Genomic DNA, 140,642 nt, shown 5'->3' with positions numbered 1-140,642 from the left:
GAAGGATAAACCTACAAAGTCTTTTTCTGTTTTTTTAGGAAACTTCAGTTTCATTACAATCGAATGAATGTATATAGGCAAAACTTAAAACATTAATTTTTATTTATATAATTTTTTTTTGCGTGTTGTTTGATTTCAGTTTTTTTTAGTCTATACCTCCTCTCTACCTTTTAAAATAACCTTTCTCAATAAATGGACTATCTAAGAAGGCACCTAGAACATTTTCATATAGGACTGGTAGATGCTGAGAAGAGCGCTTTTAAGCAAACAAATTCCCCGCCCCAATATATTGATATAGATGATATATTAGGATAGGATCCTTAAATATTTTATTGCTCGATATAAAGCATTAAAACGGAAGTCTGAGCTCAAATCTTTTCGAAATATTATTATATAAATATAGATATAATAATATTTTATTTCTTTATTATTATATATCCGCAGGTGTTTTGATCGTGCCTTAGTAGTATGTAGTCATATTTTTATGTCGTAGGACACCTGATGGTAAGTAGTCACCACCGCACTATAAGAAATAATAACCATTCCTCATATGGCCATTGTGCCACCGACTTTGGGAACTAAGATGTTATGTCTCTTGAGTCTATAGTTACACTGGCTTACTTGCCCTTGAAGCCGGAAAATACTAAGTATTGCTGTTTGCGGAAAGTATATGATGAGCGGATGGTATCTACCCAGACGGAATTGCTCAAAGACCTACCACTAAGTAAAATATATATGTAGTTCTATTATCGTTTCTAAGGCCTCCTTTTCCTTTGAGGAGAAGTGATTTGGAGCTAATTCCACCACTCTGTTCCGATGCGGGTTGATGGATACACATTTAGTTTAAATAAAACACGTGTAGGTTTCTTTACGAGATGAATTATAAACACAAATTAAGAATACGAAGTTGTAGTAGTACTTGCCTGGGTAGAACCCACAATATTGGATTAAGATTCACGCATTCTAACAACTGGGTCATCTCGACTCGTTAATAATGTGTCCATTTGCAATTATCATTATTAGGCTTTTCATTCATTTTGAGAATTTCTTAGATAATCAAGTTTTATATGTACTAATGTAAGTTTTCCTGCTATTCCTTTGTTTTAGAGCTTATAAGGCTATTTTATAATCTTCGGTTGAAATCGCAGCTCGGGCCATTTAATAATAATATTATTTGATTATATTTCATTTAAATTCTTATTTAATCCCACCCACGCTACAATCGAATTTATTATATATACTATATATATATATATAGCTATATTCATATTTTAAGCAAAAAAACTTATTGATTTTTATTCAATTATTATCTAAAGAAAATCTCTATTAATTTTTTTTTTGAAATCAACAAAAATTCAATTATCAATTATGTATCAACAACAAATAAAACTACGCCTATATTCATCAATCCCTATATTTAACGTTTATTTATTATATAACACTATTCGTAATTTATCGATTTAAGAGTAACGAATAATTAAACTCGATTTTATAAGTTTTTATGTAACATACATGCGAAACGGTTTTTGAGTTACGACTCTTAAAATTCTCAGTAACAGCTTGGAATCTGGAAGTTGGAAGTGTCTACACTCCCGTGCCCATAAAAACCGTTACTTCTGCGCCTGAATTCGTTTCGAATTTACCGTCTCATCGGATTATGAGAGCAAGGGGGATAAATAGTGCACTTGTGCTTGTGCACATACTTGTGACCTATAATATGCCTTGAGAATGGGTGCTGTAGCTGAAATCGGTCAGCAGAACACTATCATAAACAAGCATTTTATTCGATACAAGATTATATAGATGTTAAAAAAACGTGGAGTTAATGCTTGTTGACTTCCAGGTAGGAGACATAACATACATATGTAATTGTATTTAACTAACATGACTTTATTTTTTGATGTTGAAAAAGACAATAGTTAGTCTTTAGTTTCTCAATAGTTAGAGTCTCTTGCCGGTTCTTCTCGGTGGAATCTACATTCCGAATTATTTATCACTTAACCAAATCAAAGCCTTCTTGAATAAAGTATATTTTGATTTTTTTGAATATATCCAGCAATTAGATCATCACTCCTGATAAGTGGTCACTTTCGATTACTATTATTAAAATATTAATACTTCTTAGGAAGTTAATGCACCGAAAAACGAATACAAACTCACTAGCTCACTTAACACTTGATTACAGATAAAGAATAAATGATTCGTGGTGGATTGGAATGACCGGTAACTAACCAGATTAGCTTTTACAAATAATATCACCAGTGACTTTCATTCTCATGTGTAATTCTGAATGTTATGTAGAGTAGTTGTGTATGCTAGAAATAAATGAAAACTTGTCCTTGCTCAAGGTATACGCTTCTATATAGGAATATCCTATATATTTCAGCTTGGCTTAATCAATCTTAATATCATATATATAATATAATAAATAAACTGTATGACTCGGTAAAAGAATATTTCGTAAAACAAATTAAATTAAGAGTTTGATCCGATGATGTTTTCGCGGGATAAATAATAATAATTTAATTGTATTTAAATTACATGTCAGCGTCAAAAAACAGTGACAACATTCACTGTTCTTCCGAGTTCTTCTCGATAGAATCTACTCTCCGAATTCAGTGGAAATTTTAAATTTAATTTATTCTTGTAAAATAACGAATCTGAAATTGCTTGAAAGAATACTTTATGTATGACTATGATGGCATATAAGCGATATTTTACCGGTGGTAGGATTTCGTGTGGCGTTGTCTGAAAGTTGTGATTTGCACGCTATAAATACAATATTAACACAAGGAAAAAACATAAACTTGTTACTCCTGTTACCCGACTACAAAGGAATAGTAATTCGTTTGTGGAGCAATACACACACAGTATACGCTTTTAAAACAGGATCCCAGAAAAAACGTTCTGAAAAACTTTTCTATTCTAAGCCTCACAAAAAAACCGTTCAAGGATATTTGTGTGTAAAAAGTTACTATAAAATTAATTATTAAATAATAGCACACCTTGGAAATAAAACGATCGCCTGGAGGCCAATTAAAAGATAAATAATTTATCATTGTTATCATGAATTTCTGACACAAAAATAACCGCTGAGTTTATTTTGCCGGTTCTTCTCAGTTCTGAGGTGTTTCTTTCCGAACTGGGTGTACAATTTTGACGATCAATAAGAAGTTTATTGGATATTGGCTTTCATTTATCAGTAATATAGTATAGTAATATAGTAACGTCCTGTAAATTTCGCCCCGACGGGCTAAGGCCGTCCTCTTCTGTTAAGGAGAAGTTTTTGGAGGAAATTTCTTTTACGTTTCTCTTATTTGAGAATACACAAGTGACAAATTTTCATTAGACACTAGATTTCTCACATTAAACTACAAAAAACATTAATATATATATATATATATATATATATATATATATATATAATAAAAAGCGTGGAGTTATTCCATCATTATCATTCCACTGCTGGAAGTAGGCCTTCCCCAAGGCGCGCTACTGAGTGGAGTTATTAGCCGTTCCCTTTCAGGATCTTTTATATAAGTTTAAATGTATTTATCTAATATAACTTGATATCTCAAATGTTGGCAAAGAGTAACTACTGAGTTTCTTGCCGGCTCTGCCGGTTCTTCGGTCGTTTCATCCAAAGTGCTTGTAAAAGCCTACTCGAATGAAGTATTTTTAATTTGATTTGGTTTGATTTCCTCACGTTATTTCACTTTACCACCGAATAGAAAACTAAATGAAGACTTTCATATTTTTGACAACAAACATAACGAATTCCTATACAAATATTCAGTCCCCATTTAAAATCCCCTTAGGAGATGAATTTTGAAAATTAATTTCTTATTGCTCACCTATGCAAAAGTTCATCTTGCTAGATATTCCGGTTTAGGCTTGGTGTCATTTTATGTGTCAGCAATCAGTCAGGGTGTGCAAGAGAATGTTTAATAATATACTTTGATAAATAATTATTGTTAATTTGATTAGATATACATAAATAATAAATTAAAAGATGTTTTCAGCTAAGCTTTTGTATTTAATACATGAAAATCAATAAATGAGCTCAATATTAAAAACACATTAGCCTTAACTTATAAAAATACCACAAAATATATGAAATAAAAAAGTATTAATATAAAAATAAAAAAAATTAAAAGTACATGGACTTTATTTATAACGTTTCGACCTACTTCGTATAAAATATATTAATTAAAAATTATATTTTACGGTGAGCATTTGTATATAATACTACAACCAGTGTCAATAGCAGAATGTCTTTCTAAGCACTATCCACTCAGCGCTAATGAGGTCGTTCTACCATTAAGCTATTTAGTAATTAGGTGCTAGCGAGGCTTCGAATGAACCGCATTGAATCCAATAGCACGCTTATAGCTCGTTCTTTTTTTCACTTAAAACTGCAAAAAACTTTCGATAATCAATCCTCACTTTTCAAGCGTAAGTATCATACTCGACCGACGCTGTTCGAGTTAATTTTTTGAACGTATGATGAATTTAAGGATTTAATTTGTTTCATATTTATTTTATGTTTATTACATACTGCAAATGATTGCTGTTAAAAGCATTCAGAATAAATTAACGTTGAACGCAGTTGTAATAAAAGCATGTATGATTATAATAATAATTAAATAACAACTCGTCGGCAACATTTTTCGATATAGAAAATTTATGTATACTATTTTCCAACCATAACAAAAAAAAAACAACAATTGACAGTAAATTGACGAGACATCATTGGTTAAGAGGTTGATTAATCTATGATATTCACTATGGATTTGCGAAAAAATGTCGTTTTGTTAAGTGTAATAGTGTTGTATTATAAATAAAGATATATTAATCATAAACTGTTAGTAGTGTAAAATATAGCTGAGTTATTAGCAAATCGTATTATATACATAAATCTAAGGTTTATCTTTTTTCCTACTTCCACTGGAATATGCTATATCGTATATTTTGAGGATGACAGAGAATGTACATTTTTTTTTTAAATCCGATGTCTTTGTAATTTTTCCCTCCAATGAAGTTTATGTTAGAAATGACTACAACAATAACCCAAGGAGTCTGGATAGAATCTTTGACTACTTTCACGGCATTAATCGGCCCATGAACCATTGTGCTGTCCAGGACTTATTTTAATATTATACCATAAGACACAAACTCAGCGCTCTTATAAAAATTTGAAAATCAAAAATTGACAAAAGACTAACAAACATTGCAGATAAAAACATATATGTAGATCAAACTGTTGATATTACGAGTTATGCAGGAACTAAAAATAGTAATAAACTTAAATTACGGAATGAATTGTAAACATTATTATTATAGACTGGAATCATCATAAATACTATTATAAAATACTTAATATATCTGATCTATATACTAATATTATAAATGTGAAAGTAACTCTGTTTGTCTGTCTGTCGCTCTTTCACTGCCAAATCAATGAACCGAATTTAACGAAATTTGGAAGTAAACTTGAACTCTAAGGAAAGATATAGGCTACTTTTTTGCCTAACACATGACAATTAACCCCTAAAACGCGATTAAAGCCGCGGGCGACAACTAGAACTGAATAATACAAAGTACTTCTCATTAAATGCAGAATTTAACTTTAAATGATATTTTGTGTATATTTAGCACCTAAGTTATTGATTGGAAAGTAATTGGTGATCATAAATAATAATATATGAAGCTCTTAATTATATTTAATGACCAAATATTTAAATACTTTTAATATAACAAGTAGGTACAAATAGTTACCAATCGAAATGTTCATTCGTAATGCTCTAGTTTGTTCAGAGCTTGTTAGTGAACTGCAAACTTCGCGGAACAGTTATCTCGACATTTGAAATATCTTTCTTAACCCCTTTAGTGTTCCTGACTGTACAGATAGATAATACAATTATTTTAATTGCTAAAATTAGTAGTACTTTCAAATCAAAATGGCATTTCGTATGAAATGACAAAATTGTTTTCAATATTGTAATTATGCCATTCTTTGAAGCAACGAACACAGATATGCACAATTTATATACTCTTTGAAATTAATAGTCTCTATCACATCGAAAAACTTTATATATAATTTTGAATGGATTTATACCAAATTTTTAGCATTTATATTGTTTGAAATCAGATCAGAGATATTGTGAAAAACAAAATCGAATCTGGACAGACCACGATCGTGAAATGACAGAACGATTACGATTGTAATAATAATAATATGATAATGATACGCACATCAAAACAGCGTATCACTATAAGTTGATTATCAACATTTCATCACTGAGAAATCGCTTCGTAGAAAAAAACAGAATAGCGTTGCTGGTTATAAATACTAGTAAATCATTTTAGATACAATAGCCGCTGTATTTTACTCGTTTTATTTTAATTAGCCTTCATTTTCTTATGTTTGATTGTATAGTCATTGTATTATATCATTGGTTTTCATTATAGATTGGTAATCATTACTATTATATAAAAATATTATATATATTATATATTAAATATTATATCATTGGTTTCGTTGACATAAACTTACCTTTTGACTGGGCTCTGATTCTCTATTAAATATTTCTTAATGACTGACGTCAAACATAAACCTGCTTCATAATACATCAACTGACGCTTTCTTAAAATTATATGTGAATAAATATGACTAAATTGCATTAGCGGCCTGTAAATTTCCCACTGCTGGGCTAAAGGCCTCCTCTCGCTTGAGGAGAAGGTTTGGAGCATATTCCACCACGCTGCTCCAATGCGGGTTGGTGGAATACACATGTGGCAGAATTTCGTTGAAATTAGACACATGCAGGTTTCCTCACGATGTTTTCCTTCACCACCGAGCACGAGATGAATTATAAACACAAATTAAGCACATGAAAATTCAGTGGTGCCTGCCTGGGTTTGAACCCGAAATCATCGGTTAAGATGCACGCGTTCTAACCACTGGGCCATCTCGGTTTATATGACTAAAAAAACTATATTATAAAGAGTTTTCAGTAAAATATCGTTATTATTTTTATTTCAAATAGCAAAAAGAAAATGGAAGTAAATACTGTACAAAGATTTGCGCATTGGCGTTTTCGATACTACAAAATGTACTCAGAACAAGCACTGGCTACTAGGACGACATCAAAATTCCATCAAGAGTAAAACGGGGACGGAGTTGATCTAAATTCGATGTGCGTGTGGCGTTCGAGTCCATCGTTTGCGTTTGAGAAAAATAAAGCAACTGAATTCATTTATGAAACGAAAATCGTATTTCAATAGTAAAATCTTTTTTATACAGAATATTGGAAAGATTATAAGTAAGGTTTTCTTAATTCAGCAATTCAAACTTTAAGTGGAATACTTTATAATATACAGGCACATAAAACAGTGTAGACGAAATTGAGTTTACCCCACCGCACGGCTAATACACTTGGATTATATATATCACTTGGATACGTTAGGCAGATTTTAATCCAACACGATATTTTCTGTTATAGCCAAGCACCAGATGAATTACCAAAAAAAAAAAAAGTACATGAAATCAGTGGTTTTGAACCCTCAATCTTTGGTTATCTTGGTTCATCTCTATGAAGTATAAACCGAAGTCGCTTTCCACCGTCTGTAGGCTTACATTTTTAGAATACCTAACAGATTTTAATGAATAAATAGAGTCATTCAAAAGAATGGTTTTTATGTATAATAGGTGTATATTATAGAAAAGTTGAGCATATTAATTTTAATAATTGAAAAAAATTGAAATATTCTTGTTTTCAATTGTTGTAACCGTACGAATAGGTAGTAGATAATATAATAGAAATACTTAAAATTTTAATTAATATTAAATCATTGTCAATAACAGATTCTTGATGAATGTAAAAGATAATACGTAAATATTATGATAATCTTAATATCAACGGAAATAAATTAAAATAATTGTAGTGTAATAATGTAATTTCTTGCTATTTCTTCTCACTTGAAGCTGCTTTCCGAAACGGTTGTACACATGAAATATTGACGATTCAAAAATACTTTATTGTAAAGTTTAGCTGTAAGTCGTTAACGATACGAAAGCCAAGTGTGTTCGTGTTTATCGCACACGTTATGTATAACGAATGCATGTTATATTATGTTTATTAAAATTGCCTGACCTTGATGTTATGTTGATAATCAAATTGGCTTTTAGTTCTTATATCACGCAGAACCAATGAAATATAGTTTTTTTTTTGCGTGTTCCAAATGATAAAGGCGCGCTTGAACATTGATTCTGATCTTCAATTCTGTGTTCTTGTCCAGCGCGATCCGTTTTTGAGTATGTGGACGTATTGAAATTCCACAATTTTGTGTTTGTGTTAAATAAACGAAAGAATCTGCAACTTCTTCAGGTTAGCTTATGTGTTCTTATAAAACGATATAAGTTAATTTAATTTAACTCCTAAATAAAAACAGTTTTTATATTACGACCCACAGCAAGTAATAACCTCGTTGGATTATAATTGCAGACGGCGAGATTCTAGTTTTTTAATCTATAAATCTTTATAATGTAATAATTTCATTTTGTACATTATTTTCAAATTTTATATAATTTATAAGATTTTAAATTAACATGGTTATTTTTATTACTAACAGTATTTAAAACGGGATATTTACCATGTTTTTTATTTTTATTTGTTGGAGCTCGATATTACGACATTATCTACGAATGTCTTGTTCACGAGACATTTTATATAATTTTTTTAATTAACTTATATTTAATTTAACCATTTCATATAAATTTCATAATTGAAGTATTACCCTGTAAATGTCCCTGTAAGGTCTTTTTTCTTCCCTTTGAGGAGAAGCTGGAGCTAATTCCACCGCGCCGCATGTTGGTAGATGCACATTTGACATAATTTAATTAAAATAAGAGACATCGCGATTTGTTCATGATTTTGCCTACAAATTAGGCAAAGGTGGTTTGAACCAGCAATCGATATACGATATTTCGAATAAAAAGATTAAGTTATAAATTAAAATGAAATAATAGTGTTCACTACTTTTGAATATAAAAAATGTACCCAGTAATTTCATCTAGTTGCCTCGAATATTGAAGTCAAGTGGCACAGATATAAATTCCTGCGAAGTTGAACACATAGTCTGCTAGCAAACTTTTATCAAATAAGACCTCCGATCAAAACGCAAAACGAGCAAATGATCTCTATAATACTGAAAGTTTCAAGGCATTTGAATTGTTTCATAATAACAATCTCAAATACCGTATAACATATTCAACAAGCTATTCCCATACTAAATTATGTTAATTAGATACAATAAGGTAAATCATTGAATATTTAGAAACGAATATTGTTTTGATTCCGAATTTGAATTTATTAAACGAATTAAATAATAAATACTTCGTAAGTAAATTCATTAAGCCGTTACCGTAACAGTAATACTTAGCCATAAATATAAATTACAAATGCACGTGTAATGTAAATCAAATACGCTCATTCGGGGGAGCTTCGTGGTTCATTAACGCGCTAAGCCTATATTAATTCCGTGCAAGTAACACGCTAACATAGCTTCTTATAATGCGTAAGGAATAAACTACATCCCCTTTAAGGTAGAGTTCGTAACTGTTCGCTTTACATTGATAATTTAGTAAAGCGTTCGTTTCGTATTTCTTCGTTTCCTTCAATGTATAAAAACTCTGCAACAATCAACGTAATTTTCTTATTTCGTTCCCCTGTACCCAAACGTAACATTTAATGAGAAACTAACTACTCGGAGCCAAGATTATAGACGTGGTAGCAAATGAGTTTATGGCGTGATAATAATTCCCCCTTATAGCATTATTAAGCATCAGGGCACCATGACGCCATTATTTGTTATTGAAAATTTACTTAATTACTTTAAATGTCATGGAAACTTTTTATTGTATATTTTTTCAATAGCAGTATTAATGGTTTGCTGTTACCATCGTGAAAACTTGTCTGGGTAGATAACAGATGTTTATCAAGTATTATAATGCCAAACAGCAATTATTTGTATTGCTCCGTTTGAAGGGTGAATGAACTAGTATAATTATAAACAGAAGGGACGTCTAGTTGTCATCGTCGGTAGCTCTTTGAAGATATATTGAGAGTTTAATATTTCTTATATTGCTGACGTTTATGGACGATGGTCAAAATATTATACGATATGCCAGTAATATGTATTATATTTAAAAGAAAAACATTATTTCATTTACTTTACTTGGTGGTAGGGTTTCTGGCTAAGTAGTACACTTGTCATATATCCTACCACCAAGCAAAGATAGTTAGTATTGTTGTGTTCCGGTTTGAAGGGTGAATGAGCAAGTCTAACTACAGGCACAAGGAAAATAACATATCAGTTCCCAAGGTTGGTAACGCATTGGTTATGTAAGAAATGGTTAAAATGTAATACGGCGCCCTACTAGTGACTACCTATAATATATAAAAAAAATAGTGTACCGCAGCTTAATATTTTTTTATTTTTTTATTTATAGTAATAAAATATAATCTTCGATTCATTAATTTAAGGGTATATAGGTATATAAGGGTATATGCTTATAACAAGTAACCACTTATAAACCTTAAAAAATATATACTTGTACTTTTATTTAATACAATTAATAAATTACAGTAATTTATTCATTTGTTTTACTGTACATTACTTGCACTTTATTATAATATAAATCTCATTTCTAAGAGATGGTTGTGACACCTACTATGCATTCATAAGTGAGCTGGCGAAAAATATATGAACAAGTCGTCACAATAGAATTTAATATAAATATCTTTACTAACAGCCTTAGTCGCATTTGTGTAAAATCATTAGTAACTATCAAAACAATGATTGATTGATCATATACATAATTTTATTGTGATATAGTGACATAGCGGCGTCACATAGTAGATAGTATAAACACCTTTTCCAATTAAATAACTACGTGACAAATTCATGGTAATCGCTCAAACAATAACAGACAAAAACGTTGATTTTTAACATTAGCTACAGTACTGATTGACTGGTTTTGTAAACGAACAGATTACACTACAAAAGACTGGAAGGCAAAAGATGTATTTTGTCTCCTAGTCTTGTCTTACAGTTACTTACAATTTAAATCAGTTGTTCTATTCGTAATGTATACGTACAATAAGGATTTGCAAAATTACGCGGAAAATCAGCCGAAGCTTTAAAGTACAATCTTTAACTCAATCTGTTCGGTTCATCCGAAGTGACGATTTTCTGTGTTCCTGGTATGCTAAACACCAAATGAAACACGTGTTGTTAGATACCTTTATTTCAGACGAATAGATTACTTCATTTTTGCCTTGTTTCTAAATAGCAATAACATTACCAAAGAGGCTATATATAATTGTTAAGATGTGTGCGGTATTTAGATTTAGACAAATGTCTCGTGTGAAACGCCCAAACGGTATTTAAAGCCGCTACGCCTCATGCTAGTTTGATACAAAATATAATACGCAAATCCAATATGAAGTAGTAAAAAACATTATTTTATTTAAAAATGGTGCGTTATAACGAAACGATAATTTTCTTTTTTAACGGAATAAAACAATTCGTAAAGATTTTATATTGGTTTTATTCAATTTTATAGCATGTCGTTCGTACACGTTACCGTGTTCATGGTCGTGGCTGGCGTGATGAAATTTCTGTTTCCGACTTTACGGTTGAATTAACTCACGTTACACTCAGCATGCAAATAGTTTTAATATTGGATTTTATTGTATTACCTATAAAATTTATAATTTTTAATTTTGTTGCATTAATTTGTGTTATATGTGTAATTTTCTTGTACATTGTGTCTTTTCACTTGGTGATAGAGCTTTGCCCGTCTGGGTAGGTACGATCCAGTCATTAGATATTCTACCGGCAAACAGCATAACTCTGTATTGTTGTGTTGCGGTTTGAAGGGTGAGTGAGCCAGTAACTACAGGCACAAGGGACATAGCATCTTACTTACCATGGTTGGTGGCGCATTGGCGATGTAAGGAATGGTTAATATTTTTTACAGTGGCCAGTTACCATAAGGTGGCCCATATGCTCGCCCAACAACCTATACCATAAAAAGAAAAACAAGTCCTATTAGCTTGCCTCGTATGTACACACATAAAAATAAAGTTTGATTGCCTCGTTGGTCTAGTGGCTAGCTTGTCAAGCTTTCGAAGTGTTGGATTCAAACTCTCATGAAGTAATTCTTAATAACCTCAAAAAGTTTCGGGTTGGTAGTGATACAACTCTCATGCCTTAGAAATAGAAGCAGTTAGTCGGAATTCTCCTGTCATGTCGGATTGTTATACCATCGGATTACTTGAGTGTGATGTTCTTGTGTGTGCACACACTTATGTACAATTCCTTCTACGCAATATTCTCCGAAGGAAAAAGCCGCCATAAGCGAAATCGGTCAGAAAGACATCGTCATTATTTACTATTTTACATTTCATACCTTGTTAACTATTATCTAACAGTCAGGCAAAACAATGAATATAAGGATTTATACTGGTTAACAAAAAGATACATGAGCGTCTCGGAACACCCGACAGAAGTGGTAACTTAAGCTAATCTATATTGTACTATTTAATATGGTTAGAGTGGAGGACAGGAGGAGCCTGCCTAAGCGTAAGATAAAAGGAATCCAGACAGACTGACGTCATAACGCGTTACGTAACGAAGCGGTTTAACCTCCTATAAGTGATAACTTTTATCACTAAAAATATATACAACTATTTAATGTTTACAACCAATGCTGCAGTCTATTTAACAAAATAAAAACGGTGTTTTTTTTTATTTCCTGAAATATTTATTTAAAAATCAACTTACCATTCATAATCCGAGGGCTTTAATTAAGATTGTCAAATTGACTTAACATTATGAATTAAAAAAAGATTGGGATTTGTTACTTTTTCGGGAAATTGTTTAAAGGAAAGGAAATTAATCTTTCTCTTAATTAGCAAAGTTGGTTGGACGTTACGACGGGAAATTCAAGGCCGATAAATCAAGGTGCTACCCCAGTTTGAGAGTCTAGTTGAAATCTCAGAACAGTGTATAGTAGGGAATGGCATTCAACATGTGTTTTTATAGACATATTCAACTATTATTATATACACGTTAAGTTACATCTATTTATGAAATAATCTAAATAAAATGATATGATTATTATAGAATTTAACTTAAATGTATTACTTTCAAACGAAAAATATAACTGTGAATATTTAATAAAAATCAGATAAATAGAATAATCAATATTTTTAAAGAAATTACTGGTACAAGGGAAACAACATGTTAGTTACTGTTTAATATTGCCAATGTTTATGGGCAGTGATGACTTTTTTTTATGGCATTGGTTGGCGGATGAACATATTGGCCACATGATAGTAAGTCACCACCGCCCATAGACAAAGGCTCTGTAAGAAATATTAACCATTCCTTACATAACCTATGCGCCATCAACCTTGGGAACTAAGATATTATGTCCCTTATGCCTGTGATTACACTGGCTCACTTACCCTTGTAAGCGGAACACAACAATACAGAGTACTGTTATTTGGTGGTAGGATATCTGATGAGTGGGTGGTACCTACCCAGACGGGCTTGCACAAAGCCTTACCAAGTAAACATTTGATGGCCCATTAGCCCGCCCGCCAACTTATTTTATAAAAACCTTATAAGTCTAAAACCTTGCATACCGTTTCTGACGTAGTTTTAAGTCTGTGGTTTCAAACAATCTTTGTTTAGGAGCGTCCATATTTTAAAGCCCCTTCATCGATATTTCAGTTGTCAAACGAAATGTTAAGGAATCGATTCGTCTTTATACACTTCAGTGGTATTGACGATTGAAAGCGCTTTAATGAAGCTGTGATAACAATTTTAAAAATATATTTCAATAAGTACGTATTAAACGAAATTATTTTCACTGGCTTTGAATAAACAAATGTGAATTATTTTTAACGAAGTATTGTACTTTAAGGAAAAAGCAAAAATAATACTACTATCTGTAAAAGAGATGTTATTACTTAAATTAGGGTAAATAGGGATGAAAATTTATACGGCACTCAATCATTTTTGATCCTATAATAGTCAGAATATATGAGAATACGACTAAATTAAAATTTTTTTTTTTTTATGAAAATTCATTCAAATGACGTAAATCTAAATTCATCCTCACTGGAATCAGTATTATGTATTATATGTTAAAAACTCAAAGAGGTTCAATAGTAGACTTAGAATAGAAGTTTGTTTCGAATTTTGTTTGTAGTAAGAAATATGGAAGTTCCAGTGATTTGGTTTACGCGAAACTAACCCACTACATGAGTAATGTGGAAGGGCGGAGTTTTCTAAAATCTCTAATATTTGAGACAATTCTCATAGTGAGACGTTGCTGATAGAAATTTAATCAGGGACTCGGCTAATGTTTAAGTAAGCATGTGTTCCGGCGTTTAAAGAAGTTCAAATCTTTCCTAGATAGAGTTAAGTTTTGTAGGAAAGATTTTCAGTATTTTTAATTGAACGTTCTAGTAAATAAAGTACTCTTATTTTCAATTTGTAGTTTTACAACAATCTAGCTTTAAACCCATTGAGATTAATAAAATACAAGATTACAGTACTAGAAAACTACGCTTCATTGCAACATACTTCTGAAATATCTTCCATACTTCTTAATTTAACGACTTTATAAATTTTTCTAATATAAACTTTGGACATTCTCCTCAAGGATTGCGGTTTAACGACTTAGTTTATTGCTCGATTCCCAATTAGGCAATTTGAACTTGTGGTTGATGCTAAACTTAAATTACTCTTAGAAAACAGTTTTTGTATAATAAAACGTCTTAAGACTCGATTGACTTAATTAAAATACATCTATGAAAGACCATTAAAAACGATTTAAGTGAAGTTATGATTTGACACATTATGATGATTCGAAATATAAATATTTCAGTTCAAAAATGGAATACAATATTTTTTTAATTAAAATCAAAGATATTCACGTACAGTTACATATGAATATTCTGAAATGAAACATACCAGTTTAATAATAAAAAAATGTTTGAAGCTCGTTGTTTCAAACGCCATTTTTGATAGCAGAAATTATTAAAAAAACAATAGAGAGCATTTTAATATTTCTAATCCATATTTGATGAATATTATATGCTTTTTTTGAATGAAAGATGGAAACAAAAACACGACGCAGTATTACAATCTCTCAACCAAATTCTCAAATAGAAGCTTAACGTGTCTCTACCCCAAAATTATCAATTAAACTGCTAATGCGAACACAAATGTTCTCCGAAAACCGTAAAACTCATTTCACGTCCCCTTGCGAAATATTATGAAAAGGAAAAAGGGAAGGTTCCGATACTCTTGGGGCCTTTTGGGCCCTTGACAGCAGTAACCAGTAATCCGTTAAACCCCGAGGGTCACTTTCCAATTATATAATAGTTTATTCGAGCGTCGCTCGCCATTTGGAATGTCACAAGAACTGACAGCATGTCATACACGTTCGGTGGCTTTGTCGTCACTATTTTATTTTTTAGGATTTATCTTTATCGGAAATATTTCTTATCGTTAACTTTATTTTTTACAAATACACGCTCACTTGCGTGTGTGCTATATTTCGTATGAAATCACACATAAATTAATCGCTAATTATCGATACTTTGTAAATATTTCGTAAGCTTTAATTTGTATGAATTAATAATCATTTAAGCTCAATTTCATATCCGGTGATGTGAATATATTTATGTATGTTTTAAAATAGAATAAAAATGTAATATTGTTATGTTATTTTATATATATAATTATATATTTGTATTCATTATTGCAAAGCAAAATTAACTTTTTCAAAAGCTGAGCTAAGTACTACTCGTATACTTAGTACTTCTAACACCCGCACATGCGGGTGTTAGAAGGCATGGTAAATAGAAGTAAAAAACAAAATATTATGTAATTTCATTACATATTGAGTTTAAAAAGTATGACTGATAATGTGCTTAACGCCACATATATGATCCGCTTATCATTTATAATATAATGTTAACATTACCGACATAACATTTGAACGGCAGAACAATCCGAGAGGAATACTTAATAATTATTAATATCTCGATTACATTTCCCCTTAGGCTTTGGTGGAGACAGATAATAGAAATTGTGATTTGTTCAGTAATCCATAAGCAGAGGGGAACAATAGCTTAAAATTGTCTATGTTTAGAAATTAGGGTTTAAATATAACTTGGTCGCATCATTTTTAACAGAAAAATATATTTTTTTTTAATTTGTTAAGCTCTTTTACTTTTGAGGAGAAAGCTTGAAGCTTATTTCATAACATTGCTGCGATGAGGGTTTGTGTATATTTAATATTATGTGGTAGATTTTCATCCGATACTAAGCCAGGGATTAATTATAAACACAAATCATAATCCAATAGTACAAACCACTTTTAAGTTTGTAATGCGTTAAATTAATAACGACAATAATTGTAATGTTACAGTATATTAAATATGTAATGACTACCTGATGAAATATTTTTTAAATATTTTGTTTCATAGTGATATATGGCAAAAGCGATACAATAGGTTTGTCATCATAAATTAAGTAAGTTTTAGTTAATATTAATTTCTTTATTATTTAATTAATTATTCTATCATCATTGTATAGTATACGTATATAGACATATATGTATATGTATATTTCCAATAACTATTTATTATATCGATAAAAACCTTTTTGGTAAAAAAACTTTTTATGTAGGGGTAGAAAGTACCCACGATAACGTAAGTACCGACATTTCACTTGCGCCCTTGCATTATTTATGCGTTCTGATGCGTTTTACGCGTTCTATACTTATTTATGGGGAGGGGCGACATTAGAAACCAATTTAAATTGCCTAAAATTGTCACTCTCATTACTTATTTCAGGAAGGGAGGTAAGTGATGAATGGATCACATTAATAAATTAGCAGTAGCATATTCAGAAGGGCGTTCGAGTGAGGGCTTGGACTTGCAATATTAGTATAGTAAGTATTATAGTTAGTACCTTCACCCATAAGTAATGGCAGAGTTACGACTATTATTGTGTGAGTTTTAATTGCATGTGCTGTCTTTATTCGCTCACTTTCATAATACGATACCAAACCCAATACGAACAGAACGAGTTTAGACGAAGGATCAAAGATTTTACAGGCTTTCCAGACTCTAATTCTGAGAATTTCTGAGCAGAAAAACTCTTTAAACCTCGAGATCTGAGGTATTGTATAGCAATAACCAGTAACCAGCAGTATACCAATAAGGCAGTCTATGTAATTTGCAAATTACGCTAATACGAAAAAGATGAGAAATATTAACATTACGTTTTATGTATTCGAAACATACACGATATTTCCGAATAATTTGCATCACATGAATACCTTGAACCAAGAATTCTGGGCTCGTATTTAAATAAAGACATAATATCGCCATTAACTTCCATTTATAAATCAATGTAGCTAATCCAGAAGCACGCAATACGGAGCTGATGCTATAAATTTTGTTGTAACTGCTTCGGTAAACGCATGGTTCGGCTCACAGTCGAGAGCGGTGAATTGGGAACAAATTCATACATTTTTAATTAATATACCATAGCGGGAAATATCGTAATGAACTTGAATATATTTTGTGAGGGGAGACGACGGGTTTGATCGGTTATGACAATTCCAGGGGATACTGAATGTACCTAACAATTATGATTACATAGTATAAAACAAAATATCTTACCGCTGTCTGTCCCTGTATATATGAGGAAGGTTAATATATATAATACATGCAAAATATAGTAGAGAAACACTGATTATTATTTTAAAGGTTAAAATAAAGGTCGTAAATAAACACATTTTTGCGCTTACATTGCAAACGCTGGCTGAACCCTACGAGTTATATCAAAATAATGTACTACAGTATTGTATACCTTAAAAAGGTCTTCAAAAAAGGTCCGCAATGGTATATGTCTTACATTTAGGGATAACGCACAGTAACCATTTGTTCTCTTTCGCTTTTTGCGCGAAATAATGGCTTAGTTTAGATTTTAGGCAATACAGCATTAATCCTTATCCAATGAAGTACATTAAATACATTGTGCATTTAATATAGATAATATAGTCTTTAAAGCATGTAATTTAAATATTTTCGAAGATATTACAGACTAATAAGGCAGGGACATAGCGGTTTGTACTGTCTAATAAAAAAAAAACTGTGAACGTTGTAAAACATTCTGTAGTATATTTATAGACCATCCAGCATCCAGTATTGTCTCAACCAAAAGATGAAAAAAAGGGGAGAAGATGATACCCAAAAAGAACTTACAGTTAAAAAAACATCATGACTGGAAATACGACAAGCAAACATGAATTCGGCATACAACTACTAAATAATAATAGTCAGGTAACTAAACGGCCAGATTATACCTTATATAAGTACGTCATATATTTTTTGAAGTCCTTATTATTTCATAGTATCTTATTAATTTCATCTTTAGGTACATCATAAATACTTAGTCTTATATCCTACTATACTTAATATAATAAATTATTATAAAATGTGTGTTGTTGGTATGTTTTTTTATATCTAGATTTGTGATCCTGTGGAGGCAACTCACTGCAGAGCATCGGTATGAAATGTCCAAATTTTACATTGACTATAACTATCATAAAATTTATAAAATTCACGAGTGAGATACGAAGTGAATTCTTGCAGAATCGCACAGCTGAGATTAGCGCGGTGAAACAAAAACAATTTCTTCTGCGTTATACAGGGGAGACCATAAATTTGTTCACATTGAAACAATCTATAAGAACAAGCTACTATTTTTTGAATAAAAAAATATTTAAATTGCAATTCTCTTGACTTCAGCTTTTTTAAACGAACATATATATTTTTAAATATTCTTCGTCACAAAGACAAAGATTTTGCTGTTATCTCTTCTATTATTGTTTTCGTCCGAACAGTGTACCCTATGCTTTTGAAATATCCATTAAAAGATAGTCAATAAAAAAGAAAACTTTATAATCATTCCTCTGTCTATAATTTTAAGAAGCATTTGCTTTACTTCCCTACACTCTATAAGTATTTAATAATTAAGAGGCCTGTATTTGATTGCAATATGAGTCTAATTTCAATTGGCATAAGAACTAATATAATCTGGGTTCCTTATAGCGCATTCATTAAAATTTCTTCAAACGTGCGTGCGATAAACTAGTCAAATACCTTTCCCGCCGAAAACTTCGACTTATCTCCCTCACGTAGTAGGTCGTTATGTTGAAATTATGGCCGTGGTTAAACACATGCTACATTTAGTCGAAAGTTCATGTTACGCTCGAATAATTTGTTTTTAACGGAAAAGGGGTCCGTGGAAATCAAAAACCATCTTACGAATATAATAGACGCTAGTATATAATGAAGTTCGTGCGTTTTTTAAATTGGTCTCAAATTTAGAAAAAAAAAAAACAATTAATTAAAACAAAATTTTTTTTCTAGTTCTGCGCTAGACATGAATACAATCACATTTGATGACCTAATTCTAAGTATAGTAACAGCCCATAATAGCTCACTGAAGATCAAAGGGACCTTCTTCGGCTAAGAAGGAAAGGCTATTTGCAAGCCCATCTGGGTAAGTACCACCCATTCATCAGATATTTTAAACAAAAAAGCAAGTCTTCGTATTGTTGTGTTATAATTGGGAAGGTTGAGCCAGCCAATGTAACTATAGACACAAAAGACATAACATTGTAGATCTCAATTGCCGATTTAAGAAATTGTTAATTTTCCTAACAGCACCAATGTATGGGCGGTAAGTGGTACAGCGTGATAAATTTCGTGCAACATATACAGGATTTTTGAAATTTTATTGAGTTGTATTTCCCCAGATTGAACCCACGATCTACGTTAAAGATAAGTGACATGTCTGTTACTCGTAAGATTTTATACATAACATTATAACGTATTTTATGATAGAAGTCAATGTAATATATTATAAGAAGAATTAGTGTGAATTTCTGAACGTCATGCGTCAAGCTGTCAGATGGCTTTTAAATTCATTAACTTTTTGACGGGAGTATCATTGTTAAACTGTTTTTCTAATAATATTAGCAAACCAGAAATTGATTAAAGTATTTTGCTATTAATTTTTATTATTTTATATTCTTATAATAAATTTATTTTTTTAATAATATAATATTAAAATAATCGGTAAAGAACGATGTTTAATGACAGCATTGAAGCTTATTTACTAATGATTAAAACTGGAATGACTTGTTACGTCATTGTTACTGTTTCCTTTGGTCAAAACCATATGAATGTAATATATAATATATATCCATGCATGTAACTGAGCAGAGATGGCTTAGTAGATAAAGCACGTGGTTTTGCAGCTCACGTACGAGATGAATTATAAACACAAATTACGAGCTTAATTTGTGTTTATAATTCACCTCGTACTCGTCGGTGAAGGAAAACGTCGTGAGGAAACCTGCTCGTGACGGATGAAAATGCCTTATGTATCCACCATCCAAATTGAGACAATTTTTCTTAATAGGATTTGGATATTGTGGACGAATGCGTCAATTGGCATTCAATCCACTCAAGGGCAAAAAATGAAACAATCCTCCTGTCGCCATTGGGGGCAAAAAGGTGTTAGACGTAATTATATATATTTTTTTTAATTTTATATAATTATTAAGAGTAATAAAATTATTGAATTCCAATAATATATTATTTTTCCACTGTGACCACACTTCGTAGTCGTATATTGCATTTCGTAATTCTTGTAATTAACAAAATAATAGCGACCACATCGGAATATTCATTTAACAGCAACATCAAAGAGAAATATTGCGCACTCGATCGAATGATACGTTTAATTATGGCGATTTATAGCGAGCAATAATGGAAGTGCAGCCATTGTTATGAATTTTTGTGCAAATACAAAAAGTAACGATCTTAAAAATAAACGATATTTTTTGAGCCATAATTACTTTCATGGCAATGGTATTCAAATTATTAAATTTTATTTAACACAATAACTTTTTAATAAAATTTCCTCAAGCAATTTTTTTTTTTTCAAAATTTTAATGTATTTATATTATTAATATTTTATTTAAATTATTCCATAATAAATATTTTATAAAAAAAATCTTAGCTCATCTATGTCTCATCATTTCTATAAATGTTTATATGTAAAGTTTACAATTTTCTTTAAAAATCTTTGTAGGTAATTCCATTTCAGTTTAAACTATAAATTGTGTATATTACTACTTAATATGGAATATTTTATCTTTTAATATAAATCCAAGTAACTTTTGATATTCAAAACTGTATTAAAAATTACTACCTCAAAACTGGAGACGGCTTTATTAAAAATATAATTTTTTAAATAATTAAAATATATTATTTATGTTTACTTGTTTATAATATTCATATAATTATATCTTATATTCGATTATATGTGTATTCCGTACAAGTATGTTAAAATATTTGTTGTACGCTTTTGATTGAACTATCTACCTAGATTATATTTCAAGCATCGCCTCTTGTGCTACACAAAGAAAATTTGTTAAAAATTACAAATATATGTATACTACCGTAAATAATATAAAATACGACCCTTATAAATTATATTACGACTTGTAGATAAAAAAAATTGATTAATTTTATATAAAGAGTAAATAATTTAAATAAAATGTAATTAAGTTAGTTTTGCAGTTCACGTACAAAATGAATTATAATATAAGTAAAATAAGCCTACTTATAAAATTTTATGATATTACCTTATTGACAAGAAATAATTTAATACGATAATACGAAATAAATTAGAATAATGAATGTAAGAATCATTCTCTTTTATATAACGAGTATGAAACCATAGAAATATATTGATTAAAATTTATACATTGATTACTATTTGAATGGAAAGTAATAAGCGATAAAAGCACTTTGTAGATTAAATTTGTGCGTAGTTTCTATTGAAATTACTGTATTGAAGATAATACGTTTGCTATAAATTCAAATATCGCATGTTATGTGGGCTAGCATTAGCAGCCCGTAAATGTCCCACTGCTGGGATAAAGGCCTCCTCTCCTTTCGCTTTCGCTGCTCCAATGCGGGTTGGCGGAATACACATGTGGCAGAATTTCGTTGAAATTAGACACATGCAGGTTTCCTCACGATGTTTTCCTTCACCGCCGAGCACGAGATGAATTACAAACACAAGTTAAGCAAATGAAATTTCAGTGGTGCCTGCCTGGGTTTGAACCCGAAATCATCGGTTAAGATGTACGCGTTCTAACCACTAGGCCATCTCGACTCTTATGTTATGTGGGCTAATATTACAACAATATGACTGTCATTTATAGGTTTTTTTTTTTTATTATTTACTTAAATATATTTTCTCGAATATGCATAAAACTTATTCCAGACGCCTCGGGTTTCCAATGAGGTTTTAGTACATAAAATCATCATCATATAAGTAACAGCGCTTCGCAGTTTCCACTTTTAAATTTGCACTATGGCGTGAATTTCAAGTTAAGTGCGTATGTTAGGTTATTGATTATTATTTTTTTAATGCACGAACTGATATAAAAAAATTAACCTTATCATTTTCAAATTTCGAAATGGGGTTATTAATAAAATATGTGTTGTAATAATCTATTAAAAATATTAAGTAAATTCTAAAACCTATTTTGTATTTAGTCTAGTTTAATAAAAGCGTATAAACCATAGATTTCAATCCTCAATTCCAATTCGAACTAAAACGAAAAAAAAGTGTATATCCTCAGTAGGTACAGGTGCACTTTTCAAATGGAATGTGGGAACAAAATTGATTGTGTAGGGTCGTTTTCCATTTAGATATGGAAATTCTGAACGTGTATATGACACCACATTTTCTGTGTTAGATACTAAATATATTCGATGGCTATTTTCGCTTGGGCACTTGGTCAAGATTTATCCCTTACGAAACAAACTACCTTTAAAATATATAATCTTGTACTCGTAAACTGTTTTACATTTGTTTTTTTGTTTTTGCTCGGCGGTGAAGGAAAAGATTGTGAGGAAATTAACGTCTGTGGGGTTAAATTTCCCACATTTTCTTTATATGCGTTAAAATCTCCATACCGCACTGGAGCAGTGTGGTGGAATAAGCTCCAAATCTTCTCCTCAAAACAAAAGGTCTTGGCACAGCTGGGAGACCTTTAAGCACTGTAACTACCGCCATTGAATTAAAACACATACTTTGTTAACAAAGATTTATATGTTTATAATATTAATTGTATAATTTTTGTACACGGAAAACATTCAACGTCTCATTAAAATTACTTAGATTTCTATATATACATAATTCATCTACAATGGTAAACCAAACTAAATTGACGAGCGAATGTTTTTTTTTTTTTTTCTTTTTTACCACAAATATTCATGCAAAAGCAATTTTAAACATATTGACGTTCGTAAATACATACGTTCAGTAAATTATGCCGCTGATAGTAAAAATTCTGTTAATGTTTTTGTTCATTACGTATAGTTTGTTTTGTTATGAAACGTCGAAAAATTAAATTCCTGTACGAGTGGTTTTGACGGCTAATTATATTTAAATAACATAACGGCGTTATATATTTTTCTTTTTTTTTGAAACCTTCATTGTATCTCCACATACGTAGTGTACGTGCTATTGTAGTATCTTATTTAATCTGTGAAATATTATTTTAATCTGTCTACTGTTTTGTTATTGCCAGGTAATAAAGAGATCGTAATCCCTTTATCTATACGGTGATTATTTGAGCTTTGCTCGACCTTTTTTTGAATTGTAATTGAATCTGTGAAGACGAAAAGCAAGAAATTTATGTTTAATAACCATTCGTGAGATATAATTAAATAAGGCTTTAAGTGAAAATTGTAATGAAAGCCTAAATCTTCTCATTGGTACAGTGACTGGATTCACTTCAATCACAAGTTAGACTAGTAAAAGTTATTAGGTTTTTAAGAATTAATATTTTTTTAATTCAGTTAAAATTCAATATGAGCGTGGAGTTTAGGAGTTGGCAATGTTACAGTCCAGTGCCTTGAGCTCGTAAAGCCCTGCGTTTGATCTCAATGCCGTCCCATTGAACTTAACGGGGAGAATGAGTGCATTTATACTTACGCACACACTTTTGCAACGTAATGTCTACTGTAACCAACTATCTATATTATTCTTTAGCTAAAATTTATCAAGTCTAATTCATGGCATTATTTTGCGTGAGCTATTTTCTTATATCATTACACGTCTGGTTCCATTTTTAAAATTTACTTTTTAAAAATGGAAATTTTATGTAGTTAATTGTGCTAATCACAACAAGAATGAACTAGACTGATTTAAATCATTCACGCTAGGACCATAATGAGGGCAGCAGTAACCATTAACGTCAATCAATATAGCAAACTGTGTGTCAAATCAAATTATAATTTGCTTAAAAGGGCTCTCACAATCATTTTTAAATTAACATTTTACAAACTTATTAATTAAAGCTCTACGAAGGGTAGCTCTACCTATTTACGTAGAGCAATTCTGTGGGGGGTACACCTTTAATAATTTATTCATAACACCGTAATTATTACAGGAAGTTGTAAAAGTTAAAATTAGTGATTAGCATTGTATTCGTTTTTGTTATTATTTTTTTGTACTGGTGATAAAACTTTATTGAGGGTAGTCTAAGTGGATAATCGCCATTTATCACTATGTAATGCTATGTTTCTAAAGTAAAATTACATCGTAATCTATCCGTAAAATGGCAGCGAATTCACGATGTACAGAATTGTTAATGTTCTTTAAACAACGATGTTGTATTTTCTATTTTCCTCTCCTCTTATAGATAAAAAAATAATAATTCTGCTTTCCCTATATCTCAAAAAAATATTGTTAACAACGAACAGCAACTAGCACCCTTAAATTAAAACAACAGTCTTTGATGACTTACAAAAAAAAATTAGTAATAAATCCGTGTGTGTTTGTGTTTGTGTATGTGTATACGTGTGTACATGTACATGGTGGATGGTGATGGTGTGTTTCGGTCTCTGTGTGTGTTTGTGCGTGTAAAGAGTCCACATGTTATTTCTGAACAAAATTATTTCGAGTTTATAATTCCATGGAGCTCCGTTGTCATTTGATGACACATATGGCAACATATTATTTGATATAGCATTTCTTAAATTTGCACCCGAAATATTCGGTTATTTTTTAAATTCGGCATATTGGTTTTACATGAAATAATTACTAAAATATTATTTACGCCGAGCAAAGCGAGTGAACAACAGCTCGTATAATTAAAATCTTTAGCACAGATAATAAAGAAAAATTGCAACTTCATTTTATATTTACATTAGATGGTTATGAAATATTATTAAAAGCAATAATTAATACTAAATATCAAAGCAGCTTTACTCGAACAATGGGATAGAAATTCTTCATCCGTAATATTTCCAACCCTCGTTGTGCTCAAGTCTGTTTCCATCAGAGCTTTAATTAGTTCATCTGATAATTTAGTTTGCGCAGCGCTCGTTACGTCAACGAAGTGGACACACTAATGCAGCCTGAGCCTATAATCTAATTATTTGGCGAGACAAATACAAATCAGCTACAACTCTATGAACTTCACGGTATCCAGATGGAAACTCTTACTGTCATTATTTGTCATGACCACTAAAACCTCTTTGGTTCTCTCATGACTAAAGTAGACTAAAAATATTATTTTGTGATGAAAACTATAGAAAAATACAAACAGTCTTGTAAATATTATAGACACGAAAGCTTCTGTTATGTCATATAGACTAACTTAAATTATTCTTAATTTTGCAAATAATAATAAACTACACTATCCGTCCTATCATAATTAATATTTAATTGACTTAATATAAAGTATAAACATTGTTGACATCAAATTGAAAATAATTTGATTGCGGAGTAAATTACGTTTTATTTATTTTAGACATTTAATTTAAACATATATTAAACTTAAATTTAAATACAAATAATTTTCCGTCTGTAAGAAAATGAGATCATACTTCAATGACACTTTATCATCACTGACAATTTTGTTTTAATATTTGGTTAAATATAGTTTTACATGAATTAAAACTGATTTATCATATGATACCTGCTCTTTCGGTATTTCGGTTTGGCAGATACCTAGCCTACGTACTAATTTCCATTCTAATCCATTCCGCAGCTTTATCGTGATTGAGTAATTAACATATTTTGTTACCAAAACACGGAAGGCATTCATAATATTTATAAAATATATCATCAATGAAATGTAAATTAAACGAGGGTATCTCTTAAGGCTTATAAAATTAACTGTATCTCCGAATCGCAATGTGTAAGTAGCCTTATTTATAAAAAAAAACTTATGATTCATTTTTTTTTAAATATTGTCGTACATATTAATTAAAGTTATTTATTTCTATTTAATAAATAAAAATATTGAATATTAAATAATGTGACTTTAACCCGTTCTGTAAATTAAACTAAAAAAAAAACTTTTTTTATTTTCATTCGTCAAAAACCAGAATATCATATCTAATATGTAAACCATTATGATATACATATATATATGAGGTGACTTTTTTTGTAATGTCCAACTAAAAACTACTTAACCTAATAATTAACACACTAGTAGATACAGCGTGTTTCGGAGGCGGTGCTAGTATATTATTATATAACTCTTTAAATTTTTACCGTTGACATGACTAGTGTACTTTTTTGTTCTTTCAAATATATTAAATACGGGGAGATAAATAAAATAACACGGAAAAAAATGTATTTTTAGAAATGACTTTAATATCCATTTTACCTGGAAATTACTTACAGACTTTAAAAATTCTTATTCTATAATTTATTTACAATCATTTACGAGTTACATTTACACACATTTCAAGAAACTATATGATACACGAGGAAATGATTCAACCGTTTCAAGTTATACAGTTTTCGTCGTCTTAACTACATTTTTACAACCTATATCACATTTCATTTTATTACTAGTCATTAAAGAATGTTTATAATCAATCCGAATGTTATAAATATTATTATGATGAGTTCGCATTTATAAAATAATAGTACCGTATCAAAGTATCCGTGTATTCAAAATGTAAAACGCTAACCTTCCACTAATAGTATTACGTTTATAATGATTTAACTTGTCTTAAAAATGTATTGTCAAGCATTTTATGTACATTCAGATATGTTATTTGATGAGAAGAATACTAATTTATAAAGGTATGTCGTAGTAAAAAAAGCATAAATCAAAAATTGAAACAATTTTAATAGTCAATTTATATAATTATTTACAAAGTAATCTAGATGAGGAACGGCTTCCGATCACTTAATAATTAAAAATTTCAAATTAATACATTAATAGGAATAATAATAAAAAACGTATAAAGCACGTGATGTACTGTGAGTTAAAATGGATCAACTGTAAGGTAGGCACTTACGCCAATTCAGTCTTCATTATAATTTTACAAGACAAAAAAAAACGAGTTTAGAAATTAGTGTCAGACTGCTAAACATTTGTCTCCAAAAGATCTGGGGGTCAACAGAAGCCATCTTTGAGGTCGGGGTAACTTAAATCTGGCATCGGTCTTCTGGAGCCGTTGCCTCTATTATTTTCAGTTCTAATGTTACGCCCGGCTCGACCTAAACTAGCATATCTCGTGTCCGCAAGTTTGTCTCTTTGTGCAACTTCATCATAATATCTCGCATCGTTTAAACCGGCACTATATTTTTGACTTAAACTGTATTTATCTATTGTAGCATATTTTTGTACGGTTGCATACTGTCTCGCTGCTTCTGGTACACCGTTAGTTTTGGCTCGATCATAAGGTCTTTCTTCTGGTGGTAATGCACCATCAAGTCTTGCTTTAAATTCTTTGTCTTTCCTTCGTCTTCTCTTACAAGCACAGAGGGCAATAGCTATAGCGCATATCAGAAGACCGACCCCAGCAGCCGCTGCTACATAGGGTGGTGGTAATGATAATTTGAAGGAACAATTTGAATCATCTTCATCATAACCTGAAGGACAATGAGCACTACCATCGCACCATAACGTTAAGGGAATACAAGCGTTTAATTCCGGGCAGCTGAAAAGAAAAAAAAACATTGAGCCATCGTTGATATATTTCGAATAAAAATTATTACAGTTTTCTATTTTGGAATATATTTTTATGTTAGGCAATATTATCTGCAAAAGTTCATTCATATCTTTTATCATTTAAATAATCGTTCTCATTTATACATTTATTACACTCAATTATTAAAATTAATAATGTGTTCATTATGCCTGAAACATTGACTGACTAAACAAATAACAAAAAATACAATCGTTTATTTTTGGTTGCCCTCAGTCCTATCACCAATATAATTAAATGATACTTACTTGTAACGACAATCAAGAGTAGCAGAGACAAGTAAAATATTTGTCTCTGGATCGTGTTCAATCGAAGGCTTCTTCATAATTTCTATCCACTTGATTGAATAGTCAGCTTGTTCGTGTTGCAAGAAATCTATAACGTAACTTCGGGCGTGCGGTTTTAGTGACGATTCTATTGTCGTTTGAGCAGATTTCCATCCTGGAGAATATAGTTCCAAAGAACTGGAAATGTCGGGACAAATTTCTCTGTATAAATTAGTGTCTCGTGCTTCATATATATATAGGCGGTTAGGGGTAGGGCAAAATGGAGAGTTCGAAGTTATTTCATATCCAGGAACTTTTACATATAGATATCTTCCTTGCATTGGAATGACTTCATCACCCCCAGGTTCTATCAACCATGGCCTGTGAACGCAAGCGACTTCAGCTCTCACACTCTCTGATATAACATTTCGGTCCCCAACAATTTCTGGTGCAATAGAAACTTCCCTTTTATCATATAATCTGATTTCCCCACTGCTACCTCTTAAGCGCCTCTCACCCCAACCAGTCGAACAAATAGATTCATCACCAGGTCCCGTTGGAATAAATTTGTATTCTCCCTCAAATGCAAAATCGTCATAATCTTCTGTTATATTCATCATAGTAACGGTAAAATTTACTTCAACAACAGGAGCTGTTAACGTATGAACATTTAAAGGTTCTGATCGATTTGTACATAAACAGTCCCTTTCAATTGGAATGCCTTCCCAAGGATATTCGGTAATGATAATTTGAGCTAGACCCTCGCCGCCAATAATCCTTCTCGTCGGTCTATCGCACTTCCATCGACTAGTTCGAGAATCTTTATGAGTGCTACAAATCTTATTTCCGAAATAAGTATTAGTAAAAGTTAGTTGTATTCTTTCACCGTGTTTTGCTTCAAATCTGTAAAAAACGGTATTATTAATAATATTATGTAAAAAATAATATTTTTTTATCATAAAAATATTATTATGTAACTGTATTATTCACCTTAAAATACAAGTAAGATTCTGAGCTCCACCTCTTCCATAATAGAATATGGCACGTGGGGCTTGAAATCTTCCTGAATATGTGAGCGCTGACTTGAAAACCCTATCGCATGCTGATTGAGAGTCCGCTAAAGGTTGTCCTTGCTCGCTCACATCTACAAACTCGTACCGTAGTAGAAACGAGACAGGATACAACGCCGAACCCTGACGCAATTCCTGCGGGAAAATATTACTTACTTAGCTTTTGTTAAATTAGCTGACATCTGTGCAAAGTTTAATAAAGGGTTCCTATCAAACAAATTAACTGTTTACTTTGAATTTGTACTTAAATCAACAATTTGCTCGAACGAAAACGCGTATTGTTTAATTTTGTTTATTTGCAAGAGTTAAAGTCAGCGAAACATGCAAACCATTTTCAGAGGAAATTATGAAAACAGTAGGTATATAGATTCAAAGAGAAAATGTGAAAGAACCAATTTTTAAGGTGGCCAGAGTTCAATAACGATATGAAGTAAGGCTCTAGTTGGAAACTTCAAATATTTAGTTAAGAAACTTGCTTCGGTCCTTCTACGTTGAATTTAATATTGAATAATAAAGCAGTTCTCAACTTATGACTTTAACAACTTGCTTAAGACCAGGTTTCCTATATTTAATAGGACGCGATACGATGCTGACTCTCTAAGAATACCAATGCTAACGAGGTTGTTTCTTATTATGTTAGATAAATTCATTACATTATTACGTTTTTAAGGAATATCTTGAATAAAGCGCTTGTCCCAAATTTAACTGATACTTAACATAAGATATAACAAAGATTAATTAGAACAAAGATATTATATTTTAGTATAACATTAGGGTTATCTTTACACTAGTATGAAATAGAAAAATAAGTATTTACATAATTGTTATATTCAGTTCGTCGAAAGAAAATGTAATTATTGTTTTAACATAAGTAATGAAACTACCAAAAGTGATTTTAAGAATTATCGTAAAACAAAATACTGTTAATAGTATAAAATATTCGTTAATTTAAAAAAAAGGTTTTGCTATTTGTAGATTGATTATCTATGATATTATCTTTGGTATTGATTAGCAATTTTTAAAGTGAAAATTATTATAATAATTGTCCATACAATAATCTTCTCTTGTTAAGTTTCTCTAATGTATTTTTATTTAACAAGATACCTTTATTACACGCTATAAAGTCATCTTCTTAAATAAAAATATTATCAATATACTATAATCATTCGTATCATTAGGAAGACAATTAAATTCATGTTCGAAATAAAAGCGATCCCAATTATAATGTCTGGAATTGATTTCATTTATAATTGCAATTAAACCACGAAAGTTAGTAATGCGATACGACACGTTTACGATAATCGGCGGACCGTTTTAACGTCTACCGAATTCATTTCACAGAATCTTAAAAACGCTTTCTTGAATGTCTGTAAATTGCAAAAAAATTCAGTACGTGTTTCATTTAGCTGTCCAAGTAGTAATAACGCGACAGCTATAAGGCATTCCATCACAGAGAGAGCTTAGAGCGGAGAGTTCACGTGCTCGTTGCATTATTCACTGTGGCGAATGCAAGTCTGCGCGTGACTTATCTTTCCTTTACCGTTGAATGTCACTCACTGGAAAAATCCCGCTCATACAATGACAACTTGAAAAATGCGTCCTATATATTATAATAGTTTATGGGTGAAAACTTCAGAAGTTCGTAATCAATAAAACAATTAATCTCAAAAATCCTAGTGAACTTTTTACAGCATTGTTTGTCGTTGAGATTAAACTACGTTATTGGTTGTTTTTAATCCAATAAACGTTTCGAAACAATAAAAAAACAATTAAAAGCGATCTATATAACGATAGCTGGTTGCATTTTAGAAAATTGTATAAGAAATTTATTATAGAAAATGCTATACGATTGCGTAATATAACAGTTTAACGGTATTGAATACTCTATAATATTCTGCTCACGTAATCGACAAAGCCGGGAATATGTCAGCGTCGAGAACGATTTGTGGCTTGTCTCGTGCGTGGATCTGGGAAGACTTGTATTATGGATCAGCAAAATTTTGATATTTAACTAAGAGAATATCGCACGTTATGTTCAAACGAGGTTCACAATATAATTTTGTAATGATTTATTTAATGGTAAAACGAGCTTATTTCATTATCGCACGTATGAAGATCATTTTGTTGATTCATATAATAACTAAGAAATAGTTTATCAAGTAAGATGCATAATTGTTAATAAAAACCTTTTAAGAACACTTCATGAAACTAATTTTATTAATAAACTTTTTCTTCTACAGTTTCGATGTCGATTCTGTCGTTTTATAAAATCCTAGATGTATTTATTTCTACATTTTTAAAAGTATTATAACAAAACATGTTAAAAACTTATATTCTATATAGTATATACTATGCTCATTCAATCCACTTTTAGTACATGCGCGAACATTTATCACTACTCCAGCGTGATCATAAAACACAGCACACGCTCCCATACAAACGGCAACGCTGCAACTTCTTTGAAACTAATGACATCCACAAGTCGTGTTTGTGCGTTATTTTTTCATGAAAGTGCAAGCTACATCAAGCCGCTCTATGCATAGCTGAGCGAACCAAAATGGAAGCACAATGTTTGCGATGTAATGAAAAGATCCCGAAAGACCTTCAAAGAAGGATTTTTATAGAACCCCGTTTGTGGAACAAGTACAAGCTTATTTTGGATTCGCTTTGTTTTTTTAACTACCAACGTGAAAGGCAAAGAAAATCTCAAGACGCTTCCAAAATGTACGATAATCTATACAACATTTTAAGACCAAAATCTATGGTTATTTTTTTTTTAGCTTTTCATTTCATTTCAGTTATATTTTGTGGATACTCAGACTACTGAACCGTGTTACGTAAATTATAGATTTCGAATTAATTGTAGATGAGTGAACAAAATCCTTTATTAGAGTAACATCAGCATCGCATTCATCACTCCTGATAGTTAAATCTAAATTTCCCACGTCACTTAAATACACGGCTGTGATACATTGAAGGCACATTAATTGTGGCGAGCACAGTTTGCAGTTCGACGTGTACGTGATTGATACAAAGTGCTCTACAGCATCTTGTTTAGTTTATAACTCGTGAGTTTATTTTAAGTATTGGATTATTTATTTAGTAATCAATTAATATATGATATGGAATATTTACTAACACATTTGATTTATTGCTAGGAGAACACTCATGTTTTTTTTTTAAAATGTGGTCTATTTATATTTACCTGCAATATTGTAAGGGCTGGTCCAGTGGTTATGTAGCTCTCGGTTGGCGCGCAAGGTCTCGTAGCTCGTGTGGCGTTAGACAGCAAGGCGTGATCACATAGTCGCGGAGATTCTTCCCGGCAAAAGGAACCCAGAAGCGACTTTTTGTCACTCATATCCAACTTTGGACAAAAACAAATGTTGATCAAGGAAATATTTTACCGTACATACTACGAGGAACTAAATTGGGATGAGTTTCCAACAACACTGAGAAAGATTTTTACGTCCACGATAAAAACGATAAAGCACATTCTTGCTGTAACAGTCCGCCATATTTAAACACGGTTGCAATAATGTTTTCTTTAGCGTGGAATAAAGCGTGACCTACTTCCGAAGTACACAATCTACGGGCAGGAAGTGATTTGCTCCAGCCAGGTGCACTATTTACTCAGACTATCTGCTGGCGAGGAAACTTTTCTGATTAAAGTGCCAACAAAAAATAACTTGAGCGTAGCATCCATTCTTAATGCAAACCGTGGAATGTCGAATGAATAGAACGAAACACCGCAGTGCAGTCGGGAGAGAAGTCGCTAGTCGGTAAGAGTGCTCAGACACATTAAAGAAAATTAATGTTTGGCTCCCGACGTCAAGTAGCTAGCAGTAGTTGGCAAAGTGAAATGGCACGAATAAAGGCGGTGAGAACGCCACCCAATTTTATATCGCTCTTCGTATTTGTATCATCGCATTAGTCTTCCGCACTAGCAAAGTTTCGGTACGCGATAAGTTATTCCACATTTCATTACTCTGAACTAGTTTCGGTTTTGCTGTGGAAATTGTTTGGTTATATTTTAAAGTTTCCGCAGTTCGCCATCCTAATTACTAGAACGAGTCGGTAAATTAATTTATAAATTGATAATGACGGATCATTCGAAATATTATGTTTGGGTCAATATTTGTCCAAAAAATAAGATCTTTCGTTACCCAAATAAGCAAAGCTGGCATTTTTCCTAAAAATCTCACTTTATTTATTACTGTTACAAATTTAAAAATTACCATTTAAAATTAACTGTCAGTAAGATTCTATTCTTATCAAATTATTCACAGTCTCTTGTTCCTCTAAAATGTCTTATTCATGATTGCGCACGTAGACTGGTTTGAAATAAAGGAAATCTCAATATGCGGACCACAAATACAATAACGCATTACATAATTTTGTTTCCCGACTATGTTAATCACTAATAATATTATAAATAATAAATTAAATTCTAATAGGAAATACATTTAAAAAAATTCGTTAAAGGCAATTTGTCACTTTTTTTAAATTTCATTTTGTATAAAATACCTTTCTGTCCAGGTCAGCATCCGGTGCCGCCCCGTCCCATATCGTGAGTTGCGAGGAACAGTCCTTTTGTTGATCGAACCCCGCAGGCTCAGTGCCCGCTGCGTGATATTTCACAAACGACACCCATACTATTTCGTTTGGACGACCCTGTAAATATGTTTCCTTAAGATATTGTTCGCTAAAATATAAGTAATTAATATTATCTGTTTAATATGATTTTTTACAACATTCCTTAAAAAAACATCTAATTTATACAATCGTACCGTACCAAAAGTATACTCTTATGGATAATTAAAAAAACATATTCATTTTCATCAATCATTATAGCTCAATTTTCAGCTGAAATATTCATCTCATTAATTTTCCCTATTCCATATAATATACCATATTCTAATATTATACTTTTGAAACTCTAAAGTTGCATGTTTGAGTTACTCACGGGTATAGGAATTTTGAATGTGAAGCTATTTATATAAGCTAACGGATTAACTAATAAATAAATAAATATACAGGCAAAGTTTGCAATTTCATGGTAAGAAGAGCCTTTAAATGGTGAAATGTAAAATTTTAACCCTTTAAATACAAAGTCCTACAAAGAAGAAATACTTGATTATTATGCCTTTATTACTTCGATGTATACGTAAATATTTCGCTTATATAATTGTTTTTTTCCGAGCAAATCTACCAAAACACAACCTAATCAAACCTGAATTTAGTAAAACTTCTCGTTTAAATTCATTCTTATTTCTTGTGTAAAAACATTCTTTATATCAAGTGGGTTTATTAAAGCATTTTCGAATCATCATGTTGAAGTATTGAATTAAATGTACAGCCGATTCGGAATGTAGATTCTACCAAAAAGAACCGACAAGAAACTACGTCTTAGCTACAATTAATGATTTCTTATCTAAATAAGACGAAAATTATTTACTATTTAAGTTGAATACAATCAAAAAGCCTAAGACTATTTGTTAAGTTACTTTTTATTTGCCTACAGACCGATAAGGGCTCGTCGCGTGACCCTCGGTTTTTACTTTCATCAAACAAAGTCATGTTAATAAACAAATATTAACAAGTAAGTTTTGTTGGTTACACGAATACAAAGTTCACTTTGGACCTTTTTTGTTCTTCCAGGCAATTAATTCCAGTCAAACATTGACATATTTACCGAATCTACGACATTATCAAACTTACATAAAATTATGTAAAACCAAGAGCTGTCTATTGTATCTTCTTCGTGCTTATCTAAGGCTTTCGTGGTTCTTGCAACCCTTTAGTTTATTATTCTATTACAAATTTGACAGGTAACTAAAATTTGCAACATTTTAGGCGGCAAGTACTTAAAGTATTGATCGAGAAATGTCCATTTTTAAAGTTACCTTTTCATCATAATTATATGTAATATAATTGAAAACCTAAGATATGCAATATTTTATATGATACTTGTTTCAGATATATAGATTATATAATGACATCATAACATGATTTGATTTTAAAATATTTATAAATACTAAGAAATATATTCATTTAAACATCAGTACGAAAAGTATTGAATAAAATAAACTCTTATACATTTTTTACAATCAAAACAAACTCAAACGATCCACTTACTTGAAAATAATAAACACAAGAGGTATTCGGAGGTAAGGAGTGTCGCGGATTCCTCAACACGCCACTCGTCTTGTCGGAGGAGCGTAAAACGAATCGACAGCGACCGTCCGGAGTCACGTACGAGTGCGAGTCTTTGTCCACGTACAACACCTGCCAAGAATTATATTGGTAAGACAAACACTTCGTGAGTTTGATTTGTTAAAGGAACAAATTTTCTTTTTAGTTTTTGCACGAGAAAATCTTTGATCGAAACGAAATTTTTACCCTGTGATATTTTCTACTCGGAAATTAATAATTTAATATTCTTAATACTAGATTTTGTTCCAAATACAAACGAAATATGAAAACGAGAATTTACGTCTCGAGAGTAAACATTATATTTTAATACATACAAATGCTTATTTTCAAGGAATTACTTAAACTCGCCGCCAAATAAGCGTCAAGCTGTGTTAGGAATAGGGACGAAAATAGCTCAAGAGTTTGGGATCGGATCTGCAACTTTCACTCCGATAGAACCCGCCATTAAGGCTACTAATATAATTGCTTATTATATTTTGAATAAGCTTTAAGACTACAATATTTAAATGTAGAACAGTAGTTTATATTCACATAAATTTTACCTGAACTTCAAGCTCGAAACCGGGCAAATAGCTCAAAGGAACTGGATGAAACGGGTTGTCATAAGGTGAAGTATGAAATTCCAGTAACATATTTGGTCCTCTGCTAACTATATCCGGTACAGCGTCCCCACCGCAAAGACGTACAAGGACAGGGGAATCCCGGGTCGGACCATCCCATACTGTGAGATAATCTTGAACCACGTTACATTGATCCCATATCCTACAAAAGTATAAGTTTAAAAAAACATTTACAAATATTAATTTACTAACGTATATTTTTATAATAATTAAATATATTTTCTACAGTAAGATGATATTATGTTCCCAAAATCAAAATTCAATTTGACATAGCATAATTGTACTTTATTATCGTATTTTAATACACACCAATAAAACTGTAGAATGACATAATATTTCTGGTAAAAAAACTATGATTGAACAATACAGAAACACAATTACCGAACCGGGTCAACCTTATTTTCAGAAAACCATTCAATGCAAATCTATGTACATTGGATATGGAATATTTTATCGTTTGATGACATGGTCACATAGACAATTACCCGGTTTTTACCTTTGTAATATAAACTTTATTGCTAAAGTATGAAGAACTACAAATACTTTTAACTTTTATATCCTATTCTGAATACTTACTTGAGAACTCGCTGGCTTCTATCGTATTTAACGATCTGATCTTTGATATGTATTTTGTGACTGTTCGTTTGCCGTACCGTCAGCAGAACGTGTTTATCTGCGGGTATCTGAAAAAAACATTTTTATATAATATTTTTGCAGTATAAATAAATGCTTTATTTTTATCGTGATAAAGTCAATTGTACGAGCTTTGTGAGCAGAGAGCGATGTCATTCATAAGTAATGTTCATTGTATGTATATAGGAGTGTTGCGGAGTCTGGTGTGAATTTTAAATTAAATATTAATACAAACAGCCGCATGAACCACACGGACCTACGCGATGTGTGAAATGCTCGTTTTAATGTAAATTCGTGACACCCTTAACCCAGATGTGTAAGGGTTACGTAAATTTATACATCTGTTTTAGGCTTTAAATTTTTTACACGTTTTTTGAATTTACCTGAAAGATAACAATTTGAAAAATATTTCGTGAGAACTTATCTCACGAAATGATATTAAACAAGAATAATTTAAAAAAAATAAAAAGAAGTATTTACGTTTTGTTTTTGTGTATTGAATGCATTTAAATTCTCCCATCTAATCGTTACATCACTCAATAAAATTTATTAGGACGGAAAGATACTGAATGCGACAGTATGTAGGTCGCAATGGCCTAGAAGCTACTGGTAGCCGCATGGCCGCATTTCATTCTAACGGGGCACAAACGCACCGCAAGCAAACCTGCCTCCTCCTTGCAACTCCTTCTAAGTAACTTGGTATATCTTTCATTTTATATAATGAATACAAAATATAGCATGATTTATGACATAATAATATATAAAAGGAAGCAAAACATTTGTTCCTTTATCCTGCTCAAAACACCTCAGTTACCATAACGGTCTTCTTTATCGCTAAAAGCGTAGAACCTTACCGTAGTACATAAGGTAATAAAGAAGGTATGGTAGGTTTGAAGAAATACTTTTCGTACTGTTTTGTTGTCGGTACCTTTTTTATTGTTTTGATTTTATCGCTATTTTTAATATGCAGCAACACATTTTTATGAATTAACTGATGTCTTCTTCTACGACTACTTTTTCATTCGACATCAAATGCTGCTGATTGCTGCTCGTCTTCCTAAATAAATTTATCTGTCTAAAGAAATATTAAGTATTGTTTACTTTAAAATAATTACCTTTGTGTGCTCGATGCGATAAGTACATGTCGCATTACGTGGATATACACCAGGAAAGTTAGGCGACTGAATGCGACAAGCGCGTAGATCGCAGTCGCTGAGTATGCGGTCGCAGTAGGTGCCTTGAACGCGTTCACCCCTCCACGCCCCTAGTGTCACGTTACCGTACCGCAAGCGCGCCTCACTCCGTCTTAGAAACTTGTACGCCAACTTGAAGTCGAAATTGTACCCCACACCCTAAAACCGAAGGCATCGCTGTTAATTGCTAGAACGTCTGTCATTTATACTTGTGTTTGTGTGAATCTTAATTACAATTGTACTGCATGTGCTATTTTAATTTACAATTTTGTAAATGGTGTGAGTATTAATGTATGCTCGAGAATGTGCTAACGATGGTGTTTTATTACACAATATTATAACTGTCAACAACAATTATCAAAAGAGAACGTGCAGTTTAATGTATCATGCTTCGCATGTGTAGAAGCTGTTTCATATGATTTAGGGAAAAATGAAGTATTACCTAATTCGGAAACATTTCTCACTATCATTTTAATGAAATGTATAGACACACTCTCTTCTAGCAATCAAGAATGCGTTTAATAAAGTGGGTTATATTTTGAAATATTATTTAGTTAGTTCTTTATTTCAAAATATGTTACAACTATATGTCAAGAGGTACGTAAAGAGGTCAAGTGTCATATAAATTTGCAAGGTCGGACAATTGACCCGATCGCCTCGGGTCTAATTATCGTACTCAATAATATTTTTAATAAGTTATAACACTTTATTTATCTCATAAATATAAATAAAATTACCGTTTTGGTATCAGTTAAATATAACATCAGGCTTAAGAAGAATTGAATCCGGCTGTTAGTGATAAATTAAACATTTTTTTTATTATAGCGGTAGGCGGAGGGTAAGTGGTCACCACCGCCCATAGAAAATGGCCTTGTAAGAAATATTAACCATTCCTTACATCACCAATGCGCCACCAACCTTGGGAACTAAGATGTTACGTTCCTTGTGCCTGTAGTTACACTGGCTCACCCTTCAAACCGGAACACAACAATACTGAATACTGCTTTTTGGCGGTAGAATATCTGATGAGTGGGTGGTACCTACCTAGACGGGCTTGCACAAAGCCCTACCACCAAATATAATTGCGAAGGTAATATTAATATTTTAAACTTTTACTGAAAGGTGTGCCAAATTTGAGTTCATATCTAGATCAAACATTAAGTAGTACTGGTATACTTAGAACTAAGATGAAATATTTAACGTACGAACTAATTGGCAAAGTTTGATGAAAGCCTCTAAAAAATTGTAAAATATTATTCAATATTTAAGAACAGTGACCTCGTTATTAAACCCAAAACGTCAGGTATTCTGATTGAAAGTTACACGGAAAATCCAATTGAACGAAAATATTTTAAGTGGATTCGTTGACGCGAATAAAATTGCCATTATTAAATTATTGAATTAGGCTGTAATAATATTCATTATCGTAATTGGACGTATCCAGCGGTCCGGAGGGTGTTCGTAATCATCGCTTAATTAATTGATCGAAAGTTCAACCCTTGGTTCAGATAATATGGCTGCTAAGCCGAGATAAAGGAAGGCCACCGAACCGTTAAAAGCGGGCGATGTGAAATATTAGTCAAGTCACAACTGAAAACATGTAGTTACGTTACGTCAGTGAAACATAAAGGGATGCTTAGTAAGATACTCCTAATGAAGATAAATACTGTTGTTCATTTATATGGATTAACTTCGCGTTGTGCCGAAACTGTTAATTAGCGGGAACGCCGTCTCAAAGGTTGTCGCGTTGTCGATTCTGATGGCAATTATTCATTCATATTGTACTTGTAATGTAATATTTAGAATTATAGCGTACATCTCGTAATTAATTAGGCCGAGTGCGTTCGACTTATGATAATACATTTCTAGTTCATTTTAATGTAATATCAATTATCAAATATTTAATTAAAATCGAATTCCTTGTATTTTTATGACAACATGCGTTTAAAAATTCACAAAGCGTTATAAAAATATAAGTATACAATTACAAAATACATAGAATTATACACGAAAATGAACGTTAAGAAAAAACATAGTTAAATTAAAAAAAAAATACTAAAAAATAGTCTATTTAAGACTATAATATCGTCGTCGTTTGAAATTGTTGTAATATAATGTTATTTCAATTCTATATATAATTTTTTACTCGTTTTTTTTTGTATTCTACAAATGGTTTAGGTCAAATGGTTTTTAAATATATGATCATTATTTAACGCCCAGCGAAGCAGGCATATTTAAATTCACTATTAATCTAAAACTATATATAAATACTTCGTTATCGTATAATTTTACATTATAGAGAACAATATTAACAAAAGATCCTTCCTTAGCAGCTTACCCTCCATAAAGTTCGGGAACATAACCACAGTTTTATCGATCCCCGCTTAATTATACCTACGTACAACTTTATAATTACTAATGTTGACGTACCCGAATAAATAATGGCCACTACAAAATTACCTATACATTTTTATACTATTGTTTCGATGTCAAACATTGATTATCAAATATACTTTTTATTGACGCATGAAAAAGCTTTTGACGTAAAAATACTGTAATTTAAAAAATATATATATATCAGAATAATTTTCTATCATTAAGTACAAAGGTATAATGAAAAATGGAATTCGATAGACTTTGTAACAATTTAACAATGAAATGTAAGGATGGTAAGATATCCAGGGAGCTAATGTTAGGTATTATATGTAGTTGTAATGTGTTGTTATAAAACTATAACAAAGTCACATCAATGTCAAAAAATATCCAATTGCAACACCAATGACTTTTTAGTTGACTGCACACCTTGGGAATGAAATTATCGCCTCCAGGCTGTTTCAAATAACTAAAATATAACTATTATTGTAACTGCAAAATGGAAAAAAAAAATATCCCGCTGAGTTTCTTTCGCCGGTTCTTCTCAGGTCCGAGATGTTAAATTTCGAACCGTGGGTAGATTTTTGACTATCATTAAGCAAGTGTAAAAACTTCTATATTGAATAAAGATTTTTGACTTTGACTTGACTTTGATTGAATGTATATGCTTCTTGCATTAGCTTAATGATCGTCAAGAAATGTTGATAAACAACTTCCTTTTATATAAGTTCAAACTGTAATTAGTTTTATATTATTAAGATAAAATAAAAAAAAAAACGTTCGACCAAATATATTTTTTCTATTTATAGGTGCTTACGGTAAAAGCTCTCTCGTCTTCGTAGTCAGAGATATTATGGCCATTTAATAATAATTATATTAATAAACATATTACGTTATTATTGTTGTAAACAATACGTTAATTATTGTAAGCAATTTTTTATAAGGATAATATGAAATTTTCACAATGTATAAATAGTTTTACATAGTCGTGGTATTTATATAAGTTCTTTTAAAATGTACTTTCGTAGATCTTTGTGTTCAGTTTTTATTTATTTGTAATTATTTTTTCATTTTATAGTTGATTAATATTATAATTATATATCCGTCAAGTACTCTATTTTTATTATTAAATTCATTAACATTTTACAGGAACATCATTGTACATATTTAAAAAATACAAAAACACAATATTTCTTTTGAGAAATACGTTTTTATAAAATGACTTAAAAAACGGTACAATAGTATTTGTTATTGAAATTTTAGCTATAATTATAAAGTATAAAATATTGATATCAGTTGTGTTTTTAAACATTCGTAACTCTGATAGGAATATATTAATCTTGGATATAAAAGCATTGTGAGCCTGATGCCACTGTTGAGCTTAAAGAAATTATGTAATAAATTGTCAAGTGACAGAAAATAAAATACAAAAATATATATTACAATAAATATATATATAAAATGTGTACCTGTTGACTAAGTCTGTCCAATCTTAGTGTCATGTTAATAGAGTCTGATTCGCTGAAGTACACCGTGTAACCCCACGCTGAGCCGCACCACTGACCAGTGGGTGGCGAGGGACTCCTCTCCACAATCGTCATGTGTCCGTCTGGACACCCATCGGAGGTGAACGACACGAACTTACCCACTGTGAACGTGTCGAATGTTAGCTGAAACAAGATTACGTGGTTAGTTACGTAGGGGTGTCTGAATCTCGCTTTGGCATGTCTGTTCTGTAGACGTGGTTGATAGGAATACATTTGAATTAATATATACATATATATATTGCTAGAATATACATATAGTTAAAATTATAATGACATTTTGTATATTCTTACCTGTATAATATCCCCATAGTTACCACCATTAGCAGTGAAGTTTAGGTGACAAACGAATGGTAAGTGGTCTTCTCTCGGCCTGCGCACTTCCAACTCATATGTTCGACCGACATCTCCCATGTAAGTTTTGTTGCACGCTATACAAAAAAAAAAAAACATAATTCTTTTAAAATAAAATAAAATTATTTCGCGCCTAAAACTAGCCCTTTTGTTATATATATTTTTTTGGCATTGAAATAAAATAAGGCTCTACTACCAAAGCAAATTTGCATGCAATCGTTCCATTTTAGAGTATTGTTAATAGTACAAATATTTTAAATGCTCTGTCTGTCTGTATATCTGTTACGTTTCCACTGTTAAACCGCTAAAATTAGTCACAGGTTCCTTTTTAATCCTTTGTGTTGTTGATTCAAGTACTTTTAGATAATTTAAAGCGTGGTTCACTTTTAATAACAGTGAAACACATTTAAAACTTAAAAGACGATCACAATTTTATAGAAAATCGCTTTGCAGTAAAATCTTAAGACTTATGACTACTAGACCATTAATAATAGTCGAATTAAACATATTACGTAACTCTATATTTTAGCTTCGAGTTGGTGTAATATGTTTCAGTTGTGGGTATTTATCGATTTTACGAAAGTTAAGTTATGCTCCTTTTATTGCAAAATATGTGAATCGTGTAAGATAAGTCTAATTTTAAATATATCACTATTCAATATACTCGTAAATTAAAGTCGCTTCCCGCTGTATGTCTGTCACTGTGTATGCAAAAATCTTTAAAACTACGCAACGGATTTTGATGCGGTTCTTTTAATAGATAGAGTGATTCGAGAGGATGGTTCATATGTATTATACATGCATAATATAGTACCGAAATATTGATAATTTTAGAGGTTTATTATGTGATCTAAATAAACATCAGGTGAGCCTCCTGCTCGTTTGCCAACTTTTGACATAAAAAAAAAAAAAATTTTTTTGACGATTACATTGCAAACCTTGACTAAACCTTACGAGATTAGATCAATATAATGTACTACAGTGTTGCCAACCTTAAAAAAGTCTACAAAAATATGTCCGAAATATATCTATCTCTTAGGGATAACCCACAATAACCATTTTTTATTCTTTACTTTTTATAAGGAATAATGGCTTATTTAAGAAGAGATTTTAAGCAATACATCATTAATCCCTATTCAATGAAGGACTTTAAATACAATGTGCATTTAATATAGAGAATACCTAGAGCCTTTACAGCATGTAATTTAAATAAATATTTTTGATGATGTTACAGATTTAGAATGCAGAGACATGGCGGTACGTATTGTCTAATGGCAAAAAGCTGTGTATTGTATATAAAGACATTCTGTACGTATAGTAGTATATTTAGTATCAGCATTGCACCCATGCGAAGCCGCGGCGGGTCGCTAGTATTTACTAAAATATGATTAGGACTCATAATTTTTCTATAATTATTCATTTGTAATTTTGTTTATAACCCATTATATGTAAAATAATAAAAGTTCAGGCATGTAAATGTCCCGTTACTGGGCTCAACCTGGCGTCCACGCCTTGTAAAGATTTGGAGCTTACTCCATCACGTTGCAAGGTGGATAAATATGGCTGTATGGATTTTCAACTATAACATGCAGGTTTCCTTCACTAGATGAACGAGATGAATAATAAATAAAAACTCAGGGATGCTTGAGCAAGTTTTAACGCACCGTCCATTGAGATTCACAACTTCTAATCACTTGGACATCTCGGTCAAAGATAAATCTCGATTGCGTTATAATATTAATTAGATCGTCAAAACGGCGTAACTATGTGTAACAATTCTTCTCGTTAAAATATACCTACCTTCTTGGTAGGATTTTGTGCAAGCCCGTCTGGTTAGATATGTCACCATATATTTTACCGAAAAACAGGAATACTTTGAATTGCTGTGTTCAATTTTGAAGGGTGTGTGAGCCAATGCAATTACACGTGCAAGGGATATAGTAACTTAATTCTCCAGTTTACTGGCGCATTGGATATGTAAGGATTAAAGATTTCTTACGGTGCCTTAGTCTATTGGCGGTGGTTACGAACAACCATCATGTGGCCTATATGCCCAACAGACTACCGCCTTACATTAAAAAAAAAAAATAAAAACAAATGAGAAAAATATTATAATGTCTTTTGTTTTCTATAAGCGTGCGATAAACGGTTCAACAGAAATTGACATTTCCAGTATTCTTTGTTATTATACCTATTAAGTTGTAGTCGAAAAAAAAATGAATCGAATATTTTCCAAGAACAATACCATTTCCGGTACCTGTACTATTGTAAATCCTTTCAGCACAAAAATAGGGAAATGAGAAGGAAAAATAATTTGAATAAAGCGAACCGCACAATGGGGAGTCGGCCATATTTTTACAATCTTTTAAAAAGCCTTTTGTCTGTCCTGACAGCGCATTAAGTACACAGCATAAGACAAGTGTTCACTTCGCCACGGAACATTATTGTTCGCTTTTATTCTTTTTTTTTAAACCTTAATTTTTATTACGGTCTTGTCATTTACGTATTTTTGTTACGTGCGTTGCGAAAAACTACGACCTGCTGACATTAATATATATACAACGTAAGCAAGTACAGTTGTCTTGAAAATGCTATTGTAAAAAAAAAATCCTCGCAATCTTTTTTTAAATAATAATGATTTAGGTAATTTGAATGGAAATATGTAATTATACATTATTTTAACAGTGACTTTAAATAGTAGGGGGGCGGGGTGCAATTTTGCTCAAGTTTATTTAATAAAATAAAACTACTGTTACACTTCACACTAACACTAAACACACTTTTCCATGTATGTGGCAATATAAAATATCAAAAATAACTAAACTTTTCGAATTTTAATAAGTAAAATTTCCACGATTATGCTGAGATGTTTTTTAAGTCGCCCATCTGATGGCAAGTAACTATGACTGTCTATATCGTGTACAACTATGTCTTCGATTGGATTCGAAGATTGAGTGAACCACTGTAATTACATAAACAAGGGAGATAACATCTCAGATTCCATAATTAGAATGCCGTAGTCTATGGGCTAAAACAACATACCATTAGGTAGGAGTAAAATATATATGTATTATTATGCAAATAGTCATACTATTATATATTTGATTGGCGTGCCTAGGGAATAAAACCGACGCGTATACCGTGAAAGCAAACGGCATGACGTTCTTTTATAACCTCATGTCTCCTCTTCGCCGCTGCTCCCTCTTCCCTAGTGTTTTTGTGTGTCACGTTTACAATATACTGCTACTTTGTTTGTGTATATATTCTTAATACAATTAAAAAAATGTCTAACTGACATACAACGCAGAGCTTTAACCGATGGGTTTAACAGTACGAAATTTTGCACAGGAATTATTTATTTGGAACGTTGGTGAGTACGAGAATAGGATTTTTCAAAATTCAAATCCCATAGGGTTAAAAAATGATCAATTATATTTAATATCGTTAAATTGTTAAAGCTTTTTGAAGGAAGGCTTCCGTTCGTATTTAAAAGTCTAATTCACAAATTCATTATTTATTATAAATCCTATATAATATCATAAAATTTAATTTAAATGTATTAAAAGGCTTGGAATTATCATCTTTGTTATTTTCTTTAGATAATCCAAATAAAGGAAAAATTAAGACTAAAATGAGACATCTATTATGAATCGTAAGTATCATTAATCGTTCAAGTCAACGGTAACTTTAATAAATTATTACGAAGAAATGTGAATTGTTACAAACGTGCATATAACTATGTACACAAGCATGTCTAAGTATGCCATTACTCTAGTAAAATGGTCCATTTGTTTCGCGTCGGCATCCAACGGGTTAAAAAAAATTCATCCCTCCGTCCGGAACGAGACATGACCGTATTTTTTGTTGTTCAAATTAATTTTTCTACACATTTGTTTAAGTCAAATTATAAATGAATGTTAAGATACAAATAAAACTTGTTCTGCAAACATTTTAATTTGAAATTGCTCTTTTTATAAATTATATAAAAAATAACAGCTCGTTAATGACCCATTTCTTGGTTAAGGTGTCCTCTCCTCTCCTCTGTACGCCCTGCACCCGCACACGCTGCTTTGATCGTTATAGACACATTACAGATTTTCACGCGAAACATATTTACAGATTTTCTCACGATGTTTTCCTTTACCGCCGAGCAAGTGACACATGATGATACATTTTAAATACAAATTAAACATATAAAAACTCTGTGGTTCGCGCTTAAACCTGACCAATTCCGATCTTCGTATATTAAATCTATGAAAGATTTTTTTCTTAATTTAAAAATAAAAATGCGTCCGATATTCTCATCTGTGACATAATCAATGCATGCGTAAACAAAGTAACGTAAGTCCATCCTTGATGCCTTTTAACTTGCTAGTGAATACGAAACGAAAACAACGCCTATTGCTAGTCGATATGAAACTGGAATACGAATAACAAAACAAAACCAACGCTCGTGTATTTTGCATTGAATATTACTTTCGGTGCGTATTCAACGCTCGTTTTCAAAGGATCAAAGGATCGTATATCATATACAACGATATGCATGTAGTAATTATTGCGTATATATATTTTTTTTAATTTTGTGTTGTCACAAATAAATGTATTTTTGGATATATGAAAATGAAGCCAAAATAAATGACAGTCGTTTATATGGTCTGTATTTCGGTGAAATGGAGACATATAGAATGATTTAAATTCTGATAAATATTTAATTTTCCCATTGTTGACTGTATTTAATATTAAAGTAATAGAACATTTCGACATTTTGAATTGTTATCTATGTATAATCTTCTCCCTAATGGAAAATGAGGTTTAAGGGCGCCTACACAATTTGGCGATGCGATGCGATACGACGCCACGTCACAGGAACTTGCGAAAGGAATTGCTGCGATACGATTTCGGCAAGCGTTGGTTCAGGTGACTATATCGGTAGCGGTAGCCAAACGTATTGGACGTATTTTTAGGAATAGTGACATGGATCACATTGGATCACATGGAAAATTTTGGGTTCATCCACTCATTACAATTATAAATGCTGATCGGAACTATTTTACTCAAAAATATTGCTTGATACTTTGAGAATAGAAGAAGATTTTTTATTGATTATTTTAGAATGAGCATATCTTCATTTAATTAGCTTTTGTGCCGGCGGCATATATCCCCAACGCTGTCTCAGAACGGACTAACGTGGTGTCAACAAGTGTGACGTAATATCGCAGGAATGCGCGATGCGACTCAGATCGGATATTAGTCAGTAGTATTAGACAGTAGTCGGCACTTAGCGACTAATTTATTTATATATATATGAATGTTAATTTGTTTTCTTATTTTTTGACAAAGTTTAATCGATCACCAATAAAGTTGGTACATATATATTTATATATTCGTATGGACACTTTGTTACAACTAGCCATTAGATACGTAGTCTATACGTTCGCCTTCGATTTGACCAAGAACAATATTTTTGTGCAAATAATTTTACAAACGGATTTTAATTTAATTGAATTAGCTATATATAAAATAATGCGTTCACGCATCGGTCGAGTTGAAGCGTTGAATAATTGTAATTAACGATTTGCATGTAAGCCTTTTTTGACTTAGTCCCAGTAACATCAACGTACTATACGTTGATGTTACTGATGTTACATACGTTGATGTTGAAGTTAATTGCTTACAAAGCAAATTAAAGGGCTGTATAAATTTCTACCTAGACATAAATAAATCCCTAAAATATGTACTTGTATAAAGATGTTAATTTTTTGTCTTCGTTAAAATTTATTTAGTAACTTACTAAATAAATCGTTAAAACAAATATTTAACAAGCTTATCTGCTTTTATTATTTTCATTATTATTATTTTTTTATTATTATATTTATATTTATATATTTATATTTTATTTTATATTATTATTATATTCATATTTTTATCTTGCCTAATTTTGTCATTATAATTATTATGTGGTATGGTATGTGTGGTATGTTATGGTACCTTTTTATATGCAATATACATTAACGGTTTCATAAACTGCATCAAAGTTCAGGATTACTTTCGAATTAATATTTTTGATTAGTGATACCTTACATGGGTTTAATAGGCGAAAATTTTACTGTAATGCAAGATAATTTCCGACCCTAAGCCGCTGCACAAGTTTGACAATATTGCGAAGAGATTGGATTACGTACCAGTAATTAGCCAGAACAGTGCATGGATCCCATTGAGCGTGTTTGGGACGGTTTAAAAAAATATTTAAAAATGAGAAATCACCCTGTTTTTAGTGTACCCACAACAGTGGCAACACTAAGAACAGCTATTTCACAAGAATGAATCAAAATTACACAACATCGCTTAATAACCCTAATAAGATATATGCGGCACCGAATAAGATATATTCTAATATGTAAGAAATGCACGTGGTGCCTCCACGTGCCTTATTAAAAAAATACTGTGCTTCAACTTTTTTTTTTCATTGTAAAATCCAATTTTCCATAAAACGAACCAAAAAACTTTGTACATTTATCGTGTTTGTTTAAAAAAAGTTGAATGGTCCTCTCCAGCACACAGACGTGCACTTAAAGATATGGTACTGCGCTGTTATGAAGTTAACGAATCAAACTATAGGTTTCAATTTAAATTTGTATAAAAAGTTTTAAAACTCGGTAGAAATGTTTATATCAAAAGCGTCTTGAACATTGATACAGTTTATGAGTCCGTCAGAGTATTTACATTCATATTATATTACTTACACAGTATTAGAACTTTGTTTTGTGTTTTATTGGTCCGGTTTGACAGATGAGTGAGGCAGTGTAACTACAGGCACAAGGCACATAACATCTTAGTTAAAAAGGTTGATGACGCATTAATGAAGTAGGGAATGGTAAATATTTACAGTGCCAATCAGTAAAAACTCTGGAAATCGGAAGTGTGTACACTACCGTGCCTCGGAAAGTACGTAAAGCTGATGATCTTGCGTCTGAACTCTTTTCGGTCGTATCCCATCGGATTATGAGAGTGAGGAAATAGAGAGTGTTCCAGCATCTGGGCACACACTAGTGCTATAATATGTCCTGTATAATTAACTGGTTTCCCTTAATATTGCCCGCCGTGGCCGAAACCTCTAACGAGGAATATTTAACATGTATATTCGAAATACCCGACTTAACATTTCAATCGGGACACTATAATATTCTGAATGTTTAATGTTTTCGCTTATTAATTTACGTTTATTTAAAATATAACAGTTTCGTAACAAAATACCTTGTGTTACCATAGTTTTATCCTTAAAGAACATAATTGAGACATCGTAAACGATCCATTATTCGAATAAGTTTTCTCAAAAGCATTCAATTTTGTCTTAACAAATTCACTCTTGAGACGAGAATAACAAGTCGAAAAATATAACAAAGGTTCGTGTTTGAATTAATGTAGTAAAAGCATTTGGTAATTTAGATATTAGGTATTTGAAATATTAATTCACAAGCTTATTTATACAAGCCATATAATTGTTTCTCTTGCCTGCCTACGTCTGACCTCAAATTATATCAAATATTTAGTTGACAATTTGTTCATTTCATAACTTCGTGGTAGACCATTATTTTTATAAGTTTTTTTATACATAATAGGCAAACGAGATTATTGAACCCTGCTGGTAAGTAAGAATTCCACATACCGTAACACACTGCCCACCTTGGGAACTGAGATATTATAATGTATTTTGTACCTGTTTTTTATATTATGTTAGTGTAGAAGCACGGGCAAATGGGCCACCTGATGATAAGTGAGTGTTGAGTATATCCTGTATCAACAATGCACCACCAATCTCGGGATCTACAATGTTATTCCCTGTGCCAGTTAAACTGGCTAACTTATGCTTCAAAAATATAAATATAATAACGACTGAAACCCTGCAAGAACTTATTATTTGGAACACATTGAACGCACCCTTAAACGTCAAATATGGCCGCCGTTAAACTGTCATGTCATTGAATTTCATGGATTTAATATCGAAATATCTCGATTATACGAATTTTGGAGATATATGTTGTCGACTAAAAAATATTTTTTTTTTACGATCTATCTTTTTGGATAGGTTTCGATTGGGTCTGTCGTAGGCCTACACTAAATTACTAATATAGCTTGGTATATGGTTATATAATATCTGATAAGTAGTCGGAATTACCACCATCAAGTAAATATACTGACTCAGTCTACATTATCTCAACCTTGATAATAAAAGTATAAATCGTTAGTAGATCGAACTTGAATCGATAGAACTTACCCAACTTAAGATCAATAATTATTGACAACACACACACACACACACACACACACACACACACACACACACACACACACACACAAACACACACACACACACACACACACACACACACACACACACACACAAACACACACACACACACACACAACTTATATATCCTATAATATTTTAACAAAATAATTATTCTTGTATTTTTAAGTTTAACATCGAACGACAACATCGTCGATCTTGAAAATGCCTAAATAATTATTAGTAGCGAATATTAATTTATTAAAATATAAAATGTAAAGTAAGAAATCGTACGTAGAATTTTTTATTTTACTTTTAATGTATAAGTTTTTAGATCTAAATAACTGTCTAGTGAAATTGGCAACAGAATTCCCACCACCACGATATTACGTCAATAGCCGTGGGTATCTCTATTTAACATAATATCAAATGTCAAACCACATTTGCTACAATTTCAGATCTGTTCAACTACGTAATATTTAATAATTATTTACTTTATATGACATTTAGCTTCTTTTTACGTAATATATACGCTTCGTAAGAAAAACACGTATTGATTGACTTTGTGATTACGATTCGATTAAAGAATTGTATAAAATAATTTCAGAACGCATTTAGGTTCTCAATCTCAATATAATTTCTAATTGATTCGAAATAAACACCGAAATTGTAATAAAATCTCAAGCAATTAGCATAATGGGATTTTCATCAATGCTAAATCTATTTTAGTTCTAACGGCAACATTCGAAATTCGTAATTACAAGCAAATGAATCAAATCACCAACTATTTAAAAAACAGTCAGGTTGCACGTATTACCAAACAAAGGCGAACGGCGTTAATTATGTGTAAACTGTAGTTGTGCTTACACACGTGGAGTGGGGTAGGTTGACGTGCTAGCGATTAAGGTATCATCAGTACTTTCAAAACATATATAGATCTGTTCACTTACAAAAGTGATTATCAGCATACATTGACAATTAAAATTTTATTCTTACATCTCACGCACACTAATACAGAGTAGCGTGTGACAAGCGTCACTCGTAGTAAAAAATGTCGATAATTTATCGTGGAAGTTTGCCATCATTATTGGAATGATATATAAATATAATTATAATTATTTAGTAGTTTTTTTTTTACTATACAAATAATTAGATACAATTTTATTATTAATTCCAAAACGGCGTAGTAGTCTTCAACGATTGAAAAACTGACACTTATACAAAGATTTTGGGTAACTGAGTTTTTATCTGTTGTTATATAATATATATATATATATATATATATATATATATATATATATATATCACGTTGAAATATGTCACGTTTATCCTTTTAACTGCAATGGAGCAACGCGATGTAATGATACACATAAACGTAGTCCTAGCAGGTGGACATTGATGGGAACTTGTTAGTTGCTGCCCGCATACGTTCCGCAAAACAAAGAAACATTCATCACACACACATCTATGTTAATTATAATTGTGTACCGATGAAAATTTTTCAATTAAATTTTTTTTCTTCTTAGATACTGTAACATTTTGTTATTAACGAAAGGAAATTCAAATCACAGAAAAATAAAAATTTGATGTGCTTGAAATCAATCTCAAATTCATTTCTCATACATTTCATATATGAAATTAATATTGACAAGTATATTATGTAAAATACACACGGAATTCTACTTGGTGGTAGGGCTTTGTGCTAGTCTGGGTAGTCACCACCCACTCGTCAGATATTCTATCTAAACAGCAGTGCATAGAATTTTTGTGTTCCGGTTTGAAGGGTGAGTGAGCCAGTGTAACTTAACTATATAACATCTTAGTTCCCAAGGTTGGTGGCGCATTGGCGGTGTGAGGAATGGTTAATATTTCTTATAGCGCCATTGTCTATGGGCGGTGGTGACCACTTAACATCAGGTCGCCTATTTGCTCATCCGCCTACCTAAATCATAAAAATAAAAAAAATCAGTATAAAAAGTTAAGTAATTGGAACACTTCTAGTTATAGAAACGTTAATATACAACTGTACAAAAAACTATTAAAAATAGAATATTTATTACGTAAATCGGTTAAAATTATGACAACGCGCGACATTAATAATAAATTTTATGATTAAATAATCATTTTATTTAATTATTTTTTGTAATGTCAATGTCAAAACTCAAACTAATGTAACTAAAAGTGAAAAAGTTTATGTCATTGAATTTTACCTTTTTGAATGAAATAAAAATATTATTTATGCTTATGTAAACTTCTTCAAGCCTTACAAAGACAACGGCACTTATGTCGAGAGTTATTATGAGTTAGAGACAAAAGCTTAACTAAAGTAGACAGTATTTTCTTTTTTCTTCGAGTAACTTTTTTTTTTAAATAACAAATTACATCTCGTGACAGAATAAATACAGAGCTATATTTAGTTTTTATTTAGGCTTTCATTACCGTTAAAATGGTTCTAGAACATTCTATAGGAAGTTTTCATCGTATACGATATCGTTACGACTTTTAACACGCAAATTATTGCCTCATTGACGTTATTTGGATATTGCCTATTAAATATTACGTAGTTAGGCATGTAAAAATTCACGTCAAAACAGCAGTTTTATACTTCAGTAGTGCTTTCTGTTGTACGAGTCATTACTCGTGTGCCAGTAGGCTTGTGAGTTAAACGCAATTCTTGACTCAGTGAAAAATTTTTGCTTTTTAATTCGGCTCAGGTTAGGAACATGTGTTTTTGGGCCAAAGATTGTCGATTAGCCCGAGTTACTGATTTTTCGATCTTTTAAGGTATATAGGTGGACAGTAAATAAATCACCTGATGTAAAGTCACCACTGGTTTTAGACATTAACGCGGTAAAAAAAGGTAAATATCGCCAGTGCGCCACAAACCTTGGGCTGAGATGTTATGTTCCTTGTGCCTGTAGTTACACTGACTCACCATTCAAACTGGAACACAATATCAGTAAGTACTGGTGCTTAGTGGTAGAAAATATTATGAGTTGGCTGCATTTATCCAGACGGACTAACACCATGTAAAAGTGCACCTCATTTGTGTTTAAAAATCATCTCATGACCAGCGGTGAAACCAGTGTATCCAACAACGCGCATTGGTGCTGCCTGGTAGTTAAGCTTATATATATATCTCTTGTAAATCAACGGATACCAAAAAATAAAAAATACTAGCTTTAATTTAACTAATAGGATTAAAGTAACATACATATTGACATTTCAAAGTAATTGAAAGTCAGAGAAAACATCTTCATTCACCGAAGAACTATTACTCTTGATTTATTTAAATTTTTTACCAAATATTATAACGATAAAAATACTTCACCAAATTATATTACTAAACTAATAACCCTTCCGGAAGTGATAAGCAATAATAATAATACTTTATTCCAGTAGACTCACAAACGTCATTTTGAATCGTCATGTTCCAATCTTGAATTATACATATGTAAAGTTACTACCGGTTCGGATTCGTTCAGATAAATTCTACCAAGAAGAACCGGCGAGAGACTCAGTAGTTAATCTTTTCCACCATTTTAATTACATGGTATGTCTGTAAAGTAGACATGTATTACATTTTTATATAATATTGACTCCACGCTTTTTTATCTTTAATATAATTTTGTATTGAGTAAATAATATGCCTTATTTATCAATGTTTTGTTTCACATGAGCTTAAAATTTATTTATGGGCCAAGTTCAGAAGTCCTAACCCAAAGGATACCTGGAAATAATCGCCAAAGCAAAAAAGCCACATATTGTGCTGGACATCTTTGTATGGTGTACAATAAAAAGGTAAATTAATAACTCCAAACAAAAGTTGATACGTTTGCTTTGTTATAACACTTAACGTGTTATAAAGCAGCCACTATACACACGGGCTCACGTTTAGAAACGATAAAGAACGTTAAAGGATGCCGTGTCAGATTACATTGGTTCGGAAACGACACGGTAAACTTAACACCTTATTAAACGGTACGCGGGTTTTTTGTTAATTGTAGCCACATTTCTGGCTAATGACTACGTACGTGGGAACGATAAAAGCGAAAGCTCGTTTTCACCTACCACTGTAATTAAAAGAGGTTTATTGTTCACCTGAGTTTTTGAGTGTTTAGAATGGACGATAGATTACGTTCTGAATCGTTTAATCGGTTTGCTTCATGGATTTTTCATGTTCAGGGTATAGTATTTTTTGTTTTCTATTACGTATTTTGTTGTATTATTTTCTTATTCAAACGATTTCCAATATGTGAATATTAAGTGTGAATTCTATTGAGAATAATTGGTACGAAACTTAATAGACATTCTTATCTATTTGCAGGAAAGTGTGTGTTAAGGATATTATAAAATAACGATATTTTAGCAAACAATACTTCTTGGGAATGAAAAGGTTGCCCCTACGCCTTTTCTAATAAAAATGTGGTTAGATTTATGGTACACAACAGTTTTTTTATAATAAGCACATGGTCTTTTCCCGTTGTATTCCTTTCCATACAGGTAGGTTTTTTTGATAAGCTAGCTATATAAATAAATAAAATTGAATATATTTTAAAACTGCCCTTTTCTTAATCCATCATGTTTCCAAGTTACCGAAACTTGTAAAATAATTGAACTCTTGATTTTATATAGTTTTACAAAAATATGTATACCTAACAAATATACATTAAAGCAATTTTTTTGTTTTTACCATTTAGGTAGCGGACAGGCAAATGGGCCACATGATGGTAATTGGTGACCACCGGCCATAGACAATGGCAATGTATAAAATATATAACCATTACTTACATCGCCAACCTTGAGAACTAAGATGTTATCACCCTTTATAAATATCAGTTGATTTTAATAAAGAAATTATTTATACATATTTATTTATACAGCTTCGAACATTTTCATAGCTTAGATTACTCGATATGAAACTCTTTTAATAATTCTCAAAGGAAATAAACTTTGAACTTATCAATATGGACAGTGAAATGCAAAAGAAAAGTTTATATTACTTGGACGCGGGATCTTAGTCTTCGACAGTTATTAGATGATAAAATAATGTTCTAAACTTGTGGAACGTGACAAAGAAATGGTGACATACATTTTTATAAGGTTTAAGTTTTCTTTGTTTACTTTATTAGAATATATATATTTCTTTATGTGTTTAATACATTTCTTAATCCATTTTTAATCTGTGACAATCTCTACTATCTATATTAATAATATAAATGTGAAGTCTGTCTGTTACGCTTTCTCCAACAAATAATAATATTACAAAAATATTTTTGTATCAGTCTGTAAATTTGTTTATGTTTGGACCGTATTCCACCACGCTGCTTCAATGCGAGTAAGATATGTTTGATTTTAAAATAATCGAAAAGATTTTTTGCATCTTAAAGATATATCGCGTCAAATTGAATCCTTAGACTCATTCTTTTAACGGGCTAGGTTTTTTAGAATGAGCAATTTCCTTCCAACTAAATCAATAGTCCCTAAAAAATATAAACAATCAGTAATATAGATTTATCATTAATGAAAAAGATTTAATAATTTAGAATGTAATTATTAAGGTTCAATCGAGTATATCACAAAGCGATTGCCGTACAGGGTACCAATTCAAAAAGAAAAACAATAACAATTTTTATATATATGTACATAGAATTTGAAGTAATAGCAAAAGTCAAAAGATAATGAAGTTAGGCCATCTCGTCTGCCATCTTTCCAAATGACGTTTTCCCCTCAAGAGAATCGTGGAAACCGAGAATAATCTAGTTCTTTCAATCTCCTTTGTAAGGACATCTGCGCGGTCTTTTGTGTAAGACAATTATCATTCCGGACGTTTCTGGCATAAAAACGCATTTAAAGGCTGCAAAGAAGCGACGCTAGCTATGGCCTGCTCTTAATTAGGTGTTTTAGAGCTGTTAGGTTAGTTATACGATGTGATTGGGGAAATAGACTAGTTGGGTTCACTTTTCTTTTTATTTTTCTTTAAATGTATTAATTTTCTTTGTTTTATATTCGTTTTGACTTAACAAGTTATACGTTACCTTTATTTGTTAGTTACGAACACTAGTGGGTTCCCCGCGTTCGCGGGACACTTCGCGTTTATTAAAAATATTTTTTAGGAATTTCGAAACCTATGACAGGTTTTGTTTTGATTTCATTTAATTGTAAACCTCAAGTCACTCCTCTACATTTGGCACCAAAATGATGAAACCTCTTTTGAATGAAATTTTTAATAACAAACATTATACATAAGTTCAGTTTGAATTGGAGTTTGTCGAAAACAATTTATTTTAATAATTTTGTTTACGTTTTTCATTTATTTCTTATACATTAATAGCGCCACTCTCTAACTTACCAGTAACTTTTTCAACAGAAATTCTTTGTTAATTCGTAACAATTTTTATATGCAGCTGACCATAACCGATTTTTTATATTCAGCTATCGCCTCATAATCGCTGTGACAAAAATCGACTTGCGCTATTAAAATATAAAATGATGGAATGATCTCTCGTCAAATGTCTGTCTAAATGATAAACTCATACTGTCATAGCTTATTATAATACTGACACGCTACACACAAACACATTCAAATAATAATAACACTATTAAATTGAATTTTAGTACCAATTACATTTTTAGCTTAGCTAGGTAACTGTATCACAGAATTAGGTATGATATATATTTACACTAACTATAAACTCAAACGAATGGTAAATGTGTTATCGCATAGATTTAACCCAAGCATTACTTTTTAGATAGTCCAGAGATTAGGAAGCGTGAATTTTAAGCGAAGATTGATTTTTGATTCAAACCCGGGCTGCATCTTAAATTTTGCATGTGCTTAATATTTTGTGCTCATAATTCATCGAGTGCTCAAACTTAGTGAGCTCACCTTTGTCAGATGAAATGAGATAAAATTATATATCGAGCTAGCCGTGTACATAATGCAATATCCCACCATTCATATTATACCACTAAATTTTCTTAAGTTTCTCTTTTTATTACAATTTTCATATTTCAAATTTATAAATGACGAACTTCCCTACATATTTCCTACTATAATTAAAACTCTAACCTGAACCTCTTAAGCGGTGAATTTTTAATTAGAATTCTTAATTTATTAAATAGAAGTGTAATCACTGGTTTATTATTTCCACAAATGACAAACTTTCATTAAACCCTTAAAATTCATAGTCTATATGAATTTTTAATTTTTTTCTTTGCGTTCACCTACATTCTTTAAGGACATCCTGAGAAATATTTCATCTCGTTGAAACTACCGGTTCAGGCTGCGCTTTGTATGTCAGTCAGTTATTTTATTTTTTATTAAGTTAATTGAAATTGTATATAAATTTTTAACATATATTTTAAAATTGTTGCCAATGTTAAAAGTAAGGAAAATATTATTTAAGTTATACCTTGCTATAGGAAGTATGGTTCGACTAAGCGGAGTCTGAAACGTTTTATTATAAGTTTATTTTTAATACTTTCCAATTCAAGAACTAGGGTAAAAGTCAGAAAATAATAATATGGATACAATCCAAGATCGTATATGTTTAGTATAACATCGATTATTCCACAAAGATTTCATTGAATGCCAAAAAATAATTTTAAGTTCTTTATACCGATCCGCGAAACTTTAATCCAATGTATTTTGGCAAAGTTTTCGTAAACATTTATGAATATTACATTCAAGTCGTGGCGGAGCAGCCAAGTATATTCAACTGTCATAACTACTAACGTAAACTCCTGATGTTTATTTTTGATCTAGTTTCATTAAAATATGTATGTACTTATATCGAAACGAAATAGAGCACAGTATCGTATTTACGAATTTCATTAGGAGGTAACTGAAATTAATTTACGTATCTAAAATATGTATAAAAACGCTAGCGACGTGTCTGATTTTGTACAGTCAAAATCAAAATTAAATATGCTTTATTCAAGTAGACTTTTACAAGCACTTTTGAATCGTCACTTGATTCGTCGGTTGAGCTTGTACAGAGCCCATCTTCTGGATGAATTACGTCGGTTTGTTACAAAATTATTTAACAGACTGTAAATTTCCCACTGCTGGGCTAAGGCCTCATCTCCCTTTGAGGAGAAGATTTGGAGCATATTGCACCACGCTGCTATAATGCGGGTTGGTTAAATACAGACAGATGCAGGTTTCCTCACGATGTTTTCCTTCACCGTCAGCACGAGATGAATTACAAAAACAAAACAAGCACATGAAAATTCAGTGGTGCTTGCCTGGGTTTAAACCCGAAATCATCGGTTAAGATGCACGCGTGCTAACCACTGTGTCATCTCGGCTTCGATTATAGAATTGTATGCTCATAAAGTTACTAATATGTCTTGTCATTAAATAAAATACCTAACATTAATTGAAAATCAAAAAATAAATGGTTTAATCACTTTAGCGAAATTAAACAATTTCCAACCAATTATACTAACAGTATAATACAATCAAATCCCAGAGAATTAGGTCTCTTAGTCTCACGGGAATTAAAAGCCTTCTCTTCTAATGAGGAGGTTTTTGGACCTAAGCCCACAGTCGTGCTGTGAAAAGCGACACATTCACAATAATAATTATCCGTATGTTATAGTTTGCCAGATATTTATATTACATTTACATACAAATACTTATATCAATTTCGTGTTACATTTTTACTTAAAAATATATTGTATTTTGAATAAATACGTACTAAACTATTCCTTTATATTATATGAAAATTAATAATTATTCTCTTTAATTCTTGAATAATTTTTAATATTATTCTAAAAAACATTTGACTCATTTTGAAAATATTTTCTATGATGGGTATATTTATGCGGAAAAATATAAAAAAAAATGGTTTAAAACAAGGAAAAGGGTCTCTTAATTTTCTTTTTCTCGACTGTATGGATTTACAAAAGGGCCAAATTTAAAATTAAGAAACAGGGATAGCTTTCTTTCTTAATTTAAATAATTGTTAAGGATCGTTTGTTTCAATAAGTCATTATACAATTAGTGAGTTTATAAATTACATCACGTCTAGGGAAATAAATCGTCGTTCCTTTTTTTATACTGTTAATTATAAACAGTTGTATGCTCTTATGACCCGAAGTACTGGTAATGTTTTACTTTGGCTATCAATAAATATGTGCTTCAATAGAGCTTCAATATTTATAGAAGGTATAACTTTTTGTTAAATGGGCCACCTGATGGAAATGGTCACCACCGCCCATAGACAATGGCACTGTAAGAAATATAAATCGTTCCTTACATCGCCGTCAACCTTGGGATGTTATGTCTCTTGTGCCTGTAGTTACACTGGCTCACTCCCACTTCAAGCCGGAACACAACAATACTAAGTGCTGTTGTTTTAATTTAGAATATCTAATGAGTGGGTGGTACCAACTCAGACGGGCTACCACAAAGTGCTTCCACCAAGAAAACATTTGGAAGAGTCAGACGAGTAAATTAAAACGCTGATGAGTGGCTGGTGGAGCCCTATCACCAAGTACTTTGATACTAAATTAAAAAAGGCAAACTTTTACCGAAGTATGGTAATTGGTAAATTTATTTTACAGCTTAACGTAAACAGTGTGTTTAGTGTGGCCACATTTAAGTCTTAATAAGCTTGTATAAGGAATCGGTACAAGCGTCATAATATTGTAAATCCTCTTTGCAGACGCATGCCGATGCATTGGTAGTATAGAGTGACTTATTATTGAAAATATCTAAGGGCGAAGATAAAAAGAAAAAAAAAGTATTGATTGATTAACTTACGTGAACATGCTTTCGGCTCGTCGCTCTTGTCACCACAGTCGTCCTCTCCATTACAGAACTTATCCAGCGATATACACTGGCCCGTATCACAGAGCAGTTCACTCAACCTACATGGACTAGCGGCATTTCTCGTTATTTTCGCTTTATTAACCGCCACAACCATACTTATGTCTGAATCTACAATATCTTCATTGAAATCCTCACTTAAATCCTGAGGACTACAGAGTTTTAACGATAATAACACAATCATGAACAATATAGTTCTGTTATTTGATATTTCGTAGAAACTTTTTATTAAATTCATTTTTAATCTTTAACAACACATTTGCCGCAACATCATCTAAGACGTTTCAATTTTCACTTGATACCTGAAACAAAGATATTAATTATATTAAATCACATAATTTATTTTGATACTTTATAATTTAAATAAGTACCAAGAATAATATAATAAGTATAGACCATAGATTTATTGTTTATTTGTTGTATTCGAAGTTTAGTGTGTATCCGATACAGTAAAGCCTCTTTTTACAAATGAGTATGTAAGTATTTAATTATTCTAGTAGGTACGCGTATTTTTTTAAAATAATAATATATAATAAAAAAATATATTCAGTTTTTAAAAGCAAGCTATAATTTAAAAAGTTCTCGTTCAATTTGAGAGTTGTAATTTTATTTGTAATATTTTGTTTGGCTACATTGAATTTTCCGGTCAAAAGTTGAACGCTTCAATAAATCCGAAGTTAGAAAGAAAATAAGGAAAGGGAGATATAGAACCGAATTTCGAATTCACGAGATTGTATTCAAAATAAGAGTTTTAAGTATATTTCGTGTCAGAAACGTTTCAATAAATCTTATTTGTCTAATATGTAGGGTAACTGGCAAATGGGCTACGTGGTGGTAATTTACCATCGCCTTTGACATCGGCAATATAAAAAATATTAACCCATACAAAGTCAATGCTGAGTATTGCTGTTTTTGCTGAATATGTGGTACCTACTGAGAGGAGTTATCACAAAGCCCTACCAAGTGAGAGAGCGTAATCATTATTTAATTTAACGTGGTTTGTATTTAACTAAACAGTGACAGTTAGATGATCGGACATGACAAATTATAAGGGACGTCAGTGACCCGGCTCCCGAAAACAATTAACCATAGTTAATCCCCATTAATCGCAGGACCAACTGATGCGTAGTAAAGCTTGCTCGTTTAAAATTAACTTTTCCATTAAGCCTGTTGCGCTACCAATGGACTGTATCGTGGCTCGGCTTATGGAGGCTTTACATATTTAATAAAGTACGGCACTAATGTTTATGACATGCTTCGTAAGTACACAGATCTGATTTGAGATTTTCTAAAAAGTAATTCTTAGAAATTTCTTTAATGGTCTTTATTCGTTTCATTTGCTTTTTATTTTTCATTAATTATAGGTCCTAGATGTGTAGGATCTGGACTTATATGTCCTTTATATTGCCTAGTAGTAGGCAAAGGTCTATCCTTATCTTGAGAAATTTCGAAGAGTATACCACCAAGCTGCTTCAGCATAGCTAAGATACCTACATTAAATTATCGCGTTTTTTGATTTCATATTTCTGATTTAATAAAATCGATCATCGTTAATCAAATTAAATATTCAATCTTGAGCAAAATGTGGACAATAGCGTTAACATTTTCTAGAATAGACGATAATTAAACCGGTTCATTGGTTTGAATAAAATTTGAGACGTAACTGATTACACCCTTGAACTAATATAACGGCAAAAGCCTAAATAGAATGTAGGACTTTCGTTACAGAATACATATTTAAAAAGAAAATTGTTGAACTAAGTAAAAAAAAAAAGTATAATTATCTTTTCTTTTTCAATACCAACAAGCTCATCATTAAGAATGCTGAAGTGATATCTACGTAACGATCTACAATTGTTACGATCCTACTTGTAATTGGTCCGTTTAAATATAAAGTTCATTTGCTGTGTCCATATTATATTATAACTTGAACGTTCTCAGTGTCGTTGTTAAGAAATCTGATCAATTTTTATCATAAATGTTATAGAAAAGTAATCCATAAAATGTTATAACAACTTAATACAGAGATATTGGTAACACATGGAAAAAAAATATTCGTGAATTTGTAGTTTTCTTTTGACATAAAAGGAAGATCAATGCAATTGCTGTTGTAAAAAGATCTACAAAAAAGTCCACGACGATATGTCTATCTCTTAAGAATAGCTCACGATAACCATGTTTTATCCTTTACTTTTAACGATGAATAATGGCTTATTTACGAAGCGATTTTAAGTAACACAGCGTTAATCCTTATCCCATTAAGTACCTTAAATATATTTTGTATTTAAGATAGATCGACATGGCCCTTTACACTTACAGCATGTAATTTAAACAAACATTTTCGAAGATATTAAAGATTTAAAATGCAAGAACATAGCGGTTTGCATTGTCTAATAACAAAAAAGCTGTGAACGTTGTATATAAAGACATTCTGTAGTATATTAAGTATCAACATTGCACCCGTGCGAAGCCGGGGCGGATCGCTACTAATACAATAAAACGTTATTTCTGTGTGGTATGAAATATTACGCAGTCGCGATAAATAATATTAGCTCACTTTCTCACGACATAAATCAACCAAATGTATGTGTATATTAAATTTCTTTATCGAGACACAATCAACTGGTTACAGGTGTGCAATATTATTTATGGTCTCCACATGTCGGCAAGGGCTGAACGGATTGCCCCACTTACTGAGGGTCGATTGTGTCCATGATGGCTGCCTAGCTGCTTTGACCGTCTGATGTTTGTACAAACATTACATGGTTATATTTGTTTTTGTAACACGAAGGCTATTATCGAGTTTTACCCCAAGGGCATTTAAGTGTTTGGTAACTAGTTAGCAGTTCTTAATCGTTAAGAATTATAGTCGATGATTTTAACATTATTACTAGGAAAAACTGATAAAGGTTATTGCTTAAGATTTTTAATAAGTTTAATAAAAATTACATGATAAACACCTCTTTAGTACGAAAATAGCACTTATAAATTCCATTATAAGTAATTACTGAGAAAAAAAATGCAATTCAATAAAATAACATAAAATAAATGTTTCTTCTGCAATCCTCCAAATTCATTTTTATTATTCATAATGGCAAGAATCCCATGAATGTCAATGAAATCGGCGTCAATTAAACTTACATATTCTTCGTTATACTAATAAATCCACGAATTTTATAATTTATATGTTTATCGACAAGATAAGATAATATAGTACAATAGAAAAGTCTGTCAATTTTTTTCTTATGTCTCTATGATATAGGTACGGGGGCGGGCAAATAGCTCACCTGATGATAAGTGATCACAAACCAACTTTGGCAATGGTGCTGAAAGAAATTAACCATTCCTTATATCACACTAATGTGTCCCCAACCATGGGAGCTAAGATGTTATGACCCTTGTGCCTATAGTTACACTGGCTCACTCATCCTTCAAACGGGTTCAAATGAGTGGGTGGTACCTACCCAGACGGTCTTGAACAATGCCCTACCACCAAGTATTTGTACCTAATTATAAGTGCTTACAAGAGCATTTTGTACAATAAAAAAATATTATCCATACTTACACCCTTGTAAATACAAGTACCTAGGGGTATATTATAAAGATAATTTATGAAGCTGTCATTCTATTCATTAACTTTCTTGCAAATAATTAAGAGCTCTGTTCCCTACGACGTAAAATTTCACATTTTCACATTTGGATTGTATGTAATTAGATAATTAAGGAAAAAATCAACCCTAACTGTAAATAAAAAATATTATTAATATTTAGAGCCAAATTGGCACCGTGGCTTGAACGCTAATCGTTTCCAGTGGTTTGGAATGTGTATTCTAGTGAGACAAAACTCAACAGTCACTATTCTAAAAAAATAAGTTTTTTATCTACAATGGATTATTCAATCCATGCAATACAGAGTATTAAACAAACAGAGAAATTAAATATTATAAGCTTGTATCCTTAGGCTTAAACTCTGTAAAATGTTTTCCATATAACTGTAGATGAAATTAACGAACTTGACAAAGTTCACAGAGCAGACGTTTTAGAGTGATGGTGTTTGCATATAATATTAATAAAGAGCACAATGTGTACAATTTTGGTGCAGCATTTCGGAAGTCACCGCAACTGTGACACAGCATGCAAATTACCGTAAAAGCGAATTTGTGTTTCCAAATGCAAAGTGCTTACAAAGGGTTTAAATTTGCAATTCCATCATAATAGCGACGCGGATAATACGTTGAAATGTTAAACCGTTGCAATAGTTTGGCGTTCGTTGCATTCGGAATCGTTAGTTCGATTGGTTTCGCACACCGTTTAAGTCGATTAGAAGACTTGTCAAATTTTAGCTACACTAGTCTTATTATGCAGTTGAGAAATTAATGCATTGTGTATCAATCCATTTCGTTGATAATATTGATTGATGATCTACTATTTCTGTTTACACGAATTCGACGATCAAATAAACACGATCGAATTTGCTGATAAACACTGTTTAGCGGGTGAGTAGCTACACAATGATTTATCTCTTTTTCTCATCTGGAGTTTAGCATTTGTAAAAAAAGGATAACATAAATACTAAAAGTGCTATATATATTTGGAATTTAATAAAGTAGCATTAGGACCTAATGTACCGTATGACGTAAATGTATTTTTACTACCCCTAGAAAAAATAAAACAGATTTTTTTTATATCTAGATAGATTTATTTCGTATAAAAATAATTATGTTTATATTATTGTTATTTGTAATAAATGATATAAAATCTTAGTCATCGTAATGTTGCAATAATGATTATTATTATTATTTTAATATCCTACTCCAGGGCAAAGGCCACTTTTCCCCATAGGGGGATAATATTGAAGGTTATTCCAATGCGGGTGACTATATGTGTAACATAATGTCATCCAATACATGCAAGTTTTCGAAGGATTTTTCCTTTTACTGTGGAGTACGAGATGCATTATAAACATAACCACATTTAAAACTAAGTGGTGCTAGCCCTAACTAACTTTAACCCGCAATGTTTGTATTCCCGTCACTGAACAGTTGCGTATTTTTTGTTACGTAATTTTTTTATATTTATAATTGAGCACTAAATACTTGTAGTAATTATATTATACAATTTAGTAAGAACTTGTTAATATCATGTGTCATTGTATGAGCTATTAATTTTTTTGTATTTTAAAATATCAACCTATGAATTGAGTTTATTTTAGGTAAGCCACAAATAAAACCTATGTTCCATTGATTACTATGGCATAAATTATTTTATATCATTAGTAATATATTGCAAACATTTTAATAATTTTACTCAATTGCTAAAATAATCTTAAAGTTTCTAATTTTACCCTGTTTCCACGTCCCACAACTGATCAAAATTCTCTAACTAATATCATGGGGGTTCGTATAGAGCCCAGCAAGTGGTACCTACGAGGTGCGTCATGAGTCAAAACATAATACTATTACTCAAAGCATAAGCGCGCAATGCTTACAGACCGATGAAATGAAATAGGGTTAAAATTTTAAGAACTAAGAACTAACAAACTACTAACTTATCCGTATTTTAGCATAATATGTGTTCTCCAAATATTATCTGCTCTAAATCATCTCGTAAAACATATTTGTAAAGAAAATAACACGAATTAACGACTTGCCATCTCAAATACTTAAATAAATCAAGGATTTATGCTAATGGTAATTAACGAAAAACTTTTACGAAAAAACAAAGGATTACCATACCATTAACGAGGGATTTCATTCTGGAAATGCATATAAAAAGCCATACAATATATCTGTTGATTTATCTCCTGTCAAATAGGACGCTGGTTCTTTAAACAGATAATTTGTCGGACAGTGATAAATTAATGATAAAATAAGCGTTGATAATGATCCGAGGGAGGAACTGTCCGCAAGGGAACCTCTGACAATGAAACGCAATGTTATAAATGAATGTGATCTCAGAAAAAAAAAATAAAGGAGACGTTCGAATTCTATTTTTCTGGTCGCGATGAAGACAAATTGGCTTTCTATTAAAAATTCGACCCCATTAGCGTAAAATATCATTGGTTTTCTTGCTCGTGTAAGATTTTGCATTATTGATGAAATTCATTTCCATGATGGCTTCAGTTGACATTAACAAGATACCTACGGCTTTTATTTCTTATTCGTGTTTTATGTACTTTCATTTACAAATAATTTTCTATTCTTCATTATGAAACTCGTTTTATTTCGTTTTAATTCAACTTTTTGTTTACGTATTTTATCATTATAACCTATTTCTATTGATTCTTGCGTTAAAAATAAGGCGTATTTTCATTTAAAATAAAAATGAATAGAAAATATGGGGCATTGTGGAACATTACGCCTAGCTTTTGCTGTTACAGAACAAAGGAAACGAACAACATACTAGTTTAAAATTATGAAAAACAATACACTTCTAGGCGCAGCGGCCGTCGTAATATCCTTTGTAGCATTCCATGTGCAGTGGAATCGTAGGCGTTGTTCCATATTATAATAATACTCCACAATATAAAATAAAAATCTTACATAATGCTTGTAAAAGCCACTACTATATGTACAGCGGAATAACGTACTTCGCATCTCTGGTCCAGTTTTAAATTAAAACGTTAATTATACGCAACGAAAAAATAATAACGATGTTATTAAATGTTAATTATATTTCATTTTCGTCTATATTAAAAATAAATATAAACGTGAATGACGTTTTTATTGCTTGAAAAAACAGGTTGAAATTATGTGACAGAAACGTTAATTTTTTTTTAATAATAATTATTACTGACCTGTGTAACGTCTTTGCTTGCGACCGACTGTCGAGATCTAAGTCCTAAGTGATAGTTCCTGTCGCTTTAGATGTTCCTATCTGGGCGACATAATTAATTATATCTTCTTACAGTCTTACTGCAGTGAAACCGACCCTGTTTATTAATGTGGAGCATTATTCAAAAGCAGCCGCAGATGAAACTTGGTGCCCGAACATAAAACACTCTTGAATTATATTCATTCCGCTCGTTAAAAGATAGTTGAGTGGAAAACTTGACTTCCATGATAGTTGCGTTTCTCTTAAGGCTCGCCTTGAATTTCATAATGGATAACGAAAGTGTCAAACTTTACTCGACATTTTGTGACGACGTAAATAAACGTGATTACACGAAAAATAATTAAACAAAATCTAGGTGAACAGCTTGTATTATATTATATCATTTATAATTCGTTATTTGTAATGGACAGCAATCTATGCCGTTACAAATAATTCTCACCAAACGTACTTGAACTTACTTGTCTTTCTTACGCCCAAAATTTTAATGTTTATTTTATTTACGATAGTTTAAAATGTAACATACAAACTTTTATTATTTTAACTAACATAAATATAATAGGCTGATTTATCGCTCTTTCGTTTCCACTTCAATATGTACACTATTTGATCCCTTGGGAAAACTCCGAAAAGTCGAGAGTAATATTTTAACAAGCGAATGAAGTCAGCCCCAAAACTTTCTTAGCTGATTCGCTCCCAATAGTATTGGCATGCAAATTTCCTAAATACTCCAGAGTCCGTTCAGGCAAGAGTGGATAATAGGGGGTAAACTTTTCCATAACTTTAATCTGTTAAATAGGCTAATCCCAATAATTAACTTCTTGGGTAAAAATTTACTAATCTTATTCCTTGTTTCGTGGTGTCTTACTTGATATTAATCAAACAGTGTTTTTTTTTATCCTATACAATATAACATAAAAAAAAAACATTAAAAAATAATTAACATTACCAAGTCATGATAGATTTACATAACCCTCATTGCAGTATACTTACGTGTAACAAACATTTAAAATTAAATGTAAATAAATATCATGATTTAACTTTTATAATATTTCTTTTACAAAGTTGCGTACTTTAAACATCAAGGACCTCTTCATGGCATGTGTATAATAGCCTCACTAAATAGGTATAATTACTTTCAACGTGCCATTCTTCAACGGCCTAATTATACGCAGCAATTAAGCTCCTTTGATTCAGAATCCAGGCCAAATCATATCTAACTTTAAAATTAATTCTCTTCAAGCTTAATGTACCTTGAATACAAATAAAAATTATTCCGAATTCCACAGAAGTATTTCTGGACCGAGCAAAATTTATTGAATAAATTCTATATATATTTTAAGTTGCTCTTTACTTGTTTCTGGACTTAGTATGTTTATTAATAAAATCCGCCTGGATAATGTTTAGTTTGAAATAATATGTCATAATCTATTAGAAAAAAGCTACTGATTTTAATAGAATAAAAAAATTAAACAGTTTTTATACAATGAAGCATCGGAAGTCAGTACTTTACTTAATTACTTTCAGTACTGTAATTAATAAATACGAAAAATAAGGGATGTTTCATCAACCTGTTTTCATAGACTCAGGCACACACACATACACACAGACTCATACATAAACATTCAAAAAAGTTACTGATAATACAATGTTCTAAAATTAACATGTTTCTATAAGACAAAAAATTTGAGCGATTACAATTACTTCCAAATGCGTTTCTAAATGGTATAATTTTCGATTTTCTTATAAAAAAGTTAATATTACAATTTTATTTGCAATGTATTATATAATCTACCAAATTTTGTTCCAGAAACCTTATTACGTAATCGTGTGCTCAGCCATATGATCCAAATTATATGAGCGAGGAAGAAAAATAGATTGTCATTATTCTCCGCAAACTTTCGTCGCTCACAGAGAGTCATGTCCTTTATATTACCAATTTTTCTTACCTGTCAAAATATGTATACCTACGTAATTTTCATATTGTAATACGTATCAACTTGTGATAAATTGAAAAAGGTTTTATTGTTTTTGTTACAATATCATCGTAAAAGTTTTATACTAGTTTTCAATTGCCATTTACGATAAAATTATTATAAACTTTGCAACTAAGTAATATTGTTTTTAAATAAGTATATTATAAACGCTTGATCGATGACAATATTTTTACGACCAATATTTTATATTCGATTACAATTTGAAATTCGAACAAAAACAGGATTCGCTTTGAGAGATTCCATTTTTATATATTTTTAACATTTTTTTTCTAGTACACTTGACGATACCTGACAGAAACAAAAAAACAAATCTGGACCTAATCCTTTAAAAAAAGGATTTTTCGTAACTGCCATTTTTTTCCTGTACTATTCTCAAAATCTGTAAATGTCGATTTAATTTTTTTTTAAATTTATAACATTATTGGAGACCGTTTTCCAATAGCTTCAACTAAGAGCTAGAATAACTACACAATAAATTAATTAATCGCAAATATAAAATCAAATACGCTTAGTGATGAAATTTACCATTAGCAAAAAGTTGGTACAGTTAGAAAAACATGACGGAATGTTACAATCACATTTTCATTAAAAACAGATTTGTTACAATACTTTTCAATCCGAACTTATAAAATAAACAATACTGAAGGGAATAAACTAAACGGGGGAATAAACTTAGCAACCGCAATTTTCTCAACAAATAGAACATGTTGGACATGCCTCACTTGTTCTGAGCAGTATTGTATTATGTTGGCGGCCATCATTGTGTTTTCGAGCATTCGCTTCCTTACGAAACGGCAGTTAGGAATATTTATTGGGTAAACTTGTGGCGTGACTCCGCTTTTTTGCCAATTTTAGCCATTTTTGTATTGTCGTCTTATGTTTTCCACAGATACATTGAACATTACGAAAGCTTCAATAGTCGTTTCAATTGACTTCCTTCGCGAATATTTATATTCGGCCTCATTGTTTTCGTAACAACGATAAATTTTCATGTTAAGTACTGTGTCAAAATAAATGTAACAATATTTTATTTTTAGAAGCACGTATTCAATGGGAGCTATTTATAAGTTACGTCTAACTTTCTTTTCGGAGTGGTATCTTTAGAACCATATATTAACACTTAATTTTTACATAATATAAGAAACTATGGACGCTGTTATAATACATAATAATAGCAATAAAACGTCCAAGCTCAAGGGTGGTACGGAACGCTATGTGTTGAGTCTGACACGCACATAGCCAATTTAGTTTAACTAACACAATATATTTTGTAACAATACATTTGTTTGTGAAAATAAAATAAAAAATCATACATACAAAGACTTAATTCATTTTTAATTTAATTACGGCTAAATAAATACGAATAAATTTTAAAATAAAGACACCATACACACATAAATAGTATTTATATACAAAAAAACATGAATAATCCTACAGTACCCTTATGCTAGAATTAGTTAATTCTTACAGATACGTCGATACATAAAATTTTCACTAATGAATACCCCAATTGATACTTTAAATACCGAATAATCTGAATGAATGGACATTCAGGTCTTATTAAAGTGAACAACCCATCTTGTAACGGACGGGACTTATGCAAATGAGCGAAGGGTTAAGTGCTCCGGATTAAAGGACGAGAGTGCCGGTCTGTTTTTACAATGCCACATGGTGCTAACGCTAAACAATACAAGCAAATGAAAGAACAATACTTTAAACAAGGCGACACATCACTCTTATTGCATCAAAAATAAAGGTCATTATAAAAAATTTCAAAGCAGTACGTCCTGTCTGGCTGAGGCGTGAATTATGCAAGATTTTTTCCCGTCTGTCTGTCATTACAATGGACCTTGTGTGTGAGAATTGCAGACTCTAAAAGAAATGCTTTTGTTCACAAAGACTTTCACTTGTCTGCAGTCTACACACGTTTTCATATTTGGAAGTATATAGTCTGAAGTAATGAAGTTTTATCGTCGGTTATTTAAATAGGAGGATAGTGTTGTATTGAAATGAAAAGCTTCAATCATTCAAATCAAAATGGTTCAGAGTGTTTTTCTGTGATTCACCGTCTTATAGAAATTTCTGTATGCAATTTGAATAATTTCAGCATTACATTGCAGATGTGTATATTTACTCGTATTTTAAAGCAGAAATCATCAACGACGCTATTCTCTCCTAATATACAGTTTTATTGTTATTATTTTTATTTTATCTAGAGAATATAAACGCGTTATTTTCAGCTATTAATCTAAATATTACAAAGAAGATTAAACAGACATTTTAGGATATTATTATATACCCTTTACAAAAATAAAGATGTATAAAATAACAGAGTATAGATGTCCTATCGTTGGACTAAGTCCTCCCGCTGCTCTAATGTAAACACTTAATACACATGTGGCAGATTTTCGTCCAAGGTATGCAGGTTGCATTACGAAGTTTTTCTTTAGACTGCGAGATTAGTTGTCTGGGTTGCAACTCGCAGTCTTCGGTTTAAATTCATGTGTTTTATAGACTCTGTCATCACGACTATATAAAAAAAGATAATTTAACATTTTGCACACAATTTCCAAATAAACTAAATCATTATAAACTATGTAAATGTGGGTTTTCGACAATACGATAATTTAAAAAGGTAATCGTAGATCTAAATATAGCTTATTCGTGTAGACTATCATGTTAAGACACTTAATAGAATAAATAATAAATTATGAATGTACGTACTGTCATCGGTTAAAAAGGCCTAAAATATATAAATACAATTGTTTCATATCATCATATACTTTGTTGACATGGATATAAAAGGAAAAAAATCCATTAAAGATAAATAAAGATAAGAGCCGAGAGAATATTTTCTTTTTTATTTATCTACACCGTACCGTTGAGATATTTCTAGCGAGGCCGTCTGATAAGTACGTATATATCGCCTCTAATCTCCTCTCGTGTCTTTGTTTTAGAAAACCTCCCTAGAGCCCGGCGAACGTGTCTCACAGGATTAAGAGTACATTATCTATGTCAATACTACGGAAGGATCATTTTGAGAAAACATATTCTTATATCACATAAACTCTTAAAATAAAGAGCCGTTTGGGAACTATTAGGACGGATTCCCACACCGCAGAAAAATTTAGGTAAGGTAGAAATGTTATTTACGTACGCCTACGGATCTTTTATTTACCTTTGTCTTCTCGGCAGTAAATTCTGAGGATGGTTTGATATATACAAGTCTTTTATTACGTAATTCAAAATGATATTATTATAATACAAATATTATTATATAATATTTAACCAATTAGAAATAGATATACTTTGTTACTTAACATAAAAAAAATGACAACACAATTGTGTTAACAATTTTAGTTTATTTTTAAATATCTGTGATGCGGAAAATATGTATATTTTTAAACGGTTAGTTTAACTGGTTCTCAGAGATACAGCGCCCGCATGGCGTTCCGCTGAGACAAATGACAATCATCCCACTAACTATCGACCTCACGACGCGACTCCGTAACATATTGGGATAAATTGTAGTCAGAAAACGGCTCATTTATCACAATTCATCAATAGAGATTTCGTTTTTATTTTGCCATGTAAAAGTGGAGATTGACAGTGTCAGGTTCCGTCATATGACTGACCATTAGCAATCATTTACTGAGGTTAACTACGGAAATTCAATCACTCTATTGCTATGAATTAAAACCAATTTTTATGCAATATAAAATGTTTGTTGTTAGAAAGCTATCACGCATGTAAGTGAAGTAAAACTATCAATTGAACCGACTAATAGCTCCTTGGATAGAAGATATACCAGTTAAACGAAGATCATGAATTAAAATCCAGACAACCATAAATTTAGATATGTTCTGTTATCTTTAATGTTATCTTATCTTTAATCCTAGATATATATCATGTGTACACTAAGCCCGCAACGAATAGCCTAGTGGAAAAAGCTCTAAATTTTTAAAAGAGAAAAAGATACCTCCGTGAAGCTAATCACTGCATGCTTAACAAATACTAAACAAAATATATTAATATTAACGTCAAAAGTCGACGCCAAAACTAAATACCTCCTAATTTTAGGTACTTAGCAGTGTTACACAAAGTCGACAATAACTTGTAAGTCACCGCACACGAACATAAATAATAACAAAGGTATAACTATTTAAACAGAATTCGGTATACAGACGGCTACTTACGCCAACGTAATCCTGTTTAAGCCGGTACAAAGTAAGAGCTCTAATAAGGACACTATTTCACGTAGATAATTGGTTGGCTGGCGAGCGTTGTCCAGATTACGGACGCGAAAACGCCGCGTGAACACTCCTTCTAATACTACGTTCTTATTGGGAAGTGTTTATAGTTGCTTGTTTCATCTAAAAAAATCTAAACTACTCGAACATATTTTGTCATTTCGTGATATTGAACTGAAATGGTAATCCTGTAGAATATTAATGGTTATTGTGTTATACTGTAAGATTAAGTAGAGCAATTACACGCACTATGGACATAACAAGCATTTGCGTTCTCAATTCATGGCGTATCATATACAGGTGTGTAGGAAACTTACGTTAGTTACATAGAGATACATACTGTTGTAACGATTGCATCGTGTTGGAATAAAAAATCCTTCACCAAAATGTTGAACGAGGCATAATATATAGGCATAATGAGTGGAATAATACTCTATTAGTTTAGGCTCAATATATTATTTAAATTATGACAAATCCCTCTAAATGAATACTATAAAAATATTAATAACGCGCCAAGCGATCCCTCCATTTTTACCCGGCCGAATTACCCATTCCATACATCTTACTACTAGCTCGACGCCTTTTCCTTATGTGTTCGTTCCAAAACCTTTTCATATCATCGCTTTTTTAATAATGCGTTATTTATTCTAATAACTATTTAAACTATTATGAATTGATAACGTAGTTTATTTTAAGAATGACTTACATTTAAAGTATATAATGATTTTTTGTTTTTGAACAACATCACATACATTACTCTGATCCCAATGTAAGTAGCTAAAGCACTTGTGCTATGGAAAATCAGAAGTAACGACGGTACCACACACACCCAGACCCAAGACAACATAGAAAACTAATGAACTTTTTCTACATCGACTCGGCCGGGAATCGAACCCGGGACCTCGGAGTGGCGTACCCATGAAAACCGGTATACACACTACTCGACCACGGAGGTCGTCATGTGCTATCACAGTTTTATATTGAAGGAAAACTCGCTACAAATTTCCAGCGATTGTATAAAGCGAATTTGAGGGATTTCTCCGCAACATCCTTCACGCTTATAGATTATACCTCAAAAGTTTCAAGTAAATCGAATTACTTAACCGTATTGAGGTCTATCTTTTGTTCTTTTTATTTCAAGTGCGTAGGCGAACTGTTAAATCGGCCACCTAAGGTAAATTAGTCAACATAACTACACGACTAGATATTGGCACTGTATGAAATATTAACCATTCCTTATAACGTCAATGTGCCACCAACCTTGGGAAGTAAGATACGGTTTACTGACCTTTCAAACCATAACACAGTAATACTAAGTATTTCTGTTTGGTCGTAGAATATATGATGAATGGATGGTACCTATCCCGACAGGCTTATACAAAGCCCTTCCAGTACCAAATAGGTCGAATCTGTACATTTTTTAATAGTAACAAACATAATCACATCAGAATTATTAGAATCAAACTTTAATTGAGTCGAGATGGCCCAGTGGTTAGAACGCGTGCATCTTAACCGATGATTTCGGGTTCAAACCCAGGCAGGCACCACTGAAATTTCATGTGCTTAATTTGTGTTTATAATTCATCTCGTGCTCGGCGGTGAAGGAAAACATCGTGCGGAAACCTGCATGTGTCTAATTTCAACGAAATTTTGCCACATGTGTATTCCGCCAACCCGCATTGGAGCCGCGTGGTGGAATATGCTCCAAACCTTCTCCTCATAGGAGAGGAAGCCTTTATCCCAGCAGTGGGACATTTACGGGTTACTAATGATAATGACTAATGAACTTTAATTAAGTTTATGAAAATAAGATATATTTCAAACAATGCAAATGCTTGATGATATCATCTATATCAAAATATTATATCGTATAATGGAAATGGTTTAACTTATTCAATACGAATGTGACTTCAAATCTATTGAACACTGTGCGGAATATGCGCTCAATGAGAATAATAGTCTAAAAGATAATTCAGCTGCGATCCTATTTCAACAGATGTTAATACAGAAAATTACGAACTAAACTATGTGTTTATAGGCTGTACCCCTAAAATGAAGATTAAAAATTTGTGCACTATTTGTACTATGAATTTGCATTCTATTTAAAATTCTAATAAAGTTATATCTCGTATCCCCCAATTCATATCGTTTGATTACTGTTCTGATTACAAAGGGGCCGGTCTATTCATGCTCCGAGGGGCTGAACTTGCGAACGGTCAGTTAATCGATAATATCTCCCTCTGATGGCTCTCTTTCCACAGTTTTTGTACATTTATGATCAAAGCCGAACGAGTAGATCAATGTGAATTTATTACGTGTATAATTTATTATTAAATTTATTATACGATTACGAGTTTACTTTTTGAATGGTCTTTATTCAATAATATATGTATTTTTTTTTGTTTTTCTTTACTCGTTTAGAACAGTTTACTTGGACGATGCATATAACTATACTTATTAATTGAATTATTATAAGTAGAGCTACTTTCCATAAATAATTTCGAAATTGACAACAACTATCTAACTATGCAAATCTATAACAATATATATATACATTAAAAGGAATATATATAAACATTAAAATGATATACATATCAAAATGGCGCACTGCGTTCATGGTCGACATATAAAAAATGTGTAGTATAATGTTTTAACAGAGAGCTATGATTAATTAAATATTATATTTTATCTAATATTTGAATCGATTTTAGATGTACCATTCCATATTCAATTGATATTCAATCTAAATCCCAATTACGAAGTAAAACTGTCACACCGTTACTTAAACGCGGATATTGCCTCACCGGTCACTCAAGATCCTTTTTTATTATGTGATAGTAACAGTCTCAATATTTCACTATTTTTTTTTTTTTTTAATCTTAATTGAAAACAAATGCACCATACGATACAGACCTTCATAGCTAAGATTTTAATTCCAATGTAAGTAGCTAAAGCACTTGTGTTATGGAAAATCAAACGTAACGACGGTACCACAAACATTCAAACCCAAGACAACATAGAAAACTAATGAACTTTTTCTAGATCGACTCCCCGGGACCTCGAAGTGGCGTACCCGTGAAAACCGGTACACACTACTCGACCACGGAGTTCGTCACGATAAAATAATAATAAAAAATATAACTTTACACAAAATAAATCAAAGGTTGATAAACCTTGCTTGTTTAAACTTGCTTATTTAGTCGTAAATATTCATTGTTAAAATGACTTATATAAATAAAAGTACAATTGCGGTTTATGACTGTGATACAAAAATAGTTAACATTTATGACACATGTCATGCTCAAACCATAAAGTCATGCTGACTGTAATGGCGTATATGTATGCAAATCTCAGAGGAGGAGGACGTTTCATACGCTTTAATTGCGTAACTGATGGGCATTCGGCGACGGCCGTTGGGGGAAATAAAATTATACCTGTATTAATAACCGACATTTTCTGCTGATTCCCTTTATTGATTAGTTGAAAATATTATTTTGTTTCGAAATTTTTAAAAGGTTGAGCCTTTTTTAATGGATATTTGAGGTTGTGACTGTCCCTTGTGAACATTTTTGCTTCGAGCTATAAAATGATTTATATTATTAAGTTTTGGAATATAATTCATTTTAATAATGCATTAAAATAATAATTAAGTCCACAAATATGGTTAACATGAACTGTGTGACAAATAATTTCCAAATAATTCAAGTCGGGAAAAAATAATTTCCATTTTAAAGCCTAATTAATATTATAAATACGAAAGTATGTTTGTTTGTTGGTTACGATTAACTTCACAACCGATTGTCACGTATGTATAACAATTATTTATTACACTTTTAAAAACCGTTACAATGGTAAAGCATTTTTAAATATATATTTAAAATAAGATGAACCATTAAATGATCAACATGTTCTGCTTATAAATAAAATACTGCTCGACTTTATTTCTGTGAACTTGGACAGTTTTTATTCTCCCCTGAGAAATCCCTTCGTTCTTTCAGTTTTTCGGGACGGGAGGTATATATGGATCCAGAGTAATTTAATATTACGATGTAACAAGAGTTAAACTCGCATTCGATACTATTAACAGTATATTCATTTTTTTTATATTTCTTTATTATATTACCAAAGATATAGGACATCGCTTTAGTATAACTCACACTAGATATTAGTAATGTATGTTTGTACGGTTTATTAGGTAATGAAACAAATACATGAAATTCTAAAAATATAAAAGTTCCTATCTCGCCCTTAGAAATCCTTTACCTTTTATGCATTTGTTGCAATATATATAAATATAATATGATATATAATTATAAATTTAAATTCTGTAGAATATTCATAAGTCGTTCATTAAGGTAATACTCTTGGTGCTCAGCTTACGCGACGCTTACGTTTAGAAGAATTTGACTACTAATAAATTTTAATCTATAATTTTATACTAATATTGCGAAGAGGCAAAGTTTGTTTGTTTGTGTGTAGGGCTAATCTCTGGAACTCTTGATCCAATTCTATAAACGTTGTCACTCGTAGATATAGCTACATTATTCTTGAATGGGTAGTTTTATTTATATCATATTTTTTTCTTTAGTAAGCAAATACTTTCATACGAAGGCGGGGCGGATCGCGAGTCATTAAAAAAAGGTCAGACTAAAAAAATATATCTAATCTTTACACGATTGTAAAAATATCTGAACTTACTTTTGTCAAGTATATCAAGATGTATTTTGATTTTGATTTAGTTGACTTTATTATTGTTAAACTTTCGTTAGAAATATTATTTTTAAAATAACATTATTAGTAAGAAAACTGGTCAAATGTTATCGTACTTGTTATGTATGCGACCACCCTATGGAGGTACATTAGGACATCGCGTTCGCCGAAACCACCGACGACGGCCTGGTACCAGCAACCCTTGCGCAACATCACGCCGCCCAACAACGGACCACACCGATTTTTCTTTATAATTTCTGTGTCTCTTAGAATTAAGAAAAGTATTAATATAAATAATATAATAATTGGTTCTAAGGGGATTCTGTGTTACAACCTCAACACATGAAGTAGTCTAATTAAATTAGTATTAATATTTGTAAAATAAGTTTGTGAATTAAAATAAATTCACTTTTAAAGTACTTTCGGTTTTTTTTTTAAGTCCTTCGGCTGCGAACGACGTAATTTACTCAATCAAATCGCCAATAAAACATAACCTGACCATTTTTTATATGAAGTCAAACAAAATATTACAGTCCCCAAATTGTTTTACGATTCCACGTATAGCCAACCATCGTCTATATTTGAACAAATATCTAAAACATTTCCGGTCCATGTAAAAATGTATAAGGTTTACCTTTCGAGAAATGTCCGAAATGTATTTTTTCTTCAAATATATCAATTATATGACACAAAATTACAAATATACTGATAGTACAATTTACCCATTGCGTTTAAATACTACATATATAGAATACACATTTATTTTATACGAAGGTACTTCAATGTGAATTTAAACTATAATAAAATACATACTTACTAAGAATATTGAAAAATAAATTCTTAATGACTTTTATAAAGGATAAAATTTTGTACGGAAAATTCATTTTAATCACAAATATAGCGGTTACGAAATGATGAAAAATAATTATTCAGTATTTTTTAGTCTTCTCTTGAAGTGCTTAAAAATGTAGTTAGATTTTTATATCAAAGTTATAAGTTTGTATGTGATATTTTTTTGGTCGAATCATGAAAAGCTAATATAATATGATTATTTTGCAGCAACAAAATCGCTTGCAAAAAGTTCATTTTATATATACTTTTGAGTAAAAAATAAGCATTTTCCGTTTTCAAGAAATTACTAGATACTATTTTATGCAACATACCGTAATTCTAGGACAAAGCACGTACAGTCGTCGGTCCTGCATCTGATCTTGTTTTAGTCACGTGGATCATCTGTCCAGCAGACCATGAGTGAGAAATATAAAGATCATCGAATTTGCGCAAATATTAATGATATTGCCGTGGTCCAAATGTAGTTAGGAAAATGTTATAATTATGACTTAAATTGGACTCGTATACAAAAATATTACAAATTTCAAATCAAATTAAATGGTGAATAAATCAAAGGAGTGGCCTGCCATAGTCCACAGTTAAAATTTTGCTTAATCGTTTAATGTAGGTTATCTCAAAAGATTTAATTATACCCAGTAGCGAATATGTAGACAGCGCGATACAGGAAAGTGACATTTTTAATCAGCGCCATCTACTGAGTTGTATCATACACACAATAAAAATTATATTGTTGTTAACATTTTAGAATTGTTTCTTTAGATGTTTATTGTCATTTCAAGAATATGGTATTATTTTCATAGATATAATATTGGTAAATCATATTTTCTGTTACCAGCACATTTTTAAGAGTCGCAAAGTAAAAGTATCTTTTAAATCCGATCCAATTTCCTAGCTGAGTTTTCATGTTATTGTCGGTGATGTTTTAAGAAAAAATATCTCATGCAATCTTAACGAGATATAAACATATTAATGACAAAGTCAGTATATTTACAACACTATAAAAATCTGTTTAAATAATTATTAAAGGACATTTATCGTGTGTATAAAATATTTTATATTAAAAATGTATTCGATTCCAATTGTAAGTAATCTGTGGGAGTATTATACTTCAATATTCTGCAATTCCTAGAAACCTTTGACCTGTTATATCAAAAATTTGTGGATTAATATGATGTTCAACAATTGCAATCACATCGAAATTCAACGACATAAAGTATCGCGTAATCGAAACTTCGATGAATCACTAACTATATATATATGTATGTATATATATTTATCAATAAGTTGTAAGAGGGTTTTGTGCAAGCATGTCTTAGTAGGTACCATCCACTTAAAACATATTCTACCGCTACAGCAATACTTAGTTTGTTGTTTAGTATATTATTGTGTTTCGTTTGAAAGGTGAGTAAGCCAATGTATCTAAAGGCATAAGATACATTATATCTTAGCTCCTAAGGTTGGCGATAGCGATGTAAGAAATGGTTAAAATATCTTACGGTTCTTTGAAAGCAGTGGTTACCACTTACCAACAGGTGGCCCATTCGTCTATAACCGACCAATGAATTACGAGAGCAGCAATTCCATATTAAAACACAATTATGACTGTTTGTGTGAACGAACCACCAGTTTCAGTTTAATCAGTTGAGGCTATAAAACGTGGTGTTATTTTGGATAATATAATAAACAAATTAATATAAAATGTATTCTGCAAAACGACACGAAATAAGATTGTTGCCATTACATAAAATAAAAAATTAATAATATATATAAACGAAATAATTTAATGAAATCACGGATTCTATCGAAACCAATCGTATTGGAAACTATCCAAAGAAACGTTTATATATAAAATAACAGAATATAAATCAAACACGTTATATATTAAAATTTCCAAATTTTAACTTTTTTTTTTAAACTCTCTCACGTCGTAATATCCGTAGCAGTTATATAAAAAAATGCTTTGCAAACATGGCGTTTCAGTTACAGCAAATTTGTTCAAAGTTGAAACGCGCATCCATTCAAAATGACTGAAAAAAAACAAGTGCACATATTGTCGTGGTATTTTTTTTTGTCGACGATACATTTTCAAATTCATTTAATATTTAAGTCATGTAATATCTATACATGACGTAAAAAATATAATTAAAGAAAAAAAATGCTTTCAACATGAAGGTCAACAGCATATTTTTAGCTTATTATGAATAAATTATACATTTAACTATACCGCTCGGATTGCCTAAAATCATGAGTGTGAATGATATTAATTTCGAAGTACCCAAAAACAAAAGGTTTCATCAGATTTTCTTGTTAATGTACCCCAAATATAAAGGCTACTGTCTCTACAAATAAGTAGATTTTTCTTCCATAATAATCCACTTCTTCCATAGTTCTCAGTCGCCACACGCTCTAACTAGCCTCGTAGTAATAACTTTTTTATGGGTTTGTTAACCATGATTATGATTAATGAATTACCACGTTTAAAAGCACAAATTTAAAATTCATACGTGTTGTTTTTCATATTCAAAAGAAACATGTATCACATTCTGATGAATGTAAGGCTGTATCACACTGTCGAACGAGATGGTATCATGCAATATTCGTAACCATAACGTATAGGTGTGTAAATGTATTCGATGTAGGCAGGCGCTATGACATTTCTCTCAACAATGGAGTTACGCTCCGCTCCAAACAATGACTCCAGTCAATCGAGGTATCGCTTGTTCTGTAAACAACGACATTCGTATAACCATGCTTTTCAGGTGGGTATTGTATGCACAGTTCCAGACATGTAAGGTATGAATATGAAATTTAAAAAGTCGTAAATATAATGAAATTAAAAAAGAATCAAAAATAGACTCTTTCTATAAGCTTGTACAGCAAATACCTAAAAAAACCCTTAAATAAGTATTATGATGTATAAATTTTAATACAGTGCTTTGAATATGCTCCAGTATGAAAAGTGTGTGCACAGACAATTTAAATCCAATCGGTTTACAATTCCGTTCTATGTTATGTCCCCACACATAACAACAAGAGAAATTAATCAATAGCTTGTTAAAATTGTAACATAAAAAAAAAAAAACATATCCCAGAACCTGGCCAAATGTTTTCCCAACGTTTTTCTATACAATCGAGAAACATGATGCTAGAATATAGACAATTAGATAAAAGTATTCTCTCGAATGATCTATTTATACTTCACACAAAGTATCTGTAAAGATACTTTTTGCAAACATACAAAAATGCCTTTATATTGTAAAAGAGGTAAGATTCGCAATGACGTCTGCATATCGATACTTGTTATTGAATTTTGTATTGTATTCTGAGAAATGTAAAGTTCGACCGAATATCAAGCATTGACGTGCGATACAGCGTTGAGCAATAGAAAGCTTAATGCAAATATAGATTTCTGAAGAAGATGTTTGAAGTGACGATCGAGGAATCTTTTAGTTGATTAGATAGATTCTGAATTCAACGTTTATCTTTGGAAGATTGAGACAAGATAAGGAATCTTAAATGGCCTATGGCTTGAAATGGTTTGATATTATAATTTTTTGTTTTATTTAACTGTTCCCTAATTGGTCTTTAAAACTCTCTTTTTGGTATATTAAATTGCTTTCAATGAGAAATAAGTATTCAAATGTTTTAGTGTGCGTTAGTTAAGATCTTTACAGACTGTACACGGTTTTTTAATTTTTTTTTTATTGTATGATAAGGTTGAGACACAATTTTATTCTCAAAAATCTATCTGCAATATTGAATTCCGCTTGCAAAACTCGATTTTTGACATATTAATCGAACATTGCATTAAGAATGGTTTACAATATGTTGAAATAAAATCCTGGCAGTTATTTACAACTTAAATTTAAAATAAATTATTTTTATTTTAATATGGATGATGATGATGATGATGAGAGAGCCGAGATGGGCCAGTGGTTAGAACGCGTGCATCTTAACCGATGATTTCGGGTTCAAACCCAGGCAGGCACCACTGAAATTTCATGTGCTTAATTTGTGTTTATAATTCATCTCGTGCTCGGCGGTGAAGGAAAACATCGTGAGGAAACCTGCATGTGTCTAATTTCAACGAAATTCAGCCACATGTGTATTCCGCCAACCCGCATTGGAGCAGCGTGGTGGAATATGCTCCAAACCTTCTCCTCAAAGGGAGAGGAGGCCTTTATCCCAGCAGTGGGACATTTACGGGCTGCTTATGTTATGTTATGTTTTATGGATGATGATGATTGAAAATCAAAAATAGATTAATAATAATTAAATATATCTTTCAGTTACAAGTATGGCGTCCGCTACTTGACGATTTATTTAACACGAGAAAAGCTACTTCATAGAAAAAGTCATTTCAAAGATTTTAATAAAATGTATTATTTTCGGAATGCCAATTAGCATATATTTATGTAGGGTTTCAACATAATTAGCCTCAGTGAAATAGAGCAGCAAATTCAAGGGTCAAATTTTTAAATTATTTGTGAGGCGTTGAATAAACTGCTCCAAATTTAAATTTGGAATATACCCAAACTGTAAATATATACTTTTATAGATAAAGTACCCGATGGGATGAAACATTGGACACATTATTCGAAACCAATTGTGATGATTAGGGTGATCACCAATTATTCACCCTCACGGTGATGTATCAAAAACACTGTGCTAACTGATTTGAGTTTAAAAGCATTACCCTAAACATCGATTTCCATATCTCTAACATCAAAGAGCCTTACAAACCCAAGCTAGCCATTTCGATGACATCTGTTAGGGTTTTAAAGAACGCTCATAAACAGGAGAAAACACTGATTTTTATTCTTCTTTCATCGTTTCTTCGTTCAAGTTGTAAAAATTCTTTCTTATGACTATGACGTACGTTCCATAAATAAATTATTTGTAAAATTTCATTATTTTAGACCTACCAGGGTACCAGCCATGCGTTGTATGTCATTCAAAATTTATTACGCAGAAATATTCAGATTTTTTTTTTAAATATAACTGGAAACAGGTTTCCAGTTGATAAGCCATCACTGCTGATAGACATGGTAAAAATGTAATTAAGGTAGGCATAAATTGCGCATTCAGACTCAGAACCATTTTATTTGACGAGCAATGAACACCTAATTAACTATTTAATCAAAATCAATTCATAAATTTCTTTTTATATCAACATTATTAAATTTTTATATTGAAAAAAAGTACAAAATTAGTCCATAAATACATTTTTAAGTGTAAAAAGTGTTTTCAGTGTCGAAAGGTCCAATTCATCATACGATATTTGCGATTTTATTAGTATTTTAAATTGTATATACATAATTTTATATATCATAATAATATCTACTTACCGATCATTCTTATCGGCCATTCTTAACAAGATACGCCAAATATATATGAGAAATTGTCGCAAGTAAATCGTATTCTTAAACACAGAAGCACTCTTATCTTACTCTCACCTTACTTTTTACGTAATTAGTCTCATAGTCTAACGCGACAGGAAAAAGATTAGACTCAAGCAAGGCTAAGAGTTTTTTCGCTTTTCAATTAAAAATTTCTATCGTTCACAGTACCGTGACATAATTATGTTGTAATCTATTTCAAAAATAATACGATATTGTCCAAAGAACAACATCGGCAGAAATATACTTTTATGCAGTCAAATAAACAAAATTATCAGACTCAATAAATTTCGTAGAAATAACGAACCAAAAACCTATCGTTCCAGACAAACCCTTACAAGACGCGAGTAATTTTAACCAATAAGCATTCGTTGTTCTTGACCCAAATGTATGTAATCCACTTAAGCAGAATTTATGTTATATAACGCTTACATTTTTATAGCTATTTCTGTATATAATTTATGACTTTGTTTAATTTACTGAAACACGGCTAAGCACGCTCAGCATTAAGTGGAAGGATTCGTGCTGAACCAATACAAAGAGTATTCTTAAAGTTTACGATCAATAAAACGTGAAACCTGAAACAAAAGATCTGTAATACTGTGAAGTAAAATTTATAAGAACTTCTCGAATAAGTTTTATTTTATTACATTTTCAAACGAATTAAATTAAAGAAATAACACAAATAACACGAATCGAATTTGATGCCTTTGAAGTAGATTATTATTATTAAACAAATGCTTCTTATTATAATTTATTTATCACTTTTAATTATATTTATATAATAGAACTATTTTATATCCCATAACATAGGATATGTTCTATATAGCTTCTTTGGTTAAAACTTTTCAAATATGTAACCCGGTGACGACCGGGTATTTTAAAATAATAAGTAAAAATTTTGCATTTTGAGAGTTTATTACGTATAAAATGTAATAGATTTGCCGTTGATATATCTTTATATACCCAAAATACGTATAGAGAAAGAAATATAAAAAACCATTTCATATATCGGATTCATAAACATGTAGAAACCCTAAATAAGAAATACAAATTAAAGATAAAATACATCAAAGACAAGTCCTTCTTAAAAAAAGGAAAAAAAAACACTATATTATTTTTAAATTCACTTTCTTAAAAAAACATAAATACGAAAAGACGATGTAAGTACTCAGCAATGACCAGTGGCACATTTACAATCTGTTACAAGCTAAGTACAGGCCTCCTCTTTACTAAGAGCATTTGGATCTTATTTTCTCTTAAATTTTGTACGTCTAAATGATTTTAATCGACATTTTCAAGAATAAATTAATATACTTACCAGCGGTTCGGAATGTGGATTCTATCAAAAAGAACCGACAAAAACTAACTAGTTACTCTTTTCTTAGAGGTATGAAACAAAACGTGTATTTTTTTTTTAAATAGTCGTAGTCATCTTGTAGTCATCGAAGCTGAGCTTGTGGAGATAACTGACATCAGCACAATTTTAGAATATATAAAGCTCTATAAAAAATTAGTCTAAGAGTACAAACATAATTCAAGTCTTAAAAGTGTAATAAATATTCAAACACTATATATATACATCGTGATTCGTATGTGCATTGAATATGGATTCAATATCCTGAGTGAGCATAAAATTATCCTTTAATCTCACAGATATTAACTATTATCGCGGGTTTTATTGAAATTCATCTAGTCAGACATGCATTCATAATCACGTGGATTATATTCATTTCGCATCTTTATCGTTAGATATATTATATTCTATTGTTCTATATATTATATTGATTTTTAATATTAATCTATGATGTCATCCAGGTCGATTTCAGCAACGGCGGCCTATCTCAAAGGAGACCAACCTACTGCCCAGGACATATTATAGTGCACAAGCATGTGCGTCAACACAGGTGCACTCTCTACTCCCTACTAGCCTCTCTCTCATATTTCGATGGGACGGTAAATCCGAAACGACCAGAAAGAGTTCAGGCGCACCAACGACTTAACTTGCTTTCTAAGGGGGGGTATACACACTTCTAACTCGCTCCGGAAAACCCCAATTACTTTTATCGGCCCGACTTGAGGTTTCTACCCAGGACCTTGAGATCTGCAGCCTTATATCTAGCTACTAGACTAACGAAGCAGGTAATAATTTATAATAAATGCTTTTTAATATTTATTTGTTTAGAGTAGGCTGGCGAGTAAATCCGAACGAACTAGATTGGAGACACGAATAGACTGGCCCACCGTCAGTGTGTCACGGTTGTATGCGCCCCCCGAGGGTACGTGAAACCCCCCGGTGAGGGTACCGCTACATTTTTAGTGGTTATTTCGGCACTCGGCTCCGGTAAGTCGCACATACCGACCCAGAGACTTTTTCCAGTGAAAAAGTTGATATAACAAAAATATGCCGCAAAAATGTTCTACGTGATGATGAGATGCGTACTCAACTTTACCAGCTGATGTTGAAACTGAAGGTGCGAACCTTTAAATAGAAAAATAACTGAGGTGCTTAGGGTATATTCTGCTATCGGTTTTATTTCGATGTTTAAATAAATAAAAATGACAAAATATCAACAAATCTGTTCTATCATATTTTTTTTGGGATTTTACATGATAATGATAAATACGTACATGATAATATTATGACCCTGAGAATATTTAAGACGTGTATATAATGTTATGTTTTAACATTGTATATTTACTGTGGTAAAGGATGCATACTAATATTATAAATGAGTGTGTCTGTTACGAATTCACATTTTAAGTACTCAACAATCATCATGAAATTTTGTATATACTTTGTCATTGGTACAGAAAAGAACTAAAATACCTGATACCGGCCCCCTCTTTCTACACGAACGAAACCGCGGACCGAAGCTAGCATTAATATAAAAGTAACAAAGTCCCGAATACTAGTATAGATATCCAGTTAGAATAAGCTTTGACACGCTTCGAAAGTAAATTATAGCTAAACTCCTTCTACAAGAATACGAATAACATCTAAACCGATATCTTTACTATCTGCCACATTGCACTTTGAAACAATACCGAAAGTCAAATTTTATACAAGGTATTTGTACAAAATAGTAGAAAAAAGCTTCTATTCTTCATAACAAATATACTTGTACATACACATATTTTGAGTCTATTTAATACTAGCGACCGCCCCGGCATCGCACAGATGAAATTTATTAATAAAGAAAATGATATCATTAAAATAAAATTAATACCCCAGATCAATCAACAATGGCGCTGTAAGAAACATCGACCTTTCCTCACATCGCCAATACGCCACCAACTGGGAACTGAGATGTTATACCCCTTGTGCCTGTACGCTGGCTCGCTCAGCCTTCAAACCGAAACAACAATACTGAGTACTGTTGTTTGGCGGTAGAATATCTGATGAGAGTGTGGTGCCTATTATATAATTCTATTAATTGTTTCAAATAAGTGCTTTCAATTCCGTCATGTTAAATTGTATATAATATAAATTATAATTTTAAAAAATATATTATAATCAAATTTAATAATGATAAAAGCCAAGAGCAGTTGAATTTACGATTCGACAGCGCCTTTTCAGTAATTAACGTAGAAAAAAGTGATTAATTTCGCAATTGTTAGAATTGTTGCCAACTTTTTAACTTATTATGGTCAGGCTTAAAGCCAAAATTTTCCTTAGCAATGAAATACTTTTAGTTTTTGCCAAGATGCTCACAATGCAATAATCATACATACTATTAATTTTGTACGGATCAAAATTATTACTAGTACAGTGTCAGGTTAAATAACATTTTTTTAGAAAACAGTTTCGTAATAAACGTTTTTTTTTTCTAAACAATGTAATTATTTATTAATTAATGATAGTAATGTTTTGATGGTAGGGTGCAGGTACCACTCACCCGTCAATTATTTTACCACCAAAGAGCACTAAATTGAATTGTTGTGTTCCTGTTTTAAGGTTGAGTGAACCCGTGAAATTAAAGGGAAATAGAAAATAACGCCTTAGTTCCTGTAGTTGATGGCGATTTGGCGATGTATGGATTAATAACATTCCGTACCCTGCCAATGTATATACCACTATACACGGTTACTTACAATTCAGACCTTATATTTCTATAAATTATTCCAAATTTATTTTTCTTAAATAAAAATGTTTTAAGTAACCGAGCAGTGTCCGCATTTGAATGAACGCGGGTTGGTTTTCCTCGTGATGTTTTCCTTTCATCGCCTAGTACGAAATGATTTATGAACATAAATCAACTAATAAAAACTCGATATTACTTTTCGGGCTATAAAACCACAATTGTCGGTTAAGATTAACGTGCTATTGGATTGAACCGTCTTTTTTTACGTAATTATTATAAATTACTGCAACGGTCGAAACGATTACTAAACCTATCTTTTTTTAAATTTTCATTTAAAATTTTTCATATTCAGTTCTCGTTCTATTTAAGAAATAATATAAGTTTTATAAGCTACCAGACACCACCACAATAGCAGCAGTGTGGAGTAGGCACTACCTTTCTTCTTAAAAGAATAAAAGAGATGAGTCTCGCAGTTGGTTATTAAGAAGTTATTTTTACATAGTAATCTATCAAATAACATTAAAAATATATATACTCAAAAATAAACAAGAATATTAACAATAGGAAATATAAGTAATCTCATTTACTCTGTTATGTAAAAATAAACGATAAGACACGAAACAACATTTATTTATATAAATAAATAATTTTATGTATAGCATAACTTATTAAAGGGCTTAATAAAATGATATTACATCGTTAGAAATTTAAATGACCGATTCTATAACGTTATCATTATTATTTATTATAATGAACACTAATACTTGCTAATATAACTAACGTTTTATGTCGCATACAATATATGTATGTGTGTGTGTGTGTGTATCTCATCATTGTGGTTATGTCAGTAATTCTGTACGCATAGAATTAAATAATTAATTAACAAAATGAAAGCTTACATATAATAATATCAAAATAAATTGATTGCATTATTATGTTTTGTATAAATATATTATTGGGATAATTATTTCATAATTACAAAAAAATAAAATATTTTGTACATAAATTAATTAGTTTATTAGAGACACGATCGTATTTCTTATCGGGCTACTAGCGGTATAATCAATATTCCAAATCGGTTGCAAATGAACGGTGAAATGAAGTTTCAAGTTCTTGTAAATACCTACTTCAATGAAGTTTTATTTAACTTTTGAATGACGTTCTTTTTATTAACAATTTTGAATAAATAAAAAAAAATTACTTGTAATTTGTACAAAAGTTCATTCGTACATATTATTTTGAAAGACCAGTAAGACACAACACCTAGACAGGTAAGTTGGCTAAACATTCAAACATACACCTAAGTTGCAAGCCATGTGCATACAATAATGATCACAGCACTGGAAAAATACTAATGTCAAAAAAGTGCAAGTATGCCTGCCCTATCACCAAGAGCAATCTTGTCTACATAGTGAGTTACGAAATTATAGTTTAAGAAACTAAAAAGAACGCTTCGTTTTATTGGGGCTTGTTGAACTCAATCAAATGCGACCATACTCGAGGTAACTAGAGGCCATTGATTAAGCAATAGTTCAACAGTCCTTCATTCTTAGATCACTCATCTGATCAATTTTATGTTACTATTTCTTTCATGTGATGTAAAATTTAAAAAAAGAACTTCATAGTAATTATTACCAAATACAAACAATACGCCGTAATGCTACCAAAGGATAGATTATTACTATATATCAAATACATTTGTTATATAATAAAAATGATGACATACAGAATTTATAATTATTTGTCTAATGGATATTTCAAAATAAGAATAAAAATTATTACATCAAAAAGAAATTTTAACTCTCATTAATGGTCGGCGGAGTTTTTTCTAAAAGACTTTTAGAAATCGTGAGTGATACCCCATTAACGAAGTTCTTTTGTCCGCTCTTACCGTGGTATCATTAAAACATAGATACGGCGTTTCCGAACCGTATTTTAATAATATGTTCAAAAATATATTTATAAGCCTTGTTTATAACATGTCATTGTTCAAGATAGTTGTCAGAATAATATTTGATAAATTTCAAAAAATCTAATTAAGTACAAAAAAAAACAACAACAATCGAAACTCAGAAATTATGTAAATATTAACCTATGTGATTCAATTATATAACTATTCACACCTCGAGAATATAAGTTAATAGTTTAATATTAATTGAAATTTCGTAGGAATAGCTTTTATTTCTACGAAAAATTTAAAAAATATTTAATATCGTTACTAAATTTTTTCGTCAATAGTAACCAGTAATAAATTTTCCATATTTAAGACATGTCTCTTTATTCAAATATAGTATATTTATATACGAGTATATATTAATATAACAAACAGACATTTCAGACTTTCTACGAGCGTGCTTTTGACAACTTCGTAAAATTCATTGTGAAATATTTTTAAGGTACAGAGAATGATAAGTAGGAAACAAGCGTATATGAGGTTTATCGTTCGAAAATATTACTAAAGTAAATATCTAAAAAGTATATAATGACTAGATTTAATATTAAGGGTTTTTAATTATTAAAAAAAGTGTTCCTACTTTCTTCTACTAAATATATAAATATATTCAAATTGATGTAATAGTCAATATGATCGGATAATAAAAACTATTCGACGAATATCACACATTGTCTCATCTACATCAATATTAAAAAGGTAAACTTGGATTTTTTACTAATGTATTATTTCAATCAATAAAATAAAGTAATCGTAATTAAGTAAATACAAAAAATACTATAGCCTGTAATATAATAAACAAAAATGAGATGACACTTTTCGTCAAATGCTTAACATAAAATTCTAATTGATAAATTTTCAAACATAATTCAAAAATATAAATTTGGAGACGAATCAATAAAAGCAAAAGATTTAAGATTTAAAAACATATATTAATAATTAAATAGATCAATTAGAATCTAGTTTTAAGTTAAGCGTGTTTTAAAACATCGTATTTAATATTAAATGTACTCATTTACCTCATCTGTCGTAATAAAGTATGAAATTCCATAGAAACTTGTAGTTCAATAGTTCGCTTTTAAACGTTCCACAACACTGAAACGTCACACGTATGTTTCTTCTTATTTATTTACACAATGTTTTCAAAATAATAAAGAGCTTACTCTCTAAATAAATTAAACAGTTCCAATCCAAACTATAATCTCACATCGTTTTTGTATTTATATACGAAAATATTACGTAAACGCAGCGTAATAATTGCTTTCTAAGGGGACAAAGGCTGTCCCTTCGAAGCATATTGTCTCTGTATTTTTACGAGTCACAAAGCTTTTGTACACATTTGACAAAAAATAACAAAACTGGTTTCGCCGGCGGTCCTATTGTCCGATTATGAGGGTAGGGAACACATAGAATCGCTACGCTGCTAGCGCGTCGTAGTGTCGCTACGGCCGGATCGCCACTGGCGGGGGCTACGAGCGCCCGGACTGTGCACCCACACCGCGACGCGACGCTACAACTGAATCTACGCACTCACACAAACGATTGGATTACAAGAGGCCCGTGAGAGTAAGCGGGAAAGTAACATTTTTGAGCTCGTAAATGATGTACACACTAATGGTTATTCATTTACACACGCGCGTTCAGTATACACACAAGTGAGTTTGAGCTGTACACAAGGAAGCGATTTAAAGTTGTAATTCCTAACGATGATTTGAATTTAAAGATTTTGGCTTATCTTTAAATAGCAAGACAAGTACAGAAACGCTTGTATAATTAATTTAAAAACTTCCATTAAATAAAACAAAATAGATACGACTTTAATAAGAAGATATGATTATATAATTATATTGGAATAGCCGTTTTTTAGCAACTCTTTCCACGTGATTTTTTTCTTTCTCTTAAATCCCGTAATTTACATATCGTTACAGAGCCCGGGCTACCTCGATGTCAAATTTTATTATGATCGCTTCAGTTGCTTAGTCGTTTTAAGGTAAACAAAAAAAAACAAATAGGAAAAGTTACTTCCACATTTATAACATAAAAATGTAGAGAGACTCAATCTAGGAAAAATATTATGTATGCATATTCGCATATAAATTATATCGATAGAATCAATGACAAAATAATAGTAGTGATTTTGAAATAAAGCGTATTTTTCGCTAATATGTTGGAATTTCGTGCAGGATATATGACTATCATTTATTAAATAATATTTAATTAATTGTCAATTAACGTATCCATATTGATTAACTACAAATACTTTCGCCGGATTTCTCACTATAATTTATATTCCGACTGGTGATTACCTTAAATTTAATGTTAGTTTGGCCTTCTTGATAACTTAAAACAAAAAAATTACTATTCACCGGAGTTAAAAGTTGGTGAGCCGGTGAAATAAATAGAAGATCATGACATCTTTGAGGTATACAGGGCATTAACCGCGCAAATATTTAGTAACACAAAGTGAACAATATAGTAATCATATAGAATATTTATATTGATGCGATGCTATGTGGTTGGAAGACTTGAAGCACCACTGAATTGTCATGAGCTTGAATTGTATTTATAATTAATTTCGTGCTTATAGATAAACGAAACATCACGAACAAATACATACATACATTTGGCGGATGATAATCTGCCGCGTGAAGCTACCAACCCGCATTGGAGCATCTTAGTGAAGGAAGCTCCAAATTTTTTGAATAAATGAGTCCTTGCCCAGCAAAGGGTAATTACTATTAAAATAAGGTAATACTCTAACGCAAAGTTTATTTCATATAAACATCACATAATGTGATAATAAGCCCATAAGCTTTAACCCAATTACAAATACTTATTGAATTATTAAATCAACAGAGCAGAATACATAAATTGTAAGCCGAAATTATTTCCTAATACTCCTATTTAACTCATGGCAAAACTTAATTAAATATCCTTATTTTGAGGCGAGAGCATAATGTTAAATTCGGTTTCATTGATTCGTTAAATTTTGTAATATTTCATATAAACATATACCAGTTCAAAGGTACATATTTATATTATTAGTGATGTGACATTCGTATAATAAATATATATATATTTATATGAATATGGTAAATGTTCACGTGTTTACTTGGTGTTAGGACTTTGTTCAAAACTGTCTAGGGAGGTCATACACATACCGCTAAACAGAATTAATCAGAATGGTTGTATTCCGGTTTTAAGGGCGAGTGAGCCAGTGTAACTGCAGGCGCAAGGGGGGTAGTTCTTAGCTCATCTTAGTTCCCATGGTTGGTGGCGTATTGGTGTTGCGAGGCATGGTTCACATTTTTAACGGTGCCAATATCCAAAGGCGATGGTAACAACTAATCATCAAGTGGCCTATTTGCTTGTCCTACTTTATATTAACAAAAAAAAAATAGTAAGGTAATAGAAGTGGAACATGACTTCCAGAATATCTACAAAGGATAAAACAGTGTTCAGTTATTTTATGTTCGTACTTAGACCAGAAGTGATTATTATTAAATCTAGAGTTTTGAACCTACATTAAGTTTATGTTGAAAGGTTTAATTCTGTATCAAAGGCAAAACTACAGTTTAAATTAAACTACGTTAAAATATTATATAATTCTTATGAATCTATACTTATAAGAATACCGTCACTAGACCTATGTCTAGTGACGGTATAAATTGACAAAGAGCACCGCAACTCCGTATTGTGCACTCAATTTTCTCAGAATGCGCATAAAGTACAGTTCAGTATAATAAATATATTATATATTTTCAGAGTTTTCCATGAATTTTCTTCAATCACCATTGCATGTTGGTAGAAAAAAGGCTGATCGCTGACATTGACGTCTCACGTTCTATTTTCCTCAAATAAACTCCAATAAATTCGAAATAAAATTAACTTATTTAATTAAAATGTATATAAATTTCAATAATGAGATCCCTCTTATCAAATACTTAAGCTACATTAAGCTCTATGTTAATATTAAAATTAACGTGAAAATAAAAAATGTAATATCTTTGCGACTTTTCAACTCCGCGTAATATTTTTGAAGAAATAACATTAAAACATCCTAATAATTCATTAATTAAATTGAAAACGTAAAAGTACTTTTCATAAATGTAGACGTACATCAAAAGCATATTTATTTTATCTATTGATTAAATTGCTAACATTTGTTTAACAGTATCGATAAATTTACAATTTCGTACTTGAATTTTATCATGACAGAGTTTGATTGAAGATTTGTGGGGACGCAGCTCTTCTGGTTACTGGATTCAGTTGCATTTTTCTATCACATTTGCCCAGGTGCATGTTATTTCGAATTTCGAAATAAATTTTGGTCAATTTTTATTGTATCATAACTATGAACGCCCCCACCAAGCTTTAATAAAAAAAGAAATAAATACCAGCTTACTTTATTCGCGACGTTGTACAACACTCTTAAATTATTATTATATCAGCCATTGCCTCACCCCCTTAGCCGAGTTTATGATATACAGTATTGTCGAAGTTCGTCGGAGAAAATTTCAGATATTAAAGTTGACTGAAAACTTTTCAATGAAGATGTCGCAATTAATTTTCGATAAAATTTAGCTCGTTAACGTTTGAAAATTACAGGCTTCGAAAGAGGCTAATTGAAATGTACAAAAGTTTTTTCATTAAGCACCGACCGATCTACCCCGGGCGTGTATCAATACGCGGGCCCGGAAAATTATGTTATTTTAAAGTGAATTTGTCTTAATTAGGACAATATTAGAAACATATCACAAAAACAAGCCAATTTAAGGCCCATTAAGGACATTTGGAACATTTCTACATAAATGCGTTTAGTAATTTTTCCTTTGTTTAGATTTTGCGAAAATGTGTGTGTGTTGTGTATATGTTAAATTGATATATAAATTTATTATTATTATATATAGTGAAGGTCTAGAAGTCTTTGTTTTTCTTATTTATTGTAAAATATATAAAAGTGTAGATTTTGTGGGACAGCAGCTATAAAGTTTCCCTTCAATAGTATAGCAACTGTTTTAATTACTTAGTTTGTTTCTTCTGTGCTTCGTGCTTTAAAACTATTTAATCTTTTTAAAGAAACGAATCTTATACAATTATCTTAATCTTATTTTATTTATTTGTTATATTCATATCAATTATTTATATCGATAATAGATAAACTGCCCTTGATAAATTAAAATAACAATTAATATAAAAAAACGGGAATCGCCGCGAAAGTTAAAAAAAAATACAATAAATAAAATTATATTCTCGCCATCTTATAAAAAGACACAGTCATGACAATTATAGCTATTATTTTGTACATTGTTAATGCGCTTTCAATCACGAAACTGGAGTTGTTACGTCACTCTTGCCTGTAATTTAACTAGCTCAGTCACCCTTCACAACACAAGGCTATTCTGTATGAGGCAACTCGACACTAGAGGTAGAACCAGATCATGAATAATGATAAAGTGATATACTCTACCATCACGACTTAATTACTGAAATATTTAATGGATTGATACTCGGACATCAAAGAAGCGTATTGATTACTTCGTTTTCAGCAAATTAAGATTGTCATTGATACTTGACTATTTATTATTAGCATTAGCAGCCCGTAAATGTCACATGTGGCAGAATTTCGTTGAAATTAGACACATGCAGGTTTCCTCACGATGTTTTCCTTCACCGACGAGCACGAGATGAAATATAAACACAAATTAAGCACATGAAATTTCAGTGGTGCCTGCCTGGGTTTGAAAGCGAAATCATCGGTTAAGATGCACGCGTTTTAACCACTGGGCCATCTCGGCTCGGGCCATAAGTCTCATACTTGACTATAAAATATTTGGACATTTCTTTATCCATATGAAATATTTGTATTACAATAAAATACTTAATTGTACACGAAATAAATCGAAAATTAAAAAAAAATACTCTTACAAAATGTTCTCAAATTCTATACGAATTAGTAGAGAAGAATTATTGCTAAGTAAATATAAGGGATGCTATATATATATGTACGTTCCATATCTCCCATAATTGCGTATGTAACTGAATGTAGTTTTTTTTGGGTGTATGATTTATTGGATAGTTTTGATTGAACCCATTAGGTTGCGCTTCGATCAGGAAATAAATAAAATACTTATGTCACTCTTAGAAAATCTATATAGAAAAGATATATATTTAAAAAAAATAGCATCGTCATATATTTTTGTATTTTTAGACCAAAAATAGTTTTTTTTTTTTTTATATTTATTATTCATCAATAATTATTAAACAAACGTGGTAATTAATATAAATCTTATCCTCAACGAGGTGGAACGTTCTGTTCATTTTTAACTACAAAAAGAAGTATATAAAAGTTCAATTGTGTACTTATCTATGGCCTAATAGCTCGTGAATGGATGAACGATTTTAATTTTGATTGTTTTTTCATTATTTTTTAAATAAATTAAAGCGATATATTGTGCTAATTTTGAAGATACAATCAACTTTACAACTACAATCCTATCGTATTGATATTTCATTTAATATTTATACACGTTTCAGCTTGAGTTATTTATTCCAAGCCGGGTTGAATGGCGTAATGTAACAAAGACAATCAAACGCGTTCAATTCACATTAAATATAGTTTCAGTGAAATAGTATAGAAATTTCCATATCAAACATTAATGCCTTAGAGGTACATATCTATACAATTAGTACCTCCTTCCATACAATTTGATGTGTACCAAAGTGGTTGTATTCAGAAACATCCAAGACCCAATCATGTTTTACGGTGTCTAGGTTCCTCGGAAATCATTATTAGGTACGGTACGCATTGTACAAATTGAATGGAGTAATATTATATGTAGTCTCTAAACTATGAATGATTCACTTCATTCAGTATTCATACATGTAAAATGTATATACATATCATATTAAACAAAGTTTCTATACCATATAGTTTAAGATTATATCGATGGTAAAAAGCGTTCCAGTTGTGAAATATATTTATATTTTATTAATTGTTATTTTATTATATCATCATAAATATAGTTTTAAAAATTACTCAATAATGCTTTTAAAAATCTATGACAAATAAATTCAAGCTTGATAATAATTCTCAAATAAATATATTTCTGAATCCTCCGCAATAATCTGATTATTTCTCGTGACAGAGATTTTTTTTTTATATAAACAAACGTATTTACGCTACTCTTAAATATGATGTCACATAAAATAATATCAATTAAACTTTTAAAAATTATTAAACAATTAATTACTACTATAATTTTATATATATTAATGTAAAATAAATAATTTCGATTATTAAAAATATATATTATAATAATGTGTAACTTCGTATTGGATTACTCGCTACTGTAATATTTAGATAATTTTTTTATAGAATTAGTATGACTTTCCGAACGTCATACGTCAAGCTGTCAGACGTCTTTTAAATTCATTCGCTTTTTGGCGGGAAGCAGCGCGATATACGGTCAGGCGTATCATTGTTAAACTGTTTTTGTAATAATATTAGCAAACCAGAAATTGATTAAAGTATTATGTCATTAATGAATTATTATTTTATATTCATGTAATACATTTATTAAAAGTAAATTTGTTTTATTAATAATAATATAATATATAAAAATATAAATAGCATCAGACAATTATTAGTCACTTGGATTGGACTATTTCTTCTATACATCGTTTCGGGTGGGACATTAGTGGACGATCATTCTTTCTTCGCACTTACCGGTCCCGAGCTAGTTTAGCGATGTTCGTTCACATTGTTATACCGTGTCAGGATTTCTTATACTTTTAAAAAACCGTCGTAACTTTCGTGCAATGTCAATTGTTGAAAATAAATCAATATATCTTTATAACCTGTACGTATGTAGAAGGTATATAACATACAATTTAATAAATAAAAAGTAAAGAATTATAATTTAATTTTAATTCTCTGAGAAAGCTTAAAATTTCGTCCAGAATTAAACGTTTTTGAATTCATAGATAGATATTTTATCTTATTATAAATTTGAGGTATTTGTATGATAGATTTTATTGACTTATAATTTTAACACCTTTTACCAAAAAATTATGTTCCGAAAATATTTAAGTAGATAGATCAAATTTAATTTTAATTACAAATAGATTAAAAGTACAGCTCCTCTTGAGGAACAACTTTAAAAACTACGTATTCTAGTTTATGCAACAACGACTTTTTAATATTCATATAAATAAGGCGGACGGGCAATTGGATTATCTGATGGTAAGTGGTCACTGCTCAAACGCAATGTGCCGTAATATACAATAACCATTCCTTACATCGCCAATGCGTCACCAACTATGGGACCTAATATGTTATGTCCCATATATCTATCCCTGTAGTTACACAAACTCATTGACCAATCAAACAAAAGTACAATAATATTTAGAATTACTGCTTACCGGTAGAATAGATTATCATGACTAGCGTACATACGCTTTGTCGTTTCAACAGCTTACAATTTAGACTATTGACGAGGCAAAGGCAAATTTTATTTTCGTTTATTTATCACTTTTTTACAGTCAGGCCTAACATAGATCCCCCAATTTCTTTTAGTTTTAATATCTACCAGAAACCAAAAAGTGTTTTAGTCACAGTATACTGATGTCGTGCCTGTTGTGTCTGTTTTATGACGATACGTCTAAGTGCGAGTTATCAATTAGTAATTACAATTAATATTATAAACAACATATTTTAAGCCACTTTCGTTTAAATTTACTCATAAAATACGGTTATATATTTATAAATACATTCGAATGAACAACCTAAGTCGATATCTTATAATGGAGACACGTCTTTAAGGAAACGACCCGAGAGAAAATGTAGAAATTGTTAACCCAGAACGAATAAGTATCAGTCGTTAAATAAAAACGAAAAAGTATTTCATTTTCATCGATTTTATATTGTTTTTATAAAAAATAAAACTCATTAAAACTTTAGTGATGCTTGTCCGAGATTGAACCTGATTATTTCGGTAAAAAATCACAGAACAATGGACTATTTTGACTTCCATTAGGGTTTATGATCCATATCGTGGTCGGTGATGGCGGTAAAGGTAAATATCGTGGATCTATACAACATGTTTCTCTAATAAACAAAACTGTCTTTCAGCCCCATCTTAAGCACAACAATTACCCAGGTGCAACTTATTTCATAGTGATATCCCCTTCCTCTAAAAGGATTGTTAGAAAACCTTGTGGGCGCCTGACCGATGGTCTTTACCATTATCCCCAATGCGTGGAGCCAGGATTTTTTGCACCCCATGCACACTAGGTTAAAATGGATCTGCTGCTTTTATGTATCAAAATTGCACTGGAGATACCTACTGGAATATCCTGAACCCCTCTTCAGGCCGTTACTGTATTTCAACCGCTTTATATCAAACAGCACATTTAGCATTAACAAACATTAAAGTATTCCTCACACCATCAATGTACGAATAACTTTGAGAACTAGTTGGTTAAATCATTGGTATATTATAATCTATATATAATTTTATATTATGATCTATAATTGCATATAATTACCGTTAGGCGGTGAAATAAACAACAAGTACTTAGTACCCAGCTTTCACAAAATCATATCTAAAATAAAAAATCACTTTAAAAATTTAATCGTCTACTGGCTTATACACTCAAATATTCTCAAATTAAAAATAATTCCAAGTAAATTTTTTAATAAAATATGGGAAAATGGGATATTTCAAGTTTCATAGAAACTATGTTATTGAAAAAGCTAAAGCACTCGGTACAGAAAGTCGATCGGCGATTCCTATAAAGGCAGCTTAAGATATTGCGGCTATCGAGCCCTTTGAGACTTCCTTCTGGCGGAAATTTAATTTAATCGCATTTTCTTCTTTGCTAAACGACCGTCTATGCTCTGGTATTCGTTTCCGAACGGACTTTCTTTTAAACTGCAAGCTATTAGATGAATCTCGACATAAATTATATATACACAATCGACACAAAATCATGGTTTTTTTTTATCCATTCAATAAATAGATAATATGTAATGTAATAAGTTTTTTAAATTAAATATTATGGTCGACTTCAATGGTTTACATTTAAGAATAACTCTCTAAAGCATTTTCTTATATTTTCACAGTAAATATAAATTGTAACGAAACATTTCAATTACATAACAAATTTGAATATAGAAGAATATTTGAATCGTTTTTTGATTTTAAAAAATTCATAGTACAAACGTATTGGAATATAGATCCTACTGAGAATAGGCAAGAGCTCACTACTTACTTTTTATGAGAAATATAAATAAACATGAGCTTATTTAATTATGCTTTGGATCACGTCTAAATAAGTTAAGCCTAGACTACTTCTTTATAAATAAAGTAAGCAAATATAACAAATAAGTATCGAAATACAAAGGTCAAACTAACTTACCATAATTTTTAAACTATATTTTTTTTATGTAATGAGTCAGTGGGAGCTAAATGGGCCTGATGGTAAGTGATCAATACCGCCCGTAAACATTAAGCCGTAAGAATTTTTTAACTAATATTACCAATACGCCACAAAACTTGGGAACTAAGTTGTCATGTCGTTTGTAATTGATACCGGCTCATCCTTCAAACCGAAACACAATAATACGAAGTATTGCAACTTGACGGTAGAAAATATGATCAGTTATACCCACAACGCCCAAACCCCCTCACCATGTAAATGTATCAAGTTGTCTTTAAATACGCGAAAAAATATGCCTAAAAATAACTATTTTTGGAAAAAAATTATAATGACCGGATAAAGTATAGAATTCTAAGTTGAGTTATGTAAAAAAGTACTTTTCCAAAAAGTGTAGTTGACTTTGTATTCTTTGCGGCCGTCGGTATGTGAGATAATTACTTTATATTTGTAAAAAATAATATAATAATTAAATAATATTAAACGATATTTATAGAAAAGCCTTTTTCCTTTATTTATAAAACACTAATACATAAAAATATATAATAACTAAAGACTATTTTCGAAGTCATTTTCATTATCTAACATTAAAATTTAAGACTTCGAATTTTAAAAGCTCTTTCATTTAATAAACTTTAGATAAAGTACATTTAAATAAAAAAACGAAACGAATGACGACTATCAAACGGGCTATTGCCAAACAGAAAATACGTCAGAAATAGTTTTGCAAACAGAAATCGAAGCCAGCTCAAAGCAAGAGAAGGCCGCAAGTAATTATCGTAAAAGGGAACGTTGGAAAATAGCCTCTCCATTATTATACCTATTGTAAGCTATCACAGGTCAAATGCTACTATATAGATTAAGGAATTGAATTATCTAACTATAGTTATCGGCCGATCATGTCATTATACTTGTGGAAACTCGTAATAGATATTGACCGGGTAATAATGACTTTGTCGTTGGACGGGAAATGACTTTGGTAACGGAATGACCTCCTTAACATGGCCCGAGTCTAGTAAACACTATTTGGTTGGAACGTATTATATTTATTTGAAGGATTAATATGAATGTATTCAACTATTTTTATTATAAAATAATACACTTTATTTTAGACATCATAGATTCTAAATTAATTTGATATAAGTATGAAGTATAAAATAAATAAATAGTTACCACGTTGGTTTTCTTAATTTTCTTGATTTCTATTAAGCCTTGAGTCACATTCTAAATTTAAATTATCTAACTCAAAAGCGATATACCTAGCAAATACCAATCACATACATAACAGCCATAATACGAACAAACATTTTTACTAAAATGAGTGATCTTTGAAATGCAATGATTTCTTAATTATTTTAACTCGCCACGATTTTGTTATTAATTTTAAGCTGATTAAAATTAATAACAAAATGCCACATTCAGAATAAATGTCAAAAGCGATATATTAAAATGTCCTTATAGAAGAATTACACAATGAAGGAAATTTGTTTTCGTCTGCGTACCTACCAATAAAAATCTGTATCTGTTTTTCATGCTCTTTCTTATCATGTTTGAGTTAAGCCATTATTCCGCTGGACGATAGGAGTAATAAATCATGAATGCAGTACCAGCATTATCAATGGAAGTTAACAAAAGTTCTGCCATAAATTCCACTGAATAAATATAATTTACATTCGAGTCGGAAACGTTTGCACTGACACCGGACAGATTAAAAGCTCTTAAATAGCTACTCCGGCCAAGTTATCGGTAAGCCAACTGCAGCAAAACTTACTCTGTTTCTTGCGAAACATAATAAATCTTTCGAGCTGTCATTGATATTTAGCCGCGCAGTAAGCCGCAGCAGTACGAAGTTTTAACGTGACATGCCAACGCGTTTTTGTGTCGCCAATTCGGCACAAACACGAATTAAATGTGTACGAATACATATGTTATTTTGCTTTGTACTTTAAATCTAATTTATTAATCGTGCATGTATTATATTAAGACAAAATTTCCCTAACAAAGAGTGATACTTCGAAAAGGCACGTTCGACGTTGTTTAATTTAACAAATGTTTTTTTTCTTATTCATAGCACGCAGTGAGTACTTAAAGAGCTTTAATGTTAGATTAGGCTTTAATATCGTCATTTCCCAGAACGAACATGATTAAATCATCATTTCCAATAATTATTACTGCATATTTGATAATAATTACTAACAGAGCATGTTACACACTTAATTAGTTGTATAATTAAAATAGCAAGTAGGTATAACATAATTTAAAAGATATTATTTTTTTTTTAAATACTTAATATAGAATTATTACGCTGTACATTGAGTTATGATAAAGATTTTTATGACAACAAACACAAATCTTGTTAAAATGACCACTCTTTTGTTTTACAAAATATTTTAGAGTTTAATTACTGCTTAATATGCATGTTTATAGTTTTTTTCAGAAACCGAAAATTTGTCGTTCAATCTCCGCCTGTTGAGGCGCAATTATTATTTTAATATATTATATATTTATAGCTTAAATTGAATGATATGGAAATATTTTTTATAATTTTTCTACAGTCATTTTCCAGGTATTCTTTTATGAAATAGGTAGGCGGACGATCAAATGGGCCACCTGATGATAAGCGTACCAAATATCACATCGGCCTAATAATTGACATTGGCGCTGTAAGAAAAATTAATCATTCCTTACATCGTTAATCACTATCATCACCTTGGGAACTAAGATGTTATGTCCCTTGTGCTTGTGTTACACGGGCTCACTCACCATTCAAACCAACTCACAACAATACTAAGTACTGCTGTTTGGTGAGTGAATGGTACCTACCCAGACGGACTTGCACAAAGCCCTACCACCAAATCATGTAACTGAATGTGGATGATTTTAATCCGAAACGTCCATATGTCCTGGCGATGCTTTCCTTCAATCGAATCCGAGTTGAAAATGGTTTTAGTATATGTTATATTAGGCATAAAAAACTCAATGGTGCTTGAACTAGTTTGAACCAACGATTTCCGGTTATGACGCATAAGGTCTGACCACTAGAAAAATTACTAATCATATACTTTGTGCTATATTTCGTTAGAAGTTTAATTTACAACGAATTCTATTACCTAAAAAATAAGTTTTATCAAAAATTATATTTAACAAATTCCATGTTTTGATATGTGAGCCGTACATGTGATATCGCGGCATTTTATGTTTTCTGGATATTTGATAACTCTGATGAGCGTAGGTGTTACAATAATTTCTATGAATAAGTATGAACGAAGTATTATTTTCTCTTAAATTAATTTCATTATTTCGTGCATTTCTTAAAGTTATTTAGTAGAGAATGTTTTTATCATTGCGCCTTTTGTACAATGTACATATATCGTTGTTTGATAAATTGTCAAAAAATATTTAATATATATATATATATAGTAAGGTGGTGATGACTATGAACTCGTCGGTTTTTGAAGTGTTTACTTCTTAGTCGCGTTAGTTACTACTTGGTAGAGGAAAATCTTATAGGTTCGCACCGACAAACTCATGATAGGCGCATGCGCAGCGGCCGTCGGCTATGCTTTAGATACTACACATCTGACGTATTGTATCTGTATGTAACATCTGTATATATATTTTGTTTTTGTTTGATTATAAGTAGAATCACTGTGTAGTATAAAAGTTATTACTAAATAAATATATTAATATTTTTAAGCTGATAAATAAATAACCGAAAATAATTTTAAGCCTTCGTATTTATTTTGACGTTAACAAAAATTAATATGATTTATAATATAAAATATATGTATATAAATATATCTAATATTTTAACCTCTGTGATGCATCACGAAATTAATATTTCAAAGTGGCTTGGACGTTTTCCGTAGTAAAAATGATTTCTAGTTTCATTCGATCATTCGATTTTATTAGTAGCAAATTAAGAAAAAAAATGTCATGGAATTGGGGAATGAAAATAATATTTTAGAAACAAAATCAATTAAAATGTATTTTAATTTGTCATGTTCTTGTATGATCCGAATGAATAAAAAAAAAACCATATAAAGATATGTAATTGCTGCTCGGAGTCTCAATAGACGTGAAAACCAGATTGATGTTGATAATTTTAATTTAAACATTAGTAAATTTAAATTTATCGTACTAAAAATTCAAATTTTCACTTGTATCGACAGTCCCTATAACTACCAATATTTTTGTTAATATTTATCATATATTTCAACTTCCTTTATCATTCGATTACCATTCTCTTGTAATTGAGAGTGCAAAAGAACATTCATTCATTATCTTATTTTATAAATTCTTAATAATTAAATTTCAATGACCTATTAATGAGGAGCCGTTAATGATCCTTGAAACCATTATATCTGTGACCAATTATGTTATAAAATTGAGTCTTTGGGATCCAAAAATGAATAAGTATTTTAAGTGCGATATGCGTACATATTATTACCTAATAAATTAACTAGCTTGCAAAAATCTTTGCTAGTACTAAAAAAAACCTTCGAAGGTGCTGGAAAATGTTTATTTATTATGTACACAAAAAACGGAAATAATTCAAGAAATCTGTAAATACTACAATCTTAAGAGTCACTTATGAAAGGATGTGTGCGGAGATCGTAAAAAGATATTCATATAACTGGAATAAATATTTATTGTGAGGGAAAAGGGAAGCCATGATATAATATCCAATATTGTTTTCTATTTCAACATTATTATTATGGTTATTACGAATAAAGTCTCAGACCGTAACGTATATTAACTTCCAAGTAATTGGAAACAAACCAGTCTTTATCATCTTAAAAAAAAAACTATGAAGCTGTACACAAACTTATACGGAATCGACTAAAACTTCATGAATTATTAAGAGCCAATTAATAAACCGTGGGAAAGTTTTTACTGTGGACACTATTGGAATTATAAACTCGGTCATAAAGTGTTCCTTCACACTCATTAGTATTAAAATATTCTCGTGCCTTGGCAGTCAGGCTTCACCTGGTTGTAATAGTCTCCGGAGTCATTTCTCTTGTTTATTAAAGCCCTCACTGTCCCCCGTTTGTTTTAGAAGAGAACTTTATTTCTTAATACTTGTAATTAATTTCGTTATGGAACTGAGGGTCGGTGTAAGATTGCTTCGTAACTACGCGCTTACCTGGCCCTTGTTTGTTTTATTTTAATCATTTTGCAAGATTTCTTGAAATAATTCAATTGATAATGGTTGTGTACGTTTGTTATTAAATAATGGGTTACAAATCTAAACATTCATTTATCTTGTTCTTTATTTTAGCGTTATAGAACGAATAGAATATTAAAAAATATCGATATATATATATTCATATGTTATATATATATATGTCCTATATACATATATAGCATGTCATGACAGTCAATAATATATTGACTTTATGATATTATAAGAAATAACTACGTCTCTTCTCCTAAGAAGAAGGCTTTGTACCTTATTCTGCTACGCGGTTTCAGTGCAGGATATATAGGCAAATCAAATCATTATAATTCTTACATATTATTTGAAGGGATTTAAACCTTACTATTTAAGAAAAACGTTTTCTGTTCATATTGTTCTTAATTTAAAAATTTAGATTCCTGAACAATGATCCTATACTATGTAGTCTCGTTAAAAGTAAACTCCAAAACCATCCTTAAATTAATTGAAATGAAGACGATGAGGATTGTATTAATTAAAATACTTGATTTTGGTCTTCAATGGCCACAGTAAGTGCCTTTTTAATTAAAGTTACTCAGACTGAATAAATAATACTGTTCGTTTCTTAAAAACTTTCAATGGAATCCTTTAACATTACTTTTATCGGACGTAACCTGAAATTCCCTGCATTAATTCATGGATATTTTATACCAAAAGACATGAAAGGATCTACTTATGAAGTCATTGCTTTTCTCGAGGAATTCTTATAAGTCATTCAGTATTCGAATTCTCAATATAATGTAAAGATCTGCTGAATAGTGTCTTGTACCAGCGAGTGAATGTGCTTCTGATTGGCTGAGATGTCCTTTCTGCCTTTTTTCTCCTAAGGAGAAGGTTTGGCGGGTATTTGTACAAACTCTTCTAATGTGGGGTGATGGATACACAAAATATAGAAGAGTTTCACTTGACACGTGCAGGTTTTCTCACGATATTTTCCGTAGCCACCTGGTGCTGGTCAATTATTAGAAGACTTATTATTTTCTTCTCATATAAATTTCTCTTTATTTAGGTTTCGATAAAATTTAAGCACGTTTCATACAGTGAAATAAGAAACTAATTACTTTGAAGTAGTATTTTCGTTCTTTTTCGAAGCAATTCCAACTGAAAAATCGAGTAAATCGTGAGAGTTTCTCACTATTTTTATACCTGTGCTTAAAGTGGAGCAGCCTGAATTACGCTTCATATTTTACTTAACTAGAGTTGAGTATTATTGATAGTATATTTGCCTCGTTCATGTAGAAGTTAGCTTATATGGCGGCAGATCCTGAGTACCCGCGTTCGAATACTGAATTGGGACATTAAAAAAATGATAGATTTTCTGTTGGAAATTTCTCAATAAGCCATCCGGAGCTAATTAACTATCATTATCCTTCGTGTTTAAGAATGTAAAATTGCTGGTCCTGGTTTTCTTGGTTATAGAATTGTTCCCATTGGTCAATGAGAAAGTGGAAAAAGAGACGTGAAAGAGAATGTACAAAAACCAAGATATGTCTTCTGGATTGACCAAGACGAAATTATGTCACACGATTGTGATAACAAAGATGATACCAAGATATCATTGGCGTCTCGATTTCGGATATCACACCTTTAGAATGTAAAATTAAAAAAAATGTTGAGATACTTTTATTTTATTTTATCTACAAAGCCCTGCAACATTTTTTATTGATAAAAAAGACCATTAATAATTACTAAATAGATATTTCACACTACACAGCTCTATTGAAGTTCACAATACACTTTGATAAAATTTTTAACTTCTTAATTCAATGTTAATTCTTAATATAATGTTTATTTAAAACCTCATAATATAAAAAGCAGTTTTACATCCGATATAAAAAAAAGTTATCCCGTAACTAAGAATCGCAGTGTATCAGGAGTAATCTAAAAGGGGTCAAGTTTTTATAATAGAAGCTCAGGGGGACTATCGAGTAATTATAAGAAAGGAACTGTTCTACTAATAAAGCGATTGGAAAGCCATGATAACAATGTGTAGTATCGAGGTCGGCTTGATTTGTGGTTTATCGAAGACAAGTACGGAGAGCTGACCTTCTTATATAATACCTACAACATACTAATAATATAATATGAGCATACCAATGTGTATGTGCGTAAAAATCAAATGTATTTTTTATAGAAATAGTGATATGAGCACTATTTGTACAAGGAACAAACATAAACTCGTTACCTCTGTTCACCGATACAGGGTTAGTGTTTCCTTTGTGGGACAAAATACGCTTTTACCAAAGGATCACTGAAAACGTTCAATTTTTTTTTAATGGGTAAAAGACTGTCGAAATCAACAATGCCTTTCTATAAATTTAATATTTGTAGAGACTATGACATGTCAATTTGTTTAATTGATTTGAGCACAATTAAAACAGAAATTAAATTTATAGAATATTCATCAAGGAATAAAATTATTTGAAATCTCTTTCATCTACAAATTTCTGTATAAAGTATTATATGTCTAATATTAAGAGAATAATTTTCAACCTAAATTCATTAAATCGAGCTAAAAATGTTTAAAATGCGTTTCTATACGAACATAGGTACTACGTATATTCCAGTACTTGGAAACTACGTTTCGTTCTAACACGCACTTGACCGATTTTTTATTACATCTTGAAACGAATACTTTTTACGAGGTGCATCTTATAATGGCCTGGAAACTTGACTGAGGGATTTCTTTCATATTTTACTTTGATGATCCACTTCACGCCTCTTATTATGAGATCTTCAAGTTCAAGATAATTCAATTTTGTAAGTATTCCCTTAGTAGTTCAGTCAACTGGTGATTATGGGTACGTGCAGGAGAGGCGCAGAATATTTTGCCCCGATTCTTGAGTTGGGTCATTAGATAGCAGATACATACATATTCACTACAAGTCCAAGACGCTAGGAGGCGGCACGTTACGTGCATAAATATAGATAATAGAACAAGTCGAATATTCTATAAGTCTCTCTAAATATAAGTATTCTCTGACCGTAAGACATACATTTTCTAAACTTGAATACCTGAAAAATTTGAATGCAGTCTTCGATTTAATCGATCGAAGTCAGAGCTAAGCTTTGTTTTAAACGAGGCACCGCTCTACCATCGACCACCTCGAAATGACAGTCTTATTTCCATGTAAAAAATATGTTTGGTATGAGAAAAATGTATACATTAACAAGAGCACAAATGTAACAGGTAGGTTAACTTAAAAATGAAATGCTGATCAAGGTACCTGTAAGCTTGTAACATTTGGTAATCACGATGTATAAAGGTAAAATAGAACGCTACGTTTGTTTTTTTTTTAATTGGTTAAAATAAAAATGCAATTTACTTTTAAAATTTACGTATATTTCCTACAATGTAGCTTTTAGAATAGAACGTTTTAAAACATTTAGTTTTTTACTAAAAATTTGAATTTAGAACACGATGCATTAATTTTTAACAAAGTAATATGTAACTGGAAAATATTTACAATACAAAGGATAGATACATTGTACATTGTATTTAACAATTTCAAAACTAAGCATGTTCTAAATAAAAGCTATGATCAATTCGCTTGTGATATTCGAGCTATGCAATACAGTATTCTACAATAAAAATATGTCATAATTTGTAATAAAACCCTAGATGGCCCAGATGTTGGAACATGTTAATCTTAATCGATGTTTGCGGAGCCTATTACTACTACTAGGATAGTGCTTTGTGCAAGCCCGTCTGTGTAGGTACCACCCACTCATCAGATATTCTACCGCCAAAAAACAGTACTCAGTATTGTTGTGTTCCGGTTTTAAGGGTGGGTGAGCCAGTGTAATTATACGCACAAGGGACATCACATCATAGTTCCCAATTTTGGTTGCGCATTGGCGATGTAAGAAAATGGTTAATATTTCTTACAGCGCCATCATCTATGAGCGGTGGTGACCACTTACCATCAGGTGGCCTATATGCTCGTCCGCGAAACTAAACCATAAAAAAATATTAGTAGAATATTTGTAGGCTTTTACTTAACTAAAACTTTAAGTTGGATATATAAAAAAATACACATTAACATCTTGCCAACGCTGAAATTAGTAAAGTAGGAATAATAAATTATCAAACGCAAGTACGACTGCGTTTTCATTTGTTCTATTTGTGACTACAATAAATTCTCCTGATACTCTGCGACAAGACAAAACATGTTGTGATGAAATCTGCATGTGTTGGGAGTAAATCGTTCACATGTATGAACTCATAAATTAACGAACCTGCAGTGAAAGAGTGTGTAGAATAAACCTAGTCTTTGTTATAAAAAACGATATGTACCCAGCCATTAAAGAGCTTCAACTTTAAATGTTCACGAATATCAGTAACTTAAATACCCCAGGTTATTAAATGGGGGTAATTTTATAAATAAATACAATTGGCTGTCTACTAAAAATAGCCAACCGATTGAACGTTTAAAACCTACCCTTGTGAATTGACAATCATCATCAGCATTGTCAATAAGCTGGAGCGGGCATCGAAAATCCGAAGCACACACGTCGAAACGCGTATTTTTCTACAGCGTCCACTTTCAAAACGAATATTAGCCTGAAAAAGTTGCTTTTGGTCGGCGCGATCTATGTTTTTTTTCTGTGAATATCACAGATTAAAATATTATTTAGTAAGTAGCTTTGAATCCACTGTTTTTTTCTATTATTTAACTTGATTTAATTATTATAAAATATATTCATTTGTTATTTATTTCCAAATAAACTTTCATACCTAATATAAGCTGTATAAGGTGCAAATATAAAAAATGTTTTAAAATTATCTTTAACATTTTATTAAAATTGACGTATTTCTATCATAGGAAATGACGATTATACCTTACTTTTCGTACCCTATTTGACAGCGTTTGGAGGTATATTTTAAAAATTCTGTATAGTGTTACTCGTCATTAATCTAATTATTCGTACAGCTACCTGTGCAAAATTTTATCCCGTTAAGCCTACTAGATTAAGCCCAGTTGCATGTAAGTAGCTTTAAAATATCTGGGAAAATATTTTATTATTTACTTATATTTTTATATAAGTTATTGTCGCGATGAATGTAGTTTTTTTGATAACTTGGGCATGGGGCCGTTTGGTTGGTAGCGTTTATGTATTAAACGTCTAATCGTATATATAATATTTAATATAACTAATATATCGCGTCGATATGAACACAATTATTGAAGTCATTTATAAACATAGCAACGAACACATTGATTTTTAGAATTTATTGCTATAATAATATACCACTTCGATTTTCAAAAGAGTATTTATAGCCTAACACTATTATAAGCTTTTACGCCTGCACTAAAAACGAATGTAATTTTTAATATAATTAAACGGCGTCAAAACTTTGATTGCATTTTGCACACTTAACTAGTAACTTAAAAATAAACTTTAAGTATTGATCTTCCTATTATCTACGTCCTTACTTTTATAACGAAGTCTTTATATCTAAGCAGATATTGCCTTACTAAGACTAACATAATTTATTTTTTTAGTGATAATTATTGTAGTTTTAATATGAAGTATGGGTGTACGACCAAGCTAAGCATTCAGCGCGCTGCTCAAATGAAATCAGGAGCTACTTAGAAAAATATAGTGAAACAGTTTTCAAACAGTAAAAATGTAATCATTTCATTAAAAACTATTTGTAAAATCAGTGAAGATATCAACGAATTTACTTTCATTGTTCCGTCAAAGTCCTATTAAACGAAAAAAAATATGATCAAAAATGGTTCACAATTGACGACACTATACACAAAAAATATTAAAATGTATTGAATTATATTTACTTAAAGACTACTTAGTGGTTATTTCAAATTAATTCAATCATTTTGAAAACAACTTAGAAATATTAACCCGACACATAGACAAATTCTATTTTGTATCAGACTGCTTATATAAGATTTAATATCAGTTCATTTTATAAATAAAACAGTTTTAGTAATGAAAATAACCGAATCTATTTATTCGGTATAGTTTCAAACGGTTAATAGAAAATGTATTAAATCTAGAAATACTAAGGTTTATTTTATACTAATTTGCTTTCTTAAAATTACAATAGCGTTCTCTTTAAAAAAAAGTAGAATTAAATTTAGAACTTCAACAATTTCTGTTTATTACAGTACATTACATTCTAATTTCCTCAGTCTCAAAGCGTAAATTCGAAAAACAACTCAAAAAAAACTTCGAGGAATTCTTGAAACTTTTTCATACCATTAAGCGAAGTCATTTCAGAAAAGTGAAAAGACTGACACCGAGTTGCCCCTTCCATTAACAAAGCAGAAATAGCTCGCAGGCGAGTCCCGATAAATCAAACTGGAAAAAGTATCGAACTTTCTACTTGAACTGTGTATTACGTGTTTTATGAATCCTACCACATCCATGTTTATATATCATTTTATAGATTGCGCTATTGTTTTATAGCTACATGCAGCTGTGCCTTTTTTGGATATTTTTAATATTGAATATATACACGACGTTTTGTCTTCTCTTTTTGTGCCATAGTTGGCAAACAAGCAGCAAGCTCACTTGATCCCTGCTTCCAAGTCGGTTCGGAAAAAGCGAGTGGTTGTGCTAGGCAGAAAATCCTTAAAAATCGCGCTATTGTGGATTTTCATCATGATGGACATCTAAGGTGGTGCGGATGAAACTTAAAATTTTGACGCCATGGCCGTAGGTAAAATTCAGCAGACAGGATTAATCCAACATCTCACGCAAAGCCAAAGTATTAAGCAGGTTGGATAAGGCTTTATCGTAGATAATTAGAGTCGCTCTGCGTTGACTACGATCAAATGGAAGAAGCTAGTACTAAGGGCGAATTAGTACCTTGTATAGTTTTAGGCGATGGCCCAACGAAAAGTACCATCTCGCCTTGCTGAGCACACCAAGCATTTTAAATGCTAATTTGACTCAACCTTTCAATTTACCGCATAACAGAACGGGGCTCGAAACATCAACGCCAAGTATTTGATAGCAGCAATGGGAATATTCTCAAATCATGGAGATACGACACAAGGTGACTTTTTAGCAGTCAACGCACAAACTTGTCTTTTTGGGGTTGAATTGGACAAAATTTGTCCTAGACTTTTTTTAACAAAATATTAGGTTAGTTAGGTTAGTTATTTAGGTTTTCTTCGACGTTTTCCCGAGAAATATTAGCACGGCCGGTGTATAAGGTATCGTCTACATAGCAGTGAATATTGGTGGTTTGCAACAAATTATTGATATATAGAAAAAACAGAGTAGGTGATAATATTCAGCATCGAGGAACACCAGTATTGACGAATTTGAAGTCAGAGCATGTACCGGCGACAACGACCTTAATTCTCCGATCTGCGAAAAAACTGGTGATCCAGTTGCACATACAGTTGATTTTTAAACTGTAAATTCCATACATGGGTCTAACTCGTTCAGTAAATACCGGTTTCCTTCACTGTACTGTAAGATTAATATTCACAAATTAAGCACACGAAATTGTGGCAGTGTTTGGATTAAAACATGTTGAAAATATTCGGATAATATTGTCATACTCTATTTATATAGCATAACTGATTTTCAATTCTGCTCTTTATTTAGAATATTATAAACTTTTACAGGAATTATTTTTAAGAGCATGAAGTACTCAATAAATGTGAAATATCAATCGGCGGTATTTCTTTCGCTTCACGATGATGTGAACACGAGTATTTCTGAAGAAGCAATTCGCTGATGAGTTGGATAATATGAAAAAAAAAAACTGTTGCAATATCTGTTGATGTAATAGAAAAATTAAGTAGGGCTAGATATTTTATGACAAAGCTACCAAATTAAAGTAAAAATTACTTAGACTTGATCAATTTATTAATCGTGACCTTATAATTATATACTTCTTTAAAATGATCATTTATTTGCGCACGTACCTTTGTGATCGTTTCTTTCGATTAAAACACAGTATGTAATAGTTAATAAGTATTTCTCTAGTCAAGAATAAACTTGTTACTCCAAGTACCCGATTACACAGGGTTAGTAACTCTTTTTTTGGGCAATGAATACGTTTTTACAACAGGATCCTAGAAAACGTTCAAAATTATTCAATTATAAAATTCAAAAGAATCGTTAAAGAACATTTGTGTGCTAAAGGATATTACAACACTGATGACTTTTTAGTTGACTGCACACCTTGGGAATGAAATGATCGCCTCCAGGCTGTTTCAAATAACTAAAATATAATTATCATTGTACATGGAAAATGGTTAAAAAAAATATATATACATATCCCGCTGAGTTTCTTTCGCCGGTTCTTCTCAGGTCCGATGTGCTAAATTCCGAACCGGTGGTAGATTTTTGACAATCAATAAGCAAGTGTAAACACTTCTATATTGAATAAAGATTTTTGACTTTGACTTTGACAATACACGAAAGGAACACACACATACACAAATACAGATATATCACACTGCTGTCAATAACAACTAATATGTATAGTAACCATACCGGCGCAAAACGTCGGAAAAACATACGATGTTTGTGATCGTTGGCTGACTGTCTTTCATATATTACGATAGAATATATATGTACAATACAACAATATATGTACAATTCCCAGATATCGCCCATAAAATTAAAACTGTGTACTAATGATTTATATTGTATAATATACAACAAACGTTATTTTACCAATGCTTTCAGAATAATAGAAGACTGAGTTCCAATCAAAATAAGCTTTGACGTGCCTAAGGAATGAGGTGCCAGTTAAACTACATATATATACAAACCTTAGAACAAATAAACGGGTGCTTTATCTGTCAAAGAGCACTATAAAGACGTATACTCCGAGATAAAACCGCTGTTTACAAGAGATTTGTACGGAATGGTGGCAAATAGAAACATTTACACTTACGTATGTTTCACTATTTCTGTAACAAAATAACGCACTGCTGGTATCTGATGTGATATGGAACTACCAATCGGTCCAGTGATTATCTTATTAATAGACCAAAGGTCTCAGAATATTTTGAGTGTCAATAAATTTTAATACCCGACTGGAGTTAAGATGATTGATAATGATTACATCGATTATAGAAGTACCGCAATGTTTAAGAAGTCTCGTGAATCACGAAGATGAATCTTTCAGTCCTTAAAGGTTGCAACGTACCGGCAAGCCCCCTGGTGCTGCAAATGGACAGTGGCAGTCTCTTTCCATCAGGTGAGCCACCTGATTATTTGCCAACTATTCCATTAGAAAAAAGTGCGCCTGATCATTCTATATTCGTTTATATGTAGGTGACAGAAAACATTTAAGTTTGAGTACACTCTTGTGTGAAGCTATGTTGAAAACAGCTTCCTTACATAAATTGATATGAAGTATCGTCTCTCCCTATGATCGAGTTATTTTCGATAGTGTACTATTTTATTTTAATGGTATAATGCAAAAATATTGCATGCGCTTTTTATTCAGTCCATTAATATTCTATACTAAAGAAATACTTAGTAAATATTAAATACTGTGTTTTAATCGAAAGAAACGATCACAAAGGTACGTGCGCAAATAAATGATCATGTTAAAGAAGTATATAATTATAATGTCACGATTAATAAATATATTAGTGAACAGCTGTTTTTATATTAACAGTTTCAATATAAACACATACTAAAAATACGTATAACTAGAAATACTATGCATTCACATTTATTTAGATGTAAAAGACTGGAACAATTGTTTTATCCTGAATGCTGCTAGTGAGTAATGCAGCTGCCAAATTTAAAAACATTTTAAAAGCGATCACTTTTGACGTTCAAATATCCTTTGAAAAGTGTTAATTTATAGCAAACTACTCGTTTTTAATTGAGTTTTTTTATGGCATAGGACTGACGAATGGGCCACCCGACGTTAAGTGGTTACCATTAACCAGACATTGGTGCTGTAAAAAATTTAACCATTTCTTACATCGCCAATGCGCCACGGAATTTGAGAACTAAGCTATTATGTCCCTATAAAGTTATGTTATTACGCTGGCTCACTCACCCTTTGTTCAAACTGGAACACGGTAATACTAAGTATTGCTTGGCGGTATAATATATGACGTAGGGAATACCTACCCACCAAGTAAATCATTGAAATTTCTAAGTAGCAGTGATTGCTTTCGTAAGAAAACAAGGAAATATGTGAACGTCGAACACTCTCTAATGTATATACTAGTGTTCGACCAGTTGTCGTAATTCAAACAAAATAAAAAAAAATTAAATTTTAGCACAATATAATAAGGATTATCTACTAGTTTCGATTTTTGTTTTTTCTATTTTACGAATTAATTTATTTTTAATAATAATAACACTAAATCTTTTCAACAGTTATCAAATTAAAAAAAAAGTCGGATGAGAAACTCTTCTAGATTATAGCAAAACGAATCTGAAACAAGGACTTATATGTGAAACTTAACATCTTACTTTCCAAACATAGTTTATATTTCTTACAATGCCAATTCTATGGGCGTTGGTGACCACTTATTAGCAGACGACCGGGTGACCACTTATATCATTTGTCAGTCTACCTACCTATTTTAAATAATTTGTACATAAATACTAATATACTTGATGGTAAGTGATGACCACCACTCGTATACAATGGCTTTCTTAGAAATATTACCCATTCCTTATATAGCAAGCCTTGGGAACTAGGATGTTATGTCTCAGTGGCTCATTCACTCTTAAAACTGAAAGAGAACAATACACCGCCAATGTTGTTTTACAGTAGAATGTCTGATAATGAGAGTTACCTACCCAGACGGGCCTGCACAGAGCTCTACCACCAAGTGAATGACCAAACGAATACTAAAATAATATCAAAATAAATATTAAGTTCGAGTCAAATTTAATAATAATTTCATATAAAATAAACTTTAATAATCATATACCCAATACTATTCCCGTTTTTTAATACGCCACATTATTCGAAAATAGTACTGTAATCTCAAATTATATTAAAAAGAAGATTAGTTTAATCTCAGTCTATGAAAAGAACCCGAAATGGAATTATACTTATACTAAGGCCCTTATTACGAAAACCATTGTAAGTTATATAAATATTCCAAAATAATTTCATCCAAGATCATATAACTTGTAATATAACCTTATTTTTATTAAGAATATGAAATATACATAAATTGTATGAATTTATATACCGACTTCAAAAACAGGAAGAGGTTTCAGGTAAGAGGTTTTCGGTGGTTTATAATCAATTTATTAGAATTGAGTTTGAGATTATAAAAGTAGGGTACATACATACAAAGAAACAGATTCCAGATCGTTTCATTATATCAGTGGAATAAAACAAAATCCGTTAAGTAATTACAGACTTGAATAATTACACACAAAGAAAATTATTTTTTCTTTATAATATTAGTTTGGGTATGAAATAGGTAGGCTGACGGGCTAATTGACCACCTAATGATAGGTGGTCACTGCCGTCTATAGACATTTTCACCGTAAGAAAATGTAACTATTCCTTACGTCAACAACACGCTACCAATCTTGGGAACTAGAACAGGTGTGATCTTCCCTCTGCCTAAAGTTACACTGGTTACCTCATCCTCCAAACCGGAACACAACAATACAAAGTATTGCTGCTTGGCGGTAGAATATATGATGAGGTGGTACCTCCTAAGAGATCCTCTAATATTTCGAATCCAAACTGCTTTTAAAGCTAATTGAATACAATTTTTACGGTATTTTTAATGCTATGTCGTTAATTTTTGATACAATTACACTGGCTTAATCGCTTTTTAATTCTGATCATAACAATAAAAAGTAATACCGTATTAAAAAAAAATAGACTAATTAAAAGGAGGTATATATAATGATGATACTCTCACGTGTATTTCATAAACGTAAATATCAAGAGGCGTAAACTCTTGATGTGTATACATATTTACTTCATTACCCAAGTCACAACTTACACGGTTATTACTCCCAGTACATAGCACATAACGCCAAGGCAAGTCGTAAACTCAGACATAAAAACCATAGCCTCATCAAGTTTTCGTACGTTTCCCTTCTTTGAAGATTCATTCCCAGATCACGTCTCGAGACACTTGCAGCGCTGTTCGACCAATCGCCGACAATGTTTTGAACGAGAATACGTTAAACTACGACCTGCTTGCCGATATTAAATATTTATTTCGAAGTTTTTCATTCGAAATATATCTTTTATTGAAAGTATGTTCTCGATAAGAATATCTTATTTAACATGAATATTATAATAATTTTATACGAAATATTTTCATCTTAAAGGTAATATTACGTATTTTTGAAATATATATAGAGATTTTTATGAAAATATTAAAGCTGATAGATATTAAATTATTTTCAAGTGTTCGATATGAATTCTTAATGTTTAAATTTAAATATTATTATTTTTTCTTTCTGAGAAGATTTATTTAATCAAAATGTAAAAATAAACAGCCTAGAAATTGAAAAGTAAAGAAACTCGTTATATTACTTAGGGTGTATGATATACATATTTAACACAATATTTTCTAAGAGGCCCACAATAAAATGGTACGTTATATAAAATTGTACAAGAGACACTTCAAACTTTACTGTGTAAAGAGGATTCCGTCAAAACTTTTCCACTCGTGTTTGGAGTTCTTTACGCAATAATTTTATTCTTATAAGATAAAATATGTCGGTGCTTCGAGACATAGAAGTATGTTACGATAAAATGTGGTAATCTATTTAACTTTTTTTAAAACAATAAGTATATTTAATCAAAAATGTTTATTCACCCAAATTCGGCATTTTTTTAAAAATCTTATCTAATTTATTGTACACATAAATAAGGCTATATCGTTATAAATTAACTCGATTAATATAAATACTATAATATGCTACTATAGATATAATGGTTCAGTTAATAAAAACATGAATCATAACGAATTACGGGTTCTAAACAGGTGTGAGCACTAACATAATTTGTGTTACTATTTTTTTTACCATATTTCAGTTGATCATGTACAAAATTCGTTTGAATATCTGAATCACAGTTCAAACAATTCATTAATATTCTTTATTCATACCTACAAATTAAAATATCATTGAAATTACACGAAAAGCAAAATGTAGAATTCAAGAGCAATTCGAATCGAAAGACGGCAAGCAAAGCGACTAAACAGATGTGGACGAAGATGAAAAAAGTTTCAGAATTGGGAATTCGAGATGATTACAGTACAGCGAATGGAGTTGCGGCGTTTTTATGAAGTCCCCTTTTTGTGCTGATTTCGAATGTTTTCTTTTGCTCGAAAACTTTATCGCTCTTATACAAAAAAGTTTAATTTTCACCTAATCCCCTAATTTCGGAATATCCTTGTATACGATACTTCTTACATTCCTTTGTCAAAATTGATCACTTTTATAAATATTTAGCAATATCTCTTTGAAAGGAGATTTTAATGAATATCTCATTTTAATAAATGTGAAAGATTAAAATAATCATTGACAATAAAATAGGCATTAGAAATATTAGTTACAACTCAACTTAGGACCTTTTTGTTTGCGAAAATATTTAAATATAATATATTTTAGAATTATCTGATATAAATTTTTTTCGGGATAGGTTGTGGGTGGTTTATACGGTATCTTATTAGTCATTTATTTATATGTAGAAGCACAAACTTACGCACGTACTTACAACAAACACAAAAAATATTTACAAATGAAAGCAATAAGTAAATTAATAAAAAGATGTGTTTAAGTAAATTGTGATTTAACATAATTGTTAAAGTAGTGGACATAGTGGGATGCTGCTTGTGAACCGCAACGAACCGACGACGTTCTGCCGAACCAAGCCTTCCCGTACTTTGAACACACATTGTATTGGGGTAATGTGTATTAGAAAAATTGTAAAAAATACTCTAAATATTTTGATGGCAAGTTGCTATGTTCAATTTTCCCCAAAGAATTATTAACATTAACTATACACAAATAAGAATTCAAAATAGTTACTAAATAAATCGTGACCGCGTAAACAAAAACCAGCCCGACACAAGACAAAACACGAACTAGTCCTCTTATCTGAGTTTGACCTATAATTTCAAAGAACAAGAAGCATTTTATAAAATTTGTTTGATACAGGTAAATAGTGTGGTACCAATTTTCTTCTATATTTGTTGGAGCATGAGAGCATTTGGATGTGACCTAAATGTTTTGTAAGGTAAATCCTCCATTCCAATATTGCTTTGATTGATAGAACACCCATTCAGCAATCAGCCTTGTGTCGTCAATGTGAACCCATTGGACCTACGATTTATACTCCCTGTATATAAAGATATCCTATATTTGCATTGGATTAAAATACAAGGTAGTACGTAACGGCATTGGACTGACTCTAGCGGATTGATGATACCCAGATTAATCTGTGATGCAATTCTATAAGATCAAACTCGATACTGGACTTTGAACTCGACTGTCCAATTTCGAGAAGTAATACATGACATTGACTGTAATAATAATAATAATATTTTAAGGATATACGTCAAAAACAACCATGTAGTTATATTTTATTTAACACGTGTTATTATAGTTATCTATTTAGCCTTTTAAAAAAAAAAACGCGAATTAATTTTACGATTAATATTTTTTTTATTAAATAACAAGGACGTTTCGTCAGTTACGTTTGTATGATTTTTGGGATCGAACAAAACAACCTATCCAATTAATAGAGAACTTTCATACTATGATAGTTTATAGTTACAGATCGCTGTTCTTCTGACCGAAATGGGTCACGGTGGTTGGTTTTAAGAGATACTAGAGAGTTCATCTGAGTGTACAAATACAGGTGCACTTTCTTTTCTGCCACTCTCATAAGATGAAAAGTTAAGAAAGAAGATTCAAGTTCAAGTGCACGATCAATGGCTTTGTTTGGCTAGTGTTTTTGTAGAGCTGAAATGTTAACACTCCCTACTTCAAAACTAAGGCTTGCTATTCAAAACTCTTGATAGAAGAACCTTATAACATTTTATTGGCCGACCATTGAAACCCCGAGCCTCAAGGTTAATATAGCTTATAATATCAACCCAGTCGGAGAGAAAATTGTCTTCCCGGGCGCTTTTCAAGCAAACGCTGCCGAAACCATAACATATAATAACTATAACAAGAAAACTTTACATCTAAGAATTGTAATCTCTAGAATATCTACAGTAAATCCACGACATATATATATAATGTATATATCTACATTTTATTCGATTTAAATACTTTATCATTTTAAACGTCAAATTCACCGCTACCATCGAAATTTATTTTAATAAACACATGAAATAAAACCTCAATGATTTATAGCGCTCAAAAAAAATCTTAATAATGAAAATAAAAACCATTTTATACCGTTTCCATGCAAACAAACGATATTAACCAACTCTTAAAAAGGAAGTAAAACGCAATCCAATTTTTAAAAAAAAAAAACATCCTCGCAAATAATATAAAATGTATAAAAACGATAAATTCAAGAACCATCTCGTTAGGTTCCAACTATTCCAATTCATACAAAATTTTTACAAAGGATTTCATCTCTAACAAGGCGTACAATTAAAATCGTTTCACCTGAATGCCGCAATACATCAAATTAATCAACGGACGGAACTGGCAGTGGTCCAAGCCTCTAGGAATGAGAAATCTAACCGTCTCAAAACTCGTCAGGTCGTGCGTGTTAAGTAAAGTAATTGCCATTTTTATAGGACTTTTGAATTTGGAATCGAATTTAACGAACCATTTAAGATATCTACCTATTTACAATTAGTGTTGCAAGTATTTTTTTTTTAATTTAATATGAATAATTGTTACGTTTACATAAAAATAATACTGATGTATTTTGAATTCCGAAATATGATATTAAAATGCACGACTAAGAATACACTATCTGTTACTTCATTGTTATGAAAACATAATTATACTAATACAGGTTTTCAATATAATACACTCACAAAACATGAGGAGGGATCAGCAGCAGAATACTCTTAAATATTTCCTGAATACACACACACAGATTTGGGTTGCTACTGCGAATTTTCCGGGACCTGAAATCCGAATATAGGAAGAAATCTACAGCTTTATAAGCTGATTATAGCAAGATAAAATACTTTAATTATTTAAATATTTAGTTTTGTTATTTGAATCTTTTAACTAGTGGGTATATTCTTTGAAATCTTGACAAACCCACTGGCATATTGTTTAATTAAACAGAACGTTAGTTCCAAACATAGAACGTAACACCATTGCGGCCTGAATAAATAGTTACAGTAATATGAAGAAGCTGACACAAATTAATCCTATTTAGCTGACAAGATAATCTAATTTGAATATTCATAAAGCCTCAATACCATTCTTCGGAGGACTAGAGAAAATGAATTAATAGAACAGATGCCTCGTAATTCTTTTGTTCGCATTGCATCTAATTTTCTATGCATGTGCCAAGAATATAAAATACGATGAAGACTTTACAGCAAAAAACCGTAAAATAAAATTCCTGCTTTATGAGAACGATAGCAAAAAATTATTTCGTCCCAAGTTTTTACGTAAATCTCAGTAAGAATAAATGTTCTAGATTTTTTTGTATTAAGAATGCCTCATTATTGTGTCTCTTATTTAGGGGTGAAGAGAAATGGTTTTACTAATGAAAATATTATTTTAAAGAATTTCTTTTTACTAAGACATAACAGCAGCCTTCTTAAGTTACAAAAACAATTTAAACCGAAAATCGTAATGAAAGTAACTACGCTATATCAATTAAATTATTGCGGGTTTATTTTTACAATTATTCTTAATTTAAAATTTTAACGATAGCAATCTATGTTCCGCAATTAAAGTGGACAATTACGATTTTCGATTATTCTATTTGCATATTAATAATTGAATAACTTTAGTAGGTGTCGGGAACAGTTTTTATTCGTTTAAAACGCTCACCGCAATTACCTGTATTAATTTGCGTGGTGGGGTTCCGATAAAAGCTAGCTTAACAATGGGGAGATAGGGGGAGGTCGCTGTCAAATTTCATGCACTAAAGCTTCAAACTATGGTCTTATTCGACCCCGGTATTTCGTTCTGTACAATCGAAGTCAGAATAAAACATTTTTTTAAGAACACTAACATGTCATTCACATTGCAGCATTAAAATAAAACCATTTTCACTATATCTCACCATCCTCTTGAAAGACTAACTGAATATTATGAATAAATTAAGCTTAACGTAACTCCCGAGGCATATACCACTTACTTTAACTTTAACATAACATAGTCTGAATCCTTATTCAAGCGAGGCTACTAACAAGTTGATATACAAACATGAGCTAACTAAGATTTATGAGAATAGCGGATTTTCATTTACGTATAATTTGACCGCGACTGTACAAAGTGCATTTCGCTAGACGGGACCATTGGTGCGTAGTTTGTTTTATCTTCACCGTACACTTCTGATAAGGAGCTTACCAGGCAAAGTTAATAAGAGTTGACGTGTCGTATCTGGACAAAAGAGAATAGCTCTTTTGTTGTTAAAAATACGGGCTTATTTAGATTAACGGCTTCGTTAGTGCTACGGGTCACCTGGGTACTATACTTTGGGAGCAGTTTATGCATAACGTCCCCGGCTTTTTGGGTATCCTGTGTACAATAGATGCTATAACGCTACGTGCGCTGTTCACAACGGTTTGCCGCAGAGTGGCACGGAACAAAAATGAACATTGCGAATGATGCTAAATGTGTCGAGTTTGTATGCATAATGTAATGCCCGACTTATGTAAAGCTGGGTTTTTATGTGGAAGTGGTCGTACGGCTCATTATGAAAGACGGAAGACAGTGGAAATCCGGTCAAAAGGTATTGTACATTTGCATTAAATTTGAATATATAAACTTATCATAAAAGAATTGTCAAAAAAAAAACAACAACGCCTAAAATACAAGACACTTTATGTACAACGTTTGAAAAAAATGAAACAAATGAAAACCTGCAGACGTCATAATATTGTTCACATTATAGCCTAATTTATATATTCAATCTATATAATTTGCTCTAAAAATAATAATTAGTTCGACATGTTCACTGTTACTGTAGATAAATTGTGTATTGAGTAATTGTATTGAAAAAAGGTCTTAATATATTACTAGTATAAATTTTATAGATCGGTCACCTTAGTACCAGGTTAAAAAGCATTGTGCAGCCCCAGTATGGCTTAGTACCTCGGCCTCATTAATTACTCTAGATCCACACATTAATATTTGGGATTGTTGTGTTTCGGTTCTAAAGGACCCGTGGTTAGCAGTGCAAGGAGTAACGTGTATAGTGTGGTTTACAATTCTTGCTGCACTTGAGTCTAACGACGAAAGTGACCTCTTACTCTCAGGTGTCCTATTTCTATTATAAAAGTAACTTAAATAATGAATATAAACAGTAATATAGGTAAATAAATTAATTATAAACCAAATTTCAAATTTTACGGCTCTCAACAATTTATTATGTACAGATAAATGAATTCAATCAAAATTTATTTATTTTTCAAAGCAGTAGGCAGAAAGGAAAATGGTCAAACTGATGGTTAGTAGTTATCACTACCCATACAAATTGGCATCGTCAGAAATTTTAATTACATCAACACGCTACCAATCTTGGAACCCTTGTGCTTGTAGTTACTCTGGTTCAATTCTCCTCCAAACCGTTACACAACAATCCGAACTATTGATTGACTTGGCAGTAGCATATATTATGAATGGGAAGAAATAGTACATACCCAGACGGAAAGTTGAACAAAAACAAAATCAAAATTTACTTCATTGCAGTAGGCGTTTACAAGAACTTTTGAATCGTCATTTAACAGACTATATTATGTGAAGCTACCACCAGTTCGGAATGTAGATTCTACCGAGAAGAACCGGCAAGAAATTCAACATTTAAAAATCAGTCATGTTAGTTGAATACCTGCCTGGCAGTCAACAAGTTTTAACTCCAAGCTTTTTTATCATCTGGAACAACTACAAACACACTATATTATAAAATATTGTTAATGACGATCAAAATTCCAATCTTTCATTAAAACCGTGAATTATAATTTTAAGACTTGACGCTACTGTATTATATTATATTTGCTATATCTCCTAAAATAGGCAGTTGTCTGTGATCTTTACAAGTCATTGCGACAATAATAACACTTAAGATTAGCGACGTCGCAGAAGATTAATTAACAATTTAAATGCTAATAAGACATTTGTGATGATAACCCACGCGCGGTTACAGTCTTAACACATGTTTGTTAACTACATAATTATAAATAAATTTTATGGTTATGGTTCCTAATTTATGTATAAAAATAGATAGTGTCTTTGAGTTCAATGGACTATTAACTATGCCGTGAAATTGAACACATACATTTTTCATAGTAAAGGTATATCAACTTTCGATGCCGTTTCAGTGTTTTATTTTCTATACCGTCTCGCCAATCGTTTTGACAATTGATTTTTTATATTCACAGGCAGGACAATGACTACTGAGTTTTGGTGGTACAAAATAAAAATATAGAACTTTAGTATAGAATTGAACAGAACCAAGCGATTTTTACGCTTATATATACCGGCCTTATATGGGTATTTTATCGCTCAACGTCTCCTTTTTAAACGTCAAAATATACTTTATTCAAAAAGTCTGAAGGTTAAAATTAATGTAATGCTATACTAGAGCCGATTTAGAATGTAGATTATACCAAGAAGTTATTATGTAATAAGCCTTTAAATTTTGTGTTTTTTTTATATTACTTTATTTTACGAGTAAAACATTATTGACTTTGTAAATACCAAAAATTAATCTAAAGTCATAAAAAAAAGTAAAAATATTTGTCAAAAACTGAACGGATATATAAACATCTTCCGTCTCGTTCCGTGTCCGTTCCGTCCGACATTGTTGGAACGTATTAAAAAAATGCTACAAGTCCATTTCACAATTTCCGAAAGCAAATATGGGATAGAACATGTGTGAGAGGGTGCGGTTTTAATATCTGCGCTAAATTAGAACGAGCGGGCCAACGAATTGGCTTTGTTCGACGCTCATGTTTATTATTTCACTAGTATTTGTGCAGTATTTCATCTTAATGCTATTACCGTGTAGAGGCAGCCCATTCGAAATACTAGATTCTCGAATCGTGTTGGATACTGTGGCATTTTGCCATCTCGACTTGACTAATAGACCAATTTTCATAACGATTAAACGAGTGGAGAATGAACTTATATATCTTAAATTAATTAATCTAATCATTTAATTTACTCTCTATTGTTTTGAAAGTATTCCATGATATACGTATGAATTCATAACTACGCTTTGCAACAAAACAATACCCTATTTAAAAATAAAACAATTGTTTTACAACGAAGCGAAATTTATACAATAAAAATATACTTTCATAATGAGAACAAGTTGAAAAACATAAAATTTAATCATAAAGTTGTGACACTAATGTCGCAACATAACCTTTTATTCAATCTAACTTTGTAAACGAAATAGGCTGAAGTAATTCGATGTTATTTCCTCATTAATGCGACTCCCGAAGTTCTGGGTTGGATTAAAAACTCCTGTGAGGATTCACGCCCGCGCAATTACCCCGAGTAGGTTAAAAAGTCCAGCCTGGTTCGTGTCACTAATTGAGAGATGCTGTTATTAGCATACCATGATAACTCCGCACGACTCACGTAATATTTTCAAAGAAAGTTATTTATGGAAAATTTATCGGTATTTACTAGATCGGAATGCCTTTTCATAATTATTTTGTCTTTGGATTTAATCCAGAAGGTTATGATAAATAAAAATAATTAAATACATTTAGCTTTCTTTTGCGTTAGCGTTTGTCTGAAATTTTGTCAAATGAAAAACATTATAAGAAGATATATTCAAATAAAATTTTTAAACGATAACAGAATTGCTTAAAACTTTTTTTTTTTTGGGAGCAAAATTTTTTTTTTCTCGAATTGTGTAGCTGTGTACTTTTCCGAAACATTCGTTGATATTCATCAAAAAAAATGAAAAAAAAATGAAATCATAATTAAAAATTAAATGAAAAGTAAGGCATTAAATTTTTGTGGCAACTTAACATTATGCCAATTAAACTAGTTCGATTTTAAAAAACGAAATTTAATATTTAAAAGCAAATGAATTATACTATTTTATGGGTTTTTTAGTTCACCAAAAATTTAACCAAATCACAGCTCAAAACATTTTCAAGAGGAGATATTACCTTTGTCTAACAGAGGCAAATTTACTACTCAACTATATAAAATGTTTTACATTACGATATATAGACGAAGGCTGATTAAAAACGCAGTACCTTCGAATATTAAATCGTGTAGGTTGTTACCTACAAGAGTGAAACTTGGATAATTAATTTTCCGTCCAGAACCCGTCTCAATGGATATCTTGGATACGTATCTGAATGAATCCATGTAACTAATCCCAAGTTACAAACAATATGTCTTAGTTAAGTAGTTTGTTTCAATATTAATCTATAAGACTTGAATCTATCTCTGAGTTAATAATTAACGATATACTAAAACTTACATACTACTATTTTTTCTTTGTACTTACTATTAATAACTTAAATTTATCTATTTAAAAAAATCTTGAATGAGTTAATCATATTACTCAATACAATATTCTACAGACGATAAAAGCGTGGAGTTAGTATTTGTATTAAATTAATACTTTTTTATAAATATACCTTTGTTATTTGATTGGCTGAAAAAAGCAACTGCAGGTTGAGTGTCTTACTGTTTAATTTTTAATGTATTTTGTGTGAAATTATCTGATATTACTCATTATAACATTGATGTTATTACGCCAGACACTTTAAAGAAAGTGCCACCAAAAACAGTACCAAGTTTATCTCATTAATAATGAAGTTGAACAAGGTTGAAGATTAAAATATTACAGCACCATGATTTAATTTAATATAATATAAAATCTTTCACTGTCTACCTACAAGTCACAAATTTATATGTCATATAGGTAGTTAAAGCAACGCGTTAATTGTGAGTCAGTGAGGACATTGCCTTTTATAAAATTCTAAGCTCCACGCGGTTTTACCCGCTTAAAATTATATTGCTCCGTTTCCCTGGGTCGTAGCTTGATTCTAATAATCAATAACCTTTATCTGAGTAATGTAAAGCATTTTCTTGTTTTAATTATAAATTATGATGTAATTTTAAAGCGTTTATAATATAATTTAGATTTAGATGTATTTCAATAAACAATTCTTGTAAAATATTGATTAAGATAGGATTTAGAAGAAAAATTAACCTGGCTCTGTATATAAATACTTTTTATAAAATTCACCTAGTTGTACAATGTTTAGTTACTCTGTATTTGTGAATATATTTTAGTGGTCTAGGGTTAAATCAAGTTCTAAAGCAGATTTAAACCAAAGGCACAGGAAATTAAGTGTAACATACAATATTCCATCGATCCAACCGAGAAGAACCGGCAAGAAACTGAGCAGTTACTCATTTTCAATCAAAAACAAATCAGAGATGACTTTTTGATGTAAACATCTCGTGAAGTCGTCGTCGTATTATCTATGTATCAACTTTGAAATGAAATCTTAGATAGAATTTTATTATTAAAAAAGCGATTTAATTCTATAATCGTTGAAATTGAAATTAAAATGAAATAAACGTCCAAATAAAATAGCTTTGATTTATATTTAATTCAATATAAGTTCCAAGAGAAAACAAATATCATTGTAGAAACAAAGCAAAGCACTGAAGTTCGACATAATTGAAGTGAGTAAAACGTTATAGATAGAATTACAAAGGGCACTAAGTCCGAAAATTTCGAAAACGACCCTATTTTATATTGCCCTAATCTGTTCCCGAATATTACTAGGCGACTTAAAAAGTCATTAGCGAACAGAGGAGAAAAGTTTTAATCGAAGATAGTATTACAGGGATATCTCATCTTAAATGACTGGTACTATCCGTGGAGCTTGAGATTGTTTCACTTAAATGTAAAGTCTTCACTGAATGAGACAAAATATAAATATATTTTATATGATAAAATTAAAAAAAAAAAAAAAATTGATCGGCTATTTCATAAGGCCTTACGTATGGATAAGAAAAAAAATAAGTGTGGAGTTTATTCCACCACGTTTATGCAATGCGGAACCAACATAGGTGGGCATAAATTATTATAGATCTAGATATATTGAATTTCAATGAAATGAATATTCTTTTAGTATATATTACTATAGTAAGATTGGTAATATTTATCAAAAGAATAAAGATTGTCTTTGATAAGATGTACGTCAATCTTTTTTAATATTTTCTGTCCGCATACTTATTTACTAGAGATATTAAGTTTTAAGAAGATAAATATTATGATATTACTAAACACAATTTCTTTATAACAAACCAATAGAAATCAATTTAGTGGTATTAATTATTTTTTAGTATGTTGTCATTTTTTCCCTAGGCCACTTACCATCAAACCGGTAATATAAGATGAGACGATATAAGTTGATATCAAGAGACTTGGATGCAGTTCTACGACCAGTAGGATATAATATTAACAACATATCTTTAAGTTTATTACAGACGAAAATTTAAATTAACTACAATACCAGGTTCTAAAAATGATGAGGTGTCATTCAGCTGATATATATTCATATAATTCGAAATATAAAATTTTAATTCATAAGATTTTATCGTATAAGAGGACATGCAAAACCCCTTTCTCGATAAATCTTAAAACTAATTGTACTTACAGCGATGCGTCGAATTGAAAGCATTCTATCTTGCGTTCCATTTGCTACAAGTGCACTCATTCTTTCTTTAGCTATGCATATTTAATTTAGTCGTTATTAAAGTTCTGTATCTATGCAACGTAAGAAGGTTGAATTATTTAAAAAAAATGTAGTTTAAAACCAATCAATTTTTTTTTTAAAAGAATAATTAATGGACTCGTCAAATGAGCTAAAACTTGTCAGACGTTAATGATTTTTTCAAGTGCATCGTTAGATTTAATACAAGTAAATGTAGGTTTTAGATTTGTAGACATGTATATATATATATATATATACATTCAACATATAATATAAGTAGGTTAAAATTGTTTTTTTTTTTATATTTAAAATTAAACTATCTCAATATTCATATCACAAATGACAATACAGAATATTTTTAACGCGGATAAAATCTTAATAAAAAAACGTATTCAATATAGTCATAGCATATTGTAACTCTAGTGTATATCTTAATTACTTATATCGTATTATTACTAAGCAATGAATAAATAATTACTCAGAATCTTGGAAATGTAATAATTGCCTTCCTCGTTCTTATGTCCATCCAATAATAATAATCAGCCAACTAAGCCGACCAAGATTATCCCATCATATTTTAATACTTTTACAAATTGTAAGCATTAACATTAACACGAAATCACTGTTCATGTGTGTGTTCATTACGTGTATTCGTCAATTATTAACCGATTTTGATCGTACATATTTATATGTACGTTTAATGAGAGTAATAACTAGAGGATCACCTATTCCTTTTTTTGAGGTACGAACTCATTTCAGCTACACCTTAATAAATACTACTATCTACAAACAATGAAACTATTTACTTCCTTCTGTAATTTGAAAAATAAATCAATTTAAAAAAAGCCACTGAAATAAAAAGGTAAATTTGTAATATTCGTATGTCATGAAAAGTAGATATTAAATAATTTCATTGCAATTCTTGACACAAAAGCAATGAATTCAGTAAACGACCAAAGATAACGCGTTATTCGAGTTCATTGATAGTTCTTTGTGAAGTGCAAACGCCAACATTTGTAAGATGATCAGGTATGACAATACAATCTTCAGACGGCATGACTTCACAGTTTCATTTCAGTTGAACTTTTGTTCGCATTCAAACGTAATGGAATATATAAGCCTGCATTTTCTAAAATGTTACTGTTCCATGAATTATATATTTTAGAAAGGGAAACTAGGAAATAAACCACCTGATTATACTGTTAGAAGTGCACATCTCGCTTATACCGTCAATGTCAAACGTAACGTACGTTGAGTTGTAATTACCCTTGTGCCTGTGATTACACTTCCCACTCACCCTTCAAACCGGAACAGGGCATCATCATTACTCCATAGTGCTTCTGTATCTCATACATTTGGGTTAGTGTGCTATAAAACACTGCAAGGAAATATATTTACTAGACCTTTGCAGCTGGTATTCGTAACGCCAACCTTTTTTAGTAATACTCTAAACTCTCACCAATTAAGGATGTCGATATTTGATATCATCTAATTAGTCCTTCATTAGTTTGATTTTACGACAGCCATGGACTGAAAAGGGGCGATTAAATAGACAGAAGATTGTGGAATCAAACTTTGCAAAGTCAATAATCCCTTTTCAAGGTAATCGTTTCTATAATCCATTTAAATAACATTTTTTTTTTTTTGACACATTATATAAGCTAGTATTTGTCACTGACAAAGTGTTAACATAGGTAGAGCCCTGTTACTCATATAAGTCATTATATACTTATGAAAATATATACTCATGTAGATATGATCAATCAATAAGTAATTCCAATGGTTGAAACGTATTTTTTTTTAATAAATTTAAAGCTAAGATAGCCCAAGTTTACGTTAATCTATTTGTGTTCCAAACATTTTCCAAATACATTTCAGCTCAATAAAATCGAACTACACATTAATACTACGATGACACTCTTAGTTATGAAATAAAGACAAAAAACGCTGTACCTTAAAAAAACTTTTAAATCTGGACTGATCTATAATCAAACTTATCAGAGCGTAGAATTCGAATAGTTCAGAGAAAAATTGTAAGTCATCGAGTTGTTTAAGTCACATCTTAACGCACCATTAGGATCAGATTGCGTGAGCAAAATACTGGTTATTTGCTTAATGTTCCCGAGAAAAAGCTATTTGTATCCTTGGTTCGCTCCTTGAGCAATTCGCTGGTGATCTGATAGTTTTTAAATTGTTCTATCCGTGTGTAATGTGCTTAAGGGAAATAATGGGGCGATATAGAATGATATACAATGTTTTGAGATAAAGAACGATAATATTGCCATAAGATTATGTATTCATGTTTATCATCATAGATTATAATTAAGTCGAAACATAATAAACAAAAGAGTATCGATGATCAATTTTTGCATTCCTCTTCTTAATGTGTTGGTTTCAAAAATAAACTCTGGTATATCTATGATCTATTGGAAATATGGGCTATATAAATGTATACTTACGCATTCTGCTAATAAAATGTACCATTGACATGCTATTTTATTAGGTCTAGAGGCTATTATTAAGACTAGAGGTTTAGTTATACATTTTATTTCTGGATGAATGGACACAGGAAGACGCCTACCATCTCCAACCAAAGATCGTCAAGGAAACTCCCTTAAGTAGGGTTGCGCAAAGCATGCATCCTTCGATGTCAAAAAGTTGAGTGAGCCCGTTTTTATTTACATAGTCCTATTAAAAGCGTTTTCTCTTGAATTTACTCAGTTCTTATTGCATCTATTTCAGAATTTTTAGTCATCGAGGATTGTTCGATCACCATCGAATACAGAATACACCTAATATTTTGGATCTATAGAAACCAATCCTGATACAATTGACTAGTTTCTTTCTTAAATAATGCATCACGCATCTGTTCCATGTCTAGAGAAGCACCAGCAGAATAAGTGACATCCGATCTTTGTGTGTTTTATCAACACTACAACAGAGAGACTCCTAATAATAACACCTGATTGTTCCAGGAGTTTTTTGCGCACCTGCAAATTATGGAACCAAATTCAACCAGTTGTGTTCCCCCAAGTTTCCCCGTAAATTTATTGACAATAACAAATAAAATGCTGTCCATCGATGACACTTCATTACATAACGCGAAAATTTTAAATAAAGATTTGAAGACAACACGATAATATAGAAATAAAAATATTTTCATCTTATCATAATAACATCTATAACAAAGTTCGATGAGAGAATTTCGATACAATCGGAGAAAGATCAGGCGCCAGACCAATTGCTTTAAATGGTATCCGAGGCACAAGAGCGTAACTCTACTTTCGCTATGCTATGAATCTGACGGACGGTATCATGCATAAATATAATATTATATATATATAAAAATAAACTCAATAATTGATGAAAAAACTTAATGAACTTACTTGGTGGTAGGGTTTCGTGTAAGCCATTCTGGGTCGGTACCACCAAAACCATACCTATCCTCATATCTTCTACCACCAAGCAGCAATGCTTAATATTGTTGTTTTCCGGTTTGAAGAATGAGTGAGCCAGTTTAGTAGCCAAGTAACATAACATCTTAGCTCCCAATGTTTTTGGCGCATTGGTGATGTAAGGAATGGTTAATATTTCTTAAAGTGCTAATGTCTATCAGCGGTGATGACCACTGTGATGACACACACAGTTATCCATTATAATTATATCATAAAAAAGACGTATATTTTAAATCGTTCAATGCTTTTACTAGACTATATACAAAGACTACTTTCTGACATAAAGATTAAAAGCGTTTGTATTGACTTTATAGTAAAAAAAGTACCACAAAATTTCATCGTTTCTAATTATTACACCTTGAATCTCATTAACATGAGTGGTATAAGTATATATTATGCAGGTATTCGAGTTTTCAGCGCTTCAGTTACTTAACACTCTGTAATTTACAAACATAACACTATATTTCTGTTTAAAGCATTATAGCCTTTATTTATAACAATGTAAGGGCTATAAAGCCGTCCACATAACTACAGTATATTTCTCAGTCAGGTACTATACTCTTGGCTCGTAAGTCAGGTTATCTAAAATCTGGACATGCGCTAACCGTTACATATACCTGCAATATTTTAAGCCGCGGTTAAAACCCTCTACTGTAATTTAATACATATTACATCTTATTTATAAAACTAAAGTTGGTATAAAACTTAACGAGGTTTGATTTTAATTAAAAATTGAATGCAGGTTCGAAGTATCAAGTTTGTTATTTGGGAAACGATTGACGTATTATAGTAGTGCTGCATTGATCAAAAAAAAAATCCACAACAGCGCGATTTTTAAGACATTTTCTGCCTCGCACAACCACTCTGTGGAACCAGCTTTCGCAGGCGATTTTTCCGAACCGATACGACTTGGGAACCTTCAAGAAAAGAGCGTACTCTTTCCTGAAAGGCCGGCAACGCACCTGCAAGCCCCCCGGTGTTGCAGATGTCCATGGGCGGTGGTAGTCACTTTCCATCAGGTGAGCCTCCTGCTCGTTTGCCACCTTATGACATAAAAAAAAAAAAAAAAAAATTGATATCATCAAGCCATTTATTATCTTATTAAAGGCCGCAACGCACCTGCAAGCCGGGTGTTGAAGATGTCCCTGGTGTGCGGTAGCCACCTTTGACTTTCCATTAGGTGAGCCATAAGCTCTTTGCCATCGATAACATAAAATAAAAAACTAGCAATGGCCCCAATTTATTATGGAATTACTAATATTCATATTTACTCTTCCTTTTAAGCTGATCACTTGTGTTAAGAGTGGGAACGACAATAGCCCAAGGGATCAGAATCGATCCTGCGACTTTTACATCGCTAGGCGGGCCGTAAACCATTGCGCTATTGACGCTTAAAGATTTATAAGGTAGGTAACATCCGAAAAGAGGGATAAAAATAATGTACGAATTACGTACGGAACGTACGTAAGTACGGCGTTCATTGAATAATAGAGTGTGATAAGAGATAATATCCCAATATAACATATGTATACGTATGTACATAAACATTCATACCCACCGTTTAAGGCGAGGTCCAACGTTGACAAGCCGCAGCGAACTGGCTTCTTCATTTTGTTTGTTGTTTTTTTGTTATTTTAGTTATCAATTTGAACTAATTCCTAAAACACTTACACTTAAATAAACAGAATATTTAAAATAAGCCGATTTGATTTAAATATTTTATCCTTGACTTTTCTTACGGCAGTTATTTCTGTTATACACTAATCGACCTACAACTAATTATTAGTTTTGTCAGAATTTACATTTTTTTTCTTTTAATATTCTAGACATTACATAACACTATTAATGAAAAATTATACAAACTAATTTTTAAAAGAAAGAGTTGACCTTCTAAGAATCGTGATAAATCTTAAAAGAACTAAAAAGTTTTAATTAAAAACGTGTAATGAATTTTAAGCCGAATCTATATAAAAAGGTTTAATTAAAATGGTTCAACGAGAATTAGGCAATAAATTTTATTGTAAATATACCTTTTAACAACAATCAAACAAAACTTCACCTAATAAGAGGTTTAAATACGCACTTAAAAACAAAACGAATACGTACTTTGTATATTTTTCCGAGAAAAATAAATGAAAATTACCTATAATTATAAATATTCAGCAGCTAATTGAGGGTTCTTACTCTTTTAAATTTTTATTCATAGTATAACCAAATAAGTAGCGAACCTGGCTCGACTTCAGACACAAACTTTTTTTGCAGTAACATTTTATTTAAATGCAGTTTTATGTATTAGAATCTGTATAGCAGCAAATAGTCTCAAATTTGTAATATATCGGAGCGTGGTTACTTTGGTTGTTGATTTAGATAATTAATGAATCGAGTAGTTGGCAATAATGTTTGATGGCTGGTTTACTTTTAAGAGTGGGTCACCCCGAATGGAGTTGTAAGTGTCATGGCAACGCGAGTCCTTGTGTTTTGATGAGCTACTCGAATGCGATGGTTGCTTGCAAACCCATTTGCTCTTAATCGAGATGAATTATTGTAATCATTTGATATTATTATGATTCTTCCAAAATGTCGGATCAATCCCCGAACCCAACTGTTCGGCATCCTATTCCTCTGACATATATATTTATTTTACTTATATATTATATTTTTTTTAATTGTACACTAATAATTAAATTCTCTAAATCTAATCTAATTCTTCTAAATATTCTCAATAACAATGAAGCATTTTCTGTATGAAAATACATATTAAACTATTTATAAATGCTTGTTAATTTTTCAGCTTAACAATACTGGTACCTAACAAAGCAAGTCCAAAGTGTGGCTACTAAGTTTCTCGCTGACTCCTACGTTAGAATTCTCACTCCGAGCCTTTGAGAGCATCATTGTATAAATACCAAGACGGCCAAGTATATCGATCAAAGTCTTATCAGTACGTATTCGAAGTTCTATGTTCTTCAGTGGGCAGAAGGATCTTTAATTACATTTGTTTCATCCCTAGAAATGCTATTACACCAACGTCTTGTTTCTAACAAAGTGTTCCCTTCTCTTAAACGTTTCTCTAATCTCGCTGTTTACTTGAAACGTACTAAACTAAGTGGTATGATGTTAGTTTGTTCCTCTCGACACGGACAGGCAGCCCTTGACGGTCGATCTCTTTCAATTAACTCGAGGACCCTTCGTGAGGAATGTGAGCTGTAGTCTGTACACATTTCTAAATGCTTTTTAAGTTTTGAGTAACATTTATCGAGTATCTTAATCCTAATTGGATTGGCTCTTTTTTTACTTGAAGCTAATTATACTTTTAAGTAATAAGTCACTTGGTGATATTTGTGTGCAAGCCCATCTGGGTAGATACCACTAACACATATTATATCACCAAAGAGCAATTCATTGTTCTGGTTCGAAGGGTGAGTGAGCTAGTGTGACTACAGTCACAAGGTACAAAATATTAGTTTCCAAAGTGAGTGGCGTTACAATACTTTTTACAGTCATGACATTTGTCAATCTCTCAACGTAAGCGAAATAAAAAAAATATGAATGTCCTAAAGATTTTCGTTTTATATTTTGTAATGAGTCAAATAAATGATAAATATTATGAAATTTGAAATGGACGCATGAAACGTCTGTCTGACGTACAATTACGGAAATGCGAATTTGAGAGGGAATTTAAATGATATTTTTATGTGAAACAATTTTCTTAAAAGCTTTTATTATAATTCAAATGTATATTTTTATATTACACATTATTATGCTTATATACGATTTTTTTATGATTTATATCAATTGACGAACTTCTAGTACTAATCTAAATATTTATTTCAACAATATGTTATCAAGTTTCGTTCATAATTATTTCAAATTAAAATAAATATACTTTTACTTTAATTAACTTTGATCTAACATCAAATATTTACATTTACATTTAATAGAATTCGTGAAATTGATATTAATTAAAGTTATAGAAAACAAATTAAAATTACAAATTATTTTAATATATATTATATTACACTAATTAAAGACATAAAGTTGAAAGTGAAAAGTTTAAATAAAAAAAAATCAGATATTTTTTACACAAAAATATTCGTAAAGAATTATAAGAGATAAATATTACATTTACAACGTGCTAGCATGTAATAATCTTGCTGCTCTACGAGTAGGTAGGGATCTTAGGTCAGACGAATTAAACACATTGGTAACTTTAAGTTTCGTTAACTGTAATATATTATTACACTTTATGGTTGTGTCCTTGAATGCTCAAGCCAGAATATCTGCCGTTATCCAGTCGGGCTCAACTATGAAGTAGTCGCTGTGATTGGCCAACGCTTTTACTGATTATCGCTGATTTAGTCAAATTAATATCTCACAATCGCAACATTAATTGATCGAGTGAAAATCTACCAAAACTAATAATAAAGTTTTATATTAGAAAAACTTAAATAATTTGCGAAATTCATAGCAATTTTAACGAACACATCTATCAAAACCTTACAGTAACAGGTAATCTTCCGTGAATGCTTATAAATCTTTTTGACGACGCAACAATATGCCGCTGAAAATTCAATTAGGCATCTGTCGACGCTTGACTAACCACGATGCGGTTCGTGCGTGATACGCACAGGAGGGCACGTACAAAGAGCTCTTGATCTGACCTTCCACTACAGGTACGCTCAAGTTACCGGCGGTTCAATACTCCATTCATTCGTATTACCGATCGTATATGTTCGCAACTCGTGGTTAACGGTAAAAGAAACGCTCATAATAGTAGAGCCGTAAATTGTTCCTATTGACTTTCGCTTAAAGTGGTGAGTTTACTTTTGAAATTAAAAAAAAAAAACTCTCTGATATATTTACCTAAACGAAATGAAACCAAATTATCATAAAGATATTAACCGAGTAAATTGAAGATCAGCCTGATGACGGGGTGAATAATATGAATTTTTAATAAAATAATAATATGCAACGCTACGCTTTCTGTGGATGGTCAGCTAAATTCTATCATTTTATACGAGAAATTTCAGAAGCACGTTTATGTTTTTGACAGCTTCAAAGACGCTATTCTGATTTATTATAGCCGTCACGCATCTGAGTATCTTTTGATTTAGCTCTTGTCGAAATAATGTTCCGTTTAATGAACGTAAACAGGTGTCGTTTAAAGATTTGTCATCTTTTGTTTTGTTTTTAAAGTCAATTGGAAAAGATCATCTTTTCAAGTGATTACGTTTGAAGATTTTGTTTCTGTAGTTACACTAGCTCGCTTACAATTTGCAGCACACGGCAGTATAAATTATTGCATTGGAAAATGTGGTAAGTAGCGTATCTACCCACACGGGTCAGCACAAAGCCCGAACACAAATAATTAAAAGATTAGACAAAAAGTAGCAAAATAGGTTTTATATAATGAGTCATTACATAATTTATTGTATGACCAAACATTAATCCCTTTATAAAATATATTTAGGTTCAGAAACGAAAATAAAGAAAAAAATATATATAAGTACCCTACCTAATTACAATTATTTATTCACACTTGAAACAAAATAATTTACTAATTTAAATTATCACTTCATTTACAAATCAAATCATAAAAAGACTAATTGCAACAATAAAGCACTGAACGAACAAAGAATCAACACACTTCCCACTTGCCGCCACGAACATAGAAATCACAATAAGCCGATGACTTTTTTTTCCTGAATGTTGTAGTACTGGCCTTTACAGTGTCACCGGACGTTAGGGCGAGTGCAAGACTCAGCCTTGAATTGAACCCTTTCGAGCTCTAGAGTGACGTTCATCCTGAGGGTGTCTCCTATGAGATCGCACCTCGGCTCAGAACGTAGTCGGTGGTACCCACCGACTAGGTGCTGTTCTTTATATATTTAATCTGACCATCTATCTATATATTATAATATATATGTTTTTGTATAAGCAACAAATTCGTCCCGATAATTTCGAATTTTGCAGGCAAAGGATTACGGGGCGATTTAATTTTTAATAATTACATTTAACGCCGCTTAACAAATATCCGATTAAAAATAATCGTAATAAAGCTTACTGAAAAGATGTTGTTATCCATTATAAAGTTCGAACTATAAATATAAGCGTTTTCTACTGGAAACAGTTAATTATTTAAAGTAGGAGAAAATAATACCGATTGTAATAATAAGTCTGAATAGTCATGAGTACTTACTATAGCCAATGACAAAGAAAATTACCAAAGCTATACATTTTATTTTGTGCAAAAAGTATATTAAATAGAGCACGTCCCGCGAACGGGTCTGTTTGAGTGAGAAATCAATTTGTTCTACCGTATTCATTTATGTGATTCGAGAGTTTCCATTTATTCCAACGCAAATTGGAAAAGGGCCTGACTGAGTTGTCAACTGCGACTTGTAGTCTCGATTACGAATACTCGATTCAAGGTATCGAGAAAAAATTATAATAAAACAAAAGAAATATTACATGTTTTCTACAAATTTTTTCGTTCATAACATAAAGGCGTATAGTATTGATAGATCAGTAACAAACAGGATGAAAAGGGAATTTACTTATTGAATAAGATGTTAAAAATTAAATTTTAAACATTTTTTTTTTTAGGTGTGTAGAAAGTGTTTTATATTTTTTTTTACCATCGGGTTGTAAATATTCTAAATTTTAATCATTCCTTACATCTCTAATGCGCCAAACAAACTTGGGTATTACCTTTTGTGCCTGTTGTTACCCGGCTCACCAACCCTTTAAACCCAACAACAATAATACTAAGTGTTGCTGTTTGCCGGTAAAATATATCATTAATGGGTGTTATCTACCCACAAGAATTTGCACAAAACCCTATTACATTACATTACATTAACAGCATGTAAATTTCCCACTGCTGGGCTAAGGCCTCCTCTCCCTTTGAGGAGAAAATTTAGGCATATTCCACCACCCTGCTATAATGCGGGTCGGTGGATGAAAATTTGGCAAAATTTCGTTGTAATTAGACACATGCAGGTTACCTTACGATGTT

At 31.2% G+C, this 140,642-nt stretch overlaps 1 protein-coding gene across 1 annotated transcript; it reads right to left on the bottom strand.

Annotated features, from left to right (window-relative positions):
• Positions 1-27,052: 27,052 nt before the first annotated feature.
• On the bottom strand, positions 27,053-91,873 carry LOC125068179. Its single transcript, XM_047677221.1, has 13 exons — positions 91,703-91,873; positions 60,543-60,910; positions 42,424-42,560; positions 42,055-42,255; positions 38,135-38,371; positions 36,963-37,069; positions 36,309-36,528; positions 35,689-35,838; positions 34,078-34,224; positions 32,756-32,917; positions 29,471-29,685; positions 28,463-29,383; positions 27,053-28,166 (listed from the first exon to the last, which is right to left on the bottom strand). The coding sequence occupies exons 2-13, from the start codon at positions 60,844-60,846 to the stop codon at positions 27,620-27,622; spliced, it is 3,348 nt and encodes a 1,115-aa protein (XP_047533177.1). The 5' UTR covers positions 60,847-60,910; positions 91,703-91,873; the 3' UTR covers positions 27,053-27,619.
• Between the last annotated feature and the right edge of the window lie 48,769 nt (positions 91,874-140,642).

This window comes from Vanessa atalanta, chromosome 13 (assembly GCF_905147765.1).
Source record: "Vanessa atalanta chromosome 13, ilVanAtal1.2, whole genome shotgun sequence".
Taxonomy (NCBI): domain Eukaryota; kingdom Metazoa; phylum Arthropoda; class Insecta; order Lepidoptera; family Nymphalidae; genus Vanessa; species Vanessa atalanta.
This window is presented reverse-complemented; position numbering and strand designations above follow the sequence as displayed.

Excerpts from the sequence above, each read along its gene's own strand:
- LOC125068179 (XM_047677221.1), bottom strand. The coding sequence starts at position 60,846 with ATGAATTTAATAAAAAGTTTCTACGAAATATCAAATAACAGAACTATA. Across the intron at positions 42,561-60,542 it reads CGAGCCGAAAGCATGTTCAC|CGTGCAACAAAACTTACATG; the intron begins GTAAGTTAATCA and ends TTTTTTGTATAG. Across the intron at positions 29,384-29,470 it reads AATCTTACTTGTATTTTAAG|ATTTGAAGCAAAACACGGTG; the intron begins GTGAATAATACA and ends CGTTTTTTACAG.